Genomic DNA, 144,179 nt, shown 5'->3' on the forward strand with positions numbered 1-144,179 from the left:
AATGTTGTCCAAATTAAATGGATTATTTTAGCAAATGTTTCATTAGTGTTTGACTTAACAGACAAACCACTATTTTCCCTCTGAGCATGTTTTAATCAAAATGGAGAAGCCAGCAAATGCTGTTGGATAGTTTTCAAACCTACACCAAAATCTCTTCCACCATCAAATACCTTTCAAGTTCCTTTAAAGGTGATATTAAGAATGCTTATGCCCAAATTATATAGCTCAGTTCACTTCAGAGCTTTCTTGCTATTTTATGTCAATTCTCTTCCACACATCATTCCAACAGGATTAAATTATATATGCTTTAAACATACAATGTGTTGAAGTAGTGAGAGTCAGCCTAGCTTCCTGAAAAGATTAATTAAGTGCACAAGCTCTTTCCTGGGTAGAAAGAACCTATCTATAAATTTGGTTCTTTGATGCAGGATCGAGCTACTCCCCCACCCTCACCCCCACCCCCACCACCAAATGGATTGGAAAAAAGTGTTGATCACAGGTAGGGCTAGTCTACAATAAGAATGTCTTGTTCACATTATACAACTGAGGAAATCTGAAAAGGCCTGACAGGTAAAAACCTGACCTCTTCACTGGCCTGTGGAGTGTCTCAAATTCCCACTCTTCAATTCACTCCTTGTGAATTTTCTAAGACCTCTTCGAAGGAGTCCAACACAGTAACTAGCCAATTTATTAGCAGGGATTAGTGTATTTGAGCCACTGATATATCTGTGTCCATGGAAAAAAGCAGGCTTTTAGGAGAGTGAATAAAAGATTTTAGTATTTGATTAAGAAATGAAACATTTGTAGCAAAGCTTTTTTTCATAACACCCTGAAATGTTGCTAAAAATGAAAAGACTGTATATTTGTGTAAATTCAATATCATGTGAAACAAGGTTCTAGTATGGTCAATGGTAGCAGAAACTAGATTTAAAAACAAAATGTGAAAAGATTCCAAAAACTATCTGACAGCTGATTCCCCACCCCCCCGACCCTGAAAATTGAGAAAAGATAACCGTTATTTGATTTGGAAAAAGAGAAAATCTTGAAACATCAGTATTTTTCAAAATCGGTTTGTGAACTGTCAGATTAAATTTTTCAAGGATTGAGGTAAGTGATAAGTAAAAGGTTGAGAGTCACAGTGTAGGGCTAAAAAATCCCAGAGATGGTCATTGAGCACTCTTTTAAGAAATGCTACATCGGGGTGCGTGGCTGGCTCAGTAGCTTAAGTATCTGATTCTTAATTTTGGCTCAGGTCTTATCTCAGGGTCATGAGCTCAAGCCCCATGTTGGGCTTGGTGCTGGGCATGAAGCCTGCTAAAAAAAAAAAAAAACAACAAAAAAAAAAAACTACATAGTCGATGCTTCTTGATGGCATAAAAGATTAAGTTGTGTTAAAAAACAAAATAGACATCAATGATTGGGCCAAAAAGTGATCCTTGGGAAATAGACTCAATGTGAAAACATTTTAGGAATACCTTAATGAATGTATTTTACTTATATTGTCCTTTGACTTATTCATAAGAGTGATAAAAGATTTTTTAAAATCTATGTATCAGTTAAGCTTAAAAGGGTTCCTCCAATAAGTATAAAAGAAAAATTCTGTGTGATGAAAAAGCATTGTGTCTTTATTTGATTATAATCTTCTTTCTTAGCAGTACAAGAAACAATTGATGGTGTGTTAGAAAGAAAACTGGTGCATAAATCCACAATGTTCTATGGAGCTGTAATAAAGTGAGTTAGAAAAAGAGCATGTACTAGTACCAAAAGTAAGGTTGGCACATTTCATAACTTGGTTTAGGACTGGCCTTGATCCCAAGGAAGAGATCAAGGAAACAACAACCACTACTAAAAGAGACCTGTAAAGTTCTGATGCATGCAAGCCAGCTGGGTATTAGAAAAGCAAATTTTACCCCATGGGAGGAATCTGAATCTGCTTGCAATTGATAAAATACCATTCTAGCCTTATATGTTAACACATTGACAATCAATGGAGCTTGCTGGAAGGGTAATAACATCTGCAACACATGGTTTAATGATAGTATGTTATAACAAGTAGGTTTTATAAAAGCCAATCAGTGATGACCCTAAGAAAAAAAGCATGTTGGTAAATTCATCATTTATGATATGGTTCAATAATCTCTTCCTTAAAGGAAGAAACCCTTCCTTGAACTCCTAAAATATGAACCAATGCCTCCCTCCCTGTTAAAAAAAAAGCAAAAAACATCTTAATCACGTCTTGATTAAAGAACATACCAAACAAAATATTAGCTGACTCCTCATATGGGTACCACAAAGTAAGTAACCATAGTTTGTTCATTCGGTATCAAGAGAACTTGATATAGTGCACTGCAGGGTACTTAGCAGGCAATCAATACATAATTGGTGAAAGAATGAATATGCTTAATGTATTTTGTATATAAGATTCACAGGCATTAATTTGTAGGCAGACAGTTCGTAAATAAGATTAATGATGCTGTTACAATATTACAAGTCTTAATTTATGTGGTATAAAAGATAATGACTACACTACAAATATTAGTTTATTGATCTACCGCACCCATCTTACCCTTCTAGTTTTACTAGCCCTTTTCACAGGCTTGGGAATGTCAATCCTTTGAATTAAGTTAACTTGCCCTCACCTCCACTCATGGCTGCAGCTGATTAGAAGAGGGGTGGATACTTGCACATAAAAGTAGTCCATTTGGCTGACCGATTGTCAATCAAAATTTCTATTTGGAGAATTGGAATAAATGGTCTGAACAGGAGGAGAATGAAGACACATTATTGGTGGAGCACTAGGATGAAGTGTTATGGTCTCCTGAGGGCGAGTGAGGCAGCATTTCCTCAGATTCCTTGTGTTTTAGTCCTTAGAAGTTCCTTTCTTTTCAAGTTAATTGGTATGTTTCTCTTCCTTAGTAGCAAAGATGCCCTATCCAAGAGCAAGTACATTTCTTGTACCCTATCGAGATCAAGATATAGTGTACTGGTTAACACTGGTTGGCCAACTTTCTAAGAGCTGGAATATGATGAAATATAATTAATGCAAGATGTACCCAGATTTATTGACCAACGATTATCAAATAATGATGAATCATTGTTTATTTTACAATCTAAAATATTGCATTTGCCTCAAAAAGTTTAGGTCTTGCTCTATACCAGAAATAACCCTTTGGCCACTGTGGCAAATAATACCATGGAAGGACACACTAAAGATCACTCTAATCCCTTTCTAGCATGCCTTCCCGGTGACTAGAAACTGGAAAACTGAATGTTACATATGTTACGCATATTTCCTGGGTCCCAGCAAAAACTGTGTAAATTATCTACTATATTACTTTATAATAAACCCTTTGGCTGCTTAACTTAGCAAGAGTTCATTTTGTTTTCTGAACCAAAGAACCATGGCCTATGTAGTAACTGGCACCAGAAATGGGATGCTGCCCAGCACCGCTAGCCCTGAGTTAGTTGAAGTGGTTGGATGGTGAGTGGTGAGGGTCTAAGTTTAATGTGGCGGCCACGCCTTTGCCTAACCTGTCACCTGTCCCTTGCTTACCTTAAAAATCAGGCTACTTGCTGACAGAGGCTATAACGTTAAGAGACAGAGCAAAAACAAATTTATAGTGTTGGTAGGTGGTTGTTCATTTTTGTTATTTTTAGCAAAATCTAATGCATTAGGTGAACCCAGACTAGAACTAAACCTTCTTGAAGCAGGGGTGGAAGGAAGCAAAGATTTACCAAGAGAGGTATTCTCTGCCTGTGCATGCTAATGACACTGATGGACAGTCCAATGATTTGGGGCTCATGGTGTTGAAAAAGCCATCTGCCTCTGTACCTGAACTTGAAGAAGTTTTAAGCTGTAGCCTTAGCAGGAGGTAAGACTCTTGCTTTGTCATAAAGCAGCAGTGATATTGCTGGCAGTAGGTGATGAACTGTATTGCTTCCCCATCTAAGCCTATTATTTCAGATGCTCTCAAGGTAACCACCATTAATTTAAGGGCCAAAGGGAGAGACAGAGTACAGAGCCTATTAAATAAAAGAGGAGAATCTGCAGGTTGAAAAACCATGTCTAGGCGAGACTTTGGCTATGGTAGTTTATACATAGAACAGAATGGAAATACATCAAGTCTGTTAAATGTTTGAAGGAATTATCTTCATAAAGAAATCCCCAACTTGGTCTACAATAGTCTGTGGTTATCAAAACTTTAAAATCATCTCTGTGGGGGCGCCTGGGCGGCTCAGGCAGTTGAGTGTCCGACTTCAGCTCAGGTCATGATCTCTCAGCTGTCAGCACAGAGCCCCCTTCGGATCCTCCACCCCCCGCCCCCGCCCCTCACTCACTCACACACACTTTCTCTCTCTCAAAAAATATAAACACTAAAAAATTTTTTTAAATAATCTCTGCACCCCAGTGTTTCAAGTCCACAACGTCTCCAAGAAGGGCATCCTCCCTTGTGCCCACCTCATATGTATTTGTTGAGGAAAATTGGCAAGAAGAAATCTCCCAGGGGAAGATCCAGGAGCATCAGAGGACAAAACATGAAGGAAAACATTCAAGAGAAAGAACCAGAAGCTGTCAGGTTGGCCAACCAAGGAACTCCCTACGGTGTTAGGGCAGGGAGTCCTGGCTATTCCTGCTTAGTAGGTTTTGATAATTATTATGGAATAGTGACTAATGTTTCTCATTTGCCTTTTTCCAAATGGACAGGTTTATTGCAATAAGTCATTCCTTCTACAAAACTTAAATATGCTGATAGCTGAAAACATGTCTTTAAAACTAAATTGGTGGTCAGCCTGCAAGGAGTTGCATCTGGGGTCCTTGGAGAGGGCTACACATCACCCGGAAATCTTAGGCAGCAGATTTGATGCCGTCACAGAAAAAGACATGTGTCTGGATGCATGGGAGAAACAGTGCGACTGTTGTATGTATGAAAACAAAGGTGTGCACGCTGGTTTGGGAAACCAGAGGCAGACCATGACAGAAAATTTCAATAGCCTGCTGTAGTGGTTTTAAGCTGTGCCCACAAATTACTTGATACCTCCCCTTCAAGATGACTTTCCTTTTAAGAGGGGAGTTAATTTAGCGACTTAACTCTAATTAGTAGAATAAAACGGAAGTACTTTCTGTGAATTAGGAGACCAGGTCACAAAGGACGTTGTGACTTCACCATTGCTTCTCTTGGATGGCTCCATCTGGGGGGAGTTCAGCAGCCACATCATCAGGATACTCAAGCTCATGTGGCAAGGGCCTGAGGTCTCCTGCCAACAGCCATGTGAGGAACTGAGGTTTCCTGCCAAAAGCCTTGTGAGGGAGACTTCTTGAAATTGGATACTCCAGCTCCAGGCAAGCCTTCAGATGATTGCAGACCCTGCCAATATCCTGATTGCAACCACATGAGAGACGTTGTATCAAAATAATCCAGCTAAGCTGTTCCTGAATTTATACCTATCAGAAACTATAAGATAATAGTGTTTCTTGTGTTAAACTACTAATTTTTCTGGTACTTCGTTATGCAGCAGAAGATAACTAATACACCCACTCAACATCAGTTCTCATCTTCTTAGAAACCAAACCTTGATTTTATCTGGTGTTGTTCCCAGCTAAAATACTATGTTCCCCATACTCCCTCTGGATACATCCAATGAAATGTTAGTAGGAGTTATTGGATGGCCCTTTCAGGAAAACTCATTTAAAAGGTGATAGGCCACCACATTCTTTTTGCCTGAAATGCAAACGCAATGACTGGAGCATCAGCTGCCAATTAAACATCACGAGGCAATCTTTAGAATGAAAGCCAAGAGCTAAAGGTGACAGAATAGAAGCAACCTGGGTGTCTAAAGATGATGGCGTCATCAGACCAGCCCCAGAAATGCATTTGTGGAGTCTCTTTACATTGCAAAAAAATAAACTTCTATCTCGGGTTAGTTGCTGTTAGTTCTTGTCTCTGTTACCAGCAACCAAACGTACTTACTAGCTGATGGAATGTGGAATTAAATTTCTTGGATGTGACTGTTAGGAAACATAATATAGTGAACCATCTAACAGGAGTAATCATGTAGCTTTGTAGGAATAGTTATTATCATAAATTACTGAGTTATGTATCTCATGGAAGAGAGCTTTGTGGGACATGAGCAGTATGTGCTGTTTATCCGGGACTTTCTTCCTAAGTCACCCCTGGTACACACACACACACATACACACACACATGCACACACAGTATAGCACACACTAAATTATTGACACTTGGGCTATCTTGATAAAACTGTCCTTCTGCACTGCGTCATTTAAGAATTACAAAGCAGCCAAAGCTAATTTCCAAAGTGTAGTTTTTTTGTTTCATGGATATATATATTATTTTGCTGATTTCTGGCAAATCACATGAAGCAAAAATAATTTTGAGTTGTAACATTTTTAAAACACCAGACTTTATTTTCTGATACATGTCAAAGTTTTATTTTCAAAACAAGAAGATAGAAAGGTCCTTTAGTGTTTCTTTGTTTTTTAAATATATAATGGCTTTATTTAGATATAATTTACATACCATACAATTCACCCATTTAAAGTGAGTAATTCAACAGTTTTTGGAATATCCACAGAGTTGTACAAACATCACCACAATCAATTTTAGACCACTTTTATCACTACAAAAAGAAATCCCATATCCATTATCAGTAAATCTCCATTTCTTCCTAAACTCTGCCCCAGCCCTGGGTAATCACTATTCTACTTTCTGTCTCTATGGATTTGCATATTATGGACATTTCATATACATGTAATTATATACTATGTGGTTTTTTGTGACTAAATTCTTTTACTGAGTATCATCTTTTCAACATCATTCATATTGAGGCACGTTTCAGTTCATTGCCTTTTTATTGCTGAGTAATATTTCACTGTAAAGATATACCACATGTTTACCCATTCATCAACTGATGGATATTTGGGTTTGTTTCCCTTTTTGGTTATTATGAAGAGTACTGGTGTGAACATTAATGGACAAGTTGTTTTTTGTGTTTTTTTTGTGGAGAAAAAGTTTTCATTTCTCTAGGGCATATACTTAGGAGTGGAATTGGTAGGTCATATGGCAAATATATTTAACCTTTTGAAGAACTGCCCAAATGTCTTCCAAAGTAGCTGCAACATTTTAGATTTTCACCAGCAACGTATGAGGGGCCCAATTACTCTGCATCCTCACCAACACTTGTTTTTATCTGTTTTATTTTGTTTTGTTCGTTTATAGACATTCCTAGCAAGTGTGGAGTGGTAAAACATTGTCGTTTGGATTTGCATTTCCCGGGTGGCTAATGATAAGGAGCATCTTTCCATGTGCTTATTTATGTTTTCTTTGGAGAAATATCTATTCAAATCCTTTGCTAATTTTGTTTATTTATTTATTTAATTTATTAATTAATTTACTATTTTTGAGAGACAGAGAGCATGAGTGGGGGAGGGGGAGAGAGAGAGGGAGACAGAGAGTGAGAGAGAGAGAGAGAGAGAGGGAGTCTTGAGTTGTGTGAGAATCCACACACAGCGTGGATCCTGCCCTGGGGCTGGATCCCACAACCCTGGGTTTATGACGTGAGCCAAAATCAAGAGTCAGACACTCAACTGACTGAGCCACGCAGGCACCCCAGATCCTCTGTTTATTTTCAAAAGTTGAGTATTAGTCTTTTTATTATTGAGTTATACATCCTAGATACAAGTCTCTTATCAGATACATGATTGCAATTTTTTTCTCCCATTCTGTGAATTGTCATTGCAGTTTTTATAGTTTCCATTGAAATAAGGAAGATTTTAATTTTAAGTCTCATATTCCTTCCTTCCCTTTTGTCACTTGTGGTTTTGGTATTACATCTAAGAAGGCTTTACTTAACTAAGATCGTGAAGATTTATTGTTATATTTCCTCCTAAGAGTTTTATCGTTTAGTTTTTACAGTTAGGTCTATGATCCATTTTGAATTAATTTTTGTGTGTGGTACAAAGAAGGGGTCAAATTTCATTCTCTTCCATAAATATCTCGGAATCCCAGCATCATTTGTTGAAAAGACTACTCTTTCCCCCATTGAATTTTGTGAAATCTTAGTGGTGTATATGCATATTTGTGTATGTGCATGTATGTGTGTGAAAAGTAATTTCAGTTTAGTGAAAAGATTAACTATATAAGACTTTTATGTTTTTCACACTAAACAAATCTAAAATAGACATGTCGGTGGCCTTGTCAATTTCTTTTGAGGGTCATAACAAATGGTAAATATACATTTGTGACTTTATAGCTTTCTTCTCTACAGAACCTTGAATAATTTGGGAAAACAGATACGTACTTTGCTTTAGTTGAATGTTATCTGAAGAAGAGCCCTAAAAATTAGTAGGGTCATGTTGTACTCAAATGATTTATTATATGGATATATGTTTGTAAAATATCAAAACGTAATTATGTTATTCATTTATGACAGGACTGCTTAATGAGACTAAAGAACCCATTTCTACATAAAAAGATAAGACTCCATGTAATACTTACTTTCATACTAAATGGACATACTAAATGGACACATCAACAAAACTGACATGTTTTCTTTAGCTTCACTGGGATTTCTTGGCTTTTTGGATCGCTTAACTATGTTAAAGATTTTCTTGTTTTGGCAATGAGAAGGCTTCATCCACATTCGCACTTCGCTGAAGCATCTTTTTCTTGCACATTTTCAGCTGCTTGTACACAATCGTTTTCAGACATTTTTTTTTCTTAAGATCCAGTTTACAGGATTCCTTTTAGTGTAGATACTGAGTGCCCTGGTTTTGCCAGTCCTTGGCCTCCAAGCCCCACCAAAAGTAAAAAGGCTCCAATCTCGTGATGGAAAACTGCACAGTAACCCGCAGATGGGGCGTCTAAACATCTTCGTCTTAGCTCTTTAGACCTTTTCGGTGCTCAGGGCACTGCAGCACATCCTCACCGCGGCAGCTTCAGGCAGGTGATTGCTTCAAATAAAGGCTGGGCTGCATTTTATAGTCCAACAGTAACTGAGCATGGCAGCACTGAAAAGCAAAACCCTGGGCTTCTATACAAGAAGCCTGACAGTAACTAGCATAGAGGTAGTTCTGTGTTCTAGGGAAGACTTTTTTAAAGCTTATTCAACCCCCAACTGATAGTGTTTTATTTCTGCCATAAAGCCAGTTTACACGAACAGTCCAGAGTTAATAGAGATAGGAGTCGTTGTAGCTACTGTATGGTTAATGAAGACACAGTACATAAAATGTAAACTTTGCTGATTCTCTAATTGGCAGAAAAGCCTAGATCCAAGAAAGTCGTTTTTATAACACAGCATCACTTCACTAGACACCAGTGATCAACGCAAATAAAGTCTCCGATTCAACAAGATTTAGACTTTCACCTTAAGAAAGTTTCTTTTAACTGTATTGTTAAATATTTTCATCTGTCCTCTGGGGCTGTGCTGCCCAGTGCGGCAGCCATTAGCCACATGTGGCTATTGAACCTTTGAATGTGACTAGTTCAAACGGAGCTGTTCACTGGCTTTTGAAAACATAGTGCAAATGAAAGAACAAAAAATCTCCAATAAACAGTTTTTAGGCTGTGTATACATTAAAATGATGCTTTTAATATATCTGGATAGGGAAAGTACATTATTAAAATTAACTTTACCTGTTTCTTTGTATTTTTTAAAGTGTGGCTGCTAGAAAGATTAAAAGTACCTATGTAGCTCACATGTGTGGCTCCCTTTATATTTTTTTATTGGATAGTGCCTTCTCTAGAGGCCAAGGGACTAGAGCACTGTAGCTACACTGGAGTTCCATCTGTAAATATTTTTGTCAGTTGCCATAGTTCATTAGTCACTAGTTCATAGTGTATCATGTAGATGCAACACATCTCAATGTATATCTTTGTTTTCTTTACATGTCTTTACTGTCAAACAGCCCTTTTCCTTTCCTCAGAATCTCTTTCCTACTTTGCCTGCCTGGTAAATTCCTCTTACTTTTTAATATTCAGCTGAAGCATTATTTTCTCTGTCAAAATTTCCCTGAACTCCCTCATCCCCGACCCATACGCCAAGTAGAGCTAAACACTGTCCACTGGGCTATGACAGAATCTTGCCCCGTTATCTACTGAGTGCTGTTTGTTGAGCACAGGGATAGGTGGTAGAGGCATCCAAATGTGAACCCAAGGGATGTGGACCCTGTGGTGTTTGCATCTAGAATGAGATACAGACAAGATAAACACCCAGTCACAAAATGATGTGAAACATGCTCTGCCAGCAGAGATTGCGGGAAGCCAAGCTATCCCTCCAACCAGCCTGATGGCAGGGCCCTGGCGGTGGACGGATCGGGACTGCATGGTGCCCCACTGAAAGTAAAGCTTCTTGTACTCCTGCTTTTTATGTAATTTGGCCTTAGCGTTGGTCAGGGCAGCCCCCTACCAGTGACAGTACCTGGGGATTTGTCGGTTGGGGAATTGCCCGCGACAGCCCCCCACCCCCGGCTCCAGGAAAAGAACCACTGGGGAAGGAAGTAAGATTCCAAAGGATAATTATACAGCTCTACATCCAGCCCTTGCCACCCCCTATAAAGACTCTTTTACCTAAAGGAAGGATAGCCCCATATATTTCCCAGCCAAGGAGGGGACAAATGGGTTCGAAATCCCCACTCCGGCAACAAAGGAATGTATTTATGGATACAAGTTACTCCAACCCCTAGGCCCACTTGGCCCCTAGGAGGCATTCCAGATGATAACTGGACCTGGTGGGTTAAGGTACAGAATGGTTCATTAGTTCCTAGGTATACATTGCCTCTCTGGGAGCGCATAAGGTGTGGGTTCCCAAGGCCCTCTTGGCTCCCTCCCGGTACCCCAGACCAAAGCGAATACTTTTGGTCCTTGTACTGCAAATGGTTCAAAGGAACAATTAAGAAGTCATGTCCTTGTAAACGTTCCACTTGAGGTGTTGAGAGCTAGATGACCTTGAAAGGGCAGGAGGGAACGTTACAAGAAAATAACTATGTTGTTTCTTAATGGGTGATTACACAAAGGAACATTTTTAGAATTAGGTAATGCCAGAAAACATAGATGACGCACGCTATAAGGAATTTGCTAACAAATATAATGCCACGCTTGCCACAATAAAGCGGCCAGTCTAACATACTGCTGTTGTCTGAGTCCATTTGTTATTTTCGCCGACGCCGTTCATCCTTCGGGAACCCCTGGAGTTGCTGAGGCTGGACCCGGCAAGAGACTCAGGGAGCACAACATAAACATACCTTTCCCAGGCTACTTCTTTGTGATAGATAATCATATAGATTCTGAACATTCTGATGCCACAGGAACCATGGGTTTATAAAAATACTTTTGTGTTTAAGTATATAAACTGAAGGGCATCTTTTTCAGATCACAAGTGGTTAAAATGAGAGTTGTCTTCAAAATACAAATTACTGAATAGGCATTCTTACATTACATATATGCCCAATATCCCTGCAATGACTGTCTTAGACAGGAAATTTAGGTATTGATTTTTTAAAAACAAAGAACAACAAAAGAGCCCCACCACAATTAGCACGATAAGTAAAAATGAATTCCACAAAAGGTGGCCAATTTACTTTTAATGATGCACTATCAAAAAGAGTTCAGGATCTCACTATTGGATTTCTGTGGGGTTGAAGAGATAGATTAATAGGAGGTGGGCAGCTTTGTTAAGTCATCTAACATGGCGCTGGACTTTTTAACGCTAGCGTTGGAGGGCAGTACCAATACTCTGCTTGTTGGGTTAACTGTGTAACCTCACTTATTAGAAGGCCGTTTCTCTATGAACCTCAGTGATCCAAAACCCAGTTAAGGTACAAAAAAGAATACTTTTTTTTTTTTAATTTTTTTACATGTTTATTTATTTTTGAGAGAGACAGAGACAGAATGTGAGTGGGTTAGGGGCAGAGAGAGAGGGAGACACAGAATCCGAAGCAGGCTCCAGGCTCCGAGCTGTCAGCACAGAGCCTGATGTGGGGCTCGAACTCACGAGCTGTGAGATCATGACCCGAGCCGAAGTCGGACGCTCAACCGACTGAGCCACCCAGGCACCCCAAAAGAATACTTTTCAAAGCAACATTTGAGTAGTTTGAATAACTGTCCCTAAGTCTATGCATTAAGGTTCATGTGTCTTACTCCTTGGTGAGCACATCAGTCTTACCTAGGACCTACTTAGTTTTACTTTACTGAATTGTGACAAGTGAGGCTATCTAGATTCCCAGTCTGCACTAGACCAGACACTGCCAATGAGAAGAGGAGGAAAATATTGGAGGCAGCATGCTGTGGCAACAGAGAAAAAGGACAACAGATTGTCAGTTAGTGAAGGGGACGAGAGAAACTACAAAGAGCAGAGATAATCACTAAGTCATAGAGTCCTTCAGTGCAGCTATTGATAGTTTATATACCTGCTGGGAGCATCTCTTAACAACTAGGAAGAAGCCTGATATAGGATGTTTTTGTTGAATCCACTACAACTTACTGCAATAAACACTTTTAATAAAATTAACCCTGAATTTCCAAGAAAAAAGCCAAAGAAAGTCCAATATATTGCTCAAGAAAAAAAATATATATATATATAACCCATTTTAGAAAATCTGTGTATATCACTTAACAGTTTTTTGTTTGTTTTTTAAGTTTGACTCCTTAAAGGGCCAGATTCCAATTCTGATGATCATCACTTAATTAGAACAGTTCACTTGCACCGACTGGATAAATGATGTACTGTAAAATAGCTGACTTTACACAGTGGCCTTGAGCAAATTTCAAACTGTTGTATATGCACATAAGAAGCTACCATATGAAGTTTAAACTGTGTTAGATGGCAACAGATTACACAGTTGAATCACTAGGGTGATGTAAAATAATTGTTCTAAAATGCACCATCACCATTAAGCCAAATGATCCTACCATGTGCCCAGTACTGTGCTAGGTGGTGCATTTATTAAGCATTGCTTTCACTTTTAAGAATTGGAAGTGTTACAGAACACTCATTCATATTTTTGAAGGTTAAAAGACATTTTAAATGCACAATACAGCCATTACATAACAGGCATAGACTACTGTTTCATGACTAGGATAGTGGTTTTCTTAAGTGCGCTGGCAACTCTATTTTCCAATGTTATCGAATTCTTAAGGATTTGAAAACCTATACATAGGAATGGAGTGCCTCATCCTCTCATTTGTTTTGTGTATTAAGTGTTTTAACACAGGCATGCCATTTCCGAGTTAAGGGTGAGGCTAAGCTGTACTTCAGCGTTTTTGTATCAGGCAAAAGACAATTTCAGCAACGGCACTCATTTCCCCCGGTACTTTTTTTCATGGCGAGTTACTAAACGCTAGATGCTAGAGTCAAAAAGAAACCTGACATCTGGGGAGGTGTTGAAGGGGTGTTAATAGTTCTAGTTAGATGTCTGGGGGAGCGTTGAGGATAAGATTTTAAAACAGCAAATGCAAGGAGAAGGAGGGGGGCTTATGGTTTTGTGGGACTCTCTCCTCTCTCTACTTTCTCTCGCCACCAATCCATATGTGCCTCCCCCCCCCCCCCCCCCCCCAGTTCAGAGGCGGGTTCAGCGAGATTAAGCTGCAGGAAACCGAGAGGCTCCACAGCGCTGCCGCCCCGGCCTCGTGATGTAATTGTTATTTCTTATTCCGAGACTGAACCGAGCAGAGCTGCCGAAGAAGTGGCAGTCCTGTTCTTTCTGCCTCGTCTGGTAGGGTCAAATTCTTCCCCGGGATGATGTAGATTCGCTGACCGACTCCTGCCGGAGACTTCGCAGTGACAAAGCAGTTGAAGATAAACCCTGCTCCTGGGTCCTACGTCCGTCCAAGGAGCTGGACGGGGCACTCCTCAGGTCTCCTTCCCAGTCTTCCTCTCTGAGTCACTCCACATTGATTCCTGGGTGCCTACTACGTGCTAAGGCGTGGGGTCTTTAAAGTGACCTGGAGTTAGTGCCCGTGCCCCCCTTCCCCCGCCAAGATTAAAGCAGGACACACAGATTACAAGGTGGTGGAAGCTGGGGGTGGGGTGCGTGAGAAGGAGCCGAGGGAACGCGTGTCGTGGGGTGAAATGGGAGGGGGGGCGCCAGCACCCCGGCGGGACCTGGGCGTCCCGGCCCTCAGGCTGTGTCCCAGACGCGAGCCCAAGGCAGGCGTTAACGAGAACAAGCCCCCGGGGGGCCCGGGAGGAGCTGTCCAGTCGCCTTGGGCGGTCGGGGGCGGCTGGACAGAGCCGGGAGCCGAGCGTGGGGGGGAAGGGGTCGGCTCGGGCGCGTGGAGCACCCACCTCTCCCGGCCGACGCAGTCCTCCCGCCGCCTTTGGGCCCTGCAGCCCCCGCCGGGCCATCCAGAGGGCGGGCAAGGAGGAAAACAGCAAACCGGGGGTGCGGGGGGGGGTGCTCCTCAGTTCCCGCGAGCTGCCGGGACCCGAGCGGTTCCTCCTGCCCCGGTGACAATGGGAGGGAGGGGGAAAAAAGGGTTAAGAAACTTGGCTGAAGAGCTGAATGGCGTGGAGCGGCGAGGGGAGGGACTGGGCCGCGGCGGACTCGGCGGCGGAGGGAGGAGCGCGGCTGCGGGCGGGCGGGCGGCGAGCGAGGCGCTCAAAGTCAGCCTCGCAGACATTGCAGCAGAGCCCCGAACTCGGGAGGCGGCGGCGGCGGCGGCGGAGGAGGAGGCGGAGGCGGAGGAGGTGGAGGAGGCGGCCGAGGCGGAGGGACGCGCCGGCCCCAAGCCCTCCCGCCCGCCCGCGCACGCCCGCCGGTGGCCCCGCGGCTGCCACTGCGCTTGGCAGCGCTGCTGACCGGAGGGAAGAGCTCGCCGGGGCGCCGAGGGAGCACGGGGCGGCGGGGCGCCTTCGTGGAGTGCGCCTGACGGAGCCCGAGGCGCGGAGCCGCGGCGGCCTCGGGTGAGTGGCGGCCGCGGCCGGGGGCTGCAGGAGCGGCCGCCGGCGCCGCCGGAAACGGCCCGGGAGCGCGGCCCCGCGGCGGCGGCGGCGGCGGCGGCGGCTGGCAGGGCCGCGGGGGCGTCGGGGCGCCGGGGACCGCGCTGCCTGCGGCGGGAGCGGACGCGGACGGCGGGGTGGGCTCAGCCTCGGGGAGGAATCGTTTCCGGGGATATTCCGCCTCTCCTGCCGGGTCCGAATCTTCCCGGGAACTCGGGGGGGGGAGGGCGGGGGGAGAGGCAGCTGGGCCGGCAAGTTGTGGAGTTGGCCCCGGGCTCACCGGCCGCTCTGTGGCTGTCCTGGGCCGAGGGGCGGCCTCCGTGTGCTCCCCGAGGTGCGCCCGGCACGGGTGGCCGGGCCCGGGTCGTGCCCCGCTCCACTGCCCCCTCGGCCCGGAGTCCCGGGCGCTTCTCGCCGCGCAGCCCTCGGTCCTGCTGCCCGGGGCGACCTGGGCGGCGCCGGGTGCTGCTACCCGTCTCTCGCCCGGTGCCTCCCTGCTCAGGGCTCGCGGGATTCAGGGTCTGGACAAGCGAGCAGGAAAAAAGGACAGCTCTCCCGGCCCCCACCAGACCCCCAGGCCTGGCCGGCCGGTTCTTGTCCTTCCCCCTCCCGAGAGCGAGGCTCTTTGCACCCGAGGCCTCAACCATCACTTGACCCCCTGATGAGCCAGAAACCGGGCTCACATTTGGGGTGAGCCCAGTGGAGGTCCTGGGAGGCTGCCTTTCTTTCCTCTTGTGCAGCAAGCAGTGTCCTCCTTACTACTAGTGAATCTTGTTGTTTTATGAACGGTTTCCCTGGAAATATTCTACGATCCCTCCCATCCTTTCCAAAGTAGTTTCCAAATTTTAACCAAGAGTTGGTGTTCAGTGTGAAGGAACAAAGGAATCAACTGTGTGTCTCAGAGGCGAACAAGCTGGGAGTCTGTAACACATGTTGATCTCTGAAGCATTACAGGCGGTTCTACCTTCTATCTCGTTAGTGATTTAATTGGTTTCTGAAGATAGTGGAAGAAAAACAGAATGATAAGCGCTTTTGCGTTAAATATTTTTTTTTTTTAAATAGGGCATTTTATTTTGGAAAAAAATTAAGACGTTTCTAGCTACAAAGACTTTTAGCTCAGACGGTGGAACTAAGTTGGAGTTTGTCTCCGGTAAAGTAAATGATTAAATTGTGAGATGGTGCGGGGGTGAAAAACTGTCTTTAGAGGAAGAAAGTCTGTCTATAGGTGTCCAAAGTAAATATGGTTGTCGTGTAATATACATGAATACCCTTTACGTTTTGGTGGGGGGGGGGGGGCATTGGTGGAGCAGAGGGCTTTGGTAATTCATTCTTTAAAGTTATGAATTGCCTTGAACCTGCTTATTAGTGGATCATATGTTTAGCAAGCGGGTGCATCTTCCGGATGTTTAACCACCACTTTGTCACCTTTGTTGAAGAGACACTGAAATAAGTGGACTTTTAAAACAAATAGTGCTTCAACTGCCTGGCACTTGAGTGTGGGTTGCTGCCTGGAGTATGTTGAAATGTTTTTCAACTTAGAAATAAGTTGCTTGGGTTTTGCCCAGTGCTTTGGTGGTAGTGTCGATTGGGTTTGGTTGGTTCAGAGTAGTGCCTTCCTAACCAGTAACAACTTTTCCCTGTCTGGAGTTAGTTCCTAGAGACAAAGAAGAATCAGTCCCTGGGAACAGCTACTATGCAGGCTGGGGGATTGTCAGTCTAGTCTGTTTCACTCACTCTGGTGGGGAAACACCTCTTTCCACACTTACGCCTGCAGGTACCCTAAGAGGGTGAGTTAAATGTATATTTTGGAAACAAAAAAAAAAAGAGGACTGCTTATTGTTAGTTTTACTCCAGTGAGGTCTCTACAGTGCTTTTGAAGCAGTTGAAAACCAGGTTTAATGCCTGTGGGAAGACTTGACTTAGAACTACTTTCTGCATTTATCTCCAAAACTCTGTAGAACTTGGGTTTTACTAATTTAAACATCCCCAAATACTGTAAGTTTGCAACAAAGAAGTGTCTGTAAAAGAGGCTAAGAGGCTAAGGGCTCTTCTGACTCTTGCAGTTTTAAGAGCAAAACATCATGATAAAAAATAACCTATACCACCACCTAGAGTCTGTTTGTTAGTTTATTGCTCCTGAAGTTTGCTTAAATTGACACGTCTCTTGTGGTTCCAGTATAGCCAAAAAATGATTAAGAAGCACTAGCTTTCAAAAGGCCATCCAAGAGAATAATTATTTGTGTAATAAATAGCAAGTGCCAATTTCAATGATCCATGCTACCTTTAGCATTGAAAATTATGACATATCAAGTTGAGTGGCTGTTCTCCAAAAGATACTGATTCAAAAGAATTTAAAACTGGGAATTTTCAGTTTGCGCTCCAAGGTAGCTCTGTGATTGCTTAAAGGCTGTCTTCATTGTTACCAGAGATTCAAGAAATCTTACAGATGAAATGCCATTAGGACTTTTTGAGGTCCCACATCAAACAAAAGCAATGATAAAAGTATAAGGGAGTGTCACAACTCCAGAAATTCTGGAAATTCAAAAAGTAAGAGAGAACATAGGCTGTAGTAGACTTAGGGTTCCGAGAGGTGCAAAGTAAATCAATGTGAAATAGAGTGGTGATCTGTCTTGCTGGTAGTTTCTACATAGTAAAGTAATCCGTTAAATGGGAGACCTGGGGATGGCAGCTTGAGTGCCATGTGGCTTATCACATTGTCTGGAGGAAGTAACGTTCCTTCTTTAAATGGTACAACCTGAGAGAAAGATGGCCTCCAAGATCTTTAATTAAGTACCGGTTGAACAGAGAGAACTAGAGCACTGTATTAATTCTGTCAAACATCACTATTTTAGAACATTGAGGACAACTAAAAATGAATTAACTCATATCTGAAAGCAGAGTTTTATGGAAGGTGACAGATGAGGCAAAATATGTCAGTCTAATGGAACAAGTAAGAAGATAAGAAGATATGTCATTCTTGGCTCTCTAGAAAGATGAGAGAGAAGAAGGTTATTATTAATTGTACAGATTTCTTTGCAAACCAATACTGGAAGACAGTGATATAGAAGGTAATTTTAAATCAAAGTGGCTTAGGATATCATACATGATGTTAAAGGGATTAGGTTTTTAATTTTAAAACTTGAAGATTGTAGGAAACTTAAAAGCTCGTATTTTAAGTGTTGTTTTGGAAAAGCGGTAAGAGTTTTGTGTATCAGGTTGAAAGATAATTCTGCCAGAAATAAGTTCAAAATGTCTAATTTTCACCTAGAAAGAATTGTTGAGTTTAAATTGTGATGGGTACAGTTTTGTTTTTCAAACTTTAGATTGCCTGATGCAGTTAGTTTTTAAAGCGTAGGTTAATAGAGAAGAAGAATTCTAGTTTATCTGTCAGTGGTACACCTCTCTCTGTATTGCTGTCTCCTCTCATCCCCTTTTCTAAAATAAATAGCTTCTACATTTTTGGATGCGTTCTTTCATGAAAATTGCCTTCCTTTGTAGCTTCCTGTCTTGGCCCTGGTGGGGTAAAGGTTCTTTACTCTTGAGCTTTTTCCATATGCCCCTTCACGTGGCTAATACACGATCAGTGTGCATTTTGTTTTGTTTTAATACTGATTTACTGTTAATGTGGATGAAGACTGGGGAAAGAAGCATTTGGTACGTTAACAAAGCTCCTTGTGCACATGTCTTCCAATGGAGGAAATATTTTTATGAAAAGCAATTATTGACTACCATTGAAAAGTCAAACATTCTCAGCAGAATATGGCAGGGGGAGGGGCTTCAGGATAGTAAGTTTGAATCTGGGAATTGAATTGTTCAAGATGCATTTCCTTAAGTTGCTCTCCGGGGGCAAGGGGATGAACAGACTCATTCTGTAGTATTTAGATACCACAACAATCACAGAAATATAACACCAGGATGGTCACTAAGACTTGAGAAGGTAAAAATCAGGAGTGTCAGATGATGAAGCAGGCCATTGGAATGGAACTGAGGATTATGTCCGGAGGCTGGAATGAACAAAAAGTAAATGGAGGAGAGAGATCTTGTTTCCGTATCCTGTTTGCATCTGATGCTGAAGCAGGGACATGAATTGCTGATGGTAATGGATTCCCTTTTATGAGGGCTGCAATATTATATAAATAGTGGTTGTTTGGAGAGGGAAAAATGACAAATTCCACATTTGTGCCTCTGTATACTTTGCTGTTGAATGTCTCTTAAATATATATTTAAGGTGGAAGATCAAAACTGGGTACCAGAGTAGAACCGGGAGTTATAGTTTGTTTGGAAGAAAATGAATTCATATTAGATCACTTTTCTTTGTTCTTTTAAGATCTTGTGTTTCCCAAGCGTCTTACTGAACACAGGAAACAGTACTGAGGTTTGGGTGGTGAACTAGAGAATTCTTTCCTAGGATTTCTGATAAAGATAACTTGAAGCGGATAACTACAGAAAGAATATTTCCTTTAAGCACCTTTAGGATTAGGGGGAAATTGGGACTTAGAGTTCTCTGAAGTCTTAGTAGGGTTTCTTCACAAACTATGCTCTAAATGTCCATCTGTTTCGTTGTTGTTGTTGTCGTTGTTGTTGTTCCTTGAAATTTAATGTTCAATTTGATAGATATTGAATATTTAGGATTCTAAAAATTAGAGGTCATTTAGAACAGACTTTTCCTTTTCCTTTACTACAGGTATGAAGGGTAGTTTTAATTTTTCATTAAAAATACAGCTATTGAGATAATAGGATGTTATACTAATTGTTGTCACTGTGATAGTACATACTCTGCATTATGAACCTTGAAATCCAAATGGATTCCTGCACCTCTTGCAAATATTACAAATAAAGCATTACAAAACTTGTGGTGTCTTAGAGTATCCATACACCTGAAACAAAGTAATCTTATTTAAGTTCATAAAACATTGAGAAGAACAGGAAAGAGGGGAAATATGATACATTTTACCACTGTATTAGGATTTTGTTAAAGTTAATACCTTAAACCATGCTAGGGATAACATTTGGCCTAGAACTGTAGGGGTAATATGATGAGAAGCAGATTTAAAGAATTTATTAGGAGACTGGCAATTCAAAAATGTAGCTATGAAAAAAGGGACTTCACTGCATTTACTTAGTATTAAGATACTTTTGAATGTCTATACCAGATTTTAGGATAGATTGTTTTTGAAGATAATGTTATGGATAATTACCTGATTTGGATAATTCATCTGATTTGTTTTTTAACCGAAAAAAATTCAAGAATAACTCCAGAATGTGTTCAAACTTTGGCTAGGAGGATGCTTGTGACATCCATTGGTCTGTCCGTCCATCATCCATCCATCCTTCCTCCCCACCTTTCTTCCTTCATCTATCCTGTCTTCCTTCTTCCCTCCCTCCCTCTTCCAATAAATAGCGTGAGGGGAAAAATCATTTTGTTAAGAAATTTGGAAATAGAATTGCTTCTCTGACAGGGTTAATAGTTGTGTTTGAAATTCAAAGCTAGCATGCTTCACTCTTCCCAGGAAATTTTTTTGACTTGGTATACTTCAGGGAATAAAAGCTCTAAATTAAAACCCATCTTGCCTCTTTAACTTTGTGTCATTTAGCAAAAATATCTTTAAGGATGAAGAAAGAGACCCTTATTTGCCTTAAATTCCAGGTCACTCTGTGACTAAGCCTGGTGTTTCAAGAAATATTAAACTAGAAGCTTGCTGGGAACTTGAGTCATCAGCTTAAGATACCACGAGGACCAGGACAACTCTGATTGACCTGATGTTGGTGTTTATTCAGAGCTTTGGTGGAATGAAGTCTCTTATCCTTGGACTTCTAATTAAGAAAGTCCTTTTTCAGTCACGTGTTAAATGATAGGGCTACTCCTTATTTTTAAATCTGTAATCTGCTAATGAATTGAGAACAAATCAGGAATTAAGGAGTTAGGAGCTTCTGTTAATTGGGGTGCTTTATTTTGCTTTTACCTTCCTCACCAGCTATGTAAGGATGGATACTGGGTAGAAGTCAGGCAATTAGCTTTAGGTAGATGAGAGAAAAGCTCAAGTCACATAGTTGCTAAGCAAGCTTCTTCTTGTAGTTGTGTGCTTTGACTTGTTGAGTTTGTCTATACTGTATATAACATGTGACTGCATTAAAAAATACATTAATGCATTAAAAAGTGATGATAATTCAGCATTGCAGTAGTTAGGAAATTATGTTTATATGCAGTCTTAAAATGAGAATAGTATAATTGTTGTGTTGATTTAATAACAGTGTAGATAAGAGAACCGACATGTGACAGAACATAATCAAAATTTGAGAATTAGAAGTTCAAAATAGAAAAAAAAGAGTCTTCTCCCTTGAGGGATCTCTCCAGGATTCGAGAGATAGGAAATGTTTAAGGGATTGTAGCTGGTTTTTGAAATGCGTACTTTTTTAGATTATCTTTTTTGATTCTTGCATTTATGAATTTAGAGTAATCTACAACAGAGTGGTAGATGTATACACTGGAAAAGAAACAAATTAAGGGAAGGAAGGGGGATAGAAGAAAGTGGAGAATCCCAAGAAAAACTCTAGAATAGGAATTGACCCCACCTTTCAAATAGGCTAGAATAAGAAACACTCAAATAGGACATAAGTAAAAAACATCCTCAAAATGAATTAATCATAGTTGCAGGGTTTTGTTTTGTTTGTTTGTTTGTTTTCCTATAAAGGGAATATTTGCACAATGGGTCATGTAAACTCAACTTTGATTTTTAAAACACAAATTTTTAAAAAGTCTTTGTTCTAGGGGCACCTGGGTGGCTCAGTGGGTTAAGTGTCCAACATTGGCTCTGGTCATGATCTCATGGTTTGTGGGTTCAAGCCCCACGTCAGGCTCTGTGCTGACAGCTCAGAGCCTGGAACTTGCTTCGGATTCTGTGCCTCCCTCTTCCCCCGCCCCCTCTCTGCCCCTCCGCCGTTCACTCTCTGCCTCTCTCAAAAATAAACATTAAAAAATAAATAAATAAAAGTATTTGTTTTGTTATTCCACATCCAATTTTCTAGCTTAGGATCTGCTACTAAAACCGTGTATAATACAGGTAATGGGAACGTCCTTTTATCTCTCTGTAGACTAGAACAAGGGGGTTAGATTTGATTTCTAAATTGTGAAATTCTGATTCTATACATTGACGTGTGCTGTCAGTAAGCAGTAAAGATTTCAAGCCTGAGGTTTTAAAAGTAGACATGAGGGGCGCCTGGGTGGCGCAGTCGGTTAAGCGTCCGACTTCAGCCAGGTCACGATCTCGCGGTCTGTGAGTTCGAGCCCCGCGTCAGGCTCTGGGCTGATGGCTCGGAGCCTGGAGCCTGTTTCCGATTCTGTGTCTCCCTCTCTCTCTGACCCTCCCCCGTTCATGCTCTGTCTCTCTCTGTCCCAAAAATAAATAAAAAACGTTGAAAAAAAAAAAATTAAAAAAAAAAAAAAAAAAAAAAAAAAGTAGACATGATAGGGTAAAAACTGGAAATCCAAAAAGCTGCCTTTTTTTTTTAAATGTTTATTTATTTTTGAGACAGAGAGAGACAGCATGAACGGGGGAGGTTCAGAGAGAGAGGGAGACCACAGAATCTGAAACAGTTTCCAGGTTCCGAGCTGTCAGCACAGAGCCCGACGCGGGGCTTGAATTCACGAACCACGAGATCATGACCTGAGCCGAAGTTGGACGCTTAACCGCCTGAACCACCCAGGCGCCCCACTGACTTTTTTTTTTTTTTTTTTTTTTTTTGCCTTTTACTTTTTTATTGAGAGAAAGAGCAGGAAAAGGAAGAGGATTTGGGGACATCTGCTTTGTTCCAGGCACTTGGCTGTCCGCTTTACAATTTCCATATGACATATAGGTATCATTTTCTCGATTTACAGAGAAAGAAACCTAGTGTGAGAAATGCCTGAGGTCACACAGCTAATGTCATTGGTAATAATTTGCTTTTTCATGAGAGTATGCCATCTTTTTAAAAGAAAGCCAGTCTCTATTTGATTTTTAGAAAGTTCTAAAAGCCTGCTCCCAAATAGAGCGTAGAATAGCCATAGAACTCGGTGCAGCACCCCCAGTCTGCCGGGCCTGGCTTTCCAAAGACCAGTCTCATAAGGAAGGCACTCTGTTTCCAACTGGTAATTCTGTAGCAGTTGATGTTAATTCCCAAGAGAACTGATGCCCTCTGTTCCCTGGGCTTACCTGAGAAATGTAGTCACCCAGGGTAACTCTGCAAGCTCCTTTCCCTCCTCAGATGCTAACCCTTGTGAGGTATTCCACACAATTACTGTAGTGTTCTTTGAGGCAGAGCAAGCAACCATGTTTCTTGATATAATTCATTAAAATACCTTGTCATGGTCTTCATCCAGGTGCTCCCAAGGCTAATTTTGTTTGTCTACTTGAAGGAGCACTTTCAGCAAATTCAGGCCCATAGCTCTTTCTGGTGGAAAAGTTAAAATTCTTGACTGTAATGGTTCTTGACATGAATTTTGTGTCATTGCCCTATCTTCACCTACCATAATTTTATTTTAAAGACTACACCATGCTAATAAACGGGGCTCTTTGTTACAAAGAGGAAATTGATAATGCATTTGTGAATTTATCAGGAGGAAACAGAGATAGATGAGTATTTGGCTTCATTCTGGGAGTAGACTATGGTCAGCAAAGAGATTTTTGGGTTAGGGAGGTTTGTGGTATACAGTATTTTTTTTTTTAATTTTTTTTAATGTTTGTTTTCGAGAGAGCGCGTGCGTGCATGAGCACGAGTTGGGGAGGGGCAGAGAGAGAGACAGGGAGTCACAGAATCTGAAGCAGGCTCCAGGCTCTGAGTTGTCAGCACAGAGCCCGACACGGGGCTCGAACCCACGAACCCTGAGATCATGACCTGAGCCGAAGTTGGATGCTCAACCCACTGAGCCATCCAGGTGCCCCTGGTATACAGTATATTTTTAAGTACACATCAGACGTGCTCTGTTATTGTTGGGGCCATGAGAAATGTAGTTATAAACCTCTCCACCTCTTCTTAGTTGCTTCATTTAAAATTTATGGAATTCTTGGGGCGCCTGGGTGGCTCAGTCGGTTAAGCGGCCGACTTCGGCTCAGGTCATGATCTCGCGGTCCGTGGGTTCAAGCCCCGCGTCGGGCTCTGTGCTGATGGCTCAGAGCCTGGAGCCTGTTTCAGATTCTGTGTCTCCCTCTCTCTGACCCTCCCCCATTCATGCTCTGTCTCTCTCTGTCTCAAAAATATATAACGTTAAAAAAAAAATTTTTTTTTAATTTATGGAATTCTGAACCCAAAAGAATCAAGCTGGGTGGTAGTGGTTCCCTCTGCACTAAAGGATACAGTCAAATTAAAACTGTAGTGGAGACACAAGGGTGAGTAATAGGCTCATATACATAATATTTTCTAGCGTGCTTTGGATTTTGAATTGCCAAGTGAATGTTGGATAAACAAAAGGGTTTGTATAAAAGCTGCAAAGGAATGTTTTACTACAATGTTTTATTAAGAGAATATATTGTATCTGGCCAAATAAGAGAGAAGCCATGTAAGTAAACAATCTGGGGGGAAAAAAAATCTTTCTGGAGTTCAGATACATGTTTATATTCTCTCCCTAACCCATCCGTACCTTTTTAAGAAGTTTAACTAAATAGACTGAATCTACATGAGGCTAGGGATTGAAGATAGAATTTTTTTTTTTTTTTTAATTCACCATCTGGTTCTTTCCCAATATCCAGATGTTTGGTGTTATTGAGTCAAAACTCAAAGCAATGCATTGTTTATTTTGTTAGTAAAACGCTGTGCTTACTATCCTAGTATCCTTGACTGACCTGAATCAATGTCATATTTTCTTCTTCCCTTTCTTTTCCTTTTTTTTTTTGCTTGGCTCTCACATGAGTTGAAGTAATTTCATAGAATCCTTAGATTTTTCAGAGTGGAGGGGAATGTGATAAAAGCTATGGATGCTCCAGGTTTAAGTATATTTGTCCTACAGGTATCTTGTCTTCCCCATTTCAAACAAGTTGGGTTATAAAGGCATCTTGCTTAATAGGAGAGTACATGGAATAGTAGTTGGTGTGAACTGTAAATCAAATAATGTTAAATGCTACCTTTTAGCACTTACACACCTTTTTCCTTTGATCCTCCTTTTTTTTTTTTTTTTTTTTTTTTGCCAAGGTATACATATGATGCAATGGGGTAAATTACTTGCTTATCTTCCAACATTTTTGTCGTTGTTAATGCTGAAATGAGGGTGTTGTATATATTGTACACCTGAAACTATTATACTGTTCACTAACTGGAATTTAAATAAAAACTTTAAAAAAATGAAATAATATTTCCAAAACTTTTGTTGTTTGCATTTTACAGAGGAGGAAATTGAACCCCTGAGAATTTAAGTACATTTTAAAATTTATACAGCCAGTACTTGGGTAAACCCAGGATAAGAAATCAAGCCTTAATTTATTTCAGTTTATTAGTTTTTGTGAAGGCAGTCACAGAAAGAGGGCTTAGGTACCAGATGTTAAGAAATCGTTAATAACGTTTGGTGATGGATCCAGCAGTAAAGTCCACACTGACCAGAAAGACAATCTTGAGAAGCGGAGCGAGAAAGGACCAGCTACATCCCCCTCGTTTTTGGAGCATATTTTCTTCTCCTGCTACCAAAATATGGTCTTCAGAACAATCTTGTGATTCATTTGATATTCTAGTACTTGGAATGTACTTTCTAGGCTGAGAATTTAAAAACAAGTTTTACAGTACAGGTGCGCATTTATTCATGCAGCAGCTTTGTTTCTACATGTTATATACATTTTGAGTTCTATTTAAAAATCAGTAGGGAAACTTCTATTTGTAGATTACCAGAGCCAGGTACCTTTCATTAACTAGTGGGATCAGAATACTCACAGGTCAGCTCTAGTTATTACTGAAGAGTGATATTTTAAAATTACTAGTGCAGGTAGTTGGGTCTGTCTGTTCAACTGGGAATATAATGCAAAGGTTATGGACCCCATTACTATATACTCCTGTGAAAAGGTAACATAATGACAGGGCACTGTGTGGGCTAGTGGTGAGAATGTGCCCTGAACCAAGGGCCTCTAGATCCAGCCCTGTAGAATGAGAACAAGAGAGAAGAAACCTAATGGGAGCCACTTATATGGGCCACAGACCATATTTTGACCTTGGCGAAGTAAATTGGAAAGAAATATTCTTACTCATGGGACAGCGGGCAAGAGAGTGTAGGTGCTCACTGCAGTCCCCAAGCCTCCAACAAGATCAGGTTTGTCTCCCACAGTTCTCTGTACCCTGATTGCAATGGCCACACTTGTTTAATGTTTGTGTTTCTCAGTGGACCGTCTGCTCCATGAATAGGAGCTCATTCATCAGTGTACTGTTGGTGTTGTAGATGCCTGGCACATAGAGGGCCGTTACAAACATTTGTTGAATTGAACTGTACCAATCCAATTATTGGTAAACTCTGGCTTTGTGGGGTCAGGGATAGAGCCTTTATGTATTTATATATAACAGTTGCCAATTATTGTGCAAAGCTAATTCGTAATAGCTGCTGTTCTACATTTTTTTTTCTTTATTTAAATTAGGACGTCTAAAAGGAATACTATTTCTTCCTTAAAATTTATCATCATCTTTCCAGGCATATTAACTATGAAGGAAAAAGTGCACCTATTGGTGACATTATAATTACTTGGCACTTGGAATTGTTTTGTAATGCTGGGTTTCTTCAAAATTACACAAACTACAATATCTCAGAAAACACATTTAGCACAGTCTTTGGGGGCAACATTTAATTATTTTTTAAAGAAAAATTTGTTATAGAGCTGCATAGAGAGTTTTCTTAGCTTCATTTCCTTAGCTAAGGACACTTAGCTTATGGTAGTGGTAAAGAGACCCGAGCTTGGCACATTTAATCACATTGGATTTGACTAGTTGGGAAGACGGAGGCATTTCAAAATCTCATGTCTAGAGTTAATTTTGGTGTTCAGTAATCTAAGAGTTAGAGACCATCAAGAATGACCTGATGATTCAAACCCTACTAAGTTACAGGACTTAAATAGTAGATGAACCCCCTTTGTTATTATTATTTTTTAAGTTAGTAATAGCTCTTTTCTGGAAGTGAATTTTTTGACTGTCACAACACTATTCTGTTCAACTAGATTAATAATGCTCAGGTAGAAAGGAAACAGTTTAAAATGGAGCTCAGAAATCTCTAAACTACCAGTTAATTTTCAAATGCTAAAATGTGTAGGTTATCTGGGATATATGTTTACAACACTGAGATTTCACAAATGGTCTTAAAGTGACTTTAACCCGGTTTCTTGCTTTGTGAAGATAAAGTTTTACTAAACTTCATCCATGCTTGGGAGTGGGTATCTTTTGTAAACAGAAAAAACAGCTCTCATGGCTCTCATGTATATGTGTGTGTGTGTGTGTGTGTGTGTGTGTGTGTGTGTGTATGTCACATGCTTATAAATTATAGCAAAAGAAGATCTGCAGGCCAATGGACTATTGTCCAAAGTAAAAGGGTAGAAAAAATTGCACATTGACTAATTATGTGATACATTCTACTTTGTGCTTTCAAAATTGTTTATCCTGATTGACTGGACATCTTTGCTTTTCATAGTTCCTTAGCGTCAATGTGTTATAGAATGCGTGAATTCTGTACATTAGTATAAATTTTCCAATGTTAGATTCCTCAACAGAGACCCAAACTTAATTTCTATATTCATGAACTGACTCTTGTAAGTAAGGCGTGATGTTTCATTTAAAATAACAGCATTTTCCTTTGTGGTGAAAAAAAAAAAAAAAGGTGAATAAGATTCTAAATCATTATTTTGTGGGTAATTATTTTGTGTCTGCTACAAGTGTTTGTTCTAGCTCTGACCACTAATCCAGCCACGCATTTTACATTTTATACATCCTTGTAGATACTCGTTCTGATAATGCCAAGCCATGCTTTCCTTTGAAATAGGGTAAACAAATTCACTTTGAGTTTTAAACTCTCGTACCATGTTTTCTTACCTGTTAAAATAGAATAAATTCCATCATTGGATTTATTCATCATTTTAGCACAACTCTGAATGATCTTTCTTTCAAAAATTATGGTATGTTCCAATTAGTGGCATATTACCTTAACTTGTCAGTTTCCTGTAAAATGACAATATTGATTACTGAAAATGGGTGAAATGGGCCTTGGGACAGTCAACAACAAAAAGGATAGAAGTAAAATCTGACTTTTAATCTTTTGAAAATCTGAGACCAATTTGTATTTTCTCACAAGATTCACAGATGGTAATCCAATGCTTGTTATATGTTATTGATCTTTAAATTGTTTTCATGTGTTATAGTGCAAGTAGTAAAAAATTTTTCTAGCTGTGTGAGGAAAATGGAAGAGGACTAATAACACACATTTCTGTATGTTGAAACTAAAATACTCCTGTGATGACAGCATGTTAGTTTCGACTATTTTTTATTTTATAGTGTATTTAAAAGTTTTTTTTTGTTTTGTTTTTATATTTTGAAATCCTGGTAGATGCAAACAGCAATCTATATACATACAGGTGTAAAAAAAAAAAAAAAAAAAAAAAAGGTATTTTTAGAGATCTCCAGCTGTGAATTTGTCCACTGGGAATAGATTATGAGTTGTAATTGCTTTCTGTAGCTTAAGTCATTTGCTCTGTTGAATATTTAAATGAAGCATCAGGAAAGAAAAAAAACTGTATTCATACAATACATATTCACACATACTTATATGTGAATGTGGCAGAATTTAGCAGTTCTTGATGACCGTTGTTACTTTTAAAAAGAATTAGCGAGGGGAGAGAAAGTTTTGTGTGTGTAGGGAAATTACTTCTGAGGCCTGTTCACATGCCTATTTGTTTTGCTTTAGTCTAGTTTGTGTGGTGCATTCTAGAGGGTGGTGAAAGATAATAATTTGTGGTGAACAATTAGTATCCTTAACACACTGTTGAGTGGTTTAACTATTAATCAGAGATATCATGGAGAATAAAGGAGTAGAGGTAGAGATTAGATAGGTTTCAATGTGGCTCAGCTGAAGCTGTGAAATGGGCTTCATTTAATGTTTTCTGGCCTCAGTTTATAAAATAAGGGAGGCGGACTAGAATGATGATTTGGTTCCTTTCAACTCCGTAAGAATCAGTATCACTTCACAAATGAGGTTTTACTGTTGCATGCATTGAGTAACAGTGTGCATAGAACTAAGGGCTGAGAGGATGTCCCTTATGATTTTTTGAGCTTGGCATTTCATATTTTACAGCAAAGTTTTTAGTTTAACATAATTGAACTTGTACTAGATAGGGTTAATAGGCTAGAACAAAAGGTCAAAGCATAAGGCATTAGGCTTAATTAAGGGAGAGCAGGAGTGGCAGGAGTGTGTGACAGTTAAATGGGTTTCCCACAGACTAATGTCGGTTACAGTGCAACCATGCCTCAACTTAAGTGGGTTATTTTGTGCAAAGGGCAGCAGTGATTAGCAGTTTGACATGCCAGACACTTCTGGCCAATCCCATCTGTTTTAGAGGTTAAAAAAGCACACCTTTATGAGCTGATGGATTGATTTGTGTGCCCGTCTGGTAAAGATTAGAAGTCCAAGGCCAATGCAGTAAATGTCAGTTACAGAATATTGTACTTTCTTCGTTGGCTCATTGTTTTAACCGTCAACTGTTTTATAATGGGGGATTACTGCTGTTTATGGAGTTGAATGCAAGATGGGTGGGGGAACAGGTAAGAGAGGAAGAAAAAATATTTCCTAGATGGAACTGTGAATTCACATATTCTTAGCAAGTGTTTCCAATAGAGATGATGGCCTATTCTAGATACACTTGATTTGATGGAATGTTTTTGGCCTGTTCCTTACAGTTTGAGTCACGTTGTTCTTTTCTGAGTGTTATTTGAACAACCCTGTCAGTCCAGGATTTAATTTTACATACAGAATTGTTAAGTTTCTTTATTTATGTAACTCTGTTTCTGACAGATGGATAGTTTATCTCCATATCATTATATCTATTTAAAAAAGTGTAATATTTTGTTCATTAACCTCCTGGGGAAGAGGAAAGGGGAAAGAAAAGAGAAAATGGAAAGGCATAAGTGTGCATGCTTGCTTTGTGGCTAGGATTTACTGGGCGCACCTGAGATTGATGCATGCTGTTAAAATGAAGTGTATCTGAACCTAGACTCGGACTCCTTTCTTTCTTTGAGAGCTGTAGGAGTGATGCCATTAATGTAGTTCATTTTCAGTTCAAGGTTGTAGACCATTTAAAGATACACAAAGGCTAGATTGTGGCTATAAAGATTGGCTTTAACATGTTCTGATGTCCATGGAAAGGAAAATCCTCAATTTATGTGGATGAAATAGAACTTTAGATATTGTGATCGTAATCAAGGAGCTGTAGGCACGTAAGGCATTCAGTCTTTTGGGTGGACAGATGGAAGTGTTTTAGAAATAACAAAAAGTTATCCTCTTTATCAGAAAATTATTGACAACCTGAGATTTGAGTTTAAGTAAAAAGGTGACCAAGAACACGGAAACAATACTAGAAGATTCTGATTGGCCCCCTATGCTTTTATCCTTGTCAAAGGATGTGAACCATGAATTACCTGTTGTGTGTTTATACAAATTATATATATATACATGTATCATGTTAGACTCTGAATTGCTTCTTATAGAAAGGAAACTTAAATATCTAAATAAGATATGGTCACTGAAAGTAATATGTGGATCATAGTAACTGGTATTTCTAAAAATGCATATATACATTTATTTTACCACTAAGCTATTCAAAGTGAATAGGCTTAACTTATAGAAGGAAATCGAGATATTTTATTTCTCATTTAAAAAAGACAAAGTGACGTTATAATGGAGTTTATTTAGGAATATAGGACTTCAATATATATGTACTCATCGTTGTGTTCTTGGTGGAGTAGCATTAGTTGAAACTTTTTGGCTAATACAGATTTACATGAAAAACTGCTGCCCTTCTGTGAAGGTAGAGAATGTGAATACCAGTGCTTCTCTTTCACTAAGTCATTTTTAAATTATGAAAGATTGGCTTGAGTAGTATAAAAGTAGTTGATTAGTAAATTAAATGTGGGAGATTTATCTAATGCACAGAAACTTCTTTTTTGGGGGGGCAGGATCTTCTTAAGCGAATCTTCTGGTGATGTTATGTTAAACCTAAAACAAATATTTGATGCTCTACATTTCATTATAAACATTTTAAAGTATCCTGGATCCTATTTTAGTTTCTTTCTTTTTTCTCCAGTAAATTCAAGCGCCAGTATTACGTAGTCTGTTAGAATTTTATAAAAATAAACAGAAATATTTTGTTGAGTTAACTTGTTTTTGTGCGTTTTGATGTATTTTGAGGTTTACAAAGAGTACACATTGTATCTTGTAATCTGTAGTAGTCAATTTCTGTCTGCTGTATTTCCTTCCTTTTACTAATGTTAATTACTGACTTTGAGACATGTAAAGTCTGCTTCTCTAAGCAAAATAGTTGAACATATGCTCGTTTAGGTTATAAAAAGTGAAAGCAGAAACTCTTAATATACTTAAGATCCTATGTTTGCAGTTCTTGGCCTAAAAACTGTTATAGCTCTGTAACCTGAATTTTAGTTGTTAGAAATTTTATTAGATAATGGAAAAATAATAGCCCTGTTTCATCTTTTGATTTTAAATGCTATTAAGGCATAGAATTGTCCTTTACCTCTTTTCGGCAGATTGATTTTAATAAGCAAGGCATAATATATGATGAACTTATTCAAATATATATGATTAGTATATTATATCTATGTTAATAGTTATATAGTTACATAGTTATATCCATATTAATAGTTATAAAATCAGCATGCATATGTGTGATATGTTTCAGAGACCTCTGCACCTGTTGATTGCATTAAGACATTTGCTGTCTTCTAATGAGGAAGGAGAAGGTGCTACCACTCTAAGTGGATCATTCCTCAGTAAATTGCCTACATTTTACTTTTTTGTATTCTGTGACCTTGCAGTCAGTGACTTCAGCCCAGAATAGTTTCAAAGTCATGTAAATGAATGCAATTAAGGTATTGCTTATCATCTTACATAGTTCAGATGGAACCTTATTAGATAGAGAGATTTGTTTGCTTTATGAGGAAGGTCAAAATAAGGTTAAATTTTATTACATAAAATGATTTGGTAATGTTTTTATTTAGTTGCTGAAAAAGAAATGTCCTAACAGGAAATGATAATGCTTTTTTTTTCCTTTCTTTAAATCACTGGGAGGTCTTTTCAGGGTGTTTGTTTGTTTGTTTGTTTATTTCTCTCTAGTGGTTATAATTCTATTTTAAGATGATGCCTTCTGTCTACTTATAAAATTTTGGGAACATTCTACGCTTAGTTGATTCTGGATATCTTTGACTCATACATGTGGGTGGCATTTCCTGCTGCTGATGGAGTGTTGCTTAGGAGCAGCTCACGTATGTGCCTAGAGGATTTGTGTTAATGTCCAGTTGTCATGACAGTTGGTGCAGGACCTCGGACAGCAGGATTGGAGTCCCAGTTCACCTGGGCAGAAAGGAGATCTGCCACCCTAGCAGGATGATTGTAAGGGTTGGGAGAACATTGACACGGATACCAGAAGAGTCTTGCTGATGAAGAACTGTGTGTATGTGTGTACATGCGTGTGTGTGTGTGTGTGTGTGTGTGTGTGTGTGTGTTTGTGTGCATATGAAGTGATTAAAAGAAAAGTATTCTTCACTTTGTAGTTGGCCCATATAATTACCTTCTTTCCTTCTATGGTATCATTTTTACTTCAGCATGGTATATTAATTAATTGGTAAAGACTCTAAGAGATACTGGTTGAGCAGATATTTACTGCACGTAGCTCTGTGCCCTGCACCATCTCAGATGCTGGAGGATTCAGAGATGAGTGAGGGGCTCACAGTCGCAGGGAGAATAACAATAAGCACGATGCAGAGAAAGTGATCTGGAAGCATAATGATCAAAGAGCCTACTTTGGCTGGGTGTTGAGAAAGCATTACTCAAAAGAAATTTGGTACCTCTGTATGGTTGTGGGGAAACTGACAGGCACTGGGGAATGAAGTGATAATCAAAAGCAGCTACTTTGTTTTGGGAAGTTAAAGTTCCGGTAGTGGAATCAGGGAGTCTGCATCACACCTTCCTTATCCCCAGCTGGCTTCGCTGTCCAGTAGCCTGTTGATCAATATGAAGTTCCCTCAGCCACCACAGTATTAAAGTGTAGGCTATGTCTCTTGCTGCTCAAAAACTTTTCACCCAGTGTGTTATTCCTGAAGGTATAAACTTTCCCACATGTTGATGTCATTCTGTATCTAGAAGGCTTCTAATACTCAGTTCAACATTTTTTTCTTACCAGTGCTCTAGAGAAAAAAAAAAAAAAAAAAAAATATATATATATATATATATATATAGAGAGAGAGAGAGAGAGAGAGAGAGAGAGAAAAGAAGGTGTTTCAAACTCTGTGTTGACAACCAAATAATCCTAGTAATTTTTCTCCCAGAATTCTTGATCAGAATTCCTCTTCATCACCATTAACTTCTCACCTTTAGAATAGGTGTAGCACAAAGATATTTTGGTAAATTTTATAATGCAGATTGTTCATCACGTATGGTCAACAACTATGCCCAAGGAAAGCGTGTATAATTAAGAATATTTTTTGTCTTACATTTTTTTTTGTTATTTTTTGAGATAATTTATTTTAGCCAGTAGTTAAGATTCCATCGTAAAACATACCACTGAAATTCTTTGAGATACGATGTGCTTGAAGTAATATTTATTTTTCTTAATTTTCAGGGAGTGTTGGACTGTGAGCTATTGCAGAACTCTGTTCTCAGGACCCGTTATTTTAACAGTCAGGAGAAACACATCTAGAAGGTATTGTATTTTGTCTATTGTCCCATTTTTTTAAATGTAGTTAAGCCTTTCCAGTTATAGAAGAAAGAACATCATGTTGCATTTTGTTATTTATTTTTCTTTAAGTTTCAGATGTCGATTAACTAGTTGTTTGACATCTGTAACCCAGGGGAGGAATATATTTCAGTGTCAGTAATTCTGAGTTTTGTGTAAGTGAGTAAAAAGTCTAGTTTAGATGGAACCAGTTTTGCCTATTTTAAACATCTGAAGTATTTACATTTTTTTCTTTCCAGTATATAATTATTTTAATGAATATTTTGATTTGAAAATAAGGTATAAAAGGCTCTTTTTTAATCTAAGACAGTATGAAATATACCTTAAATAATCAGGCAGGCTTAAAGTCCTTCCTGCCTATGACAACTCTACCTTCCAGTAGAGGGATCAGCTACCATCTATATTTCTGCCAGTCTTTCATCTGGATCCATGGACACCTGATTCTGCCTGTGTCCGTCTATTATGTTCCCTATCTGCATTATCACATGTGGTTTATTATTGTAGCATAAGAATTCATCTACTTGCAGAGCCTGAGTCTCAGGACAGGTGATATATTACTAGGAAGGAAGGAAGAATCTTCCCTGCTTTGTGTTTTTGTCTTTTGCAATCCCAGGACCCCATATGAATGTACCAAATGATTTGACTGAAGTCAGTGGTGAACGCAGTCCCCTTCAACCCTATCCAAAGTTTCCTTCTTAGTATCCACCTTTAAACCTCCCCTAAGTTTTGTGTTTTCCTTAAAAAACTTGCCAGCTGTCTTGCTTGGAATACAAATATTTAATAAAATAATGTGTTTGTTAAAGTGGTAGTGAATAAGTCAACTTCTTTGAATATGTATTTTCTTTATTAACTGGATATTCATTATTTATATTCATATGCAATGACACAAAAATCAGTTTTACAGATTTTCTTAATCACTTGTCAAGCCATATGAATTTCTAGGATTGGATAAATTTACAGTATTTTATGTTTCCATCACACAGTGTATTGAACTTTCATTTTTTTTAATTTTTATTTTTTTTAATTTTTTTATGTTTATTTATTTCTGAGACAGAGAGAGACAGAGCGTGAGTGGGGGAGGGAGACACAGAATCAGAAGCAGGCTCTGAGCTGTCAGCCTGACGTGGGGCTCGAACTCACAAACCGCGAGATCATGACCTGAGCCGACTGAGCCACGCAGGCGCCCCTGTATTGAACTTTTAAAGTAGTAACTGTTCAAGATTATTCACCATTGGCAAAGCAGCATCTTTTCTTTTTTATTGTCAGTTAAGAGAGGGAGGGTGAAAGCAAATAAGAAATTTAAATAAGCACATTAGGACTATTAAAGAAAATGTAGACAACCCCTCAAATATTAACTTTAATTTTGACTATGCATACTTTCTCAGTGAAAGAAATGATAGGATCAGAAACTCTGGATTTTTTGAAATTCAAAGTTATCCTTTTATTTTTTAGTTTTTTGGAGGGCGGGTTACTGGTTATTTATTTATTAGCTTAAAATTTAATTTAATTTTAATTCCGGTGTAGTTAACATACAGTTATATTAGTTTCAAGTGTATGATGTAGTAATTTAACACTTCCATACATAACCCCATGCTCATGAGGACAAGTGCCCCTCTCAATCCCTATCACCTATTTCATGCATCCCCTCATCTATTTCTGATAATTGTCAGTTTGTTCTCAGTAGTTAAGTGTCCGTTTCTTGGCTTGTTCCTTTCTCTCTCTCTCTTTTTTTTTTTTTTTTTTTTTTTTTTTTTTTACCTCTTGCTCATTTGTTTTGTTTCCTAAATTCCACCTATGAGTGAAATCATATGGCATTTGTCTTTTTCTAACTGACTTATTTCATTTAGCATTATACTCCCTGTTTCCATCCAGGTCATTGCAAATGGCAAGATTTCATTCTTTATTATGAGTGAATATTCCGTTATGTATACACACACACACACACACACACACACACACACACACCTACACCTTTATCTGTTCATCAATCGATGGACACTTGGGCTGCTTCCATAATTTGGCAATTGTAAATAATGCTGCTGTAAACGTAGGGGTGCATGTATCCCTTTGAATTAGTGTTTTTGCATTTGGGGGTAAATACCCAGTAGCATGATAACTGGATCACAGTGTCTATTTTGTGCCAGTACCATACTGTTTTGATTACTACAGCTTTGTAATATAACTTGAGGTCTGAAATTGTGATACCTGCAGCTTTGCTTTGCTTTTTTCTTTTAAAAAAAAGTTTATTTATTTGGGGGGGGGGGGGAAGGGCAGTGAGAAAGGGAGAGAGAATCCCAAGCATGCTCTGTGCTGTCAGTGCAGAGCTCTGCTCGAGGCTTGGATTCAGATCATGACCTGAGCCAAAAATAAGAGTTAGGCACCCAGCCAGCTGACCCAACCAGGTGCCCCACTTTTCTTTTTCAAAATTGCTTTGGCTATTCGGGGTCTTTTGTGGTTCCATATAAATTTTAGGATTTTTTTGTTCTAGTTCTGTGAAGAATGCCATTGGTATTTTGATAGGGATTGCCTTAAATGTGTGGATTGCTTGGGGTAGTAGACATTTTAACAATATTTGTTTCTCTGATCCAGGAGCATGGAAAGTTATCTTTTTAAATTGAAGATAAGAATTAACTGTTAAAATTAAATATTTAGAGATACAAACATTCAAATGGACTTTAAAACTCTTTAAAACTAACAGATATAAACCATTTTTTTTAAAAAGTTACCTAAATAAACATTTTATCAAGGTATAATTTCACCTAGTGAAATAGACTCTTTCTTTCCCGTTCAGTGATTTTTCTTTTCTTCTACATAAGCAAACCCTGCGTAGCTAACACCCAACCTCAAAAGGCTGTCTTTCTTAGTCAGTACTGCTTCCACTCAACAGAAACCAATCTTTGGTGTTTTTTACTGTGTGTTAATTTTGCCTGTTTTTGAACTTTATACAGTTGGAATCATGTAATATGAGCTGTTTTGTGTCTGAGTGTTTTGAGCAACCTTATGTCTGCGAGAGTCCTCCATATGTGTATTATTTGTCTCTCCCTTTTCAAATTGTCTGTATTCCATTGTATGTATGATTAGACTACCATTATCTTTTCCATTGTACATGGATTTTGAATATCTTTCCAATTGGGGGGTATAAGAAAGGTTACTGTGAATTTGTTTATGTCTTTTGGTAGAAACAAACATTCATTTCTGATGCGTATATGCACAGGACTGGAACCGGGGAATTGTGGAATATGGAAATGTTTAACTTTAGTATAATATATACTTGGAGTGCTTTTAAGGATATTTGGGAAATGCCTATCAGTGTATCTTTTCTTAATGATAGATCTTACTATGAAATGGACTTAATTTTTTCCAACTTTAAGTAAAATCTAAAGTTGTTTTTTAGGAGGTATGAAATTTTTCTGTCCATTAAAAATAAATTGCCCGTTTTCTGATGCCATTATGGTATATATTTAGTCACTGAAACTGAGGTCTGTCCTAACCCTAGGGAAGGAAAATAAGACACAGAACCCTTATATATACTTACTAGTGTAGAAGTACTGAACGTTGATTTTAAAATAAGTTAGACATTTCATACATAGGGCTTTTATTTTATTCCTGGATTTTTGGATACCTCTTGAATATCTAAAATAATATACCCTTGAGTTACAAAATAATTTGCTTTAGCATTTCTGATAAATATATCTTGCTAACTTTATCCATGTTGTGTTAATCTTTTTGGATATCTAACGTGAAATTATTTATTCTGGAACATAAGGACTTGAGAAATTTTATGTCCATCTTTTTCTCAGTCTTACTATAGAACAGTGCTGTTCATTGAGTAGAAGTTCACACAGAAGAAGGGCGCCCGGGTGGCTCATTCGGTTAAGTGTCCGACTTCGGCTCAGGTCATGATCTCACAGTTCGTGAGTCTGAGCCCCACATCTGACTCTGTGCTGACAGCTTAGAGCCTGGAGCCTGCTTCGAATTCTGTGTCTTCCTTGCTCTCTGCTCCTCCCCTGCTCATGCTCTGTCTTTTTCTCCTTCAAAAATAAATAAAAACATTAAAAATATATTTAAAAAAAAAGTATAGTGTAAGCTACACATGTAATTTGAAATTTTTCTCTAGGCACATTACAAGAGGAAAAAGGAACTAATCAATCAATGAAATATTTTATTTAACCCCCATCAGTAAAATACTATCATTTCATTGCATAATTAATATAAAATTCTGAGATATTTTACATTCATTTTCTCACAGTAAGTTTTTGAAATTCAGTGTATATTTTCATTTATAGCACATCTCAATTCAAACTAGTCACTTTTCCTGCATATTGTTAGAGCTTGGAGTTGAGGCCACTGGCTGGCAGATGAACTTACAGGTGTATATAGTGTGCTGTAGGAGGAGGAAATCTTTTGTTAACAGCGCAAGGATCTCTGGCTCAGTGAGTGGAATTTGATAGTAATTCTGGCTACAAGCATATAAATAAGTAAATAAATAAATAAATAAATAATTTAATCTTTATTTATTTTTGAAAGAGAGAGAAACAGTGTGCGAGCAGGGGAGGGTCAGAGAAAGAGAGGGAGACACAGAATCCGAAGTAGGCTCCAGCTCTAAGCTGTCAGCAGAGCCCGACACGGGGCCTGAACTCATGAACCATAAGATCATGACCTGAACCAAAGTTGGACGCATAACCCACTGAGCCACCCAGGCATTCCAATAAATAAACATTTAAAAAAATGAAATAAAAATAAAAAAGTTTTAAAAAGGCAAACTAGTCACTTTTCAAATACTCAGTAGCCACATGTCTACCATATTGGACATCATAGCTATAGTTATATCTTGGGTTTTTTAAAGACCATGTGTTTGCCAAATTCATATCTAATTAAAAGTATCCTTTAAAATCCGGTAGAAAGATGCCATGTTGAAAGCTAATATACCATCTTTTTAGTGGGTCTCAAACAGCCTGGTTTTCCTTCGGTGTTGAAATAAGTAACGTTTCCGTTTGTTGAACATCAGATAAAGCAATTAGTCAATGGTTGGGGCACATGTATGAAAAATACACTACCTTTATACTGTACAATTCAAAATCTGTAATAGCAGACTCATATTTTCCACCTTACTCTAGGTTATATGCTGAATAGAATTTTATTCTTTTGTATGTTCCTGTTTTTCCTTTTAATTTTTTTTTAATGTTTATCTATTTTTGAGAGAGACAGAGACAGAATGCGAGTGGGTTAGGGGCAGAGAGAGAGGGAGACACAGAATCGGAAGCAGGCTCCAGGCTCCGAGCTGTCAGCACAGAGCCCTACGTGAGGCTCGAACTCACCAGCCATGAGATCATGACCTGAGCCAAAGTTGGATGCTCAACCGACTGAGCTACCCAGGTGCCCCCCTTTTTGTCCATTTTGTAAAAGCATGGCTGGTTTTTGTGATAAACTGAATGATGTAACTCCTCTATCTCCTGCATAAAATAGGGCAGTTAAGAAAAAATGGTTATATGTATACGTATAGATGTATCTATGACTTTTCATTAATTAGGATATTTAAAGGTTACCTAGATTTTGGGGGTAATGTTTCTTCATGTATATATTTGCCAAGTAGGATAAATCAAGATCTATATGCTATCTTATATGAACTTAGATCAGATTTTACCACCAGTTTGGCTTGTTTTAAGCTTTTTTAGTGTTCAGAATTCAGAATGTAATTCAGAATGTGGATAAGGTAGTATTGACCTTTGAACATGGTAACACGTGGTGTTGTCATGGGGGATAAAGCTCCTGGATTAATACTTGCTATAACTGTATGTTAGCTGTTACTTTGGGCTCTAGATCTGTGGTAGTTGTTTTATAGTCCTACTCACTTTTTTTTTCCTTTTTAATATATAGTACTACTTCTTCCTTTTTAACGAAATCTACTTTTTTTGACACCCAGTTCTTTAAAAAAAAATTTTTTTTTTAACATTTATTTACTATTGAGAGACAGAGAGACACAGAGCGTGCGCAGGGGAGGAGTAGAGAGAGGGAAGACACAGAATCTGAAGCAGGCTCCAGGCTCCGAGCTGTCAGCACAGAGCCTGATGTGGGGTTCGAACTGTGAGATCATGACTTGAGCTGATATCAGTCGCCAACTGAGCCATCCAGGTGCCCCAACACCCAGTTCTAACATTATATATTATTGGCTACTTTTTTTAGAAAAAGTATTTATTTATTTTGAGAGAGAGAGAACATGAGTAGGGGAGGGACAGAATCCCAAGCAGGCTCCTTACTGTCAGCACAAAGCCCTGTGCAGGGCTTGAACTCCCCAACTGTGAGATCATGACCCGAGCCCAAACCAAGAGTCAGACACTTAACTGACTGAGCCACCCAGGGTCCCCTGGCCACTTTTTGAAAAAGAAAATCATTCCTCTGCTTTTAAGCTTTCATCTTAGTAGTAGTAAAATTAAAGTTCTTGTATTAGCTGATAAGGCTGTGGCATCTTCTTGATGAGGCCTAGCCTGGTAACCACTCAAGGTGGAAGCCTCCCCTCTTTCCTTTTTTACTTCTTTTCTTTTTCCACAACACTTAACCACCTTTAAGACTACCATGAAATTAAGTTTTAAAAAATTATTGGTTATTGATTATTTTCCTCTTCTATAGTGAAAGCTCCCTGAGGGCAGGAATCTTTTTATGTTGTGTTGTTCATCCCTAATATATCTGAAAGGACCTAGAGTAGTGCTGGGCATCAGTTGGTATAGCCACTATTGAACACAATGATTATGGAACCATATGATCCAGTAGTCCTGCTTCTGGGTATATAACAAAACAAATTGAAATTAGGATCTTGAAGAGCTATCTGCACTCTTGGGGCTCATTGCAGCACTATTGACAATAGCCAAGACACGGATAAAGAAAATGTGGTATTTCCATATAATGGAATTATTCAACCTTAAAAAAGAAGGAAATCCTGTCATTTGTGACAACATGATGAACTTATAGGACATTATCCTAGGTGAAATAAGCTAGACAGAAGAACATGACCTCACTTATATGAGGAACCCAAAATAGTCAGACTCATAGAAGCAGGGAATAGAATGGTGTTTACCAGGAATTGGGAGGAGGAAACTGAGGTTTTGGTCAAAAGTACAAACTTTAAATTACACAAGAGGTATAAATCCTAAAGACCTGTACAGCATACTACCTATGGTTAACAATACTGTATTTTATATTTAAAAAATTGCAAAGAGGTAGATCTTATGTTAAGTGTTCTTACCATACAAAAAATAAAGAGGGCAGGAGGAAACTTTTCAAGGTGTTGGATGTATTTATGGCATTGACTGTGGCAGAGATTTCATGAGTCTGTGTTTACCTCCAATCTCATCAAGTTGTACAGCTTTTTGTGTATCAATTATACCTTTGAAAATTATTGTTTTTTAATGAGCATCTAGAAGGAGCTCATAAGTATTTATTGAGTAAATATTTCTTGAATGCGTGGAGAAGATACACTTTTTTCCAATCCTGAAAATGTGCCTTAGGAATTTTCTAGGGATAGGGAATATTTAAAGCATGAGGAAACAAAGATCTTCAGTTGTATATATAATAATACATTTTGATAGTTTGAATTAGTTAAAAGTAGTTTATTTCTCAGACTGATACGTATGTACCTACGAAAGGTAGCATTGTAACTATGTGGTTTCAAAAAGTAGGGTTTATAATTATGGTCAGGTAATTTATCTTTTGGGTATTTACATGTATATTTTTTCATTTGGATCATAAAAATAATGTTATCAGAGAAGGATATTTATAAGATACTTTTTTTGTTCTTGTGAAATATAGAGACATACATCGTAGTTTGGTATCTTAAAATTAGTATGAACCAAATAGACCTTGATAGTTTTTAAGAAGTGATTTCTATCTAGTATAGATTGTCTTTCGTTGTATATAGATATTTTCTAATTGTAGTTGTTGAAAGTTTTATTTTTAGGCCACCTACAATAAATGTTTTTAAAATAATACAAAAATGTAATCAAAGCCTTATATTAAGAAATTGTATATGCTACCTTAGAATATATTGAAAGCAGATATTATAAATGTTTTTTCCTTTGTAGAATAGGTAACTTTATGCAATCATTTAACCAAAGTTTTCATGCAAGTGTGTTTACAAGTATTTGGTTTTATTTTATGCCTTCATATATCAGCACATGATATATATGACTATTTCAGTAATCATTTTCATTAGAACAGGAAGAATTATGGGTTTGGGTTTATTTTTTTCTCTTTCCACTGTCATCTTCCAAATTCAAGTATTAGTACTTCATGATTGTTACTGCAGTAGCTTTCTAACTGGTCTTTTTTTTTTTTTTTTTTTTGCCATTAAGTTTTATTATTCACATTGTATATACTATAGGACGGTAAATCTTTCTGAAGTATCATAACTCTAAACAAAGACCTTTGCCTATAAGAAAAAGGCCAAGTCCTATTTGTATCTGGCTCCTACTTCTCAGCATCATATTCCATTTGCCTCATCCTTAAAGACGTTAAAGTGCACATTTCTTAGACGGCCACACTGGTTTCTCAGTCTTCATCATCAGTGTCTTGTGATCACCGCTCATTTTCTTTTACCAGAACGCTCCCCATTCTGTGATTTGAGTAATCACACCGAAGTGCCCTCTTACACTCTCCCTTAGTTGATGAGTACCATTCACACTGCATTTATTTTATTCATCTCTTCTGAAAGACTGTAAACTTCTAAGGGGAAGGGACCATGTCTTTTATAAAGTTGTGATGGGTAAAGCACTCAGCTTTCTGCCATATATATATATATATATGGCAGATATATATATATATATATATATATATATATATATATATATATATATATATATAGTTATCAATCAAAATGTCATTGAAATAACTCCTCCAGGGTATATCCTGGAGCTCTAGAAATAATTAAGAAAAGGATAAAAACTCATCCCATGTTATGTGACACAAGTCACTTGAACTTACTGTGCAACAGTTATCTGCGTGAAGGTGACACGATGGCATGTGTGTTAGAAATTTGTAGGTTCTGGGGCACCTGGGTGGCTCAGTCGGTTAAGCGTCCGACTTCGGCTCAGGTCATGATCTCACGGTTCGTGAGTTCGAGCCCCACGTCGGGCTCTGTGCTGACAGCTCAGAGCCTGGAGCCTGTTTCAGATTCTGTGTCTCCCTCTCTCTCTCTGACCCTCCCCTATTCATGCTCTGTCTCTCTCTGTCTCAAAAAAGTAAATAAACATTAAAAAAAAAAAAAAAGAAATTTGTAGGTTCCAAAGTGTGGGCTAAGTGTTCATGAAAGTACTCAAACTGTATCTTGTTGACTACATAAGTTTCTTTGTTTTTATGTAAAACATATAGAATGTTTTGTTTCTTACCTGAATAATGGCAAGATTGATTTAATGTGTTAGCTGAATGTTTACTATAATAAGTCTCTTTACTATTCATCTGAAACAAGAAAGAAAATAGGCCTGTGGGGAAAGTAATAAATTACCTGTGTGAAATGCAACAGTTTCAGAGATGAATGGATTTAAAAGTTTTGTTAACACCTTTCCAAAATTGATCCTTAATTCATCGTATGTTTGAATTACATGGAGTAAAATACATTTTTTGAAGGGCATCATCTCATAGATTTCCATAAATTTCTCAAAGGTGACCCCATCCCTGTCAATTCTATTTCCTAGGAGTATTTAAAATTAAATAGCTTACCTGGCTAGCGGAGGTTCTAAACGAGACTGAATTTGGGATGGTGAATTCTTTTTTAAATTTAATTGGGGTATAGTTCTTGTACTAAGAACAGTATGTAGGATTGGAGTAAGTTTCTGATTTTTGGAGATTTTTTTTTTCTCAAAAACAAATCTGGATATTGTGTATATCTGGGTTATAACTGTGAATTAGTTCAAAGAAGAAGAGGGGTTGAGGTTGAGGGAGGAAACAAGTTTCATAGAACCAGCATCTTGAGGCATGAATACTGTGATCATCCGTAGACCCTGAAAATATGAGCCTGTATATTCTTTTGTGTTTAAGTGCTCAGATGTTGGTGACACGAATTGGTAACAGAGACTGAATTTGTAAGGAGGAAGCAATGACTGCGGTTTCTAAGTCTTCCTTACTCGTGACAAAGTATGATGTGCAATTTGGAAACTGTTCTGTTGGCAACTAAGCAGGTTTGGGAAGTTAACATTATAGGCCGCCCAGGCGTATTTTAGGTGGTCATTACAGAGAGCCCTTGTTTTATTACCTAGGTCATAATAGAAAATATTTGGCCTTTTTAATTTTTTAATGGTGACTAAAAATTTGATCCTTTGGTTTTATTTTATGATACAGACAAAAATTCAGAAAGAAGTCTAAGTGTTTATCCTAATTGAAATGGATATAACCTGACCATGAATGTTATTGTTACTTTGACATATGTGTTAAAAATATGTGCATAGAGTTTGTATTAATACTGAATTTGTGCTGATTTACTATTTTCATAGTAATTTAAGTAAATAAGAAATGGATAAATAATACTTTCATTTCTTTAAGTACTCCCATGAGTTTCTGTTAAGGGTGAACAATATTTCTTGGAAAGTTACAATTTAAACCTAGTCTGGTGACCACAGAATGCTATTTACTTAGCTTTTAAGTCTTTCTCAATAGTGTAACTTGAGAGAAAGCAGCAGTAGTTGTTTTGTTTGTTCGTTTTATATATATATACACATATACATATATATATACACACACATATATGTGTATATATATACATATGTATATACACACACACAGATATACACATATACATACACACCCAAAGGATATACAGTTGACCCTTGAACAACATGGGGGTTAAGGGGACTGATCCCTGGCACAGTTGAAAATCTGTAACTTTTGACTACCCCCAAACTTAACTCCTAATAGCCTACTGTTTATCAGAAGCCTTACTGACAACATAAACACTTTATTAACACATATTTTGTGTGTATTATATACTGTAGTCTTGCAATAATACCTAACTTTTTCTTAAATTTTTTGGTATTTCTAGCTTACATTGGTTCATCTTTTTTTTTTCAAAATGTTGCAGATCTCCAAAAAAATTTCCAATATATCTATTGAAAGAGAGCGTACCTGCACAGTTCAAACCCATGCTGTTCAAGGACCAGCTGCATTTCTCTTTTACCTATTGTGCAGATACTAAGAGTAACCACTGTTATGGCCACAGTTTCACACAGTGACATGGAAAATGCTGGTCTTTAGAGTCATAAGATTTATATTTGAACCATAGCTTACCAAACAGACTGTTAACAAATCATTTCACCCGAGCCTCAGTTTCCTAATCTGTAACCTGAGCTATAACCTACATCAAAGGAATATTTTGCAGAGTAAATGAGGAAATAAAATTTGTTGTCACCAGTGTAATGTTCTCGAAGGATAGTGTTGTACTCGCAATATTGTTAATTCTGTATGTTCCAGAAGAAATAAAATAGGTGATGACTGTTGATGATTGCTGTTTTACTCAATAGCACACTCTTCTAAATAAAGACCGCTGTTCCACACATTTTGCATTTTTCTTTCTTTGCTTCTATTCCACTTGAAGAGTATTCACAAACCCTGCTCCACGCATTTGAACTCCTTTCAAGTTTAAACCAGTTACCATCTGCCACCTACTGACCCAGTTCTCTCTACTTCCTTCAACCCTGCTCTCCCCATACACACTTGCTTATTTCTGTTGGATGATTAAATTGGCCTTCAGTTGATTTTTCCAAAGATCTGGATTAATACAGGGTTAGAAACAGCAGCTTCCAAATGTGTTTGAACTATCAAGCAAGGTGCATAGGAGCCAATAGTAATACTCTTTTTTTTTTTTTTCCCCTCTAGGGAAGACAGTTGTCAGGGGAAACAAGTAGTAAAACCCCAAATGGACTTGCTTTTTCTTTTGTTGTACAGCAGTTCTGGGTTTTCTAAGTGATTTCTGCCTCCGTACTCAAGTGAAGAAAGTTTTCAGTATAAAGTATGAGTTTGTAAAGTGACTCACCACATATGCAGGTGCTTCAAAATGCATGCCCTGAACTACTATTTGAATTTTTATAGGTTTGCAGTTTTGCTGACTGCAAGAAAATAAGAGGCCTGGTGCCAGTTCTTACTAGGTCAAGATTTATTTTAAAGGATCAACATTTCCTCAGGTTTTTTGGTATTTACAAAAGTCCTAGAGATTTTCCTGCAAAAAGACTTAATAGGCTTTATTCCAGTAAGGAAAATTCAGAATGCTTGTGCCATGGTAGTAACAAAAGCAATATATTTGGTGAATTTGTTTAAATACATTGCCAGAAGCCAGACTACCCTAAAGATGTATTTTTATTTAAAGAGGCTCATGGGGGCAACAAGGACTAGTAATTATATTTGTATAGCTCTAGGTGCAGAAAATTTGACCAGTGATTTAAAAACAGACTGTTAGTCTTTCATGAAATGGTCAGGAGATGGGTTGACCAAGGTGATTGGTCTGACACTGTGGAGGCTTACTTCAGTAGCGGTTTGTGAAATGAATTATAAAAGCACACTGACCTGAATTTGAATCCCGGGCCTGCTCCTTAGCTGTGGTGTGACTTTGGACAAGTCATTCCACTGCTCTGAGCCTTACCTTCTTCAGCTGTAAGGTTGAATAGTATCTATTTTATAGATAATGATTAAGTGAGTTAATGTATGACTTAGTATAATTGTCAAAACCGGGCATTCACTTCCCAACCAGTTAATAAAAGTTAATTGTAATGGCTGGGAGTTAACCCTCCAAGTAGTTGTTTTAAAAGCTTGCATTCCTAAAAGTACGCTTACCAGGACTAGCACTGAGTAATGCGTAGAATTGTTGAATCACTATATTGTACACCTGAAACTGTAACACTGGATATTGACTATACTGGAATTAAAGTAGAAAGCTTTGGGGCGCTTGGGTGGCTCAGTTGGTTAAGCGCCAGACTTCAGCTCAGGTCATGATCTCACGGTTTGTGGGTTTGAGCCCCACGTCGGGCTCTGTGCTGACAGCTCAGAGCCTGGAGACTGCTTCGGATTCTGTGTCTCCCTCTCTCTCTGCCCCGCCCCTGCTTGTGCTCTCTCTCTCTCTCTCAAAAAGTGAATAAACATTTAAAAAAAAAATTGTTTTTAAAAAAGTAGAAACTTCATTAAAAAAATTGCATTCCCTATTGAGAGGCATTAAAGTATAGAAATATATTTGAGGTTTCTTAAAAATCTTAAGCCACATTAGACTCAAAGCAGTATTTATAGGTAATAGATTGAATTTGACAAGCATTGAGACACTATGGTGTGGTGGTTTTGAACAAGTGTAAATCCTAACTCTGCCACTTACTTTGTTGGCTTTGACTAATCCTCTTACCTCCTAAGGCTCAGTGTTCTCATCTGTAAAATGGGGATAACTTTATAGCGTTGTTTTGAGAATTGAAAGAATTAAATCATAGGGGTGCCTCAGTCGGTTAAGCGTCTGACTTCGGCTCAGGTCATGATCTTACAGTTTGTGAGTTCGAGCCCTGAATCGCGCTCTGTGCTGACAGCTCAGAGCCTGGAGCCTGCTTCTGCTTCTGTGTCTCCTTCTATCTCTGCCCCTCCCCCACTTGTGTTTTGTCTTTCTCTGTCTCTCAAAAATTAAAAGAAAAAAGAAAGAATGAAACCATAGAAAGCACTTAATGTCATTCTTGGCACATACTGTGCACAGTAAGTTTTAGTTTTTCTTGTGAGTCCATAAATACCCTTTTGGACATGGCCTTGAGTACTTGTGAGAAATAAAATTCTGAATTTTTTTTTTGATGTAATAGTTAATGTTGGAATTTTGGAATTAATACTTTTTTTTCGTTTGTATAATGCTTATCTAGTTGACTTAAATTAAGATATAACACTAAAATGTTTTGAATCTCCTGCAGTCAAAATAACAATAAGTATTTGGAAAAACAAAATTTTAAATATCATCTGCTATAGTCTAAATGTTTATTTTCTTCTCAAAATTCGTATGTTGAAATCCTAACCCCCAAGGAGATGGTATTGGGAGGTGGTGCCTTTGGGAGTGATTAGGTCGTGAGGGTAGAGCCCTCACAGTGGGATGAGCTCCCATATAAAAAAGGCCTGAAGGAGGGGTGCCTGGGTGGCTCGGTCGGTTAAGCGTCCGACTTCGGCTCAGGTCATGATCTCACGGTCCGTGGGTTCGAGCCCCGCGTCGGGCTCTGTGCTGACAGCTCAGAGCCTGGAACCTGTTTCAGATTCTGTGCCTCCCTCTCTCTGTGACCCTCCCCCGTTCATGCTCTGTCTCTCTCTGTCTCAAAAATAAATAAACGTTAAAAAAAAAAAAAAAGGCCTGAAGTAGATCCCTTTCCCTTTCTGCCACTTTAGGTATAGTGAAAAGATGGCCATCTATGAGTTAGAAAGCTAGATTCTCACCAGATGCTGCACCTGCATGCATGGGGATCCTAGACTTACCAACCTCCAAAACTGTGAGAAGTAAATGTTTGTCATTTATAAGCAACTCAGTCCATGGTATTCCATGTTAGCAGCCTGACTGGACTAAGATAGCATCCATTGTTTTGGATAATTCCATGGCTCTATACTTTTAATCCAGTTTTTATTCATGTTTCTGCTTTCCTTCCTCTTCATTGCCTGAGAGTAACCCAAAGGAGAAGCAGGGTAGAGCAGGATGAGGCAGGATTGCCAATAGATACTCAGCCTTACCATGATCAGATATACTGTCGGGACTAACATCCTCAGTTAAATTGATTCGTGAATACTTTTTGGTTTTACCAGCAGAATAATTTTGATTGCTTTTTTTTACTGTTGTAATGTATGCTGAGAAGATTTTAAAGGAAATTTCTACTTTTCCCAGCATCTTTCAATAATTTTTTTAACAGCCATAAATCAGTAAATTTTCAGTTTGACAGCTAATAAAAGATTGGTAATTAAATACCTACCATATATTATAGGTATTATATTAAGGGTAGAGTTAAGTTTATCCTGTATGAAGTTAATTTTTTATATCTTCTATTTGGGGCCCATGATGTCTAAAGTGAGTTATTTAATATCATAGGGGTTTTACATGTGTAGAAATTTTCTAAGCTTATAAGACTTCTATGAGGAAACACTGTAGTTTGGTAGGTTCTTACAGTGAGAACTCAAAGTTAGAGTTTCAGATAGATAAAGCTTTGATTTTGTTACTAACGGTTTGGCTTTGAGGTAAAAATCAAAACCTGATGACTGTTAGCCCTTTGACACAAACCATTACTGACCCACAACCTCTCTTCCCTTCCAACCTAGAATTACTTCAAAGAGGAAGGGGAACATGTGAGATCAACTAGAAGCTAAATTTCCAGTGTATATACACACACAAAGGAAGTGTAGTTATTTATGTTTAATCCATCATGTCCTGATTTTGTTTGGCCTTGGGACCTTCCACCTCCCCCTTACCACCTACCATCCCCTCTCCCTCCTTCCCTTTCTTCCTTCCTTTGGATAAGTACTGATAGTTCTGCAGATCCTTGTTAGGCATATGGTGGTTTAGAGCACATTTTACTATTTAGATTATTTCAAAGCTCTATATTTGGATTGCCTTTGCTTTGGTCATATGTTTATTTTCAACTCTTAATTAAGAACACACTGTTTATAAATTAATTCCTGTGAGAAAATATGACTCATGTTGGGAGATCTTGTTTTATTGTCATATGACATGTTCTGTAAGGCATGCAGCTTAATAGAAAGCGGGGGGGCACCTGACATCCATCTTCATTTTAGTTTGACTTAACACATTGCAGGAAACCGTGTGACTATTTGTAATTTTTTTTTTTTTAGTGTTTATTTATTTTTGAGAGACAGAGACAGCATGAGCGGGAGAGGGCAGAGAGAGAGAGGGAGACCCAGAATATGAAGCAGGCTCCAGGCTCTGAGCTGTCCGCCCAGAGCCTGACGTGGGGCTCAAACTCACGGACCGCGAGATCATGACCTGAGCCGAAGTCAGACGCTCAACCGACTGAGCCACCCAGGCGCCCCCTATTTGAAATTTTTTTTGTGTTAATTAAAATATAAGTAATAGAAGACATTACCAAAATAACTTAAACAGTAGGGGATATATCATCCTACCCAACATGAACAGGTGGGTAATTAATTGTCCTAGTGGTGTTATCAGGAACCCACATGGTATTTTCCATTTTTCTATACTGTTGCCTTGAGTGTTTTGGCAAACTTTGGTTAAGATGGACATTTTTCCATGCTACTTTTTTTTTTTTTTTAAGTGAGAAAAACATTTCCAAGTAAACTTCATCGGCCATAATTGCATCATATGCCTGTGCTTAAACCCCTGATTGGCATAGTAAACATTACTTATCTAAGTGGCTTGACCTAATCAGGATTCACCTAAGAGGAAGAGGGTGAGTGTTCTGCCAGCAAGTAAGGTAAGGGGACGTGTGTCTTTGAGAGGGCTCCTGAAGTGGATGACACAGCTAGGGAAGGTCACAGTTTTGTTAATTTTTTCAGCCTTCCTCATGAGATCACAAAATATAGCCAGTCACGCTTTGATTCATTCGATATATGTTTATTGAGTATCTACTGTATTCCATTTATTCTCTGTCCTAAGAGCAGTGAGCAAAAAGGGGAAAAATTGCTGCCCTCTTGAAGCTTACATTTAAGTGATGAGATAAACAGTGTAAAGCAGTTCAACTTCATGATATCTTACGAGCAGTACTGAGTAAAAACTGAACCGGAGAAGGGAACATGGAAGGTCTGGGGCAGGGGTGTATGACATTGTAGATTATGTCCAGAGAAGGTGTCGCCTAGAAGATGACTTTCATACAAAGGCGGAGATGGTGTGAGAGCCAGTGTACAGCTCTTTGGGGAGAAGAGTATTCTAGTCAAAGCCCCTGTGGGTGAACGAGGGAGAGTTACAGGAAGTGAGGTCAGAGTGGGGAACCGCTGCACACTTTTGAGCGAAGGACTGACTCAATAAAGCATTTTCATAGAATCACTTTGGCAGTTGTGTTGAATAGGCCAAAAGGCATTACAAACAGAAGCAGGGAAGCCAGTTAGGAAGCTATTGTAATAATCCAGGAGAAATGATGGTGATTTGAATGGGGGCAGTGAGTAGTTGGATTCTAGATATTTCCAAGGCAAAGCCTACAGGATTTGCTGATAAATTGGGTGGGGCCCATGAGAAGAGGAGAGGCATTTAGGATGGCAGCCAGGTTTTTGGCCTCAACAGTTAAAAGAATGGAGTTGATATTATCTGAGATTAGGAAGAACAGGGACTCAGTTATTGACATGTTAAATCTGAGATGTCAAATAAACAATTTATAGATGTCAAATGGAGATGTCAAATAAAAAATGGATATATACATATTTCTTGAAGAGGGATCAATACATATATTTTAGAAGTATGACATTGGCCATTAATAGTAGGGAATGGCTTTTAAAAGAATATAAATTTAAAAAGAAAACAATAAGGGGAGAATAAGAAATAGAGAAATAAAGTATATATGAGGACATATATTTTATATTTCATTGAACAAATACAAGGAAAAATTGGAAGTAATTTAAAAAAAATGTAATGTTTATTTAGTTTTGAGAGAGGCAGAAACAGAGCGTGAGTTGGGGAGGGTCAGAGAGAGAGGGAGTCACATAATCTGAAACAGGCTCCAGGCTCTGAGCTGTCAGCACAGAGCCCAACGCAGGGCTCGAACTCACGAATTGTGAGATCATGACCTGAGCTGAAGTCGGACGCCCAACCGATTGAGCCACTCAGGTGCCCTGGAAGTAATTTTAAAATAGAGATTCAAAGAAGCATTTATATACTGAGCATTTATTTAGTGCCCAGTGTATTCTAGTTTCAGAAACTGCATAACAAATATATTTATTCTTTCTATCAATACCTCATTTAGTTTTTGTTTGTTCCCTGTATAACATGATGCAACAGTCCGTCTAAAGGACGCATGTTGTTAACAAATAGGCTGTTGTCCCCACCCCAGCTTCCTCAGCCTGTTAAGTATTGTGCAGCCTGTTAAGTAATGTTCACGCATATCATTTAATAGTTATCTAAGCCAAGAGAAAGAATTGCCGTGATACACACACACACACACACACACACACACACACGCGTACACTATGTATCAAGACAAGTGACTTTTCTTTTGAAAAAGAATTAGTGCAAGATGCCTTTTAACCAGATTATTGTATTTGTTTGTGTTTAACAAGAATGCAGCACATAGCTAAGATTTTCAATCTGTATTGCATAAAATGCTGAGAAGCATCTTATAAAGTACCTTTTATATTATAGGTACTCAATAAATATTTCTAACTTATTTTTAAACTTTTAAAAATATTTTACTGCATGAGGTAGGTGTTGCTTGATAATACGTACCCTATGTTTAATGCAAGGTTGTGGAGAAAATTGAATTACCCTGGGTTTTGTCAGATAAAAGTACTACATAGTAAATATAAAGAGTTGTTTATTGGGCAAAAAAATTCTGCTCTTTAATGTGCATTAGGCTTTTCTGCCAATCAGGTGAATATGTGACCACTAACCTATACACCAATGCGGGGAAATATTTATAATTAAAGGGGAAATACTGTTTGTTCAGAATGAAGTATATTGAATTACTTCCGTTTGCCTATTTCTCGTGTTAAGTAATTTGTTGCAAAATGACCATCTCCCATAAGAGAGTTCTGCAAATTTGCAGTAATTAAGCTAGCATTTATACTAGTTTTGAGACCAGATTGATGATAGATAAGAATTAGGCTCATTTTTTGGTTGACCAAGCTCTAAGTTTTTACCTATACATCTGCTTCCCAGTTCTTTGGAGTGTATCTCTTTATATACTCCTTTGCTTTTTTTAAAAAGGAGAGTTAGGAAAATCTGTTGCCCAGCAATTAGCATTTGTTCATGGGTGCAACTTAAGATGCATACCTAACTAATATTCTTATCAAAGTAAAACTCTGATTTGCCACAATGTGGCGCTTATTTTTTATTATGCAAACAGGAATATATTAATATTATAAAGCATAATATTAAAATGATCTACCAGCCAACATGGAACTAGAGCTTTACTAATAAAGTTGCATCTATTAGCATATACCTCTTGCCTGTACCTCTGCTCTTACTGCTCTCCCTGACCCCCCAATCACTCTTCAATTTTTTTATCATTTACTTTTTAATAACACTGGTTTTAATCCACGGATCTTTAAGTAATATGCTGTTTAATTTTCCTTTTTTTTTTAAGTTTTATAAAAATGGTGGCATATGTAGTCTGAGATCTGCTTTTTTTTGCTCATTATGGTCTTTTAAAATTTATTTATTGTTGTGTGTAGTTGTAGTACATTTATTTCACTGCTGAGTAATATTTCATTGTATGAATTTATTTATTGTCTTAGCAGTAGACATCTGGATTGTTGCTGTTTCGTATTTTTTTTCTTGTTTGCTTGTCTTATTTATTTTTGGTGTATCTATATTGAAGTTGGTGTACATCTGTACATTGATATATATATACATCCGCACATACACACACACACACACACACACACACACACACACACACACACACAATGAATTGTTTATTGGGCAAAGAAATTCTGCTCTTTAGGATGGATTAGGCTTTTCTTATCATACTTCTGACCAATCAGGTGAATATGTGACCACTAGCCTTTATGACCAGTGAGGGGAAATGTTTATATTGAATTGTTTATATTGAATTGTTTATATTGAATTGTTTATATTGAATTACTTCCGTTTGCCTATGTCTCGTGTATATATGTAGCTATTGGATGCATTGCTAATGTCTGTATTCTTTTATATGTGTTCTGGTGCACATGTGTAAGACTCTAGAAAATATACCTAAGAGTAGAAGTGTAGAGAATCATGTGAGTATTGTATGAGTACATTATGCAATTATATGAGTCAATGCCAATTGTTTTCCAAAGTCATTGGACCAGTTTCCATACCACTAATAATATCACAGAAGCTCCCAGTGAACCAAATCATTGCTGAAACTTGGAAATCTCGGGCTACGTAATTTTTCTTAATATAGCAGCTACAAAATGGAATCTTATTGTGGTCTTAATTTGCCTTTCTGTGATTGCTAATGACGTTTGGAACATCTTTTCATGCGACTACTCACCATTGGTATTTTTCTTTCATGAATTGCTTGTGTATGTCTTCTGTGCATTATATACTTAAAACTATGCATTAAATATATTTATTTTTATATTTAAAAAATTTTAAATAACAGCACATGGAAAAGTTTTAAGTACAATAAAGGAGAAAATTTTTCCCCTGAAGATTTGATTTGATGCCTCATCACCCCTGAATAAATGAGTGTATATTTCCTACAAACAAGGACATTGTCCTATAAGACACAATAAAGCCATCAAAATCAGGAAATTAACATTGATGCATTACTACCATCTAATCCTCAGATCTCATTCAATTTTCACAAGTAGTCCCAATAATGTCCTTTATAGCAAAAGGATCTAGTTTAGAAGCACGCCTTGCATTTTACTTGTCACATCTTTTCAGTCTCCTTCAATCTGGAACAGTTCTTCAGTGTTTGTTTGACTTTCAAGACCTTGGCACTTTTCAAGACTATACTGTATTGGCCACTTATTTTGTAGAATGTCTCTTCTTTATGTTTGTCTGCAGTTTCCTAATGACTACATGCAAGTTATGAACACTTGGCAGGGATATCACAGACGTTATGGTCTGTCTTCTCTTTTTATCTTATCAAGTGGCACGTGATTTTCATTTTGACCCTTTACTATTTATATTAACTTGATTAAGATGGTGTCTGCCATGTTTCTTTCTGTAAAATTACTCATTTTCCCTTTGTGTTTAATAATTGTTTTGTGTGGAGATACTGTGAAACTGTGTGACTCTCTCCTTCCTGATCAAACTTTAATTAATTTCTCTGTATCAGTATAAGTTAATGATTCTGTATATTATTTCAATGAGCTATAATCAGTTACTATTGTTATTTTGATGCTCATCTTGCCCTGATTTAGCCAGTGGGATCCTTTTAAGTTGGCTTCTGTGTCCTTTTGACATGCCACTCATCAATCATGCTGCTGCTACTTCCAATTTCATTTCTTTCTATAACAATGAGATTAGTCTAAATTTATTTACTTATTAACCTAAATTTATTTACTTATTTGATCAGTCCCACTGTATGTGATGAACTTGCCATATTCCTTGGACCCTCTTCCCCAAATTCGGTTTGAGCTTTGAAGACCCTTCATGTGGAAGCCTTCCTCACCAGGTTTGGATTCCTACAGTATACAGCACAGTACATCTTTTAATGGGCACCTTCCTCCCCCTGATCAGGCATTGACATCTGCTGTTAGATCACTGCTGTACATGGTCCTGCTCAACCCACACTACTTTGCCAAAGCTTGAACTCTGACTCTCATGCCAATGGTTGTCTCCACTCTCCACAGGCACTGCCTCATCCTGTTCAGGCCCTCACACCCTTAATTAGGGATACTTTTTTACATTTTGCCTATTTTTAATTAAAATGCTGTAGGATACACACACAGACACACAGGCACACACACACATACATTCTGGGTACCAAAATTTTCTTTGTCCGTGTGCTTCGTGGTATTGTAATCTTACTTTTCCTTGTTGTATTTACAGATGAAAGGAAATTTTTAATTATAATATAGTTGAATTTATTAATCACATGCTTTATGGTTAACCCTTTCTGTGTCTTAAATTTTAAACTTTTTTTCATACTCTGAGTTCATAATGATAGTCTCTTATGTTTTATTTAAAAAAATAGTAAAGACTTGTCTTCTCTACCTAAAATTTTAATCTCTCTGGAATTTATTGTTTCTATATTATACAAGCGTGGTCTAGTTTCTTTTCCCCCCCAAATGAATAACCAATTCTCTCAGCACTGTTGAATGATTCCTCTTTTCTTCAATGATTTGCAGTGTGACTTTTGTCAAATATCGTTTTTTCTTATATGTGAAGGTCTGTTTCTTTTCCAACAGTTTGTTTCTTTTCCAGAAACACACTAATTTCATTAGGACAGCTTTATGATAGATCTCGGTATAGGCGGGGCCAGTTCCCTACTGGATTCTATTTCTGGTTGGATGGCTTGTCCATTTGGGCTTTGGTGCTCCACTGTGAATTTTAGAATCAACTTCTAAAACCTTTTGGATTTCAGTTGGCATTGCATTAAATATATTAGTCCAATTTGGGGAAAAAAATCGTCATTTTTTGATATAGAGTTTTTCTATCATACCATGAACGTGGTATGTCCTCTTATTTATTTAGCTTGTATTTAATGTCTCCCAATATATTTTCAAGTTACTTTTATTCTTAGATCTATTTTGTTGTTGGGTGTTTTTAAAATGTTATTTTCTGTTTGTTACTGGTTTGTAAAAATACGGTTGACTTTTAAAAAATGATTTATAATTAGCCACCATGAACTGAACACTAACATACCTGTTTAAATAAATGTTAGACATGCCCAAAAGTGAATAGCAAGAATAGAAATCTAGATTTTTACTCTGAAATTTCTTTTGATGTTTTAATAAATCCTAGGTTAATAGTCCTCTTTTAAATAGATTTATTGAAATACAGTTCACATACAATAAAATTTACCCATTTCAAGTGTTCTTTATAGTCACGCAGGTATGCGACCAGCACCACCATCCATCTGATTTATGGACATTTTCATGACCCTAATAAGAAACTCCATACCCACTAGCAGTCACTCCCCATTCCTGTCCTTCCTCACTCCCAGCCCTAGGCAACTAGTACGAATCTGTTTTCTGTTTCTGAATTTGCCTATTCTGGATATTTCACATGAATGGAATCATAATACATGGGTTTTTTTTTGTGACTGGCTTCTTTCACTCAGTGTAATAATTTTCAGGGTTCATCTGTGTTGTAGCATGTATCAATACTTCATCTTTTTTTGGGGGGGGCTGGGTAATATTCTATTGTATATATCATATTTTGTTTACCCATTCATTAGTTGATAGACACTTAGATTGTTTCCAGTTTTGGGTCATTATGAATCATGCTGTTATGAACATGCAGATACAGATATTTATATGGACATAAGTTTTCATTTCTCTTCTATTTATACCTAGGGGTTAGAATTTCTGGGTCATATGGTAATTCTATGTTTAACTTTTAAGGAACTGCCAAACTGTTCTCCTTAGCAGTTGTAGCATTTTACATTTCCACCAGCAGTATGAGAGAGATGAATAGTCCTCTTAAAACTGCTTTTGAATTCTCTAAAAAGTAATTGTTATACATTAGGCTTATCATTAATTATGATTATTATTTTAAATAAATGAGAAAAATGGCAATTTATTTTAATATCAGGTTCATTTTATGCATCTGTATAGAATGTATCCTTTTTACGATTATGGGTAGAATATATCCTTTTTATTTTTTACAGCCTTATTGAGGTATAGTTTCCATACCATACAGTTCACTCATTCTCATTGTTCAGTTTGGGGATTTTGAGTCAATTTATTTAGATGTGCAACCATCACCACAGTCTAGTTTTAGAACAGTTTCATCGTTCCAAAGGGTTCCTTCATGCTTGTTGCAGTTAATTTCTGTTCTCTTCTCCTGTCCCAGGAGATGATCTGCTTTCTTTCTCTGTAATTTTGGCTTTTTTAGACATTTTACATATAAATGGAACCATCCAAAAAACAGCTATAAATCCAGCTTCCTTCCCTGAGCATTATGTTTCTTAGGTTTATCCTTGTTGCATGAATTATTAATTTATTTCTTTTTTTGGTTGCTACTTTATGCTCATCCCTTCACCAGTTGATGAATATTTGGGTTGTTTACAGTTTGGGGCTATTATGATTGATGCTCCTCTGATCATTTGCATACAAATGCATATGTTTTCATTCCTCTTGGTTAGATATCCAGGAGTGAAATTGCTGGGTCATATGTTTAAGTATATGGGTATGTTTCACTTTTTAAGAAATTGCCGAGCTGTTTTCCAGAGTGGCTGTGCTATTTCACATTCTCATCAGCAATGTATGAGGATTTCACTTTCTCCCTATCCTCCCAACCTTTAGATTTTTCAGTTAAAAAAAAAAAAAAATTATAGCTATTTTAATGAGTTGTCTAGTGGAATTCCATCATGGTTTTATTTGCATTTCTCTATTAGGTAATGATGATGAACATCTTTTCGTATGTTTACTACACATTTATGTGTCTTTGGTGAGATGTCTTCAGATATTTAGCCCATTTAAAAAAAAATTGTTTTATTCTTCTTCAAGTCTTGAGGGTTTTAATATGTTAGATACCACTTCTTTATCATGTATATCATGTGTGATTTGCAAATATTTTTTCTTATTATGTGGTTTGTCTTTTATGTAAATTATATCTTTTGAAAATTTTTTTCAAGTCCCAATTGTCCATTTTTGGTTTGTTTGTTTTTTAATGGATCACACCTTTGTTGCCATGTTTAAGAATTTTTTCCCTGACTTAAGGTCACAAGACTTTTTCCTGTGCCTCTTAGAAGTTTTGTAGTTTTAGTTCTTATAATTCGATTTCAAGTTCTGATTTTTGTATGTTGTGAAAGATTTACACTTATTTGTCTTTTTATTGTTGTGTATGATTTTTCACCTGTTCCAGCATCATATATTAAAAAGACTATTCTTTCCTCATTGAAACACTATGGCACGTTTGTTAGATTCAAATGACCATGAATGTGAGAGTTTATTCTGGGCTCTATCCTATTTCATTATCTGTATGTCTATCTTTATGCCAATATCACACTGTGTTGGTTATTACAGCTTTATAGTAAGTTTTAAAGTTAGGTAGTATAAGTCCTAAAGCTTTAGTCTTCTTTTTCAAAATTGTTTTGCATATTCTCAATCCTTTATACTTTCATATGTATATCAGAATCAATTTCTACAAAAAAGAAAGCATGGTAGAAATTGATAGATTTATTTTTTTATTTTAATTCCAGTGTAGTTAACATACAGTGTTATATTCGTTTTAAGTGTACAATGTAGTGATTCAACAATTCTGTGTATAACCCCATGTTTATCACAAGTCTGCTCCTTCATCCCCATCACCTATTTCACACCCCTCCCGCCCCCCCCCCCCCATTGACCTCCGCTCTGGTAACCATCAATTTGTTCTCAATAGTTAAGAGTTTGTTTCTTCGTTTCTTTCTCTCTCTTTCTCTCTCTCTCTCTCTCTCTCCCTCCCTCCCCCTCTTTCTTTTTATCCCCTTGCTCATTTGTTTTGTTTCTTAAATTCCACACGAGTGAAATCATGTGGTATTTGTCTTTCTCTGACCAGCTTATCTTACTTAGCATTATACTCTCTGGCTCCATCCATGTCATTGCAAATGGCAAGATTTCACTTTTTTTTTTTTTTTTTTTTTTTTATAGCCAAATAATATTGCATTGTATATAGACAACACATCTTTTTATCCATTCATCTATTGATGGACATTGGGCTGCTTCCATAATTTGACGATTTTAATGCTGCTGTAAACATAGGGGTGCATGTATCCCTTTAATTAGTACTTTTGTATTTTGGAGGTAAAACCCAGTAGCATAATTACTGGGTTGTAGGATAGTTCTATTTTTAACTTTTTGAGGAACATCCATACTGTATTCCAGCGTGGCTGCACCAGTTTGATTCTCACCAGTAGTGAAAGAGGGTTCCTTTTTCTCCATATCCTCCCCAACACTTGTTGTTTCTTGTGTTTTTTTTAATGTTCTTTATTTACTTACTGAGAGAAAGAGAGAGAGCATGAGGAGAGAGGGGGCAGCAAGAGAGAGGGAGACAGATGATCTAAAGTGGGCTCTGAGCTGATAGCAGCAAGCCCACTGTGGGGCTTGAACCCATAAACACGAGATCGTGACCTAAGCCAAAGTCAGCCACTTAACCAACTGAATCACACAGACACCCATCTTATGTTTTTGATTTTAGCCGTTCTTAGAGGTGTGAGGGGATATCTTATTGTGGTTTTGACTTGCATTTCCCTGATGATGAGTGATGTTGAGCATCTTTTCATGTGTCTGTTGGCCAGCTGCATGTCTTGTTTGGGGAAATGTCTGTTTATTTCTTCTGCCTATTTTTTAATTGGATTATTCATTTTGTGGGGGGGGGGTGTTGATTTGTAGAATTGCTATCTTAACAACATTGTCTTCTAATCCATGAACATAGAATGTATCTTTGTTTATTTAGATCTTTAATTTCTCGTAACGTTTTCTAGTTTTTCAGTGCACAGGTGTTGCACTTCTTTTGTTAAATTTCTCCTAAGTCTCTTTTTGCTCTTTTTGCTGCTATTGTGAGTGGAACTTTAAAAATTTAATTTTTGGATTATTTATTTTTAGTACATAGAAATGCAATTAATTCTTACATTTGGATCTCATACCCTACAACCTTTCGACATATTCTTAGTAGTTTTTTTTTTTTTTGTAGATTTCTTATCTACATACAAGGTAATGTTGCCTGCAAATAGAGAGTTTTAACTTTTTCTTTTCCTGTCTATGTGTCTTTAAATTTCTGGCCTGATTGCAATGAGTAAAGTCTCAGAGTGGTATCTAGAGCAAACGTCTTACCTCTTTACCAGCGTGATAGGGCAAAGCATTCAGTCTTTCACTATTAATTATGGTGTTAGTTGTAGATATTTGTCTCAAAAAGGAAGGGTTGTTTTCACACTGAAACAATCAATTAATGTAATATAGCTTAATATAACGTAGTAATCCATTAATGATAGAATAAAGGATAAGAACCCCATTAGGCATCTCAGTAGATGCAGATAAAAGAAAACAAGGAAACAGAAAACAAAATAAAGAGTTTAAACAAAGTAAGAGGTAGAGAGGAAGCTACTTTCCATAAAGTGATAAGGAGAAGCTTCTCTGAGGAAATGACATTTAAACTGATATCTAAACAACCTGAAGGTCCTAATCATGCAAATAACACAGTGAAGAGTAGTTTTGCACTAGGAATCTTGTTCCCTTTGTAATTCCAACACCTAGCACAGTCCCTAGCCCCTAGAATTTGTTCAACTTAACAGATAGTTTAGAACCTTGCTTTCTTAGCATCACATACATTCCTTTTACCATCTTTATCATTAAATATTATTTGAAATAATATATTTTGATGATTGCATAATATTCTACAGAAATACTTCTTTTCTACAATTCTAACAAAGTTATTTAAATGTTTTCTTATTCATAGAAATGCTTCCTATCTTCATAGTTCAAAACACCTGGCACATTCAGTTTCACTGACTTGGACTTAAGACTGAATTACTCATCTATTGATATAAGACAGTTTTAATCTGTGAGAGGTGTTTCTTTTATATTATCTTTTGCTAATTTTTATTTAAATACTTATATATCTTTCACATGATCATGTTAGCTCAAAGGGGTTAAAACAATGCTTTAATAGAGACCAGCCATTAAACATTAATACAAACTATTCTAGAATGTGGCACCGTATCAGACACAGATTGTGAGCTCTGGATATTTTTTACTCTTTACATGGAAAATGTAGTCATGAACTTCATATACCATTCTCCAGTGTTTTTGCCCTACTTGAATTGAAACCATTGTAGGTGGGTTACACAAGAGAAAAGTCAGATTTATGTTCCAGAGAACTGCCAAGGCCCCATCTTGGTTCCAAGTAGAATATACCAGAGTTTGAATTCCACTTTAAGCTTTTACTGGTTTTATGATTTGGGGTAACTTAAACTTAGTTTCCTCCTCTATAAAGTGGGGTTGATAACAGTTCTCTCATAAGGTTGTTTTAAAGATGGTATATAGAGAGAGGTTAGTGGAGTCCTGATACACAATAAGTGTCCAGAAAACAAGAGCTTTTTAGTCTCTCGTAGTCATGGGGCTGATGGTTGGAGTAGTAACTACAAGGGTTTCTTATGCTTCAAGACCTCATCAGCAGATGCTGACCAACCTGTTCATAATGTGCCTCTGAAGATGTTTACTGATACTTTAGTGAGGAGTTGGTCATTTTCTTCACTGAATATAATATACTTGGGGTTGTTCGGAGACTATTTCTTGTCTGCACATGTACCAAAAGAGATTTGGACCAAAAGGTGGTATTTTAAAGTACCGTTAAGTTAGATCTTTTGACATCAAACTTGTAAGTCACTATTTGCAGCATTCATAAATGTAGTTATGGGTTCTACTTTTTTTTTTTTCCAAGAAGGAAAGAAATGCAACTGAAAACTGAGTAATCAAATTCTTGAATTTCAGTGCTTTAGTAGGTAATGTTGACCAGGGACAAGATGAGGTTGCCTGGGTATAGCTTCTGAGGTTGGGCCTGGGAATTTAGGACGTCCCTAAGGCCCCTAGCATATTCAAATGAGAATACTAATATAGTAGCAAATATGGGTATTTTTAAATTCACGTGTAAATCACTGCCTTCTAGTTATACATAATCAGAAGTGTTTGTCCCCTATTCCTCTTAGAATTCGTACCAGAATTGATAGTTAAGACTCCATTTAAATCCAAGACCTGTAATATTGGGACATGACATTTACCTAGTCTTGCTCATTGTCTGTTTCCTCTTCTATAAAATGGGATAATGCCTTCTCTGCTTGTTTCACTGAGTTATGAAGATCAAATGAGGTCATGCCCATAAAAGAGCTTTATAACTGGTAAATCACTTGGCTACTAATTATTACTCCAGTTCATCCTGTCAGACCTGCCCTTTTCTCACTACTGTTGGCTAGGTCACTGGTGGAGGTGACGTGATAGCTCAAAACTCTGTAATGTACACCCCCTCTGAGGAGTATTTTACTTGTACAAGTTTTACTTGTACTAGGGAGTGGACACTTGTAGACTGCTGCTGTTTTCATCCTTGAATTTGTTTTATTGATTACCAAAGTAATACATGTTTGTTATAAAGAAACTAGGAAATATAAATCAGCAAAAAAGGAAAAATAAAAATTATCTCTAAATGAAATAATTGCTGCATTTATTTTCATATACTTTTGAAACACATTCAGTTTACTGAACATAATGCTGTGTTTCCTATTTTTATCACTTACTATGTAATAAGTTATATATGATGATATACTATAATTTTTTATGTAGTATTTTAGTGTATACATAGTATCTCACCATGTAATATACGAAAATTTCCCAGACTTTTTATTTGGAGATTCAATGGCTGTTTTCAATGGTTTCTACTATTATAAATAACGTATATTATGACATCCTTATGGCCAAATACTTGTATAAATTCTCATTAGGATAAATCCTTGACTTGGAATTGCTACATCAAGGAGCATACAACATTTTAAGAAATTTAATTTTTTATAGCTTTATTGAGTTATAATTGACATCCAATAAACTGCACGTATTTAAGGTTTACAGTTTGATCAATTTTGACATATGTACATATGCATGATACCGTCTCTCCGCAATTAAGGTAGTGTCCTTTTGTAATCCCTCCTTCCTGTACCTTCCCACCCCTGTATCCCCAGGTAACCACTGAAATGTTTTCTCTCCCTCTTGATTACTTTGCATTTTCTACAGTTTTATGCAAATGGAATTACACCCTATGTTTTCCTTTTTGTCTGACTTCTTGCACTCAACATGATTATTTTGAAACTCATCCCAGCTGTTGCTTATATCAATAGTGCATCCTTTTTTGTTGCTGAGTAGTAAATGTTTCATTGTATAGGCATACCGAAATTTATTTACCTACTGATAGGCATTTGAGTTGTTTCCAACAACTTTATTTAAAATAAAGTTGCTTTGAAGATTGGGGCACAAGTCTGTCTATGAACATAAGTCATTTGATATTTATTACAAATTTTGTGCTAGGAAGGTTACATAAATAGTATTTTGTAACAGAAAAAGCTTAATATGAGAAAAAACTATATATATTTTTTCTTTTTATTTTTCTGTTTTGAAAATACACCTTTGGAAGGATTTAGAATTTTTAGTTGTAACTTAATTGAATTGATTTGACTGAAATTTAAAATTAACAGAGGTTATAAGTATATCCAAAACAATTATAAACCTTTTCACAGTTTGTTTTCTTGAAGCATCTACTTTTATCAAATGTACTGTCTAGAAAGCAAAGATATGTTGCTCTCCTTTAATGAATGATTCATATTTCATAAAACCATATTTCTCTCTTAAATGCCTATTTCTACATGGAACTTGAACAAGAAAAGATACTGGGAAAAGTTTACAGAACTTCACACAAGATATTCCAGAATCTGGTTTGGAATAGATGCAAAACTATCTTTTTCCTTTTCCTCAGATGCACATGAGACTGAAGGAGGAACAGGGAATCTGAAGACTCCAGATGACAGGAGAGCTACTTTTCAACAGCCTTCTCGATTTCCTTTCTCAGAAAGTAGATACAAACCTTGTTGGAGACAGATGGTGAGAATATTTTTCCTGCATTCTTAAGGCTTAATCAATGTAATTTTAATATATTTTGGACCATAATTTCTTAGTTATAAATTAGCTCGTAGTCACCAGATTTATATTTTGCGTTATATCTGTGCAAATTATTTCATTAGGCACAGTGTGGTTTAAAACAAAACAGTGAATAAGATACAGTCTAAGGAGCTTACAGCGAAAGGAGATAAATAAATTTTATCAAACAGTAGAAAGAAGTTAAATGCCCTAAGAAAGACACGAGAGATTCTGCAGAATTCAAAGGTATAGATTACTTCTGGAGAGGGATTGAGAAGCTTGAAATCAGAAATATTAGTTGTGCTGATGATAATTTGTTTTTACCAAAACCCAGAGAAAATGGACAGTTAATATAAAACCCGAAATAGCAATCTGATTTCAGATAAAAAGTTAATTATTGTTTTGAGGAAAAATAGAAGCATGTTTGGTTATTGTGGTTTTATCACAATCTGAGTCAATGATTACTTTTTGAATTATATAAAATGGTTACCTCTTACAAGGCAAATAGTATATTAGCATTTCTGAGATGTGATAAAATAATCTGATTAAGTTACCACAAGTAGGTGGGCAGTACGACAGAAAGAGATGGGCAAGTGGTTAATTCTACTTGGATTAGCACTCCTGTTATCTCGTATAGCTACAGCCTAAATGAATTTGTCATGTCTTAAGCTCTAGCACTTTGCGCTGCTTACGCCTGGACAGAAGCACTTCGACTAAACTGGGAAAGGACATAGTGATGAATTATTGTGCTCATAATTAGTTGTGAAGAGTTCACTTTCAATTAGCTAGCTGAAAATTCTTGTTAGAAGAAAACAGATAGGAAATCCTAAAATTCACGGTATTTTAATGGACCCTGATGTTTCGAAAGGGGGATGGAACTTTGAGCCAGACTTTTTTCCTTATTTTACGTGTGAGATGGTGGGCACAGTGCTAATACGAATTCCTGTTTCCTGACTATTCTGAGTATATTCAGAAAACCCAGGGATTAAGTTATTTAATTATTCTTCTTATTTTTTTGTTTTAATCATTCTCTTTGTTCTTTCTTGTAATTTAAGTAGGAAAATCTTTAAACCATTGTATTTGTCAAATAAAAGGACTATACAGTTACTAATAATTTTTTGGTTTGGTAGTCATTCCTCACATATTCTTATATTATTTTTTCCTCTAAATTGAGATTTTAAATCGACCAGAGTTTTATTTGTTAAATGCTAAGAGTTCTTTCATTCAGGTATAATTATGTGTTAATGACTGATAGTCCAAAATCTGCTTTTATTATTTGATGAGCATAGTTGTTACTGCGCTCTAATTCTCAACTTTTAATTTTGTTAAAATGAAAATTATAATCATGCATATTCTTGTGACCCACAAGATATAATTAGTTTGTTGTTCTTAATTTGTCAACGCCCTTGTTTTACCAAGTAACCAACAACCACTTATGACAGTTGGATAAATAAATCATAGATAGCCAGCTGGCAAATTTACATAGCCAAAAAGTTGTCCTTGAAAAATGATCAAATTTAGATCTTTTCTCCCAGATAGAAAAGACAGACTATTTTGAATGTACAATGAATAGTTTGAAAGCATATAAAAATGAGCTATTAGTGATGATCACTTATGTACATTTAAATTTTTTCAAGATTTAAAAATGAATATATGTTCAATATGTGTTTTTTAAAATATGTTTTGTTAAACAATTCTTTGTTTTGAACTAGAGGTCCATGGTCAAATAAATTTGGAGAAGTTGTCATAATATATCTTTTCAGTAGGCATTCTGTTAGTCAGCCGTTGGATTCTTAGTTTCCAAAGGAGGATTTTTATATATCTCAGAAGACTAGTATTCAATAGAATACAGTTGAAGAGTGTGAATTAATATATTCCATGAGGTTTTACTATAATCTGTCCATTATACAGCTACCCTCCAGAAACAGGTATGTCATATTTTTAAGTAGAGTAATGTTCTTGAGAATGGGAGGCCAAAGAGGGTGATAAGGAAAAAGGAAAAGAATTTGATTCAATGAATATTGCAAATCATATAAAGTATGAAGTGTTTATAAAGCTTCTCTGTGCCTTAGGCCAGATTTCCTTTCCTCACTTGTCAGCTCTGTCTTTTGGAAAACAAAAAACAAAAAACAAAAACTTATCCCATATAAATTACAAAATAAAATCACCTTCTTTAATGTTTTATAGGACTCCATATACTTTCTGTGCTCTTTTTATTTCAGAGTGCAACATTTATTAGCTAATTTTGGTAAGTGTTGGTAATACAAAAAATAGTGACCATCTCGGGTGGAATTAGATAATTGACCATAAATCAGTTTAGCTTCAAATACTCATTTTCTCACTAAGTGGAGTTTTTATTGTTATATCTTATGATTTCTCCCTGGGAAGAGTTCTTTAATGTATATATTTTTCTTCTAGTTCAATTAAATTGTTGATAACTATTTCAGTAGGTTTTCTGTCAGATATAGAAATGTCTGTATGAAGACACAAAAATGGCCAGTGATTCAGCTGGTTCTAACAGATTGGGTTACCAGGTTGGTAAGTCTAGTTGTCTACATGGAATGCCTTCCCCAAACTTTATAAAACATGCCTCATAGTAAGGTTTTTAATTTAAGAACTAACACTTTGAAAAAGTGTTTAAACTCCTACACAAGGTTTTCAGTTGATAACATGGTACTGGTGAAACCAAGATCAATCCAGAATCTAGGGGAGTTATTTTAGTTGGAATTAATTCCCATAAATTAACTTGGCTTTCTCAACTGATGTTTCCTTGGTTTTGTGGACAACCTGGGCAAGAAAATGTGGATGCTGGGCTCAAATGAAGCATTAATTACCAACGTTGCTTCCACTCCCTCTTTAATTTCCTTTCCCACAGCCAGCATTTTGTCTCAGAGCGCCTTTCTCATCTGGAGTGTTTGTGCTAGAAGCCTCCTTGCTTATGTCTTTGCCTCCACAGCCACTACATTTTCCTAAAACTTCCAATTCGCTCCTGTTACTAGTCTGATAAAGTAATTCAGCAATCCCAATAGCATAATGACCATAAGAAAGTAACAGGTCTTCCTTAATCCTAATACACTGTTACAATGGGAAACGTTAGTATAATTAACATTTTGCTGAACTTGGTGTCTTTAAAGAATTGGCTTTTTTTTAAGTCTTTTACTTAATACCTTTAGTAAGCTTTACCTAATACTTTTAGTAAGTTAATGATATTAACGAACATCATTTTGAGAGGAAAATTCTCCACTATACCAAGCCACCATGTCAACTCAGGGTTTTTCTGTCCCGTGAAAGGTGGCAAATGAAATAATTAAAATAATTTTAAAATGTGTTGATCAGAGTGTCAATTCACTTTCTCTTCTTACACAGACCCTGGTCGTCTTCACTTAAAATAACTAGTGAACCTGATATTCTCCTTGATTCTCTGCTATGTTTGCCCATCAATCACATGGCCTGCTGTTTGTGCATCTGAAATTAGTGTGATTCTAACAGTAGGGTTTATGATATGCCAGTAATTTTCAAACCCTATTTATTTTCTTTTCTTCATTTACTTGTAGAAAGATTATTGACAGTACTGTCCATGCAAGCTCTAGCATGAAGCTTTTCTCTCTAGTTTACTGCCCCTCTGTCCCACCATCTTGCAGCCTGTTCTCCAAGGTTCTCAAAATATCTGTGAAGAACTAGCTTTTGTTTTCACTTCATTTTTTTTAAAACAAATTACTTTCATTGTATTTTTTAAAAGTTTCTCTCTACAACAGGTTGGAAATTAAGAAAAAGACATACAAATTATAAATCCATATTTTCATCACTGAATTCAACAGATGACCTCAAATTACTTTATCAAATTCCATAAAACTTCCTAATTACTCACAGTTTCTGTTATTTGTGTAGATTACTTAACATTTCTAAAACATGCTGTGTGCTGTTGGGCTTCCCTGCTGGGACTGATGCTCCTCCCACTGCTTAAAGAGAGCCTTTTAACTTCTGTTCCATTTGGCAAAGCCTTGATTATTGCCAGTCAATTCACATGCCACCTCAATGGTGTGCCTTCACAACTAGCAAACACGTTCCCTGCCTGTCTTCTTCCCAGTAATTTGCCCTTCCATTTTTTTTTTTTTTTTTAACTGTGTCCATACCTTTTCTGTTACTAGTATCTCACCATGTTGTGGACTGTATTTTTTTCTGACAGGATGGTGAGCCTACCAAGGGCTAGTTTGTCACTTAGTTATCCTTCTGTCTTCAGTTCTCAATGCATAGCAGCCTCTTTATAAATATCTGTGGATTTGTTACTTCTTGCATGGTAAATTCAGAATAGGAGTGACTGCACAAAAATAGTAGATATTTCTTACCCTCTTTAGTCTACTAATTTTCTTTTTTAAAAGATCGTTTTTTTGTTTTTTGTTTTCTTCCCCCACCTGGGTCTTTGAGACATGTCTGCACAGAGAACAGTATTTATCTGGCATTGTTAAAAGTATAAATTGTTGAAAATTAGAAAGAGATATTGTTTGAAGATTGAAACCAAGATTGTGAAGTTCTTGACTCTATGTCAGTAGACTAGCAGCAGTTCTCGAACTTTTCAGTCTCAGGACCCCTTTAGGCTTTTAAATTATTGAGGACCCAAAAGAGCTTTTCTTTATGAGGGCCATATCAACCAATATTTGCCATATTAGAAATTAAAACTGAGAGGGGCACCTGAATAACTCACCAGGTTGAGCGTCCAACTCTTGATTTCAGCTCAGGTCATGATCCCAGGGTCATATAGGCCTCCACGCTAAGCATGGAGCCCGCTTGAGATTCTCTCCCTCTCTAAAGAGAGCTCACGTATTCTCTCTCTCTCTCAAATTAAAAAAAAAAAAAATTTTTAAAGACATTAAAACTGACAAAATATTTAAAACTCAAGAATATACAAGGCTGTGTTCCTTTAGTCATTAACACATTATCAGTAACACACATCACTTACTTCTGTGTACATTCATGAGAGAAAGAGACAACAAGCAGGTAACAGGTTGTTATTATGAAAATAGTTTTGACTTCACGCACCTCCTTAGAGGTGCTTTAAGAATTTTTTCTTTACGGGAATTAGCTTGTCTAATTGCCAACAGAGTATTCTCTATTATTATTTAAATAATGTTGTATCCTACTTTTCGTGTTTGCAGATTAGTAAATTTTTTTTTTTAATCTGCAAGGCTTATCATATTACCCATCTTCATATTAATGTCTAGACATAAAATGTGCTGTAAAGTATTACTGGTAGGATGGAGATGCTTACTCAAGGAAAAGTCATTTTATTTGTAGATACTTGGGGAGGTCATCACTAGTTGTGCCCTGTCAGTACCCTGGCTTTCAATTGCTAGACCTTTTTATGACCTGTGAGCTTCCAAACACTTCTCCTGTGATGGATTCTTCTTACTTTAGAGGGTTTGGTGATTTGGTCATTTTCTTCATGATTTCACAGAGTAAAGTTTACTTCTTCAGGGAAGTGAGAAATACTCCCTTCAGAATCTTTCTTCTTCTCTCCTTTGTTTGACCTTCCCCTCTACTTGCCTCAACCTGATCCCTGATGCTGGCTTTCCTTTTCTGAGAGTACAGTCTGCTCTCTGGCAGATAGTTTCTTGGCTCTAGTGACTCCTGTTCTTTTTCACTCCCTACCCTCTTACCTTGGCTGATACTCTGTTAAATTCTTTCTGAGGTCTTAGCAGGACAGTCAGTCTCTGGAGTATTTGACGACTCTCTTCAAATTGCACGGGTACTGGGTCTTCCCAGAGAGTTCTGAGATTTCATTGTGTACCTTGTCAGCTGCATGGGGATACCAAGATGGCTGCTGGTTGGGACTTAATTCACTAACAGCTTAATATTCTTTGTACTTGTAGTCTGTTAACTGTGTAATGGTGTCATGGTGTGAACTATAATTTAAGGACTTATCGTTATAAGTGATACACTAGAAGTACAAAGCTGATAGAATGTTGGGGACTTTTTATTTTTTAATTCTGAGTTCTAAACATAGTATACACAGAATAAATGTTTGCTGAGTTAATTTTATTCTCATTAGTGTTGATGGAACTCTTTATACTGTGGGAGCTCCAGCAACCACATTATGGTTTAAGCCAGACATCTGTCTCTTATGGCGAAGGGAAGATACCTTCACACTATTCTGAAAAGTTACATGTTCCTGCCTTAATAGGCAAAAATCCTTACTTGCTATTTAATGAAGAGTGTTATTTTAAATGTACAAAATTCAAATCGCCAACAGAATCTGATTCTGACTCTTTGTTAAATACCTCTACAGGAGTTCCTGATTTTCTTGAAACTTTGTACAAATCATGTCAGCAAGGTGATTTACAAACCTGGGCTTGAGATATGGTTATTATTTTCATAATTTTTTGATTTAATGTATTTGCTATTAAAAATATCCTACTTTATAGCACTATTTATGTTCTACACATTGCTTTCTAAATATTCAGACCAGCCTTTTATCGTTTTTTGGAGTTATCTTTTTCTTCAACATTCTTGCCCCTGTCTCATTTGGACCATGTTTTCTGTGCTAGTTCATCTCAGTTTCTCCCCTCCAAGCCGTCAACAACTCTACAACTTCTGTTTTTGTTTTTGACATGCATTTAATCAGACTATTGCCTGTAACCCTTCCACTGCCCACCAGATAAAGGCCAGCTCCTTGCCATGGCCTTGATTCAAAGTCCTTGGTCCCAATTGCGTTTTCATCCTAATCTCTAGTCACATTGGACCACCCCCCCTTCCTGTCTCACACTCAGCTCTTCCCTGCCTTTGAGTGCTATTTCTGTAACCTAGAGTGGTGCCATTCTCTTCTCCCTGGCCAGCCCTTCCTTGTTTTTTAACCATCACTGACCACCACCTAGGGCACATGTACCTGTGAACTGAAAACCTAGTTACTGCTCACTCTGTGTCCCTAGAGTCCTTTTTTTTTTTTTTTAACAGCCTTCAGCCACAGCATTCAGTACAGTATATGCTCTTGTCTCCTTTTACACAGAGACTAAAGAAATGCACACGTATGGTTCACTCTCGTATATTGTCTGCTTACTAGGTGTTACTTTACCCTTTTCCTGTCCCATTCAGAAAAGTGTGTCTGAATTCAAGTAAGTGAAAGTGTGGTTGTTACTCAGCATAATCTTGAATTTACTTAGACTATTTTTTTTTAAAGGACCTAATTTGCAACCTACCAAACCTTAATAAACTCTGTACCTTTTACTAAATATTCTCTCCGACTAGTTACGTCATACCTTTTATCTGATGATGACAAATTAACATGTTCTAGATGGAAGGGTACTTAAAATGCAGTATCCTAAAGACAGTGATATAGCCATTTGTTCCTTCGACTACTGCTTGGCAGCATAGCTACTTAATAAACTTTGAAAACATTGCCAGGGAAGACTCGCACCCAGTTCTTGGTTCGTGCATTGGAGATACTACAGCACAGTAACAACGTTTCACACTGATTTTTTTCCCTAACAAGGCTGACATTGCTTTGTTCATTTTATGTTCCTTTTCACTATTCTGATTTTTCCCCCTCTTAGCAGTGCATCCATCATGTTAGATATAAGAACTTTGTAAACCTATGATGTCATTTTGTTGACCTGTTGTCATTTTAGTAAGCTCTTTGTAATATGCATGAAGTTTGTGACTTAACCAGCTACGGCTTAGTCCTTAAAAAAAAAAAAAAAAAAAAAAGAAAGAATTCTAGAGATTAATGTGGATGGAAATGTTTCCTTATTCTTAACCTCTCACTGTGCTACAAATCGAAAAGATAGCAAATAGAGCTTTAAGTTTTACATTCACTACATTAAAATATGGTCAAGAAAAAAAAATTGACCCAAATTCTTTAATCAGTGTCACGGGAGGTTTGATTTTGAGAACTAATAGCTGCCCCATCCTTTGTGATTGCTTGCTTACGTAATTTGTTATGAAAGAACGCTTCTAGGTAAACTGTCTCTCCAGAAAGCCTGTGATTTGTTCTGTTCTGCTTAGGAAGGGTTAAGAGGAGACAACATCCTGTCAAAGACCTTGTTTTTAATTTTGCCTCTCACACTGGCACAGATCCTGCTAAGAGCAGCCCAGATTAGTTCGGAAAACCTTTGAAGAGATTTAAGATGTCCTTCAGCTAGTTTGAAGGTTTTTGTCTTGCAAATCCAGTACAAGGGCGCCTGCAGGCATCTCGACCCTTGCTGTGCTGCTGATGCAGCTCAAGGTCACACTAACCCGCCCTGTGACATTCAACAACAAAAAAAAAATTATGCGGTGAAACTGCTTCAGCGTTTAGCCAACCAACAACTTCCTTTAGTGAGGAACTGAGGAAGAAGTCTTTTTTTCCCCTCTTTTTCTTTTTTTGGGGGGGACTCTGTGAATTTTTTGCTGTAGGAAATAATCCCGGATTTATGGTGTGTGTGATGACAAGGTCATTTCTTAATTAGAACACATGTAAAGAACAAAGCTAAATGGCTTCAAAACAGCTTTGTAGTTGATGGAGAGGATTTAAATTATTTAAAGAGATAGTCACCCATGTATGATGGAAGCTGAATTCTAAAGGCATTAACTCCTTCTTTCCGGTCTACTTGCCATTTCTTTCTTTGAATTCTTACGTCTGACTTTAGAAGGTTGAATTCTAAACTAAAGAAAATTTATAAATGCCCATTTTTTCACAATGTGAAACATAATTTATGAATCAAATTCTTGGATAAACTTTTAATGGAGAAGTTTTCTTCCCACGACAATTCTCTCCTAGAAACTTCATCAAATGACTTGATTTAGGAGCTAGGAATTATGAACTTTTCCCTCTGGCAACTGTGATTTATTTCTAATGTGTTGGAGGGGGATGAGTGAAGTGCTTTTTATTGCCTCCCCTTGTCTTCCTCACTCTTACCCATTTGTGATGTAGAATTCTAGTTGAGCAATTTATCCCTGCTTCTTTACAAATTATAGCACCTATCATTCAGGTTTCTCAACTTCCAAAGAATCAGCGTGGGAAGATACATACTTTTTTCCAAGGAAAATAAGGAGCATGAGTTTAAAATGGACTTTAAGAAAGTTGTTTCTGAACAAACGTAACTTTTTCAGGGCACAAGGAAACCGTGTCCATAAACGTTAAGCCATGTTGGATTCCCTCTCCTTTGTGGGCCATGTTTGCCCATTTTTGTTCCTTTTCTGCTGCCTCCCAGTGCTAACTACCAAAGACATCCGTTGGATACAGTCCAAGTGGATTGGCTTTCTATGCTTGAGACTCAATGCGTATCACCTCTGCAGGAGCAAAATAATCTGAGTAGTTTAATGTAGTTGTTTTTTTAAAAATATATATCATATAGAGAAGCATGCATTGCAGTTATTTCTTTATACACAGAATCACACTGTGCAGAGAAATTTAACATCAACATAATGATATCAGCCTAACAGTTTTCCCAGAATTCATACCCAGTTGCTTTCGTAGAGGTATTTCCCAGTAAGTGTGATTAAAGTAGCATCGGGGCAAGTACTTTATGAAGATGGATAATATTTGAGGTGTGATTATTTGAACTGGTATTTTCGATTCCGTGGGCCACACTTAAATTTAAGTGTGAGAGGGTAGCATGATAGATTGTATAAGAGCAATTTAGAGTTAACTAGACTTACTGTTCTGAAGGATTTTCTTCTAGTCAAGAAATCGTTTATTTGGGTCTTCCAAGAAAAGTAAAAAGGTATGTATACTATTAGGTAATGAGCATTTTAAAGGATTTGAGGCTTATAAAAAAGAAAGTGCCAGAGGGAAAATCTACATGCAAGAAAATGCTTAGCGTGACTCTGTACATCCCTGCCCTTGCCTGGGGTCTGGTATGCCCTTATGTCATGTATGACCCAGGCTCACCTGCTAGTAATTTCTAATTCACTGTCCTAATTCATCGATTTGTTATCACTAATTGTTCTTCATTTACTTCTGTGTAGTTTCCAGTACCTAAAGGGTTGAAAGGTTGCTGTAATTGGCACCCGCAGCTGCTCTTTCTTTTGACAGGGGATAATTTTGCAGCCTATGCTTTGTGTGACAGCTGCCTAATTGGGCATTCTCCCCTTGTAGCAAGCCTGCCTCCTCCAGCCTCCCTGCTGACAAATGGTGGTGGATTATAGATGAGGACACGCTGACCCATTCGACCTTGCTGAGACAGCGGGGAGGGGCCTCCTGCTACTTGAGGGAGGCTTTAGGTCATTTAGAGGACAAGGTCATGAGCCAGGTGGGGAAATGACATGATATCACATGACAGTAGCCTGATGACACGGTCAGTGTGTCAAGGACAAATGCATCAGTATCGATTAAACATTATTGCAATACTTCATTGAAGGCCCCAGTATTTCCTAATTGTTCCTGCTGCATTTTTTTTTTTTTTTTTGAAGAAAAGGGAAGAGTGCAGAATAAGACACATGTTTTTTTATCAGTGTTAAAGCATTTGCGCACATGAAAATAGAGCTGGTTTAGGAAGCCTCCTTTTAAGTTTCTTTGATTATCTAGAGTGTTTTGTTCTTAATTGTTTCTTAGTTTGCAGACCCTTGACTATCAGTACTTTTTAGGAGTTATTTGAAAATTAAGGCAAGCAAATGAAAATGAGGTAATATGTGTTGTTAAAACATATTTAACAACTTCTGTCATCACCCTACTCAATGATTGGCATACCTTTTAACATTTTGGATAAAAGAAGAAGAAGCCAAGTGAAAATCCTTCATAGAGAGGAACCTCAGCATTGTGGATTTATGAGATCAAAATTACCACTATGCTACCATAATTATAAAGTGTTTAAGATGTTTTTTTAAGTAACATTTTAAGACCTGGAAATATTTTTTAAATAGGTTGGGGTTATACCTAGTATAAAAACTTTAAGATAAATGAAAATCTTCCAGACATCTTTTCATTATTGGTAATGTGCATCCTTTTCTTGAAGAAGTGGACTTGAGCTATTTTATTCCCTTTTTAAGTTTAAAATTTAAAGAATCTTTGCTGTGTCTGTTAACCCTATGTTAATACCTGAAAGTATAAGTCTATGTACAGTGTATTGGATAGTCCAATTTAGAAAAATGCCATGTTTAAAAAACTGAATACTGTCATGCAGAGAATACTGATCATGATCCTCATCTCTGGAAAATCATAATTATTGTTGGGTACTGTTGGATCTAAGCCCCCAGTCCAACAGGAGGTGATTTTATGCTCTGAAATTAAAAAAAAAAAAAAAAAAAAAAAAAAAAAAAGAAAGAAAGAAACTATTAGTGGTAAAGTGTGATGAATTAGTTCACCGAAGTAGACACATCTGTATTTTCGTGGCATGTGCATGGTGTGTGTGTGTGTGTGTGTGTGTGTGTGTGCGTGTGTTTAATTTTGACCGTGCTGTGCATGTGTTAGCTGCTCTCAAGCCCTGACTCAAGCTTGGTGGAGGTTTAATCCTGTGCCCTTGTACACGTAGACTTGATTAGTAGTTGTGGTTATCTCAGCAGAAGACATACCGCCCTCCTCCTAGTATTGGTCGGGACCTGGGCATTGGGGAGTCAAGGCAAAGGAGAAAGAAAAGAGATTTTACATTAGTATTCTATGAAAGCCTTACTGTCTGCAGAACAAATTGATTGCTCCGGTGTACCTGTGCTTGGCACCACTGCTGTGAAAGAAAGGTAGGGTTGTAATCTGTTTTATTGTATTACATATTGTGACACTCCAGGAATATTTAACATGCGCTCTTTCTATGGCACATGCTTGAAGTCTAAGTAAAGAAAAAGGAAATAAATGAATGGAAAGTATGCGAGAGCAGTGGGCTACAGCTTTGTTTACTTCAATCCATGAGAGTTCATTCGAATAAGATAATTTTGCTGAAAGCGTCACCGGGAACATAACCTGATTGATAACGAAACCCTGTAAAGTGTTCTGAGGCACTAATCTGCTTCACTGCTTGAAACGTGTCAGACGGAGATGAAATTCAAGCTAATATTGTGAGGATTTTAAGCACAAAATGAGTGGGAGAAGTCATGGAGGACCTAGTTGGTTTAGGAAATGATTTTTAATTATGTTTCAGGGTATTACATTGTTAAAGGTCCTACCTAATGTGGTACAGAGAATAAGAAAAAGAGATTTTCAATTAAAAAAAAAAAAGAAAGGAAAGAAAAAGAGGTAGCCACTATACTACATTAAACTATATTAAGGAAATTAAGAAATGTGTTATTTACTTTATTCTTTTACTAGTTTCATTCATTTGCATAAACACTGTACTGTTTGATTCTGTTTTGGGAAATTGAAACAGTTTTTCTAGTTTTTTTTTTTTTTTTTTTTTTTTTTTGGTTTGTTTTTATTTCTGGGAATGTTTTTCAGATAGAGACTTAACAGTATAAAATTCAGGATTGCTCAGTATGAATTAAATAAATGTTTTAATATTTCACAAAACGGTTGAAATATCTGTGATTGGGATTTGACCCCTTGCCATTTTCAGGCATTCTTGAAATGTTGTAGCTGCACTTTTGAGGTTACATATAAATCTGTACTATGAAAGGGAGAGGAGATATTCCTCTTGTCCAAGCCCCTTGCCACATTGAACTGCAGGTGCCCTTTGCCTCCTCTGTCCCCATCCTGATCCTTTGATTATAATCGGAACACTTGATTTAGGAAAGAGGGGAAGCAGAATAGCTCACTGATGGAATTAAAGTTGTTTTCCATTGTTTACTTTAACAATGAAATTAGTATATAGCTTTACAGGTTTTACATTACATTTCGCTTCTGTAAATATGTGAGTAATTGTTGTGTATATACTAACTTTATATCACAAAAACATCCTGATACAGAAGATCAGTGTAATCAGAGGTCATGGACATTGGTTTAGACTTGCTCCCCGATACTTTTATAGAAAATGAGTGAATGGAGAAACATGTATTTTAAGCATCTGTTAAATAACAATTACAAATGTACCAATTCCTGATATGATTAAAATTTAAGGTTATATTATCTATAAAGGGAAGGGATGTTTTCAGAGAACTTTTAAACTTGATGGCAAAATAAAGACTATTAGGTAGGTTTTCAGTTGAATGTAAGTCATCAAAATGATTAGTACTGTACTCTTATACACTAAGTTTTGTGGGTTTTTTTTCTTATTGAAAAAATGTAAATTGAGATAATGTAAAGGAAAAATAAACCATAGAACTAAGAGCCAGAATATTTTCATTTCTAGAATAAAACATATTTTGAACTTCTTCTACTTTTAATTTTAGTTTTTAGTTTTGTAATTGCTTTTCAAACTTTGAAAATTTTGGACTCTTTTACCTTTTTAAAAGAAATGAATGATATGCATATATATAATCTTCAGCCAACTCAGAATGGGAGCATAGAGGAGAGAATACCAAGTAAAAGAAATTGATATTTATGTTTTCTTGTTGTTGTCTTTTTTTTTCTTTTTTTTTTTTTTTTGATGGAGAGGGAGGTTGCTTTTTGTTTATAAAAGTACCCACAATTCTTACTGTACCTGGCACATAATAACTGCTCAGTAAGTATTTCTTGGTCAAATGAATAAACAGCACTCAACCAGCACCCCCTGCCCCCCATACACACACACTTGTTTTTTTTTCTCTGGTCTATTTACAGTTTCAGTTTTTGCTGTGCTGATGGTAGTGAGTTTTTATCGTCAGCTTCTCTTCTGAAAATATTCTGTGTGTTGAAGGAATAGAGATTTATAGCTTTAGAACCAACCTAGGGACCATGTTTATAGAATTGTTTTACAGTTAGAGTAATTCACTGTGCCTCACATCGTTCTTCCTCTGAACATTAGATGAGCACGTACGAGTATATGAGTTCCTCACTTCAGATCGACTCGTCTTTTTTCCTCCTATACTGGTCTATGATAAGACATTTTCTAAAGCTATGAAATCTGTTTCTTATTTAGATTCTTTCTGCGGATCTAGGCACATTATGCTTATCAACCAACACCAACAAGTTACATTGAACATCCAAGAAAACTGCATGTTCGCTTTAGTGTTCACTTTAGTCAGAGATACCTAAGCACACTAAATATATGACAAAAACGATATTTAGCATGTTATCATGACTATTAATTTAGGCCATGAAATGAAAGTCATTCATGAGGACAACTTGAAATATGTGGGTGACAATTCTCTAAGCTCAGTTAATGAGCAAAAGTTTTTATTTGGTGTCCAGCATTAGCTAGGCTGGGACCAGAGTTTTTGCATGGTAGCAACCTCAGAAAGCAGTTAATATAGAGTATGTTTAACAAATGAGAAATCTTATAGCCGCAGTAAAATTTAATTCATTCCCAAATAGGAAGTATATTAAAGCAAACTGATGTTACATCATTTTATATATACACAATTATGGATTGGTCCCCATGAATGTGGACCCAGTATATTTTTATACTGGAAAGAATGACAAAATACGGAGTATCACTAAGAAAGATATTAAAAACTAAAGAAAAATCTTTATATAAAATTGTAGTGTTTGTATTAGTGTAAATATGTGAATGGTGCAATCACAAATAAATGCATTATGGTCTATTGATATTTAATATTTTATGGCAGTGTTTTCTTTAATAATGTAGTAATTGCTGAGCAGAGAAAGAGGACAGCTAGCATAGACTCTTATTGGGAAGGAACCTCCAAGAGGGGATACTAGCCAGGCATGGCCTCTTTGAAGCATAATTAAATGCTGACTTGCCAAATTTGAGAAATATTCTGATTCAGATTGTCTTCAGAAAGATTAGACTCCTGGGGATGGAGTTGGGGTTTGTGGATGGGTCCCAGCATGTCAGATGGGTATCCAAGTTAAAGACGGTCTGTCCAAAAATCAGTGCCTGACAAGAGTAGACTTGCCTTCATATAGCTGGGCTGAGATTCATAACCTAATTTTGTTTCTAGCTGAGAAATGAATAGGGAACTAGAGAACTGACAGAAAACCAAATTGACCACCCATGGAGGCAATGGAGAACCTAGTCAGCATTGGAGGTGTGGTTTGGGGACTTGGCCATCTCAGGCTCAAAATGCAACTCTATATGAAGCTTATAAGTCATAGGAGTTGACTATGGAGCCTTTCCCCCACATTAGTGGGGGAAAGAATTCCGTATGTATCTCTTTGATTCAACAGTTGGGCAGAGCTGTTTATAGGCAAACTAATTAACATCTTTAAACCTCAGTTTACCCATCTTCAAAATGGGATTATTATATATCTGCCTTTTGAGCTTATTATGAAGATTAAATGAAAAGACACATGAATGGTGCTTGGACCTTATACATATTTGATAGTTTTGGTGAGCGGGAGGGGGGGGGGGGTGGGGGTGGGGGCTGGTGGTTTGTGTGTCTCAATGTAAGACAGCCAAGCCCTGTGTAGATGTATTCTTTATGCTACTAATGATAACAGAGGACTTGACTAGTTAACCATAATATGATTCAGTAGAACTGGGTATTTCAAAATGAATGATACAGTCTTTACATCTTTTATATTCAACATGGTAAAGCTATTTATAAACTCTTATTCCTATTTTTTACCTTTCAATTTAGTTTCAGATTTCAACATTAAAAAAAGTCTGTAATTTTAATAATATGATTCCTTTCCAAAAGTACATACTTGATCAGTTATCTGAGTTTTATTTGTATTGACTGTGTTAAAATATGTATAAAAACTGCATGATTTCAGTGACCACCTTTCCATGTAAGAGTGTAAAACGCCTAAGTAGATCATGGCTCTCACTTTAGAATCTAGAAGTTTACCTTTCTTCAAATGCCACTCGTAGTTTCTAGACTCTTCTTTTCTCCCTTAAGTTGTAGAAATTACTTAGCAATTACAGACTTTTGTAGATCTTTAGGAGACTGGGATGATCTAAGTTTAGAAATGTGAATGCCAAATAAATAGCAATTAATACAATACTTTCTCTGGAAGGCACAGAAAAGAGGATATTAGAAATGCTTTATGATTGATCTGAGTTTAAAGGTAAACTTTTTCATTGGGTAGTACTTGTAATTTTAAATGAAGTGATTATTTCTTTTGATCTTTATAAAAGCTCATTACTTAAAAATCAAAGGATTTCTTAAAGCATCTTTAGTTGGCTTACATGATAAATTTAAATGATTATATATATATTTCTTATACTGTAAGTTGCTTTTCAGTATGAAAATTATGTGGTCAGAGAGAAATGTGTATAGATACCCACTTACTCAGCAAAAATTTAGCGTCTCAGACGTGCCTGTGGCAAACAGAATAAAAGTAATCCTGGTCCTTGTGGAGCAATAATTACAGCATAGTACTAGAAGACAGGCGTTAAGTACTTTAAAAGCAAGGAAAAGCAAGTAAGCAAAAGTAAAAAACTACAGAATGAGAGAACTCCTAAGACAACTGTGTTTTCCTGGGTGCTTTGCTAGGGAATAAAGCCATTGGGAAAGGCTTGTGGGAAAGGAGGTGGACATATAGGCTAAGCTGGGGAAGAAGGCAAAGAAGCAAAGGAAGAGCCTTTCAGGAAGAGGGAACCACACATGCAGAGGCTAGAAGGCCAGTAAGAATTGTCTGTTCTGGCATCGAAGGACGTTTGCATAGCTTGAGTGATGCTGTCCAGTATAGCAGCCATGAGCCATACGTGGTTTGTCTGAATTGAGATGTCCTCTCAGTGTAAAATAGACTCTACAGAAGGCCTGACCTGATGAAAAGAATGTAAAATATCTTAAGAATTTTATATATCACAATGTTTTGGATATATCGGGTTAAATAAAACCTGTTCAAATTAGTTTTACCTTTTTTAGCTTTTAAAAAATATGGCTACTAGAAAATTTTAAATGACGTTTCTGTCGCTCATTATATTTCTGTTGGACAGCACCTTAGTAGGATGTAATGAGCAAGGGACTCAATGACTGGAGATAAGATTGGGTAGATTCACTGGAGCCAGTTTACAAGGTCTTGCGGACCGTAGAGGGGAATTCAGACTTTATTCAAAGTGAAATAGGAAACCATTATGGGTTTTTAGCCAAAGGGATTTACCTTTTACAAAGAGCATTGACTGCAATGTGGAGAATGTATTGGAGGGGGGCCAATTAGGAAGCTAGTACAATAGTACACACATAACACACAGCTAAACTGGTTATCCCAACAGCTGTCAGATAATGTTATATAAAAAATAATCTCTGTAATCATCAATGAGTTTCTCAGTGTTATTTGATAGAATTTCTTAAGCTGTGGATGCAGACATTGGTTTAGGTTTACATGTATAAGAATTTTCTTTCCTCCATGTCCATGGAATATTAAAATTCTCACAAATTTAAATATCGACCAGCCTCGGAGAACACGGTTCATGGAAATAGCAATACCTGAAAAGCCTGTATAGCTTGAAAGGTTTTTAAGAGTTTTGACAAGACTAAAATATCTGTTAATACTTTGGGGTTCAAGTACTTATTTGATGATTTGATGGAGGCTATTGACGTCATGGGTCTCTCAGGCCGGCACAGCCACCTGTCTGGGAGCCTTGGATCTCAAATTTAAGAAATGTCATCATACCCAACTATTTTCTTGGTAATCTCCCATCTCTTGTCCCAACTATTTCATCCTCCCAACTATTCTCTTGGTAGAGTTTATTCTCCCTCTTTTGTACATGAAGAAACTTGAGACTTAAAGTAATTAAGCAAGCTGCCAAGGTTATAGGGTAGTAAGTGACAAACCTTAAGCTGAAACTCAGATCTTTCAGATATGTGTTGTGATTTCCTCTTATCTAAATTGTTCCTTTTATGTAATGTGTGTGTGTATTTGTGCACATGAATGTGAATTAGATTTGTCATTAGTTTTATTTGGCTCAGAAGCTATATTTGTAGTACCACTGTTTAATTATATAAAATTGGAATGATTCATAACTTTGGCTTTTCACTATTGCTTGTACTATTCTGTGGTGGTACAGGTTTTGGGTTATTTTTCATAGTATTGGAAAAATGAAGAACATATAGTCTAATTTTGTTTTTTTTTTTTTAATTGTTTTTGGTTTTTTTGCTTTAGAGGGAAAGATAGAGTTTATTTACTATAGAATCTGCTTCCACTTATGGGTACTTAGAGGATACCAGCCACAATTCTATGTACTTTGCATGTTTTATTTCATTAAATCCTTTTTACAGCCTTATTAGATAGTAACATCATTTCTAGAATCACAGAAAAGTTAATATCCGAGTTAAGATTTAAAGCCCAAATCCTCAGCTTCAGTATGTTACCCACTTTTTAGGTATATTTGAAACAATTATCTTCTCAGTATCCATTATAGAACACTTACACTGTCGATAGTATTTTTCACTGCAAAAAGCAAAGGTGGTTTAAACATTAAGTTTTTAAAAATCACATTTCCTTAGCAAAATTAAAATTGGTCCAAGTTTTATCACTGACAAGGCTGATACTTTTCAGTAAACTAATAGTTTTGTTTCCTTTTGTTACATGAAAACAAGAGACGAAAAATCAGGTAGCACTTAAGTTCCCACTGTAACAGCATAAAAATCTAGCATTTTGCTTGTAATGGATGATCTTATAAATAATTGGATAGTGGAATCAATAGGCCCAATACTGTGGCTAAGCAATGTCCTATAACTTAACGTACCAAGTCCTAGTAGAATACATCTTATATGGTTTTAGTTTAGATTTCAGATTCTATTTGTTAGATATTCTGTTAGTTAGGTATGTGGTATTATATAAAAGGTTGTTTAAAATACTTTAGTATCTGGGGCGCCTGGGTGGCTCAGTCGATTAAGTGCCTGACTTTGGCTCAGGTCATGATCTCACGGTTCATGGTTCGAGCCCCACTGTAGGGCTCTGTGCTGACAGCTAAGAGCCTGGACCCTGCTTTTGCTTCTGTGTTCACCTCTCTCTGTGCCCCTCCCCTACTCGCTCATGTGTGCGCGCATGCTCGCTCGCTCTCTCAAAAATAAACATTAAAAAAACTTAATAAAATACCTTACTATCCAAAACATTTGCAATATAGTACTACCTACTGTAGTTTCCATTATACTATTTGATTTTGGAAAGCATAGGTTTTGCCTAATTAACATAAAATTATATTAAAACAATTATGTAAATTATCATCAATATCTATTAGAGATGTAAGCAGCACAGAGAAGGGGAGAGTACATTACCATTTCTTAAGGACTTGCTGTGTTGGGTGTTTTATATCCGTTATTTAAGTCTTCACAACTGTCTCTGTAGATAAGTTGATATCGTACGTATTAAACTGAGGCTCAGACAGATTTACCCAGAGTTGCAGAGCTAGTGGATGAGCCCCAGTGCTACTGCGTTTGAAGTTCACAGTATGTTTTATAAATGAAAACTGGAAGGAGTTTTTGATTCTACAAATTGTTTGAAGGTGTAAGAGAAGCTCTTTCCAAAGGGAACTGTGGAAAATCTGACTTTTAGATTTTCTTCATTTTAAATTATTGACATGGAAAGCTGGTGAGATGAGAGTGATGTCTAGTCCTGTGACTAGCCAGTGCAGTAAAACAGTTTATGGAGTCTAGTTTCTTAGTCACCGATGGTTTGCTGTTACTGGTCTCGAGTTTTGTTGGTTACTTCCAATCCTCTCTTGTCCCCAGGCCCATCCCTTGATAAAACAAAAGTAGAAATACTTAACATTGCAAAATGCAAAGATTATCTTCTGCAACTGTAGAAGTGTTTTTCTTGTTGGCTTTTTTTTTTTTTTTTTTTTTTTTAGTAACTAAAAACTGGATATTGAACAGATTTTAAGGAGGTTGAATCATTTTTATCCCTTCTCAGTCGTAAATAATTGTATTAAGAGCATTTGGCTAGTATCAACTACCTGCTGACCACTTTTCTTGATTATGTAGTTATAAGTAGAAACTCAGGACACATTCTTATTTAGTTTTGTTCCAGTGTGCAGATTTTAATGTATAATTCTTTCATTTTGTGGGTACCTAGCCCTTTTAATTCTGAACATGTGTTCCAACCCGTTTTACTTCACAGTATTTATGCCATTAAATAATATATTTAGAACAAAAATATTGTCAAATCTGGGGACTGTCTTTAGTACACTGTAGATGTTTTTAGATATGGAAGGAGTTTTTCCCCCTCTTTGTGCCACTTTTCTTGAGAGTACTCCAATAGCATACATATCTTTTGAAAGGGTGAGGGGATACCGTAATCGGTAAGTCAATTTTGGTAACTATAGAAAACCCATGTTTGCGGTTAGACTTTTTTAGGGGTGGGGTGGATTCTAAGTTTTTTATTTGAAAAGTTTGAATGGTATTCTCTTGTGTAAATCGATACAGAAACTTATCAACCATTTCTATGAGTATATCATAAACCACAAAACTCACTGAAGCTGAATTTGTAAGTTAAATTGTTTAAGTGTTTTCCTTGCCTCTGGGACTTATTTCAAACATAGACTGAGTTTCTTTAGGTACTATAGGGTATTCAGAATAGGGGAGAAAACATTGGTCAGAGAAACAGAGAGAGTATGGGAGAGGAGGAAAATTTCTTAAAGGAAAAGCCACCTTTTAATCCTGGATGAGGTTTCTTACCATCTCAAAGGTAAATGGACAATATTTGTATAAAGTCTCTCCCACTTTAATGCTGGGAATATTTTTTGTAATTTATTTATTTATTTATTTTGAGAGAGAGAGAGAGAGAGAGAGAGAAAGAGAGAATGGAAGAGAGGTGGAGAAAAAGGGAGAGAGAGAATCCCAAGCAGGCTCCACACTTGGCTTGGAACCCTAGATGAGGCTCAGTCTCAGGACCTTGAGATCAACCTGAGCCAGTATCAAGAGTCGGATTTTTTTTTTTTTAATGTTTATTTATTATTGAGAGACAGAGCATGAACAGGGGAGGGGCAGAGAGAGAGGGAGACACAGAATCAAAGGAGGCTCCAGGCTCTGAGCTGTCAGCATAGAGCCCCACGTGGGGCTTGAACTCACAAACCACAAGATCATGACCTGAGCTGAAGTCGGACGCTTAACCAACTGAGCCACCCAGGTGCCCCAAGAGTCAGATGCTTCACCAACTGAGCCATCTAGGTGCCCCAGTACTGGGAATGTTTTGGCAAATCTTTGTCACGTGCCTGGGCTCTAGAGTATGTTGTGGGGAAAGTAAATGGAGCAATGGATACCACATTTTCTCTGATTTCTTCCTTCTCCAAGAGGAGTGTATTAATTTTTCATTCTAGTCACTTTTTGAACATTCATTATCATTTATGCAAGTATTTTTATTTCCTTTCGCTGTCCATGATACTTACCTCTAAAGCTCAACTGCAAAAAAATTGGAGTGCCACTTATACAAGTCCCCCTTGTGTGAGTAAGAAGGAAGACGAAGAAGGCATTTTATTCCATCTGGAGTGGGAATACACACTTAACCCCTGAAAGGAGCTTCGGTTCTAAAAGATGGAGAAGAGAAAGAAAGGCAGAGTGATTAGGCTTAGCTGTACTAAGAACATTCTCAAGAAGGCCTTTAAAATAACTAGAGCCTGGGGAGACATGATAGAATCTTAAAGAGGATCTTGTTGAGCCTTCTACTTTTAAATGAGTAAAGTGAGGCACAAAGAGATAATATAATAACACAAGGTCACTTTTTTCTTTTTTTTTTTTTCTTCAGTATCTGTTGTAGCCACAGAGTTCCAGGAGTTCGTCCAGATGGCCAAATTCTGTATCTTCCCTCTGTTGATTCTGCCCAGGTCCTATTAGTAGGAAGAGGCATTATATATGATACGCAGGAAGGAATTAAGCAAGAACTAGTTGGAGAACTATTGCGGTGGAACCTTCTGATTCTTTCCTTGTTTATCCCACCATGGAATAATCATTATTTCTGACCAAGTCATTATTCCTTTGGTCAATTATTGTCAAAACATTTTGGGCCAAGGCTGATCTAGGATCAGGAGCCACCAAAGTTTAGTTAAGAATTGGAGACAGGTGGAAATCCAATAGTTGACAGCAGCAAATGAAACAAGAGAAGCATTTAGAGCCCTTAGGTACAACCTGACCTTGCATGAGACAGGGTAACCCTGTTTCCCACTCAACTTCACTAATGAAGTTTCGCTGCAGGCACTATAACAGTGTGATGCTGCTCACTGTTCAATGCCATGCCTATTTTCTATTAGAAATAGGGTCCAGGCGCCTGGGTGACTCAGTCGGTTGAGCATCCAACTTCAGTCCGGGTCATGGTCTCGCAGTTCGTGAGTTTGAGCCCCATGTTGGGCTCTGTGCTAACAAACAGCCCAGAGCCTGGAGCCTGCTTCAGAGTCTGTATCTCTCTCCTGCTCCCCTGCTCATGCTTTGACTCTCTCTGTCTCTCAAAAATAAATAAATGTTAAAAAAAAAAATTAAAGAACTAGGGGCATGTTTTTCTAGAGATGGTAGAGGTTAGCTGAATCAAGATCCCTCAAGAGCCCTCTGAGCAAGAACCATCTGGTCTTTATTTGCTTGCAAACTTCAACATAACCCATCTACCTATCCTTATTGCTTGGTTCTACTTTAAGAATTCACTTTCCACATGCTCTCACACATATAGCTTGAATACAAGTGTCTCCCTTAAGATTTTATCACCTCTTATCTGATTCCTAATGTAGCTCCATGGCATGGATGCGTACCTTTCAAATTAAGAGAAAGTAACTGGATTGTATATTGGATAGACATTCCCTCTAAGCTTGCCTTTCTTTCTGACATTGAGTCTCAAGGCGTTAAACCCTGCTCAAGGCTCATCATGTAGGGGTTGGGCAACACTGGTCTGAACCACAGTTAGACATTAATACCTGCATTATTAAGTATTAATAACCCGCCCTCTCCCACTCTTAGAGACAATTCCCAGCATAGAGAATATGGCTTTCCCATCAATACCAGGACCCTTTCTAGTTCTGAATACCAGCAGTATTCATGAGTAAAACAGGCAGCATTAATTTAAGACTGGAGAATTAAAAAAGAAGAGTAAACACCTTGAGAGCAGAGGAAGGGTGGAAGGATTCAGCAAGAAAGAAGGAATGTGAGGGGGAAAATACACGCTTAAGAGCTGGAGCAACTCTTGACTGTTGCCTTAGGCTTGTGGTGCTAGAGTCATGATCTGAACCCACTCAAAGGATCTGAGTCTGACTCTAAGATCTTAGGGACTGCTCTTGAATTCAGAAGTCCAGATTTGTGGACTTTGTGCAAAATTACAAAGTAGAAGAACTCAGGAGCATGGACAAGGAAATAGGCCACCTGTGCTCTTTCATGGTTCCTTCTTTTCTTGATTGAGAGGAAGACCAATATTCTGTTTTACTTTTCATGTGAAAAGAACAATGAGTCTTTATTTCTTTTCTAGTGCCAATGGTTTAAACGAATTGCTCTCATTTTGAGTATGAGAAATCATTTTTAACATCAGAAAATTTCAATCCCCTTCAAACCCCCCCCCCCCACACACACACATAATATATATGTTCATGTAAATTCAGTAACTTCAAAGTCAGTTAAGTTGCTTGGCTAATAGGAAAATAAAGATTTATCTACTTTTAGATTTAATAGAGTAGAGGGAAAATGATAAAGTAAATTAAACTGTAAAGTTCTTCAACATCAGTAAGTTTCACACAGCTGCAGGGATAACTTGACGAAAGGACATGTTCAGCCAGATGGCCTGTGCTGGCCTCCTTCCCATTCCTGCAAAAGATACGTTATTCACTCCCAGGGTAGCTCAGGGAAAGAGCTGATTATGGAATTAAAACAACCAATGTCCAATTAACCCCTGTTTTGGTCAATGTTTCCTACACAGTTTGGATAATTGGCATACTTTAGTTCCGTCAAGGGAGGCAGCTGGTTTATTGGTTAGTTCAAGCTCATGGGAATAAGAAATTTGAAATTCTCTTATCAGCTCTGCCCCTACAAACTTTAAGTATGACCTTGGACAACTTATTTACCTCTTTGTGTCATTAAATCTCCCCATTTGAAAATTGGAGATCCATGTTTCTCCAAGACCATACACGAAGCAGAGGCACGGTAGGAAAAGTAAGGGCAAGTATTAATATTTGCAGAGGTCTTTAAGACTGTAGATACAAAGGTGAAGTTTGTGTCCTATAGTATTACTATAATATCTTAAGGATGCTGTGATTGCACAGAACAGAAGGCCAATGAACAGCGCTCAAGCATGGGGCATTCATTCATTATAGAGCAATGCCAGAGGCTCCACAGGAACCTAGTGACGAGTGCATTGCCCCTCATTGAAACTGGAAAACCATTCAGCAGCTTGTGTCTCTTCTCTCTTCCTTTTGCTTTCCTCGTCTTTGCTTCTCTGAATGTGCCTACTTCATTCTTTCCTTTCAACATACTAAGTCCTTGGTATTCTAATCTCTGTATTGTGGCCTCATTAAAGCAACCCAAAGTGAAGGTTTTCCATCTCCTTGAATTTTAGATCCCAGAAGAAGAAAGGAATTGATGCCATGTAGTTGGATTCCTGACGTTCCCACACTTCCCTGTGGCTAGTGGACTGGGAACAGATTCTTTAAGAAAAAAGGTCTCAGAAAGAAAGAAATGATAGGCATCTTTTGTACCTAAAATTACTCTTCGGTTTATGGGAACATGTCTTATAAAATTATAAAAGTAAAGAATTAATTAGCTAGGTATTTAAAATATTTTATGGATACAAAGTTGTGGTGGGTTTTTTTGTTTGTTTGTTTGTTTTGTTTTTTTTCTGGGATATTTGGAGTATTATGTTAAAGCATTCAACAGATAATTTTGCGTGCCTCTAATCTATCAGGTCCAAGATTATAAACGCAAAAGACAGCCCCAATTCTCAAGAAGCTTTGTGTGTAGTGACCAGCAAATGAATATTTTTTTTTTCTTTTTACGAAAGTCTGTTGCTATGGCCATGGCTAGTAGAATAGTTAACATTAATCGAGTGCTTAGAAAATGCCAGATGTTCTACTAAATGTTTTACATACATATTTCATTTAAGGCAATAACTTTAGGAGGTAGACACTATGATTTCTATTTTACAGCTAAAGGTACTGAGCCCCAGGGTGGATAGGTAACTGACCAAAGTCACTTACTGATGAATTACAGAGTCAGGAATCCACAGACTGTTCTCTGAACCACTGTGCTTGGTGGTCTTTCTAATAAAAACAAAGAGACTTAGGATAACCGAGATAAGATTTTGAAGTGGAAAAAAAAACCCAAAGTTCTAAGAGTGCTATAAGAGCATTTGTCTTACCAGATGTTTCCAAATTCACTTTTGTTCTATACTCTGTGGCAGTTTAACATACTACTAGGCAAGGCTAGAACTGAGAAGACCTGGCTTGGGTTTGGATAAGCTACTTAATTTGCAGTTTAAACAATCATTCAATTACTCTTAGCTTTAGTACCTTTTTTGTTAAAATGTGAATGAGGATAATATAATATTAACCAACCAACCCCATGAGGAAAAACAAAGAAAATACATCTTGGTATTTCATTTAAGGAGGAGGTATGGTTTAGAGTACTGGGGGAAAAGCAGGGCCTTTGTAGTTACAGTAAACTCTGTAGGAGTCAATAGTTTGTGGCAATACACTGCTTTGGCCAGTCAGGAATTTGTGAAGAATTGCATCTTTGCAGCACCCACCACAGACTGGAGCCCTGGAACATTCATCTTCTCTTGTTTGCCCTTTGTTAGCCCCCTGTCAACAATGGAATTTAACTATCTTATCTAGACCTTAACAAGGTGATAGACTTAGTCAGTGGAATATGTTAGCTATCTTCTAGTGTTTGAAGGATAATTGAAGGATTAGCCTGGTTTTCTGAGGCCTCTAAAAGACCGGCCATCAGACTAAAAGGAGATAGATTATAGCCCAGTGCAAGGAAGAATTTTATGGGAGTGCAGTTGTGCAAATGTGGAAGGAGTTCTCTAAATAATGGATAACCTTTACTGAGTGCCTGCTTTGTACCCAGGCACTGTGCTAAGCACTATATGAACATTGTCACATTTATCTCTCACAGAGGCTCTGTGACAAAGGTATTGGTTTTTATACATTTGTATATAAAACTTTCAAGAGTAGTTAACTTAACTTGCTCAAGGTCAAACAGTTTACCAACTATTTGGTAAGAACAGTTGGAAGAGTTAGAAATTGAACCCAGAGCTCTCTGATTCCAAAAGATACTGTGTTAGATGACAATCCATGGTCACTAGAGGTCTTCAGGAAAAAAACAAAAACAAAAGAACAAAAAAAAAAATAGACAATCAGAGTTAGCAAATAGGTTATAAAGGGGTTTAAGCATTCTGTGGGAACGATTGGTTAGGCAGATGACCTTTCGCCTCTCTTTTAAACTTTAAATTCTATGATCCAGTTGTGTTTATAGAAGCAATTTGCAAGACATACTGTTAGGAAAATGATGGCCGATGGTAGAATCATCGTAAGAAAATAGCTTTCTCTTTCTAACCATTTGCTCCTCTGCCAATTTTATACAAGTTCTATAAATTTGTTTTCCTATGATGTTTGTCACTTTACCTTTAAAAAGAAGTGATTGGTCTAGGTGAATAAAGTGTCAGGAAAAAAAAAATTATAATAAATGTCAAGGAAATTTGATGAGAAAGTTCAGTATCTTTAAAAGAAATGACTAAATAGTTTTTGATTTGTTTTGTTTTTAATTAAAGAGTACTTACTTGTACATTTTAGAAAACTCAGATTTTCAAAATGTTACCCACCTACATCAAAGTTAGATATTTTTTTAGACCTATATGACTTCTTCGCTTCCTCAGACCCGGGAAACATTATTTCGATTTGATACCATGCCATGTGGCAAGAAGAGACCTAAAGCTTACCCCTTCAGCATGGCTCAGAGGAGCGAATGTCATAATTTTATATTGCCACTAACAGAAACATTGCAGGTAGGGTGAAGGGTAGAAAAGGCAGAGCAGGGACACCTGACTGCCTCAGTTGCTTAAGCATCCGACTCTTGGTTTTGGCTCAGCTCACGATCTCATGGTTTGTGAATTCAAGCCTCGCATGGGACTCTGTGCTGACATTGCAGAGCTGCTTGGGATTCTCTCCCCCCCCCCCTTTCTCTGCCCCCCTTCTCCTCACTCTCTATCCCTTTCTCTCTCAAAACAAATAAATAAACACTTAAAAAAAGAAAGAAAAGGCATAACAATGACACACTGACTCTTCTTCCATCAGTGTTCAAGACCTGCTTGGATAATATTTGTTTTTATTGACTTGGTTTTTAGTTTTTCATGTTCAAGTCCTTAAACAACTATTTGATTATGTTTACATACTCTCATTGAGTCACTTCAAAAACAGTAGGATATTGTTTTTATTTAGCCAGACACAGTGAAAGCTCACACTTAAAGCATTTTAAGTTCACATGAAAAAGATTATCCTGAGAATAGTTTTCACCAATTTGATTTAATCTTTATCACATAATTTAAAGGGTTCAAGTTCTTTACTATATGGTGATATATGCTGCAGTGATTGGTTTTTAAAATGAGTATAGGGAAACAGTTTCTCAATTGTGGTCGATACAGTACAAAGTTATTTCATAAAGCTTTTCTTTCCCCATTTTACCATAACTATTTTTTAGGATGAATTTGATTTGTCTAGTTTGGGGGAATAAATCTTTCAATGTATTAACTTCATTGCTTAACACGTGCCCATCATATGAAAATTTAACAAAGTAATGTTTTAATGTTAAATAGATTTGATTCAGTTTTCCAAAGGATGAGTAGTTTGAGAAAGAAAAATGATAAGTTGTATGATACCAGTATTCTGAAACATTTATCCATTCTAGATATAGTCTGTGGGCATATTAGTTCTTATAAACCTTGACTGGGAAGACACTAATTAAAGGAAATTCAATGACTATGATCATTTTTTTTTATGTCAACAGATGTTGAAAATGATCTTATGAAAACTAAAATCTTCTAGATATATATGTATCTCTAAAATGTTTAAATGTTGTGTTTGTCTTTTTAAAAAAATTTTTTTTAACATTTATTTATTATTGAGAGACAGAGACAGAGCGTGAGCAGGGGAGGGGCAGAGAGAGAGAGGGAGACACAGAATCTGAAGCAGGCTCCAGGCTCCAGGCTCCAAGCTGTCAGCACAGAGCCCGACGCGGGGCTCGAACTCACAAACCGCAAGATCATGACCTGAGCCGAAGTCGGACATTTAACCAACTGAGCCACCCAGGCGCCCCTAAATGTTGTGTTTTTCTAACAGAATGCTAGTCACACTGTCTTCCAAACAGAGAAAAATATTTTATTGCTCTTTAATTTTATGAATTTTTAGTTAGTTTATATTCAGGGTGGGGGGCACAAAAAAGAGATAAATTGAATTTGAAACTAAACAATATAAATAGCTTTATCATATCATGTGAAGTCTTAAGATACCTTAGAATTTATGGTAGCTTACCCCTCATTTTACAGACTCAGTCTCTAAGAGGTTGACTTTTTTGCATGTTCCATTGGGAATGCTACCTCTGCAGGGTACTGAGATGTAAGGATGATGAAGACATAGTCCTTGCCTATCAGGAACTTACCCTCTCTTTGAGGGCCAGGCATAAACAAACCAAAATACAACATTATGATGAGATGATTGGAAGATCTACTGAGTACTGTGGAGCTCCTGAGATGAAAACTATCGTCAGCCTGTGGAGGTGAGGGAAGGTGTCCAAGGAAGGGGTGAGTCCTCAGCTGAGGCTTATAGGATAAAAGACATGCCTTAATCCTTTAGCTTGGTTGTAGGCAGTTGGGGCTTATTTTATGATTGAGAAATGCATTATATGATGATGCATTTTTCAGTCTGATATATTTCACCAAATAATGATTATAGGGACTGTGTTGGGGAAAGGGCACTGAGCAGAATGTTCTTTACTTTTTGTACATTATTGCTCCCACTCTTATGTCTTTTTCAAGTGTAATGACAAGAATTTAAATGTAAAACAAATTATTCATTTTATAGAAATGCTGTCATCAAAAGCACAATAAGGACCAAAACAACAAAGCAAAATATAAACAGTAGGAAATATTTATATAAAGATTTCAGTAATTGATGTTAGAATTGAACAAACTACTAAGCATAGAAGTGATGGATATAGTATATATATGCCGTTCCACATAAATGCTATTCTATCAAAAAAAAAAAAAAAAAAGATGTATATGATAGATTGAGGGTCTCATAAAGCCAGAGTGTGTAATTATTTTTTATTAAGTAATGCTAATGGAAGACAGTAGTGGTTATTTTTAATGATCTTAATTGCTCAAGTGAAAGTTGTTCTGAAATGTTTCTGTCCAGTGAGTGAGGTCAGAAAAGCCCTGACTTATGTTACTGCTGCTCTTCTTGTTTCTTTGCCAGCTCTTAGGAGCCTCTGCTAAAGCATCCTTACTACCCCCACCCCGACCTGGGTCTATGTCTGTGTCTGACTGTCAGGTGCCCTGGCAAGGGCCACATGCAGGCTGTCCCTGCTGCGTGGACTGAACACACCAGAGACTTGGACAGCAGCAATGCTGGGGCTCAAATTGGCAGCTACTGCCTATAGTTACTGAGATTATTCCTACAAACATTTGTTTACGTGTACGGATGAGCAAAAGAGAGGTCAGAGGAAAGTATGGGTGGCAATTTCTTCAATAAAAATGAAACCACTTAAAATGAATAGCCTAATGATGGATGGTATGCCAGTAGCATTATCTTCCTAGTTGAAGAACGTATTTTAATGTTACCCTTTAAATATTTAAAGACATAGAAATTCTCCAGGTACATTGTACATGTTCTTGTTTTTGTTTATTAATCCCCTGGGGTGGGACCCTGTCAGGTTTATTGACTTCTTCTCTTTACAGATATCGTCATTATGTCTGTCTTCCCAGGGATTGTGTCTGTAGTGATGTTTCTCTGCCTCAAGCTGACTAAAACCTTCAATCTGGAAAGCTTTATATTCTGGACCAGTATAAGCAAGAATGATGTCATGATGTTTTCCATTTCTGGAAAATCAAGTCAGAGTTCATGGACCATTCAAAGCAAAGTAACACTTTTACCAGGCAGCACACAAAGGAGAATGTTAATTGATTAACTGATGAATTGATTAAAAAGCGATTCCTGCAAATAGACTTTAATAGTGTATTTTATAAGGAATTCTGTTAGTTTTAAAATAAAATAAATTGTCAATAGATTTTCTGATCAACTTTTGATATACAAATTAGCGTCCACTACTAGTAATTTTTCTATACCCACAGTTTTTTTCTCCTGGTAAAGGATGGTCCACTTTTTGTGGTATTTAATTTGATACATATTTCTTTCTTTTTACTTTGTTACCTAGAAACCCCAGTCTTCCTAATATAGTACAATTCTCGTACTTTCATTTAAACCTATTTAATTCTCAAAATAATTTGCAAAATGAAAATCTGGTCATTGAGAACATTTGCATGTACATATATCTTGATTGGCAAATTATATAAAGCCGTAGCAGGTGATATTTGATTTAACAAGGAAGGCTTTTCTATTATAAATTTACCCCAACAGCATGATGTATCCTTAAAAATGATGATTTCTTCACCAGAACACTTTCAGTAAGAACATTTATCACATAATTTTTGGTTCATAAATATAATTTAAAATCAATTCAATATCTTATTTGAACAGCTAAAACAAAAGCATGGTTTTGTTAGATAATTGCCCTGTTCAATAATATAATTTCATTAAGAATCACTTTTGTTGCTGTTGTTGATGACAAAACTTTCTTCTTCTATGTATAATTTAGAAACTGTCATGGAAAGCTATGGTTATATTATAAAATTTTCCTGGTTGAACCAATTTTTAGCCATTAAATCTGTGTATTTGGGAGGAAGTGGCCCAAGATATTGAGGAATACGCAATTAATTTCCATTTCAGCTGGTACAAAGACATGGAGGTGTGGGGGAACATGGGATGATTCAGGAACCTGCAACTGAATTAATTTCAAATTGTCACATTGCAAAGATCAGTAGTAGCAAATTAATATGAAAGCATACATATACATACACACACATAAAAACTTATGATTCTGAATTACACATACACAAGTTTCTTCTCTTGTTCTGTGATCAATGCAACATTTTAGCAGAATATGCTTTATAACAAAAGGTACATGAAGATCTTGTCTTCAAAGATGGGAAACATTTTTAAAACAGAGTGTACCCTATGAGTAAATGCAGACTATCTGGTAAGTGTACTAAAAACTCCAGGAGCTTTGATCAGTTGCCAGCTGTTATATCCGTTCTGTTGGTAATCTTTCTTACTGATCTGTGACCTTGACCTTGTGCTTGTATCTGTATGTCAGATCTATTTTAGGGATGGGGAGACCGTAGTTGAATTTAATAGAATTTATACTCCAATCTCAAAGAATGTCCCAGTATGTATGTATATATGTATGTATGTATGTTATGTATGTATGTATGTATGTATGTATGTATGTTTATAAACTATACTATAAACACTATAAACACTCAATTCCAGAAGAAAGCACCATTTTCCATTATATTTTATATTTTGATAGAGTTTGGAAAATATGCTTTTGAAAACTGATAGAAAGAACCAGTTATTTTGAACAGCTATTGAAAAAGGTTAGGAGAACCTATGCTCTCTGTTTGTTTTATACTTAAACCCCCCTTTTTTTTTCACTTTTATGTGCTACCAAAATAATTTGTTAGTGATTGTTTTGTGTTTCTTCAAAGAAGCTGTTTTTTATTCAAGAATAGTAGGAGGCAGTGAGAGACATTAATATTAATGCTAAATAAATAATTATGTATTTATCATATAATGTTTATCTTCTGGATTTTTAACAGTTGTAGTTAGAATTAATTTTTGTTAATGATATTCTAGTTTTCCGTGTTTTCAAGAAAATGCAACATAGTATCCAGGAAAATATTACATTTTTGGAATAGAAATTGTTTGGCAGTTAAGCTCTTTCTCTAGCTCCTGTGATTCGTGGGCCTTTTTTTTGCTTCAAATCTTAATTTTGATTTAAGATTAATTTTTTTAATGAATTGTAAAGGTAGAGTGAAATAGTGGCTTTTATCGAATTTGCTTCATAAACATAAGCCTTCTCATAATTCAGAACAATGAAGCTCTTTCTTTTGCTATATCGGTTATAGGAGATATTTGTTTCTGTCACCAGGACAATAATTGTCCTCTCTCTCATATGCTTTTATCTGCCACCAAGGATCCTGAATCTTTATTATTGCATTTTATTCAGTATGTAGTCATTGTGAGATCAGCAAAAGCTCCAGTTTGGATACAAGCTCATTTTTAGCTTTGAAGTAAACATCTGTTTGAAATTCTGTGGCCCCCTTAAAGAAAGTAATGAAGATAAATAATTTGGGGCGATTGGATGGGGAGGTTGTATAGCTATTACAAAATCATTTCCTTCCCCCAGAATTCACTGAAAAGAATATGACACATATTGGTCAGGACTGTTTCCACAACTTTATGATAGCATTATCAACTTTCTGGTTAACATGCTTGTCCTTGTTATCAGCTACAATTTGATAAATTACTTGGAGTCATAGAAATAAAGTTTTAGGGTTGAAGAGGTCCTCACATACACATGTCTTTATATTGAACACTTGAGTCAGGCAAACACTGGCATGTCCTAGTGAGTCTCATTTAATAGAGAATGTGAATGACACAATTTTACTCCTATGGAAGCAGCTGACAGCAAGTTAAAGCTGATGGACCTCGAAGTTAGGAGCAAATTTGGCCTTGGGCAAAAATATGTTAAGTCCCTCAGGTTGCAATGGAGAGCAATCTGGGCCGCTGTTTTACTCACACAGTGTCACTGGCTTCTGTTACCAACCTTTGAAGACTATTTACTATTTAAATTGAGAACCCCTGGGAGACGGCAAGAAGCTCTTCTGTTCTACAATGTTGAGGCCCTCAGTTGAGCAAAATGTTTTCAGATAAGTTTATTTTCTTGGCACCCATCAAATTGTACAACCACACATCTGTCTTTGCACAAAGATAATACTACAAAGAAAGTTACTGTCTCAGAATTCAAATTATATCAAAGGACATTAATATCTATTCCTTTTTTCTCAATAGATTAGAAATGCATTCTAATAAATTTCAGTCGTCCTTTCTTATCATGTCCTTATTATTCCCTGCTTGAAATGACAACAATTGAATGTGGTTTTTTTTCCTTAAATTTTTTTCAAAAACCAACTTTTCTTTTTTCCCTTTTCTGTCATTTATTCTGCTTCTGTTGTGGTGGTGATCAGTTTTTTAGACTGAGTTACTGAAACTAAATCTAAATTTAATAACTAGTTTCCATTTATATATAAGACAGTTTTATTTATTTATTTTTTAATTTTTTTTAATGTTTATTTTTGAGAGAGAGAGAGACAGAGTGTGATCAAGGGAGGGGCAGAGAGAGAGGGAGACACAGAACTCAAAGCAGGCTCCAGGCTCCGAGCGGTCAGTACAGAGCCCGACGCAGTGCTCAAATTCACCAACGCAAGTGAGATACTGACCTGAGCCGAAGTTGGGCGCTTTAACCGACTGAGACACCCAGATGCCCCTATATGTAAGACAATTGTAAAGTGGAATAAAACAATAGTTATGATAATCAAAAGAATAGCAAATGATATTTATAATTTTTTTAGACACAATAACTCCATTTTTCAAATGTTTACAAATACTTAGAATTCTTTTGTTTTTCCAGCTTGAGAAGTAGTTGACATATGTCACTGTAATTTTACAGCACAGTGACTTGATTTTCACATATTGTGAAATGAATACTACCATACATTTAGCTGACTTCCATCTTCTCATATAAATACAATTTTTTAAAAAAAGGAAAAAAAACTCATTATGAGAACTCTTAGGATTTACTCTCTTAACAACTTTCCTATATATCATACAGCAGTGCTAGCTCTAGTCATCATGCTGTGTGTTACATCTCAAGGACTTATTTATCTTAGAACAGGAAGTCTGTATCTTTTGACCACCTTCCTCCCATCTCCCCTCCCCGCAACTCTCTGCCTCTGGTAATGATAAGCGGTAAGTGTGATCTCTTTGAGTTTGCTGTTTTGTTTTGTTTTTGTTTTGGATTTTCCATATAAGTGATACCGTATATGGTATCTGCCTTTCTCTGTCTGACTTATTATTTCACTTAGGCACATATGAGGCACATAATGCCTCAAAGGCCATCTATGTTGTCACAAATGGTAAGATTTCCTTGTTTTTTAATGGCTGAATGATATGCCGTCATGTGTATTTGTGTGTGTGTGTGTGTGTGTGTGTGTGTGTGTGTGTGTGTGTGTATTTCACAGCTACTTTGTTCATTCATCCATCCATGGACACTTAGCTTATTTCCATGTCTTGGCTTTTGTTAATAATACTGCTAGGAATAAGAGGATGCAGATATATTTTCAAATTAGTATTTTCATTGGCTTTGGATATATTCTCAGCAGTACAATTACCAAATCGTATGATTGGTCTATTTTTAATTTTTGAGGATCCTCCATACTGTTTTCCATAGTGGCTGTACCAGTTTAAATCCCACCAAAAGTGCACAAGGACTTTTTTTCTCTGCATCCACATTAGCATTTGCTATGTCTTGTCCTTTGATGGTGGTCATTCTAACAGGCATGAGGTGATAGCCCATTGTAATTTTAATTTGCATTTCCCTAATGACTACTGATACTGAGCATATTTTCACATACCTGTTGGCTCTCTGTATATCTTCTGTGGAGAAATGTCACTTCAGGTCCTTTGCCCTTTTTAAAAATGATTTATTTGCCGTTTTTGCTATTAAGTTGTATGAGTTCTTTATATTTTTTGGTTATTAACCCTTATCAGATATATGGCTTGTAAATATCTTTTCCCATTCCATCAGTTGTCTTTTCACTCTGTCAATGATTTATTTTGCTGTGCAGAAGCTTTTTAGTTTGATGTAGTATACTTATTTTTTATTTTATTGTTTGTGCTTTATTTTATTGCTAGGTGTTGTATCCCAAAACTCATTACCAAGACCCACATCAGGGAGCTTTATTCCTATGTTTTCTTCGAGGAATTTCATGATTTCAGATCATATATTTAAGTCTAATACATTTTGAGTTAATTTTGGGGAGTAGTAAAATATATGAGTCCAGTTTATTCTTTTACATGTTATCCAATTATCCCCATACCATTAATTGAAAAGGCTGTCTTTTCTCCATTCAGTATTTTTGGCTCCGTTGTCAAAATATTAGTTGATCGTATATGCTTCAGTTTATTTTGGGGTTCTTTCTTCTGTCCCATTGGCCTGTTTGTTTTTATGCTAATACAAGCTATTTTGATGAGTGTAGCTTTATAGTATAGGTTGAAATCAAAAAGTGTGATGCCTCCTGCTTTATTCTACTTTCCTAGGAGATATATATATGTGTGTGTGTGTGTATATATGTGTGTATATATATATATATATGTATATATATATATATATATATATATATATATATATATATATATTTTACTATTTGGTATCTTTTGTGGTTTCATATAAATTTTAAGAGTGTTTTTCATTCTTCTATGAAAAAATTCCATTGGAATCTTGATAGGAATGGCATTAAGTTGACGGCTTTTGGTAGCGTTGACATTTTAGCGGTATTAATTGTTCCAGTCCGTGAACACAGGATACCTTTCCATTTATTTGTGTCTTCTTCCTTTTCTTTCATGAGTGTCTTGCAGTTTTCAGAGGAGAGATCATTCACTTCCTTAGTTAAATTTATTTCTAACTATTTTGTTTGTGACGCTATTATAAATAGGATCGATTTCTTTTTCAGAAAATTCATTGCTAGTGTATAGAAATGCTGCTGATTTTTGTCGGTTAATTTTGTATCTTGCAATTTTTACTGAACTTATTGATTACATCTAACAGTTTTTTGCTTGGTTGAATCTTTAGGGTTTTCTATGTATAAAATCATTATAAATAGAGAAAGTTTTTACTTCTTCCTTTCTAATTCTGACACCTTTTATTTCTTTTTCTTGCCTAATTGCTCTACCTAGGACTAATACCATTTTAATAGGAGTGGTGAGATTGGACATCTTTGCCTTGCTCCTGATCTCAAAGCAAAAACTTTTAACTTTTCACCATTGAGTGTGCTGTTAGCTGTGGGTTTGTCATATAATGGCCTTTACTATGTTGAGATGTTTCTTCTATGCCTATTTTTAACGAGTAGATGTTGAATTTTGTCAAATGCTTTTTCTGCATCCAGTGAGATGGTCATGATAATTTCATTCCATTAATGTGATGTATCACATTGATTGATTTGCTGGTGTTGAACCACCCATGCATCTCTGGGATTAGTCCCATTTGATCATGGTGAATGATTCTTTTAATATGCTGCCGAATTTGGTTTACTAGTATCTTACTGAAAATTTTTGTATCTATACTCATCATATATAATTCATCATTGTAGTCTTTTTTTGTTTGTTTGTCTGGTAGTGACCTTTTTCTGGTTTTGGTATCAGGGTAATGCTGACCTCATAAAATGAGTTTGGCAGCGTTCCCTCATCTTTGACTTTTTGGAAGGGTTTGATAAGGATTGGTGTTAATTTTTCAAATGTTCCGTGAAATTCTGGTCCTGGGCTTTTCTTCATTGGGAGATATTTTAGCACTAATTTGATTGCCGTACTAGTAATTGGTCTATTCAGATTTTCTATTTTTTTCCTGATTCAGTCTTTGGAAGTTGTATGTTTCTAGGAATATTTCCATTTCTTATAGGTTGTCAAGTTTGTTGGGAGTATAGTTGTTCATAGTAACCTCTTATGATCATTTTCATTTCTGTGGTATCGGTATTGGTAGTATTTCCTTTTTCAGTTACAGTTTTGTTGACTTGGTTAAAAAATAACTTTCAGTTTATAATAGGGGATTCACTGTAATCTTGACTTTTTAAAGAAGCTCCAGAACCCTTATCTGAAATGTTACTTTTTCTTTCTTGTTCTGTGAAAGTAAGTGTTGAGTGCTATGTATTAGAACTTTTCATAGGCCACTGGTTTGGAAAGCCTAATCTTACACATTTGGATAAAATGTTTGGTGTTACATCCTCCTGATAAATTTTTCTTGGATTTTGTTTCCTTTCAACTTTTAAAACTTTTTTTCAAGGACTCACCTTAGAGAACACCAAGAATTTTCTGAATTATTTACCTCAGTTTGTATTAATAAAAGGTTCAATAATTAGGACTTTGGAATCTTCTTAAAACTTCGATATTTTTCTTCTAATCCTCAGTGAAACATCTTAATATTTTTCTTAGCCTTTTGTATAAAAAGCATCCCTAAAATAATCTACAGTGGAATTTTGGTAACGTTATCCAATAGGAGTTATTCTTGAATGTCACGGATAAGTAGACTTTCAGTTAATTTTACATTTTGAGGAACCAGAGCCAAAAATTGAAATGCTTATTAAAGTGGCATTGGAGAAATACCTTTAAATTCAGCAAACTGGTATTACTTGCTAATGCAAAATAAATTAGAAGAGATTTCACAGAAACAATTGGAAGTCATGAAGTGTTCTGTTCACTAGACATAATTTAACCACCATACAAAGTAACTTCATGGATGTTTAGTCATTGAAATGTGTTTTTAATGGAGAGTTTAATGACAAGTAAGATACTGTATCCTTTCCTTAAAAACAGCTGGAGGAAGACCTTTCTCATTATTTATGTGTTGTCAACCAAAAGTAGTCCCACATATAAGAATTCTATTAGATTCATCCTTCATTTATCCAAATAAAATTTTATTTTGCCATTTTCAAAAGTGGTTAAAAATTCAGATTTTCCCTTTGCTTAATAAGCCATTTCCAAATAGAAAGTACAAAACACATTTCAATGAAATTAGTTTAACTTCCTCAAAGATCAATATGATACCCATTTGGGAATGGTTAATGTGCAAATTATTTACAACTATCTTATTGATTAAAACTCTAAATAAAAAAAGTTAGACTTCAACATAATTTCATATTTTTCAGGTACTTAAAAATGTAGCTTTTAAAAAATACTCTCTGAATTCAAGCATTTTACTAGATATTTAAATAAACTAGTCTGTGTGTTGAAGCTTGGATCTTTCTCCAAATCTGTGCATATGGTCAAGATTCCATGGAATTCTTTCACAGTTTAGTTTGATTTTATTGTTTTTTTAAATCTAGCAATTTTTTTTAACTGTAGGCTAGTTAGAGCAGTGAAAAGTCAATTTTATGAAATTTAAAAGGTTTTTATTCTTACAAACAATTTTAAATTAATAAAAGGAAGATTCAGTTTATAATTTTAACATTGTGAAGTAGTTTTACATGAATTTTATTAAATTGCCATGAAATACATTAATCCTTGATATACTCTCAGGCAGCATTCTTTGAAACATGTAATGTTAGTTTTTTAGTTGTTTTTTTTTAATGTTTTATTTATTTTTTTGAGAGAAAGAAATAGCAAGCAGGGAGGGGCAGAGAGAGAGAGAGGGAGATAGAATCAGCAGGCTCCACGGTGTCAGCGCAGAGCCTATCATGGGACTCGAACCCACAAACCATGAGATTATTACCTGAGCTGAAATCAAGAGTCAGATGCTTAACCCACTGAGCCACCCAGGCACCACAAATCTGGTTTTAGATTTTGAAGCTTTTTTTTTTTTTTTTTTTTAATATTTCTAAGTAGTAGCAAGGATTATATGACTTTTATTTGTTCTTAAAGTTTTAATGAATGTATTTTTAATAGGAAAGAACAGTGTTATATTGCTATTACTATATATGTCTAATAGAACCTTTTATAAATCAAAGATACATTATTGGAACTTTAGTGATCTTAATTTTCCTATATCTATGTATATTTTTCCATTTTCTGATCTTGAGAATTGATTCATTATTTCCAGTTGTGCCAAATAAAGACTAAATAATAAGCCAAGGGAAAATAATAGAAGTGCCTAGAAGGATGATGCAATAATGAAATAAGTCATCCCTGTATCATCTTCAGTTTCCTTATTGCATAGCCCATTAATTCTGTATCATTTCTCATGAATGTTTCAGAAGGAAAGTCTGGAGACACTGTCTTTGTAGTCTTCTTCTTCTGTTTTAAGTTTTTAGGAAACACAATAGAGAATTCAGTATTTTTCCTTCCCATCTATAATGTGAAAGAGAAGAAAGTTGGCATAGGAAGATGCTTCAATTAGATGAATCAGAGGATGGCTGCAAAGAGAATGATAGTTGTACTCTAGACATGAATGATGATGGTGACATTGAGTGCACAGGCAACATCACGGACTGTTGTCTTCAGAGGACAAAATCCTAAATGAATTTTCTCAGACTCAAGAATTGATGAGTGAACAATATAGTTCAACAGTATGGTTCTCATTTTCCCAGGTTTATTGAAACATAATTGACATGTAACATTGTGAAGGTTTAAGGTGTACAACATGATGATTTGATATGCACATATATTGCAAAATGATTATCATAGTAAAGTTAGTTAATACATCTGTCACCTCACATTGTTCCCATAGCAGTATATTTCTAAAGACAAAAAGGAAATAGGCTACTTCCGTCTACTCAGCTATTCAATAAGAAGGACTTCATCACTCAGTATTTCGTGACAAGAACCTCAACTGCCCTGTTTTGCTCAAAGGATGCATGGCAGTACTCTTTCTTCTCTTATCATGTTGGCACACCAAAATTTATTTGAAATGGTTCATAAGTGGACAGTTATTGAAGGCTGGTATGTAAGAAAAGAGATTAGAAGAAAATAGATGACGTGGAAATGAGATAATCCATTGATTAATCGTTGTAATTGGCATTAGAAAATCTAAAAATAAAATACATATTTTGCAGTTTATGGAACAAGGAAGATGTCTGTCCTCTCTTCAGCATAATTATGAGCTACCGAAGTTTTCCAAAGTAACACATTTTGATTTATACAGGTACAGAGAGCAGACCCAGAAGTGATAACGCCCGCCTCTTAGACATGTATTTGCAATCTGGAATTGATGTTTACAAGATATTTCCAAGTTCATGCATGACAGTTAACAAGCTGTCAGTTGCCCATATGGATATGTTGTCTTTCAAAACCAGGAAGATACGGAATTAAGAATGGGTTGGCTATGTGTAAATTCTTATTTAAAATTATAATGGATTTGTTTTTTATTATCTCTTCGTTCTTGCTTTGTTATTTATAAATTGACTTAAATATTAATAAAATGTAACGATTTCTCCTGCTTCAGTTATTGAAAGGAAAGAAAAGGAAGTTTTCTGAAGAGATTTGGCTCACTGGATTCCCTGAAGAGTTTTTAATAGCAGAGTCTGAGTGAATTCAGGCCTTAAGTAGTCTCAGAGTTCCTAATTTCTTCAGCATTTCATTTTTTGCTAGAATGATGGTAGGTGTTGTGGCTGAGTGCCGCCTGAAGCAGTGTCATAGGAAATACAATCTTTCATTTACAGAGTCATCTTATTAAAAAGCAGGTTTCTCTAAGAAGTTCTTTCCTCACCGTTTCATGTAATGGTGCTATTTGTAGAATTTCTTTCCAAAGAAATTAATGAAAAACAACCACGTTGACTTAGAATTTTCTGGAAGAAGTCAATTATCTTCCCTTCAAATCTATTCTAAATTCATTTCCTGCCCATTTTTCAACAGGATGCTGTGATAGCCTATTGTATACACATAGTTATACTTATACATCTTAGAGTAACCACATTTTCTAAACTAAAAGTAGGTACAAGTACCTTAACACGTTTTTCTAAATTAATGATTTTTATTTTAAAATCTTACAAAATTGTGTCAAATCACATACAGTATTTTAATTTATTTATACTCAGTAATAGCAAAGCCACACAAAAAGAGATAGCATGCGTGGGGAGAAAAGTACTTTATATTAGGAACATCCTAGGAACTTGGGAGTTACAGGTTCACCCACAACCTATGTTCTGCCTGTGCTCAGAATGGACCTCACATTAAAATTTCTACATAAAGCAAACGAGTAAAGATTTCAAAACAAACATTAAACCTCGGATACACTTGATGAGCATCTAGAGAATCCATCTCTTCTGTTTTTAATAAGTCATGGTAAAAATTACGGGTGAATAAGTTTGTGATTACACTTAAATGTTTATGAATATGACTAAGACTGTCATAGTTTGCATAGGCCCACAAAATACTTGTATTTGTTAGTGCTTCCATTTCTTTGAAAACAGAAGATCTACAGATCACTTGTGGAATGTGTGATGTTTCAAGGATGATGTCAGAAGTGCATCTCTCTTCAGTCCTCACCTCCACATCCAGCTTATCAGAGGGGTTCATGTCATGTTTGTCTCTTTTCTTGTTTTCTCCTGGACTGCTGCTTTTGTTCCTTCATAAGCTCCCAGGCACGTCAGAGAGCAAATTCTGGCTCCCTTACTATAAAAGAGACTTAGCTTCATATTACTTTGCAGAAAAGTGCTCATGAAAATTCAGAAACTTTGTGCTCTTCGGAAGACAGTCCTGTAACACCTAAGTGCTTTCTCTAAATGATTTGATCATTTTAACAATATGGATTAATTTATAGGCTTTCCAGTGGAGATTTCCGATCTAATAGGAATGGCAAAATATATTACTAAAGAAGTGACTGTAACTCATACATATGTATGTGTATTATGTTTATGTACACACACACATATATGCAGAAACTTACACATATTTGATTGTTTTGCTTATAGGTATCATAGCATAATTCTAGCTCTGTCCCTTCCTAACTTTTTTATGTATTTATTTATTTTTTAGAGCACTGATATTTGCATTTAATTGGAAGCAAGATGAAGAAGGAGCAGTGCATTCACTAAGGAGTCTGTCTGCTTGCTTCTGTAGACCTACGTGTTAAGGAATTCTTCTGCTTCTTCTTGCTTAGGAGTTGATCTGCTCTGTGGTCCTACTGCTTTGGAGTTTGCCTGCTTTTTTTCTTGTCATTGCCAAAAGAAATCCTGGTTGGAGTGAAACAGTGCATCTCTGTCTAATTACCATGGAAGGTGATAAACTGACGCCCACTTATTAAAGTTACATCTCACTCCCCCACAGAAAACCATTCTTCAGCGTGACTAGAAACCAAGCCCTTGTGAACACTTCTATTGAACATGACTCATGGAGAAGAGCTTGGCTCTGATGTGCACCAGGATTCTATTGTTTTAACTTACCTAGAAGGATTACTAATGCATCAGGCAGCAGAGGGATCAGGGACTGCCGTTGACAAAAAGTCTGCCGGGCATAATGAAGACGATCAGAACTTTAACATTTCTGGCAGTGCATTTCCCACCTGTCAAAGTAATGGGCCCGTTCTCAATACACATTCACATCAGGGATCTGGCATGTTGCATCTCAAAAAAGCCAGGCTCTTGCAGTCTTCTGAGGACTGGAACGCAGCGAAGCGGAAGAGGCTGTCTGATTCCATCGTAAATTTAAACGTAAAGAAGGAAGCTTTGCTAGCTGGCATGGTTGACAATGTGCCTAAAGGCAAACAAGATAGCACATTACTGGCCTCTTTGCTTCAGTCATTCAGCTCTAGGCTGCAGACCGTTGCTCTGTCGCAACAAATTAGGCAGAGCCTCAAGGAGCAAGGATATGCCCTCAGTCATGACTCCTTAAAAGTGGAAAAAGATTTAAGGTGCTACGGTGTTGCGTCAAGTCACTTAAAAACTTTGTTGAAGAAAAGTAAAGCTAAAGATCAAAAGCCTGATACCAGTCTTCCTGACGTAACTAAGAACCTCATCAGAGATCGGTTCCCAGAGTCACCGCATCGTGTTGGACAAAGTGGGACAAAGGTCATGAGCGAACCCTTGTCGTGTGCTGCAAGATTGCAGGCGGTTGCAAGCATGGTGGAAAAAAGGGCTAGTCCTGCCACTTCCCCCAAACCTAGTGTTGCTTGCAGCCAGTTAGCATTACTCCTTTCGAGTGAAGCCCATTTGCAGCAGTATTCTCGAGAACATGCTTTAAAAACACAAAACGCCAGTCAGGCGGCGAGTGAGAGACTTGCTGCGATGGCCAGATTGCAGGAAAATGGCCAGAAGGATGTTGGCAGTTTCCAGCTCTCAAAAGGAATGTCAAGCCATCTCAATGGTCAGGCAAGAACATCATCAAGCAAACTAATGGCTAGCAAGAATGCCACGTTTCAGAATCCAGTGGGTGTTCCCTCTTCCCCCAAAAATGCAGGCTATAAGAACTCACTGGAAAGAAACAGTATAAAACAAGCTGCTAGTAATAGTTTGCTTTTACATCTTCTTAAAAGCCAGACCATACCAAAGCCAATGAACGGACATAATCATAGTGAGAGAGGAAGCATTTTTGAGGATAGCAGTACACCTACAACCATTGATGAGTACTCAGATAACAATCCTAGTTTTACAGATGATAGCAGTGGCGATGAAAGTTCTTATTCCAACTGTGTTCCCATAGACTTGTCCTGCAAACATCGAATTGAGAAACCAGAACCCGACCAGCCTGTTTCTCTAGATAATTTAACTCAGTCCTTGCTAAACACTTGGGATCCCAAAGTCCCCAGTGTCGATCTCAAAGAAGATCAAGATACCTCAAAGAATTCCAAGCTAAATTCGCACCAGAAAGTAACACTTCTTCAATTGCTCCTTGGCCATAAGAATGAAGAAAGCGTCGAAAGAAACAGCAGTCCTCAGGAAGTACACAGTGATGTGACGAAGTTCGGTTCACAGAATTACACGAGGACTTCTGTAATAGAAAGCCCCAGTACAAACAGGACTACCCCAGTGAGCACTCCTCCATTACTGGGATCCTCAAAAGCAGAGTCTCCCATCAACCTTTCCCAACACTCTCTGGTCATCAAATGGAACTCCCCACCATATGCCTGCAGCTCTCAACCTGAAAAGCCAGCAAATACTGCATCTAACCACTTGATGGACCTTACGAAAAGCAAAGAATCGCAAGGAGAGAAACCAGTCCAAAATGAAGGTGCACAAAACTCTGCAACTTTCAGTGCCAGTAAACTGTTACAAAATTTAGCTCAGTGTGGAATGCAGTCTTCCGCAGCAGGAGACGAGCAGAGACCTAGTAAGCAGCTGCTAAGTGTAAACACAGATAAACCTGTAGGCATGGTTGACAGATTAAATAGTCCTCTGCTCTCAAATAAAACAAATGCGGTTGAAGAAAATAAGGCATTTAGCAGTCCAGCAACAGGTCCCGAATCAGGACTTTCTGGTTCTGAAATAGAAAATCTGCTTGAAAGGCGCACTGTCCTCCAGTTGCTCCTGGGAAACCCCAACAAAGGGAGGAGTGAAAAGAAAGAGAAAATTCCTTTAAGAGATGAAAGCACTCAGGAACACACAGATAGAGCTTTAAATGAACAAATACTGATGGTAAAAATAAAATCTGAGCCTTGCGATGACTTACATATTCATAATACAAATGTGCACTTGAGCCACGACGCCAAGGGTGCCCCGTTCTTAGGTATGGCTCCTCCCGTGCAGAGAAGCACAGCTGCCTTACCAGTGCCCGAGGACTTTAAATCGGAGCCCGTTTCACCTCAGGATTTTTCTTTCTCAAAGAATGGTCTGTTAAGTCGATTGCTAAGACAGAACCAAGAGAGTTACCTGGCAGATGATCTGGACAATAGTCACAGAAATAGTGAACTGACACTTCTAGAATCAAAGAATCTTTGCATGGTTCCTAAGAAAAGGAAGCTTTACACGGAGCCTTTAGAAAATCCGTTTAAAAAGATGAAAAATAATATAGTCGATGCTGCAAACAGTCACAGTGCTTCAGAAGTGTTGTATGGGTCCTTGCTTAACCAGCAAGAGCTGAAATTTAACAAAAGTGATCTTGAATTTAAATATCCTGCCAGCCATGGTTCAGCCAGCGATGGTGAACATAGGAGTTGGGCCAGAGAGAGCAAAAGCTTCAATGTTCTGAAACAGCTGCTTCTCTCAGAAAACTGTGTAAGAGATTTGTCCCAGCACAGGAGTAACTCTGTTGTCGAGAGTAAAAAGAAAGGACACAAAAATACTGTGACCAACAGCAAGCCTGAATTCAGCATTTCTTCTTTAAATGGACTGATGTACAGCTCCCCTCAGCCGAGCAGTTGCATGGATAGCAGGACATTTCCATACCCAGGGGGAGTAAAAACTCCCATGAGCCCTTCTTTTCCCGAGCACATGGGCTGTGCAGGGTCTAGACCAGAATCTGGGCTTTCGAATGGGTGTTCCATGACCAGTGAGAAGGGACCCATTAAGTGGGTTATCACAGATGCAGATAAGAATGAGTATGAAAAAGACTGTCCCAGACTGACCAAAACTAACCCAATACTGTATTACATGCTTCAGAAGGGAGGCAGTTCTGTTACCAGTCGAGAAACACAGGACAAGGACATTTGGAGGGAGCCCTCATCTGCTGAAAGCGTCTCACAGGTTACAATCAAAGAAGAGTTACTTCCTGCTGCAGAAACTAAAGCTTCTTTCTTTAATCTCAGAAGCCCTTACAATAGCCATATGGGAAGTAATGCCTCTCGCCCACACAGCGCAAATGGAGAAGTTTATGGACTTCTGGGAAACGTGCTAACAATAAAAAAAGAATCAGAATAAAATGTACCTGCCATCCAGCTTTGGATCTTTTTAAAACTAATTAGTGTGAACTTGAGATCTGTATAAATAAGAGCATGATTTGAGAAAAGCATGGTATAATTGAAACTTTTTTCATTTTGAAAAGTATTGGTTACTGGTGATGTTTAAATATGCATACTACTTTTTGCTTTACGTTAGATGCCATGAGGAAACTACTGAACTAGCAATTGGTTGTTTAACACTCTGTATGCATCAGACAACAACTGTGAGTAGCCTATGAATGAAATTCTTTTATAATCACAAATAATAGGCATAAATGAAAATGTAAATCTCCATCCATAGTGGATTAATGCATTTTACTGCCTTTATTAGGGTACTTTATTTTGCTTTGCAGAAGTCAGTCTACATAACACATGTGTTTTTAAGTCCAAATTGTTAAATAACTCTTTAAATGTTAATTATTGAATAAAAAAACCTAATTCACTTCTCATTATCCGATTCAAAAATAAAATAGAAAAAATATGCTTACATTTTTCACTTTTGCTAAAAAAAAATTATTTTTAACTCTTGGAAGGGGTTTTGTGGTTCCCAATGTGTCTACCCCACCCCAGTCCTTTTCAATACCTAATTCTTTAAACCTTGTACTACTTAGTAAAAATTGATTACAACTGATGGAAGTTTGATAGATCCTTAAAAACAAAAAAAAAAGGCAGATTTCCATTTTTGTATTTTAACTACTTTACTAAATTAATATTCCTCCTTTTACAGAATTAGGAAGTTAACATTTATCTTCAGGTGGTTTCCTGAATAGTTGAATATTTAAGAAGTTGTTTTTAACAGAAGCAAAATGGCTTTTCTTTGGACAATTTTCACCATCTCTTGTAAAACTTACTTCTCACCATTTCTGTGGTACCTGTGAGTCTTATGACCAGGGTTTCTTAAAAGCTGGACTCAGACCACCTGCATTCGAATCATCTGGAGCACTTGTTTTAAAATGCAGATTCCTAGACGGCATCTCAGATCTACAGAACAGCAATCTGTGCTAAGTGGACCTGGGAATCTCCCATCTGCATCTTAACACACTCCCCAGATGTTTCTTCTGCATGTTGAAGTTTGAGAACCATTGCTTATGACTTTTCTCAGAACACAGGATTGTAAAAAAAACAAAAAACCAAAAAAAAAAAAAAAAAAACCCTATTTGATGCCTATATTTTCCCCAGTACAGTTATACATCAACCCAAAATTTGCAATATTGTAGTTCATATATAACCGTTATGTCTTTGGAAATCGGGTTCAGAATACTTTTTATGACAAAAAAAAATTGGGTGGAGGGGACAACTTTCATATCTGGCTCAACATCTCAGGAAAATCTGTGATTATTTATGTGTTCTAATGAGTAACATCTACTTAATTAGCCTTAGGGATGGAATAACAGGGCCACTTACCAAACTCAGGTGATTCCAGGATGGTTTGGACACTTCTCCTGAATACATCCTTAATTTCTATTAAAATCATTGTCCTAAGAACATTGCTGACAAAGGTGAAAATACTTACTTCAAACCCACGAATGGCACTAAACTCAGATTGACTAACAGAAAAGTAGAAAAGGCATGGCGTGACAGGAGTTGTACACAACCACTCCATTGGATCTATTATTTTAAAATAGTAATTAAAAGTAAACACGGGTGTTATCTTGGAAGAACTTACTATTGAGCCACATGGGGTTTTGATCTTGAAACGAATCCATATGTTTAAGTGCAGTTTTTACAGTCCACCATTCATTCACTAGATATTTTTGTTTTTAAAAGTGAACCAGGTTTGCAACTGACCTATCAAAAAATCATTACATAATCAACTATTAATTAGAAGGATATCTATTTGAAGTTGTTCTACTTGAAGTTGTTTCTAAGATTTTTATATTAAAAATGGGCGTTATTTCCTAATATGATCCAAAACCCTAAGTGATTATTTTTTCTCAAAATGATTTGTAAATAGGTACTGGATATATTATAAAACAGTAGTCAAGAGTGAATATTATGCTACATCATGGAGAGATGAAGGCATATGCTTATTCTGAAATGGAAATTCCACTGGCCAGTGAATATATTCTACTCCATCCCATATTTACTCTGTGACAATCTTGTGACAATATAAATGAGCTTTTAAGCAAGTCATTTTTTTCCTGCCATTATGAAAAGTCTGGAGCCTTAGAGGTAGGTTAGAAAAATTGTTGGTATTCCCTTTTGATTAGGGGAAAAGAGGCTTTTACAAAGGAGTGAAATTTAGGTCAAGGAAAAGGACATCAAGGGCCAGCATTGCTACATTTTTGTTTGTTTCTTTGGTTGGTTGGTTTTGTTATCATTATTAACAGTTAAAGGGATGAGGGTATATAATACGTAGGTAAACATGACCACAAGAATGATGTTCTGATGTACTGGAGAATGTCCCCAATTTGAGTTTAGGGTGATTTTAAAGAAGAGTGGTGAGAAAGGGCATACATCCATATCCACTTTGTTTATGCATATGTAGATATAAGGATGCACATACACACGTTTTCAAGGACTATTTTAGATATCTAGACAATTTCTTCTTAATGAAGTCATTTGTGAAAGGGTACTACAGCTCTCATTGGCATCAGTAAGGTAGCATTACCTGTTTATTCTCTGGTACATCTTACAGAAGAGTAAACTGGTGAGAATATATATTTTATATATATATATATATATATAATATGTATATATATATATATTGACTTGTTACATGAAGATGTTAAAATCAGTTTTTAAAGGTGATGTAAATAGTGATTTCCTTAATGAAAAATACATATTTTGTATTGTTCTAATGCAACAGAAAAGCCTTTTAATCTCTTTGGTTTCTGTATATTCCATGTATAAGTGTAAATATAATCAGACAGGCTTAAAAATTGTGCATGTGTGTATACAGTTGCAAGTCTGGACAAATGTATAGAATAAACCCTTTATTTAAGTTGTGATTACCTGCTGCATGAAAAGTGCATGGGGGACCCTGTGCGTCTGTGCATTTGGCAAAATGTCTTAACAAGTCAGATCAGATGTCCGTCCCAACAGGACAGTATTCCATTTCCGGACATGACTTCTGTGGTTTAAGCTTTGTGAAAGAATGTGCTTTGAATCCAAGGGTCTTAAAACTTTTTAAAATCAAGTCAACCACTTTTCAACATAAAGAGTTCAGACAACTACTTTCATGAATTTTTTAATCCCATTGGAAATGTAACATTATACCAAGAGTGTTCCAGTATACTGGAATACAGGCACATTACCATTCATGATATGAATTCTGGGGTTTACACAACCAATTTTGATGCAATCTGCTTAGTAATATAATTTGTCATTTTTATTAGAAATTTAATTTCTTCATGTGATGTCATGAAACTGTACATACTGCAGTGTGAATTTTTTGTTTTGTTTTTTAATCTTTTAGTGTTTACTTCCTGCAGTGAATTTGAATAAATGAGAAAAAATGCATTGTCTTTGGTTTGAAATGACTGTTATTTTGTGGGCTTTCTCTGGTGTTTAGGTTTTCCATAAATACAAAAGTCTCTGGTTATGAAAATAGCAAGTCTTCAAGGATGCTTTGCCCTTCTCAGAAAAATTAAGGCGGGGGTGGGGGGTGGGGGGAGGGGTGCGGCGAAGAAGAAGGTGGCCAGCAACTTAGTGTATCTAGAAGCAGAACAATTAAAGCATCTCTCAAAAAGATAGTCAGGCTACCTGTCCTCAATTCTGTTATTTGGTGTATAACTGAATGAGCACTGTAGATTTTAAAAGGGAGAACGAATTTGTACAATGCTAAAAAATAAAGACTTGATGAATATTTGTTTTAAATTAAGATTTTATTAGAAGGTTTTTATCCAGTTTTCAATGAGTGTTATGTTTATTTTAAAATTAAAATGGTCTTCAGTCACATTCCAAAAATGAATGTATATGTGTGTACACATGCATCCATATATATATATATGTATAGGTAATGAGCAATTGACAATGATAAGTGAAATACATATGTAATAAATAATAGAGACCAATTTTTTTTACGGAAAAACAATTTTTGTGAACTGACAGCCTGGGAACTTTTATTTTACAAATATGTTATTAATGATAATTTAGGAAGAAGGCATTTTCCCAAAATGAGTTTATATTTTCTGTCACTAAAATAAGTCTATTACAATAGTGAAAATTTTGCAGGTACTCTCCTAACAGGTTTATAAACCTTGTCTAAAACATAACCGAGTAGCAGAAATACATTCAACTCTTCTACATTATTAAAATACTGAAAAAGTTAACACTTTGCTACAACATACAGACACCACACCTTTAGAGTCAGAGATGTGCAACCATGTTTTGTTTGATCTATTGATTTATATTGTGAAAATACATAACAGGTGCACAGAGTAATTGCCTAGTAAGGGATTTTTTTTAAGTTTACCTATTTATTTATTTACATAGTCTCTAAGCCCAATGTGAGGCTTGAACCCATTACCCCGAGATCAAGAGTTGCATATTCTTCTGACTGAGCCAGCCAGGCACCTCAAGGGATTTTTAAGAAGAGAACCAGTTAGGTCTTAACTACAAGATAGTGCCAGTGATTTAAATGTGGAGAGTCTTTAATAATCAAAGTTTTTTCTACTACTGGTATCTCTAAACTGTGACCTATTTGGTTATTAAAAATGGGTTTTAAATATTTGTTATTAAGCATGTCACTTTTTGTTTATTCCATGAAACTTAGAGGAGTATCTGACACCGGCACCTTGTAGGGTTGGTGGAGGAATCTATTGGTATTATTTAGCATTATCTTCTTTCTACATTTCTCTAAATGGTCCAGGACTATTTACAACATTTTAAAGATGCCATGTTATGGGTAAGTTTTGAAAAACCAGAATTAATGTACTCTTTTGAGTTGTAGCGGAATAATTGGAAATAAAATTCAAATCTTATAAATGTCAGCCCTGGGGAAATGCTGCTGCACATAAGATGTCGTCTTTGAGTAGCTAACAGGAAATATAAAAAACCCGAATTTTAAAATAGTGTACTTCTGCAGTCAGAGGAAGAGGATTTTTGAGCCATTCCAAGCAGTCTTTTTATAGCATTTTGTTGACACAAATACTTAGACAAATTCTGTCCTCCAATCTTTGCTTTTACCAAGCTTCATTGGTAGGTGCTCTAAACTTTGAGAAAAATTCATGTGGACTGTGTTTTACTCATTTTTGCTGATAGAGCATTCACCTGTGGAATCACTTCTGGAAAGGAAGTGGCCTAACGTGTGGATGTCATAGCCTATAGTTTTGAAAACCACCAGCAGGACCACAAAGGAGAGCCAAAGTGTCAGTCCACCGTATGAGATTGAATTTTCCCTTAGCTAATTAATATGAAATGGTAATATAAAGATAAAATAGTAAGATGACTTTCTTATAATTAGAAAACCACCCCTTTCTCCTGCGACTGAACGGGTTGCCTGTGGCAGCCATTATAGCTCATCTTTTCATAAGCAAGCTGCAAATCCTTGTAAGACTGTTTGCACCCCATTGGATGTGCCAGCTAGCCTTGCTACATCTAGTAGTGTGCTCTCTGACTTCTGGCTCTGCCTGCATTTTCACACTTTTAGCTCATTGTCCTACCACCTAACACCTTCCTGCCCACCATCACCAAACATTCCAATGTCCATACCTTCCCAAGAATAATTCACTATTTCCTGAGCACATCCGCCTTCTTGGCATCAATGCCTTCAATCATATAACATTGTCTGCCTAAAATACTTCCTTCCTTTCCCTCTCGTTCCCAATCCCAACCTTGTAAACTTATATTTGTCTTTAAAACATAATAAATAGTTACCTGCTGAAGGAAGCTCTTCTGTGATTCCTTTAGGGCAGAGTGTTCAGCCCTCCATAATCCCATAATGCTTTGTGTAGACCTCTTTTATTGCACTCATTAGAGTAGTTAACAACCTACCTTGTATTCCTTCTAAAGTCAAGAAGTGTGTCTTCTAAATTTTACATTCAGTGGCAAGTCCAAATCCTAATAGATGGCAGTTAATAAATTATGCCCAGTCGGAAAATGAACAGAAGGTGATCTCTTCACACACAAAAAACAAAAGGCTTCCTCCCCTCACTGGTCTGGGACATGAACAAAGTCATTTATGTGGTAGGAACACGTCCATTTCCCTGAAGAACTGGCCAGCCTCCCCTAGCCCTAGAGCTAGTGATCTCTGTGGTCCAACCCAGGCATCCTCCCTTCTCCCTTCTCTAATCTACAGAAATTTGTTCTGCTATGAAATTCCTGATAAGAGGAGCTGGTCCTTGAAAGGAGAATGGAAACTTTGGGGGTTTTGCCAGTAAAAGTCTAATTACCTGTTGTACCATATTTTCCTACAAATAGCCGTGAGCATCTTAGAAGTCTTGCCTTTTAGCAAAGAAACTGTCAACTCTTCAAACACCATGGTGCTGAGATAGGCCTTGGGCAAGAATTCATGGCCTCTCCTGAGAATCATGAACATGTTTATGTTCCAGAGGGCTACCTTTGTCTGAACTATCCAAAACCAAACTCAGGCAGAACATGCTGTCTTGATAAGTGTGGCACAAGTAACTCCTTGATGATAAGACCTTCAACCAGGGTAGGAGCTGGAATTAACATTAAGCTATTTTAGATTCTAAAGGACATCTGGGTCCGTGTGGTGTAGAAATGCAAAAAAACCAGTGCCACATATGAACTAGTGCACTAGAATGAATATTCATTCATCAGAGGACTTTGATGGCGCTTAGCTATAAGACCAAATGGCCAGGTTCTAAGAGTTATTAGAAAAGTAAAACATTCAGTAATTAGTTAGGTGCTGAGTAAAGATGTGTTAAATTGATGTAAAAGCAGAAGCTCATTTCATATGTGTGGAACTGGGCAGAAAGATGTAATTTCCTTACTGTCTTATGTAAAATTAATGTAATAAACATTTTAATTTTTAATTATCGCATTTTATTCAGAAAAACTACACTTCCTGTCCCCGGCCCCAAGAGAAGAAATAAGGTCTTAGTTGAAATCGTGCTTCTTACATGTCCAAATGGCCTTCCGGAAAAGCAAACTAGTATTAAAGATGAAGTGAGCACACTAAAGTTATAGTCCAGGACTCTCTTTTGCTCCAAGTTGTAAATGATAGTAGTCTGAGGAAGGTTCTGAGAAGCCAAGGGTCTTGGAATAGTCAAAGTGCAACTTTCCAAAATAATGATGACCTTGATGCCAGTAGGTGAGTGGGATCCTAAGGTACTTAGAAGCTGCTTCTGATCATCACCAAGCAAACTCACTCAAGCAGGATTACAGGCCAGAGCGTCCTATGTATCAGATCCCTTTCTCAATCTCTCTCTCGTCGCCCTCTGTTTAAAATATAATAGATTTATGGAGATATAATTCCCCCCATATAAAGTATATAATTCAATGATTTCAATGATTTTTAGTATATTCATAGAGTCACTATAATCTCTAGGAACATTTTCCTCACTCCCAAAAGAAATTGCACTTTTTCCTATTGTCTTTGATAACCACTAATCTAGTTTCTGTCTCTGTAGATTCATATAGTCTGGACATTTCATATAAATGGAATCATATATGATCTTTTGTGAATGGCTTCTTTCACTTAGTATTTCCAAGGTTTGTCCATGTTGTAGCATGTATCAGCACTTAGATATTTTTTTTATTGCTGAATAATTTCCCATGGTATGCATGCCACACTTTACTTAGCAACTTACCAGTTAATGGATATTTGAGTTATTTTCATTTTTAGCTGTTATGAATAACCGTGCTATGCTCTTTGTTGTTTTAGTCACTCTTCAGAAAGAAAACGCAAAACTAACAAAAATTTGGTTTCGATATTGCCACACATGCACTCAGACAGTATAAAGTTTATTGACTGTAAATGTGTGGGTTGATTTCTGGACTCTCAATTCTATTCCATTGATTTACATGATTATTCTATGCCAGTACCGCACCATCCTGATTACTGTAGATTTGTAGTCATTTTTGAAACCAGAAAGTGTGAGTTCTCCAGATTTGTTCTTCTTTTTTCAAGACTGTTTTGGCTGTTGTTGGTTTCGTAAATTTATATATTCAAATTTTAGAATAAGACTAACAATTTCTGCAAAAATGACTGGTGGGATTTTGATGGGGATTGTATTGAATGTATAGATCAGTTTTGGGAGTATTGTTATTTTAACAAGATCAATCCATCCAATCCATGAACATGGAATGTTTTCATACATTGCTCGGCTTTAATTTCTTTCAACACAGGCACCCTAGGATGACGGCTGTGGCAGGCTCTCTCTTTGACTGTCTTTTTCCCTGATCTGTTAAACTGTCTATTTCTTTTGGTGTCACACCCAGCTGTTAGGCTCCACTAATTGCCTGATCCTTGCTCTATTGTTTTTGACAATGCCCTGAGGCATAAATAGCTCCATTGTCTGATCTAATTAAATTTGGGTCCTTTTGCAAGAGTAGTTTTTGAGGCCAGTCTTTGAGATTTGTTCTGTTCCCAGGAGGGCTCTTCTACAGTCTCTTTCCCTGATTCTCTCTGGTAAATAGCTGGCCTATGGTTTAGCTTCCTGTTCTCATGGAGCTACTAGCCACCCATCAATTGCTTACCACCAAAATCCTCATTATTTTCAAGAGCACATTAGGCTTGAACTTCCTCAACTCTATTCTAAATGGAGACTTTCAGAACTCTCTGTCCTTATGGCTTGCCTCCTCCCCTAGGCAAAATTTCTGAGCCATTGTTCCATTGCTAGAGCAGAGGTAGTGGCTTGCTTCTCTCAGTTAACACTCCAGATTTATAAGCAGGGTGCTGGGTGGAGATGATAGCTTCTAGTCTTCTCAGTTCGCCATTTCTGGTGAGAAACCTCTAACCCGATCAAGCCAGGATTGGGGCAACCAAAGCCAACCATTCCTGGCCTGCCACACTGAGGGCAGACTGTCTGCCCTTAGAGTGGAATCTGGGTAGAGGAAGACAGCCCTTGACTTTTGGTATTCACCTGAAATTTAGCTGTTGAAACACAGAGCTTTGCAGAAGATGAGAAATGCTGGTGGCCTGGCCCTTCCAAGGAAGTAAACCTTTAACTAGGAGCTGGGGAGAGGGATCCTCATCTTCTCAGCCACACCCACCTTGAGTGGAGTTTCCATTAAACTGCGGCAGAGGAAAAGGAGCAGGCCATAGCTCAAATGTCATAGACTCTCACTGTTCTTACCAAGATTTAACAGAGATTTTCCTGCGTAAATGTCTTCTTCACTTGCTCTATGCCCTTAGGAAAATTTTCAGAGTAATTAAAAAAAATGTCTTTGGTGATGTTGTTTTGCTGGGGAGTGGGTTTGTAGAGCTCCTTATGCTTCCATTTTCAAAATGGATCCTTCCTACGTACCTTATATCTAATGACTAAATTCTAATGACTAAATAAATGCATTCAAAGCCATGGTCACCTGCTTGAGCAACATTGTGCTGCAGCATTATTTCTATCCATAAGATGGCACATTTCTGGCACATCCTGTTTTGAAAGACTCTTTTTTCCTCACTCTCATTAACCATAGTTCGCCTAAATCTATTCATATTTCATTAAGAATCACTTTTTTTTTTTCATATCCCACCAGGATAACTTTTAGTTTCATCACTTCTTGCCCATCAAATGTTGCACAGTTGAACCCACCAGACCAACCTCAATGCGACAACAACCTGCCATCACTTACATATTCAATTCGTAATAGTTCAAATGGCTCTTTGGAATTTAAATCAGTAAAATTATTCTTAACTTTTCTTTTTTTTCTTTTTTTACTTAGTTTTTTTGAGCAGTTTCAGCTTTACAGAATTGAGCAGAAAGTACAGACATTTCCCCAAACCACCATACCGCCACTGCCCCACTCAGTTTCCCTTATTATTAACACCTTGCATTAGTGTGGCACATTTTTACAACTGATGAGATAATATTGATACATTATTAACTAAAGTTCATAGTTTGCATTGGGGTTCACTCTTTGTATTATACCTTCTGTGTGTTTAACAAATGTATCATGACATGTAGCCACTGTAATATCATACAGAATAGTTTCACTGCCTTAAAATTTCCCTATACTGTTCACCCCTCTCATCCACCTTTGCTTCCATCCCGACTTCTCCCCAGCCCCTGACAACCGATGATCACTTTATCATCTCCATAATTTTGTCTTCTCCATAATGTCATAAAATTGGAATCATATAGTATATAGCCTTCTTGGATTGGCTTCTCTCACTTAGCAATATGCATTTAAGTTTCCTTTGTGTCTTTTTGCAGCTTGATAGCTCATTTCTTTTTATTGCTGAATAATATTGCATTGTATGTATGTATCTCCATTTGTTTATCCATTCACTTATTGAAGGGCATCTTGGTTGCTTCCAAAGTTTTAACAATTATGAATAAAGCTGCTATAAACACCAACGCGCAGGTTTTTGTGTGCACATAAGTTTTCTTTCTTTTGTTTTCAGTATGTGCTTTCAGAGGTAGAGCTTACCATCTGGTAATTCAAATTTCCTACCATTCTTGTGCTCCCAAAGTGCTTAACCATCAGTTCCAAGTCCACCAATTTCATTGGATATATCAGTTGGGTAGGCTGAGTTATGTTGCAGTATCACACAACCTAAACTCTGAGTGACTGAAAAACACAAAGGTTTATTTCATATGCTTGCTATATGTCTGACTTGAGTTGGCACAAGCCTCTTTTTGTGGGACCCACGCTGGTGGAGCCTTCACTATCTGAAAAGGTCACTAGTTGCCATGCTAAAGAACAAGGTGAACTGAGTACCGACTTCTAAAAGATCTAACACCTCCCATTACATGAAACAGAAGTTTGGTCAGTTTAACTTCATGGATGTAGGAAATGCATTACATCATGTACCTAGAAGAAAATGAAATATTGATGAGCATTCAGCAATACCAACTTTTAAATTTGTGTGAGCATAGAACAATTATCTTTTGATCACTAAACTTAAGGTCACTATATTTTAATGTTTACCTTCCCTCTCCAGACTATAGACAATAGACAAGAAGCTACCACTAACTAGACTTAAGGGATCACACAATATTTACTAACCCAAAAGAAAGGGTTCAGGTGGTATCTGAAGCTTCTATAGGCTGACTGTAAGGAAGACAGCAAGAGCCTGAGCGTGACTGATAGAGTTGGAACTACCAACATCATAAGACTCAAAATGATTGAGGATGAGTTCTTTTCACCAGGGCTCAGCGTAACAACCGAGAAACGATCGCGTGTGGTGTCACATAACTATATATTCATACACACTTATTGATCTTATTATTTCAGTTTGTTTATATGATTAAAGCTTTTCTTCTCTTTCCAAAATGGGATATTCCATTTGACTCTAAACACATCTTGAAGCAAATATTAATTCAAGAGACAGTTTGGGTTTAGGCCATCACAAATTCATTTAATTGTTCTTGAATCCTTAAGTTAAATACATGACTTGTTTATTTGTTTATTTACAAGATTTGCTGACAATTTCTTACCAGCACCCACCTTATGGGAATCCTTTATTTATGAAAAGCTCCTAGAACTGGATACTTCTTTACCAGTCCATCCCCAGAAACTTCTCTTCCTTACAGAAGCTCCTTGTGATTAAATTTAGGATTTGGAGATGAAAAGATTACAAATTATCCAGATGCATATTAAATATAATCACAAGAGTTCCTTTTTTTAAAAGTATTTATTTATTTATTTATTTATTTAGAGCAAACTTGAATGGGGGGGGGGGGGGGGGGAAGAGAGGGGAGAGAAAGAATCCCAAGCAGGCTCCAAGTTGGAAGCACAGAGCCCGATGTGGGGCTCAAAACCACAAACCGTGAGTTCGTGACCTGAGCTGAAGTAGACACTTAACCAACTGAGCCACCCAAGAGTTCTTATAGGTGAGAAGCAGAGGGGACATTTGACACAGCCAGAAGAAGAGAAGGCAATGTGACTGTGGAGGCAGAGACCCGGCATGTTGCAGCCACAGACCAACGTCTGCCAGCAGCTACCAGGAGCTGGAAGAAACAAGGAATAGGTTCTTCCCTAGAACCTCTGAAGGGATGGTGGCCCTGCTAACACCTTAATTTTGGCCCAGGAAAACTGATTTTGAACTTCTGATCTCCAGAACAGTACGAGAATAAGTTACTGTTGTTTGAGGTCACCAAGTTTGTGGTGATTGGTAACAACAGCCCTAGAAGATTTCTATATCGCCTGCTGCTGCAGAGGAAATAAATGACATTACAAAGAAATCCATTTTAATGTTCCCCAAATATCTTCCCAGGGTAGGTGCAGGCTCCAGTAAACATGCACAAAGTACATTAGAGATCTTTGTCTTTTTTTATGTGTGTGTGAAAATGTGTTAAGTATCAAGTATTTATTGTCCTGTGGAGGGTAATAAAGCAAAGATAAGATTCTCGTGTTTGAGGTATATATATTCTAAGTTGGACACACACACACACACACACACACACACACTCACTCACCTGGAGCAGAGTACAGAGCCCTGTGTTTTCTCAAAGTCCACCTTGAGGGACACACTTTGAAATATATCAGAATTCAGAGCACATAAACATGAAAGTGTAGTTTGAATCCTCCCCCTTTGGAGATATAATTGCAGTCGTGGAAAGGAAAACAACAAGGAGTCACAGATAATAGGGCCCCAAAGATCTCAAAGAAATAGGTTAATCTCACTGTGGATCCTAACATGTCATAAAACATCAGTGTGCACTAGCTTCTCTTTCCCTTCCTTGGTTAAAAATGTCCCTTTATTGTCAAGGTCTAAAAAAAGGCAAGACATAACAAATGAATCCGCAGTGATGTTTGAAAAATATGCCCTGACACATTTGGAACATACCCACTGCTCAAAATCTGCCGGCTAAGAGAAGCTGATTAGAACCCCTGATGGCCCGTGGGGAGCCCCGTCCAGGTGCCTGCTACCTGCTGCTGTCCACCCTGCCTTGGGCCAGCATGGAGCCAGAGTATCCAGTTGCCTCTCATCTTTATGTAAACACCAGACCAGGAGGCAGCCACTGCTTTTGATATAAACATGAAGGGAAGGTTGTGCTAGCTGGGGAATAGATGAGGCCCCTCTCTTCCTCTTCCTTGGCATTAGACTTCAGTTGGGCCTCTCCAGTGATGAAAACATCATCTTTTTCCTTACGAAGGGCCTTGCCTTCAGTAGTTTTTGTGTATCTCTTCATTTGAAATCGGAAAAGATTCTTTCTACACATTCTCCCTGACAGCTCAGAACCAAGAGAGACTTAAAATGATCATCTCTGTTGGTACGTGGATTTGAAACTGAAAGGACAATTCTAAAATTGGCCAGAAGCCTCGTGGGCCATCCCCACGTGGTGGATTTTAAACGTATTTACCATCCACATTTCCTTCCTGAGGGTGGGAAAAAACCTGCCAGATTTCATTCAGCATGTATCATTTTTTATACTACAATATATTCTGAAATAAATCATTAATGTGATTATGAATAATAAAAGTTTTCTAGGAATGAAATAAATCAAAATGGAACATTTGATGCTGTAAGCCATAGACAAAGCAGCCATGATCCACGGTGTAGAGAAATTCTTATTAGGGGAAAAATGGTTCATACGTATATTTATTCACTTAACAAAACATTTATTAGTGCCCACTCTCTAACATCACTGTGTAAGCTGCTAGAAAAGCAATGAGGAACAAGAGATCTTGTGTCTGCTCTTAAGGAATTTAAAGTCTAATTATTTTAAACACTAACAGGAGAGAGACACTGCAGTTACCACTTGGATAGAAAAACATCTAACTCAAACTTGACTGGTCATCAGGATTTGCAGAGGAAATAATATTTCCCTTGGAGCTTAGATGATGGAAACATCACGAGCAGTGGCTTGGAGGTAGGAGATAACTTGAAATATATTAAAATACTAAAATAGGATCACAGTAGCTGAGAGATGAAACTCTAAAGGGACAATGGGACCCCCTTCATATGGATCTTGTAAATAAAGACACTGGAGGTTATTAAATGATCTTAAGCAGGTTAATGACGCGATCCAATTTACCCTTAAGAGCTCTGTGTCTACAAGGTAAAAGATGGCTGTCAGAGCTATTTCAAGGAGAGGTGATAGAGACCTAGGTAATGGCGGGGATAGTGAGGAAGCAGATAAGTGGCTGCTCCAACAGATTCTTAGGAGAGGTATTTGTCAGCCTTGGTGATTGAGTAGGCGTGGTGTGAGAGGGGAGAATGCTAAACCGAGGACGACTCCTAGATTTCCAGACTTCACCAAGCAGCAGGTGAAGTTCATGGGCTCAGTTTTGGACAAATGCATCAGATATCTAAGCTATGTTTGAGGAAAGATGTTCAGCGGAGAGTCAGACAAACGAATTACTTCAGGAGCGAGATTCAGGCTGTAGGTATAGATTTCAGAGCTGTCAGCGTGCAGTTGATGATAACTGAAGCTACTGGAGCCGAAGAGGGTGCTCGGGGAAACGTGTACATTAAGACAAGACGAACACCTGGGACAGAACCTGAGAAATATGATGTTTTCACCAACGAGAAGAGAATCCTGCAAAAGAAACTACTAGGTAGGAGAAATACTGGGAGAGGCCGAAAGAGAAGAGCATTTGAAGAAGGATGTCACGGTCATAAATGCTGAACGTCGCCTTGATCGGTACCCAGTGTATTTAATACTGGGGCAGAGTTCCTGTTTCATATGGTGAAATAAGTTTTAGCCATCATCGTGTAAGATCATAATCATCTTTATTTTATTGATTTGCTCTTTAAGTTTAAAATGAGCACAGTTTTAAAAGAATAAATTGTAATTTATAGGTACTATTCAAACTCAGTAAACTATTTCATAAAATTTGTACGTACCAAGCAAATAGCACCTCAAAGTTCACACTCTGTGCTGCTGTTTTCAATTTAATTTTATTTTAAAGATTTCCTTTTTTTTAAAGTTGCCTCTACACCCCTACTGCACCCCCCCACCCCCAACGTGGGGCTTGAATTCACAATACCAAGATCCAGAGTGCATATTCTACCGACTTAGCCAGCCAGGTACACCCCTATTTTAAATACAAATAAAAACTCCTAAGATGTGTTGACATTAAATGCCAGAATTAAAATAACTCAATTTCTGTGTCTTTGTTTTTACAATCTCTGTGTTGTGACGGCTTATTTTGAAGCTACTGATTAAACATGGGAATATGTATACCGTATGGTTGGAGACACAAACCATGCCCAAAGCAAGCCTGAATGGTTTGGAATCATTATGGATTTAATCTTGAAATGAATATATGTAGCTGAGTCCCTATGTGTCTGAGGTGAACTGGATAACTGCAGACTCGTGAAATTAACTTTCACGTACAATATGATATTTGTTAAAAGATAATAAAAGGGTGCTTATTTTAATTTTGCATAATATGCATTTGTACAGACAATAGGCCCATCATAATATACATGTATAGTGGCTCAGTAGGTTAAGCTTCTGACTCTTGATTTCTGTTCAGGTCTTGATTTCACAGTTCGTGGAATGGAGCCCTACACTGGGCTCCACACTGACAACGCAGAACCTGCTTGGGATTCATGCTCTCCCACTCTTCTGCCCCTGCCCTTCTCACATGTGTTGAGCACTCTCTCTCAAAATAAAAAACAAATTTTAAAAATATAATACATATGTATGGTAATAATGTATATTATTAATTATTATTAAAATAATTATTAAAATAAAGTAATTATGAAAATAAAGTAGCAACCATAGCAATTACATAGATCTTGGATCAACAAAAGAATTTTGGGAAAGAGTATTTTATACTTACGTTGTTTGGAATTGCTTGTGCATTGTGATAATAAAAAATGACAAACTTTTAAGTTTTTACTCTTTCTAAATTCCTTATAGAAAATGTACCCCTTTATCGCCTATACCCAAGATGGTCTCTATTCTCACTGCCCAGCCTTTGGTACATCACTGGCCTAGATGATAAGAAAAATGAGACCAGAAAATTACGCATGTATTCAGTCGTAAGAAGGTCATCAGTGACCTTGGCAAACAGTATCAGAGGAGCAGTGGGAGGGAAGCCATTTTACACTGGGCTGAGAAAACACTAGGTGGAAAAGCAGTTTGGACAGTGATTTACCTTACTGGTCTATTTCCTTCAACTTCCTGGTCACTTTTTATCTTTTCCCTTTCATCCCTGCCTGTGTGTCCTACTAACCTGGCAGATAGAAATTTACCAGCCTTCCCTGAGCATAGCAAGACCTGTGCTAACTTGCCCTTACATTTACCATTCCTCCTGCTTGCAATGCCTTTTCCTCCTGGTGAATTCCTTCCTTTCTCAACGTCAGTGATCCAGTGGAGCCTTCTCAAGTCCCCTAGGCAAAATTTCAGTCTGCACCACCATCTCTGTTCCCACGTACGTACTACCTAGTGTGTAAAATGTTTTGTCTTTCACATCTCTAACAGTTATCATCATGCCTGCCTGTTTCACCCATAAGGTTTGTTGGGTGGATAAGTGGGGAAAGGAAGAGTAAGAAATTAAATGAGTGAACAAGTGAATGTGGAAATACAATTGAAGAAGACCCGAACCCTTTAGCTGTACGCGTGTAGACCACGTGCAGGCTAAATGGGCAGGGGTGAGGTGATGATGAGTCACCATGACAGGTGAAGTTGGTCATTGGCAGATGATTAGCTCAGTCTGAAAATTGTCATCATAGTTAGTCATACGTACGTACATACACATACTTAGTCAACATGTGGTCCTCGCTCAGACCCTGCAGCCCTTCCCTCTACTGGCATTTCTCTGGCCCTTCTACTGCTGTGATTCTCTGGCACCATAACCCAGAGCAACTTTTTAATTCTCCAGGGGAAAGGAAGTAAGCGGGACTTCTGCGAGAGCAGTTTTGTCAGCTCAATCTTAAAGATCAGTTGAGCAAAGCCGGAGTCATTGTTGCCTTAATGTGTCTGACTTGCGCAGGAAAGGCTCTGCTGGGTTTTCAAAATGAATGATTCAGGTGCATCTAAGTATTTACATTTGTTTGGGAAAGATTGAGATTTCAGAAAGTAATCTGATAGGTACCTTTCCCCCAATGCGTTAGCCTCTCTTTTCCTGTGCTTTGTTAAGTGTTCAGTGACATGAAACCAGGTGGCACTTGACACTCGAAATAACTATAAGCAGGCCATTGTTGGCTCCAAAGTCAACCGTGTTTGCCTGATGTCAGGAAGGAAAACCGGGTTGTGACTTCATTTCCTAATGCTTCAGACTTAGGGTTTTCCCCTGCCTTCCTCTTACCCCTTTCTTAGTGCTTTTTCTCATTGTTGTTAAACTTAAAATGGGGCTTTTCGACGTCTTGAGTTCACAATGTGAACTGAGAGAGACTTGATCAGGGAACTGCTTGAGGCTGGTGTCCTGGATGTAAAATCGGGCTCTTTATTCTGAATATTTGTTTTCAGAGTGTTCCCATGGGGCTCGCCAGCCTATTTGGGCTGAAACACTCTGTCTCTGACAAAAGCCATTTAAATATTTGCAGTACGTTCTCCTCAGTGAGTTCAATTGAATGAATAGTTGAATAAATAGTAAAAGGATCAATTTCTGTGAAGGAACAGTAACATTCAATAATATCTTTTTAAGTATGGTAACCTTTATGACTTTTAAATATTAGAAAATCTTAACAACGTGTAGCTGGTGAGTGAATGCCCTTTTGATAATTGAACATTTTTCTGGGATATAAGCTCTAGATTTAACACGTGTCCAGTCAACAGTGAAAGCTATACTCAGTTGTGTAAACACTGACCTTTTCTTCTCCAATTTTCCCCCTGAGTTTGTTGATACACATCTAAGCACTCTTTACAATGGCCTCTCCAAACCTTGCACAAATTTTTGTTATTTACTAGCAACTCAGCTAGAGTTGGACACAGTAAGACCAGGATGAGAATAATAAGATCTTGTTATTTGTTGATAACAAATGGCTATTTGGTGATGTTTTTCAAGGGAGGATATTCATGCTAAAATTAAATTCAGGAAATGTAATGATGTAATAGAAAGATCTTGTTGCAGTCCTGTCTTGGCCACGAAAGCTACCATGTGACCTTGGAGAAAATCCATGAACATCTCTGGGCCTCAGTTCCTTCATGATTATAATAAAATCACTGGGTTAGATCACCAGTGTTCAACTATGTTTCTAAAAGCCCCAAAGCCTTTCAGGCAATGTTAAGTGAGTACCATATGGTTTGTTTTCTCTGAGATGTGTGTTTTGTTTTGTTTTGTTTTTTGCAGCATGTTTCTATAAAAACTGGCATAAAACTTTGCCATAATTTTATCTATTTATTTATAAATATTTATATATTTTTGTTTATAGATTTATATTTTATATATTATTTATATGTGTTATCTATATTGTTTATTTTAAATATTTAATTTAATTTTTATTGGTTTTTTAAATTTTTAATTAATTTAGTATTTCATACTCATACAGTACAACCTTGGTTTGGGAGTATAATTCATTCTGGAAACATGCTTACCATCCAAAGCACTTGTATATCAAAGCGAATTTCCCCATAAGAAAGAATGGAATCTGAGAGGATTCATTCCACAACCCAAAGATATTCATATAAAAATGATGGCAATACTGTAAAATGATACAAAATAATGAAAGAAAATACAAAATATAAATGAGCAAATTGACCTGAAGTTACCTTTGAAAACCTTGATGGCTGGTGTAAGGAAGACCAGAGAGAGGAGGGTTGTTGTGAATGATGACTTTCAGTATCACTGACAGAACCACTGCTATCTACTGGCTCAATGGAATCTTTTTCTGCATGGGAGCCATTGTATACACTTGCACAGATATGGACTATAATACAGGATTGAGAAACTCTTGTCATATACTACATTTAATGTAAGTGGCAAGAAGGCGGTAGAGGAAAGGGTCTCTATCTGCAGGCAGCCTGACCAGAACGAAGCAAAGCATCCCTAAGCTTACTCTTGGAGGGAAAAGCAAAGGACTGTCCATAGGTCCTTGGAAGTGACAAAAAATACACAAGTGTCAGTTATGGGCACCTTGCAATGTTCTAAAAAAATCACTGATTTCTGCCAAACACTGCAGCCTGAGGCGGAGCATCTGAGCATGGGAGATGATCACCCACAATCCCGAGAGAGCGAGAGAGAGAGAGAGAGAGTGAGAGAGAGAGAGAACCACCTTTGGCTCAGTTGTGATCATGTGACAATTTGGCGTCACATACTACTTGTATTGCAAGACATCACTCGTATATCAAGTTAAAATTGATTAGAAACGTTTGCTTATCTCGCAAAACACTCGCAGAACAATTTACTCACAATCCAAGGTTTTACTACATTTTATTTTTTTAACATGTACATATATATATATATATATATATATATATATAAAATTATATATTTATTGTCACTGTTTATGATGGAGTTGATGTTCTGACTTTTATGTCCCAACTCCATTCCCACTGTCAACCTCATGTCTTTCTGATGTGGCTTCTCCAATCCAAGGACAAACCCCAAGAACTCCCTCTTATGATACCATTATTAATTTTCAACTCATGTAAATTGTTTTATGTCTCTGAACTTCAATGAAATAAACACTTTGTGTCTTCTTTTATATAGTGTTATTCTCTGTTGTAACTTCAGACTCAGCAAGTAGATTAAAGATTTCATGTGGCAACCTCTTAGTGACCTCCCCAGTATCCCTTCCCCTTAGGCACAACTTAATGGATCCTCTGGCTATGTTCTTATCTAAAGCCAGAGATTCATGATTGGTCTAAATCAATTATAGAAATCCTGTTTCCTTTTCTCAACTTCTCTACCACTGAGCTTCAGCCTGTGACCTAGTGAGATTAAAGCTAGTAGAAGACTACAGGAGAGATTAAGGGAAAGAAAGCGTTTGTTCTCTTGGGGAGAACTGTTCAATTTGCTTTCTCATTCTTCCTGCCTGGACCACAGATAAGAAGCCTGGAATAGCAACAGCCATATTGCAACTATGAGGCAGCCGTGAAGGAAAGACCAAGGAAATCTCAGAGACATGGCCCTGACCTTGTTAAACGACAAAACAAATGACATCAATGTACCTCTGGAGGTTTTTTTTTGTTTTTTTTTTTTTTTTCAGGAAATTGTATTTAATTAATAGTTAGAATTTCAAATTCATTCATTCATTCATTCATTCATTCAACAAATATTTATGATGTACCTATAATTTCCCAAACATAGGCATGAAACACATTAATAAACAAAGTATAAAAAGTTCCCACCCTCATGGGGCACCTGGGTGGCTCAGTCCGTTAAGTGTCCGACTTTGGCTCAGGTCATGATCTTGCGGTTTGTGAGTTCAAGCCCCGTGTCGGGCTCTGTGCTGACAGCTCCGAGCCTGGAGCCTGCTTTGGATTCTGTGTCTCCTTTCTCTGCTGCTCCTCCACTTGTACTCTGTCTCTCAAAAATAAATAAACGTAAAAAAAAAAATTAAAAAAAAAGTTCCCACCCTCACAGTTTACATTCTAGTAGGGGAGAAGAGACAGGAAATTAGCAATAGCCATAATAAATACCCTCACGCCTTTCCATATATACAATTTGGAAATGCTGCTACCTGTTATAGAGAAAAGAAAGAGCAGGATGTGTGGAGTAGGAAGTCCACGCTTGGGGGTCAGATGTAGTTGCACATAGGATAGAAAGAACTTAAGAAAGTGACATTTGAGCACAAACTTGAAGGAGGTGAGAGATTTAATCATATGGTCTGGGGGAAAAGCAATTCAGACATTGGGTGTGATCAGCACAAAGATTGGAAGGCAGGAGCAAGCCCAATCTGACCAAAGAACTGCAAGGAAACCAACGTGGCTAGAGTGAAGTGAGCATGGTGGACAAATGCATGTGTGCGTGTGTGTGTGTGTGTGTGTGCGTGTGGTTGATCATGCAGAATCATGCAGTGATTGTAAAGACTGTCTTTTTTTCTGCGTGAAATGAGTAGTGATTTGAAGGGTTTGAGCAGAATTATAATATGGCCTGGCTTACATTTAACAAGATTACCTGATTTGCTCTGGTGAAAGTAAATATAGGAGAAATCAAGGGTAGAAGCAGGGAGCAGGGCTAGGAGATTAATACAGTAATCCAGAAGAGAAATGGTTCTTACTTGGATTAAGATAGTTGGAACAGAAGTGCAAGTGGAAGAAGCTTTCCTCTTCTAGATATATTTAAAAAAATTTTTTTTAATGTTTATTTATTTCTGAGACAGAGAGACAGAGCATGAGTGGGGAAGGGGCAGAGAGAGAGGGAGACACAAAATCTGAAGCAGGTTCCAGGCTCCGAGCTGTCAGCACAGAGCCTGACGCGGGGCCCGAACTCACAAACCATGAGATCATGACCTGAGCCAAAGTCGGTCGCTCAACGGACTGAGCCACCCAGGCGCCCCTCTTCTAAATATATCTTAAAGGCAGAAACAAGATTTCCTAATGGAATTGAGGAAAAATTATCAAGCTTTGTTATTATCAAGCTTTGTTATCAAGCAAAATAAACATCACAAAATAGAAAATTCTAGTTATTATTTTTTTAATGTTATTTATTTTTGAGAGAGAGAGAAAGAGCATGAGTGAGGTGAGGGGGGAGCAGAGACAGAGGGAGAATCCGAAGCAGGCTCCAGGCTCTGAGCTGTTAGCACAGAGCCCAGGGCGGGGCTTGAAGTTGTGAACTGCGAGATCATGACCTGAGCCGAAGTCAGATGCTCAACTGACTGAACCACCCAGGCACCCCCAAAATTCTGGGTTTTAGTCCAGGCCAACTGGACAGAACTTTAACAATCATTTAATGAAAAAGGTTTCATCTAACATGGAAATGTAACATAGCAGGAAATACCTTATAGCCAAAAAACGTTTATTGATTTTTAAGAAGTTATCTCATTATTCACTCAATCCTAGCAAAATTACCTCACGAGTAGATAGAACTTCACATACATAAGTCTTCATTTGTTAAGGAGCAATTCCTAAATACAACGTATAAAATTAACATACAGTCCTCTTTTGCTATTCTCCTAAAACTAATTTGACTGAACCTGAATGAACTTTTAGTGGCAATAACAATTTTTTTAGACAAAATGTGGAGAAAAGAGGAAGCACTCGATTTCATAATTTCAGATGCAGAATACCTGCCACAAAATAGGTGATAGTTGTTCAGATTTGACCTAGAAACTTTGCAGAACACCTTTGAAGATTTCTTAGCAGCCAGTTATTGGTCATCTTGGATCTTCAAGATAATGTTAAATGTGTGTGTGTGTGTGTGTGTGTGTGTGTCCAAGTTTAATGTTGACAAATCAAATTGGGTGACCTGTCTACAAAGTATAGGTACTGGTGAGACTTGGGAGCTTGTTGAAAAGACAACACCTATGTCTAGATAGCATTCTAGTTTTCCATTGTATTATACAGTGTGAACTTTGGTTGTCAGAGGAAGGATGGTGATGTAACAGCAATTTTCTTATGTGTATCAGATACATTTATTGGCAGCTCTCAGGCTATAATGAATTAAATAAAAACCACAGGAGAAGCAAAGGTATTTGCAAGCTTTTTAAAGTTAAATCTCTTAGAAAAAAGACTCATTCTTAGATCTGTTGGGGAGAAAAAGTTTTTCTCGACCATCTCAGTGTCCCTGACTGTCTGAAAATTAAATGTACAGAGACAGCAGAACAAGAAAAGCATACACATCTTATTGAATTTTTGCATGTACATGGGAGTCTTCACAAAATAATGAAAATCTAAGGAAGTGACTGGAGCAGAAAACTTTTACACCTTTTAGACAAAGAAACACTAAATTTGTGAACAACTGGTAAGACAGAGGGGGTTTGTGCTTGATAGTGAAGAAGTAACTAAGACGTTAAGGGTGAGTTTAGCAAGTTTGTTTGTACAGATGCCTTGGTGTCTCTGGTGAGACACCTGTCTCTGGTGATAAGAATGCCTTCCTTCCTCCTGGTACAGGGAGGGTACCTTTCACATGATAGTTTTATGACCTGTTTTAGGGAAGAAGGGGCAGGGGCAGGGGGCAGGTCAGAGTGAACTTCCTCCTTCTGCCATTTTCTGAGACTCCTTCACTTAAGATACCTAATATATCAAGGTGCCCAATTTTGAGATAGCATGCCCTGAACCCTGTCAGATATTTCTCAGAAAGTGCATAAATTGTAAATTAAATACTTCTGACTATTCCCCATTTAGTATTCTAAATACAAAGCTTCTTTTGAAATGCTTGGTTTTTATTTTTGTTTTTGTTTCTAATATATGTCAAATATTTTTACATTTCCGAATACTCAACACATATTTAAAGACCATCTACTGGGTGCTAAGTTCTGCATTATGCAATGGCAACTGAGATGGGCATGATCCCTATTCTCAAGAAATTTTTCTTATTCTATTCAAATGCCAGTGAAATTTATGGAAATGGCCACACAGTATGCAGTGAGCTGGAATGTCAGGGTTTTAGATCTGGAAGAAATCCTTACAACTTACAGATGATAAAGCCGAGGCAGAAAATGGTTAAATGACTTGGCCTACATTATGAAGTAGCAGACCAAGGAAAGGATCCAGGTTTGTCAAACTTCCATGTTCCACACTCCATCACAGGGGTACAGTTGGTTGGGAAGAGAAGATGATGGGGGGAGATAGGAGAAATCTTTTAAATTAATCAGCTAATTTTCCAGCAGGAAAAATACAATTTTAAAGATTAAATCAAATGAATATGTAGAAATTTAAATGGATCTTGGAACTGACCCACTTATTCTGAGGACTTGTTTTAATGGTGCAACCTACCAAAAATAATGTGAATCCTGTCCAGACACGTTTCAATACTGTGGAGCTCATACTCTGCCCTTACTCTGTCCAGACACACATTGTGTGTCCACACATTGTGGCTGCTTTTGTGGCACTGAACTGGTTCCCCTAATGGAGGTCTTAATTCTTGTCTAGTACTTAGGGACTAGACTATGGAATATGTCCTTCTGTCTTTTCACACTCTTGCTGAGAAGCAGCTTAGCTCAGTGAGAGATAGCAGAGTGGCAAGACTGTAGACCTGTCCTTGGAGTGTAAGGTTTGGCTTTCCACTTACTAGTTATATGAACTTGAATAAGTGACTTAACCTCTCTGAGCCTTAGTTTTGTGGCATAAAAAATAGGGATCATAATGCAGATGTTCTGAAGATTGAGTTAATATGCTGAAATCCCTTAGAATAGTATCTGGCACATAGGAAGATCCAAATAATTGTTATTTTTAGAGTAACCACCACCATTTGTGTGATGTGGATTGGGGCTACAATTAGATGTCAGTGAAGCAATATTGTGTGTGTGTGTGTGTGTGTGTGTATACATGGCAGATCCAGTGCTTAAGACAAAGCAAAACTGTCCAACGTAAAGACTCCCAAAAGTATTCATTTTTTTCCCTCAGTTTAAACTGATCACTTCTCCATCAGAGAACTGTTAAAAAGCAAATGTTTACTGTGTATTATTGGTCTGCTTTCACAAGTTTGTGGGCCTTACATAATTCTTCTGCTTTGTTAAAAAAATCAAAACCAAAACCAAACCAATGAACCCCCAAAAAACCAAAGTAGCAAGGTGTTTCAAGCATTTTATGCAGTGCTATTAAATCCAGAGTTTCTGTTTTACTTCCTCACACAGCAAGAGGTCTTCAAGTTTGGTACCGTGAAAGGTATGCTGTATCCCCCAACCCCTGTGGTTCCAAGATGGGAAGTGCCCACGCGAGTCCCCACATTCAGTTAGTCATCACCCCCTACCTGTAGGCTCTTACTCTCTGAAGAAATTGTTTGCTATTATTGCAGAGGAGTGTTTGGGCATATGAGTGGGGCTCTGCTGAAGTGTCAATAACGGCATTTCGAATCTTCCCTCTTCTTTTCAAGGACTGTATTCAGTATCTGAACAATCTTCTGTGAGAGAGGGTTTCTGTGGGCTGTTTGACTAAGCTGAGCATTTGCTCATTCTTGCAAAGTCTGTATTGTCTGTTTTATTTAAGTAATTTCAGGCCGTTGTAGGAGAATAGCTAGAACAAAATAGGAGGTGGATTTCATCAACCTATATGTCTAGCAGGCCACTACTGATTCCTGAGATTTATGAGATTAAAACAGCTTAGGAGCTTTTGTGTTTTACCCCACACAGATCAGATAAAAAATGATACAAGTTATAGAGAAATTGGAATATTTTAATTTTGCCATTCACACTGTATGTATGAATGATATCTGTGAACATCCAGCTAATTAAGTTAAATTTACTAAAATATCAAATAACGGTCTAATGGTAACTTCAAAATACACATCTGTGAAGAAGCAACCATCTCTCAAAACTTTAAAAACATTACCTTGAAGTGTGTGACTGCATCAGAAAGAGACCGCGGGTATGATGTCCTTTAGTGAAAAATATCTCTGGGTACCCCAGGGATTTGGTTTTTCTATCAAATCTACCTTTGCCCATCTTTCTCATGACCCTTCATGGGACCAAGTAAGGAGAGACCAGCGAGTTTTGAAAGGAGCTGCATTTTATGATGTGATGCTAATGAAACTATCTGTGATACTCCATTTCTGAATTTCTTTTTCTTGTATCTACATGGACTTAAGGGAAGGCTAATTTCTACATACCAGGATACATGCTTCATCTATGAAAAGCCTGGAAAGTTTTTCAGATTGGAGTTTATACCAGAACACATGTATTGGACCTTTACAAAATCAAGATGATGTGTTGGAGGCCAATACTCCAGTAATGACTGGAATAGGAGGTTTTTAAAAGATACTTGTCAAGTGGATGGCAGTGAAGCCACCGATTAAACTTAGTCAGTTTGAAGAAAGTTGAAGATGCATGGCAGTCTGTCCTGGGTAGACTTCATAGTCCCCTTTAGTTTCAGAGAATCGTTAGTTGTCAGGGAATTCTTGGCATTGTGACACGATGTAGCATTCATTGTAAAATAATGTACTAATAGACAAAAAACTAGAAAACATTTCAGCAAAGGTAGTGCATTCTTGGCAGAAATGACTACATTTGGCATTAACCTCAAGGGTACAAGAGGAAGATTGAAAGCATATTTACAAATTAGTATTTTTTCCAAGATCCATTTATTTTTACACTATGATTTAGAAGCTTTAACTCCTATTCTTCTAATACTCTCTTGCAATTTTCACATACTTCTTAAAGGTTATTTTTTTTCTATTTGATATTTAGGATTAAAACTAAGGATTAAAACCCCCCAGAAGAGTGAGAAACTTCATTTCCATTTTCTTCCTCACTAACTCCAGCACCTTTAATATTTAATTTAACTGAAATGTTTGCTCCAAGTGTTTATTATGCTTTGAATTTTGCACTGCGTATCAACAATTATTTAGGTATTACTAGGAATGTGCCATTACTCTTGTATATTTGGGGCTACCTCATGCCCCTTTTTTGGATTCATTCCTTATTTGTTGGCACGTATCCTCAACTAATTTTTTCAGAGATTGCTTACCTTGGTAAACACTCTGAGGCTTTGATTTTCGGAATATCTGTTTATATTATCTTTCACTTTATGCCAGTTTGGCTGAGTATAGGATTCTAAGTTTGAAACGCTTCTTCCCTTTAATTTGGAAGATAGTAATCCCTATCTTCCAGTATTTCTTAAAAATGTTTATTTATTTTTGAGAGAGACAGTGGAGGAGGGGCAGAGAGACAGGGGGCAGTTTCTGAGGCGGGCTCTGCACTGACAGCAGAAAGCCCAATGAGGGGCTCAAACTCATAAACTGTGACACCATGACCTGAGCTGAAGTCAGACGCTTAACCAACTGAGGCACCCAGGTGCCCCCCCTATCTTCCAGTATTGAATGATGCTCATGAGAAGTTATGCTGATGGCAGGGTGACTTTTCAGGGTTTGTTTGTTTGTTTGTTTTTTAAGTTTCCTGTTTTGCTCTCTTTTTCTTTAAGAAGATTTACGATTTTGTTAATCCTTGAAATTCTGAAATGTCACAATGAGGCATGTGGCTTTGGCTCTTTTAAAGTCTAGCTTAGCACTTTTAATTTGAAGATTCATCCTTTATTCAGACTTGAGAATTTTTTGCTTTGTATTTATTTGATCATATTCTCTGCATTTTTTCTTTTCTATTATTCTGTAATTCCTATAATCTAGATTTGGGGATTTTTGGATGTACTCTTCACATTAGTTAACTCTACACTTATTTTTTCCCTCCTTTTATCCATATGTACCGCTCTGTGTGAGAATGTCTCAGCTCAGTTTTTCAACCCAGTATAGTATTTTACAATATAGTATGTATTACTGCTACTGTTGTATACCTATTTAGATTTTCATTTCTGTCTTGTTTTATTCTAAGAGCTTCAGGAAATATATTTCATAGACGCACTGTTCTTTCAAATCTTTCTAAGTATCTTTATACTTATTCTGAGTCTTTCTGTTAAGTCTTTCCTGGGGGGTGGGTCGGGGGGAGAGTTATGGCTTAGTTCCTGTATTATTGTATTGTATAGTTCTGTATTATTGACTTCCTTTTTGTTATGGCTTAGTTTTTGTATTATTGACTTAAGATGTTTAGTGTTTCTTGGCTGCCTGTAGCTTTGATTTTGAGAATCACCACTCATGTGCCCTTTGTATTTCTATAACCTGCCTCCAGTGTATGGGGAGGAAACATTTGGAATGGAAGCTTGTCTTCCAAATGTGAGTTTCCATCACTCCCGCAAGTGAGTTACTACTATTTGACCATTGCAAGACTTCTCCAACCCCAGTACGCCTTTTTTAGTCAGTTGTTAAGGCCAATACAACACAAAAAAAGGAGAAAGGAAGAAATTGATGAGTCTGCTGCTACAAATGCAGCTCTCCAATTAAATCCCCTTTTAAATGCCCAGGGTTTTCCCTTAATTCTTGGAATATTGACACTGGGCTTAGAGACTTTCAAACTTCCACAGCAGGCTTCTTCTACATGTGTTACAGCCCATCATTTCCTTCAGTTCTGTTTTGTTAAAGATCTGATTGTATATGCTGTGTCTCAGAAATTCCAAAACTTTGTGGTTCATTGATTCTATTTTTAATACTTTAAAAGATATTTTCTATACTTGTACTTTTTTGTTCTTATTTTGTGTGTTTTGGGGTAAGGGAGTGATAATAATGGTATACTATGTCTCTCCTAAATAACAAATCATTCTTACAAGAAGAGCTTATGAAAGTAAAATTATTTTCCTCAAGTTCAGAGGAAGGCTTCTTACTCAAGAGTTTATTTGCTCTTCAGGGCTTTACAAATATGGGCATGGTAAATTATATGCCACAAGTCTCCTTAGATCAAAAATATTTTCTTAGGTCTTATTATGAGACAATAAGGTGAAGAGAAGGTTCTTTCAATTATTTTTTTGACCTTATACCCTGCTATTTGGGGATATTTTTTCCTAGCAATGTTCTCATTACAATAAAGTTTCACCACAATAAATGTGAAATCTCTTTACAGTTTATTATAATTGGTTGAGATATTAATTTTTAATGGAGTTCTCATGAGGACAAGGAGACATCCTTTGGGATCATGTGGTGGTTTTATCCTTAGAGAAGATGAAGTCATTTTGAATATAGAGCATCCTTTAACTTGCTTAATGGGATCATTGACCAATAACTTTCTATCAGTGACCTGACTTGACTTCCGTGCTGAGTTGTCTAAAATATATGCAAGACTGTGACATTTAATTACAACACAGTTTTCAGAAATAGTATCATTACATGTTAGCCACTAGATCATGTACTTTTGGCAGTGGATATGGGCTAATTTCAACAATGCAAACTTCTTATTTTAAACTGCAGTTACAGATAGAGAACGCAGAAACCCTCTGTGCTGCTCTATATGGCTATAATCCTAGAGTAATGAATGAGAAGGCATTGCAGACGGTTGACAAAATAATGCTGAATATTAACTGTATAGTAATCTCCCTTTCTTCTCTTTTTATTTATGTCTTTCTTGTAGGCTTGTGAATATCCATGTTGTGTTGTGTGTCTTTCAGCATGTTTCTGCATTAAAATATCACATTTTCTAAATTTTTGAGATAACTAGAAAATTACAAATAATAAAACAAATTTCAGGAATCCATATAGTCTTTAGCTGGATTACATGCTCCCACCATCTCTTCTAGTAACTCAGACTGACTTAGTACTTTCTTATTTGCAGGAGATGGGCCCATAATAGAAAAATGAACATACTCGCTGATTTAGCAATTGATTCAACACTATTGGATTCACAATATTAATGTTACAGATCAACATAAAAAGAATATCTATTTGTTTTTCTATAGCAAATTTGATTTTGACTTTCACATTCAGTTCAACCAGAACCCATTGGGCTTCTTTTATATGCATGTTAGCTCTTTAATGTTAAGGCACCCTTAATATACATGGGAAGAATGATTCTTATTCTATTTTAGCAGTGAGATGGAAAAGTTCAGTAAGTTCACCCAAGTCATCCAATCAGTCGTTGGTAGGTCCAAGGTTAAAATTCAGGAATTCTGGCAGAAATGCAAAGAGAATTTTCCAACGACTCAAAAATCTAGTAACAGGGCTATAAATCAAAAAAGAGATGGCCCATGGTTCAGAAAGCTGGAGGCTGGATGAAAATTACAAAGAAATCTCCAGAGTATCTCTGGTGCTGAGATTCCCAAGTGCAACTGAAGGGAAATTCCTGATCCCATTCTCAAATAATTTGAAGCCAGTCTAACCAAACCTATGAAAATGTGCAAGCATAGCTTGATTACAGATTAGATTGACCCAGCACACCAAATTTATCCTCTAAAAGAAGAAAGGGTATGATTTTTCTGTGAGACAATAATGTTATACTTTAATATTTACTGTTCTTTTACACACTGTGTCCAGAATACAATAAATACATTATGAAGCAAGTAGTAAAAGAAGATATAATACATGTTAAAGAGAGGACACAGCCAATAGAAGCAAATACCGAGATGTTTCAGGTGTTGGAATTCCCAGACAGGGACTTTAAGGAAACTATGATCGATAGGCGGAAAAGGTGAATGTGTGAACAGATGGCAATTTTTATCAGAGATATGAACATTTTTAAAAAGCCAAATGGAAATGTTAGAAATGAAACATATAGGCAGTAGAGAATGCATTCAATGGGTTTACTGACAACCGGAGTGGGCACAGAGAAGAACTGCTGAACTCAAAAATGGTTCAGTAGAAATTATCCAAAATGAAACACAGAGAAAAGAAACCCAACGATGAAAATAATGAAGAAGAGTACCTGAGATCAGTAATTCGATGAGTTAACATCTGGGTTATTGCTGTCCTAGGTGAGGAGAGAAAGAATGAGGTGGAAGCAATATTTGAGGATATAGTGAGAATTTTCCAAAGTTAGCGAAAGACATCAAAGAAGTACAAAAAACGCTAAGTGGACTATATACAAAGACATATCCACCCAAGTCATATGTTTACGTGTTTTTAAAATAGAAAAATAAAAGAGACAAGAGAAAACAGTGATAAGAGCAATGATAAGCACATGGCTGCCTTCTCATCACAATGATGGCTAGAAGAGAAAAGAACAACATTTAATGCTAAAAGAAAAAGCTATTTACCTGTAACTCATATCCTTCAGAAATGAAGATGAAATAAAGGCAGTTTCAGAGAGAAAAATGGTTGAATTTGTCTACAGCAGATCTGGACCACAAAAAATATTTAAAGAAGGTTTTTGAAATGAAAAGAAATTATGCAGTGCGAAAACTAGGATATGCAGCAAAGAAGAACAAACACCAGAAAGGGAAACACATGGATGAATATTTGAATGGCTGTCACTACCTCTCTTCCACATTGTACTAGAAGTCCTACTTACTGCAACAAAGCCAGAAAGGAGAGAGAGAGAGACATAAAGATTAAATAGGAACAAGTGAAACTGTCATATTTCACAGATGACATAACTGTGTGTGTATAAAACTCCATGGAATCCATGCAAATGTAATAATAATTACTAAAACTAATAAGTGGGTTTAGCAAAGTCTCAGACACAGGTTCAATATTCAAAAATCAATTGTATTGTATTATTATCACATGTATTATTAAAAGCTATAAGATGAAATTGTAAAGTACCATTTAAATACTGTCAAAAACCTTAAATACCTAGAAATAAATCTAACAAAAGATGAGCAAATTACAAAAGATTACTGAAAGAAATTTCAGGGAGCCTGGGTGGCTCAGTCAGTCAGTTGAGCAACTGACTTTTTTTTTAAGATTTTTTTTTTAAGTTTGTTCATTTTTGAGAGAGAGAGAGCATGAGCAGGGGAGGGGCAGAGAGAGAGGGAGAGAGAGAATCCCAAGCAGGCTCTGCACTGCCAGCATAGAACCTGATGCTGGACTCGAACTCATGAAAGCTTGAGATCATGACCTAGGGCAAAACCAAGAGTCAGACACTTAATCGACTGAGCCACCCAGGCACCCCAAGCAACTAACTCTTGATTTTTGCTCAGATCGTGATCTCCTGGTTCGTGAGATAGAGCTCTGCGTCTGGGCTCTGCGCTGCCAGCGTGAGGCCCACTTGAGATTCTCTTTGCTCCTCCCTTGTGCACGCAGGACCTCTCTCTCTCTCAAAATAAATAAATAAACTTAAAAAACATTACTGAATGAAATTTTAATGAACCTAAATAAATACCATATTCATGAATTAGAAAATTCAGTATTGCTAAGATGTCCATCATCCCCCAAATTATTTATAGATGTGACACAATGTCAATAAAAATATCAGCAGGCTGTTTTGAAGAAATTTCAAGTTAGTCTAAAAATGCAAAGGACTTGGAGTAGCCAAAACAATGTGGATAAAGAAGAACAAAGTTGGTGAGTTTATACTACTTGATTTCAGGACTTAATACAATGTCACAGTAGTCAAGTCAGTGTGGTATCGGCATAATAGTAGACAAATGGATTGATGGAACAGAATTTAAAAATCCAGAAATGGGATCACACACATATATGTGATGTATATACACATTATATTATATATGTGTGATATATATACAAATAGGTGATATATATACATACACATATGTATACAAATATATGATACACACATTCACACACGCACATATGATATATACATGCACAAATATTTGTTACCCGACAGAAGTAGTAAATCAGGTCCCTGACGAGGGAGAGAAAATTCTTGCAAACGTGATGTAGAAACAGTGGAAATCCATTTTAAACAATGTTTGTTGATCCAACCTCACTCAATACACAAAAATGTTATTTGAAGACGGATCATGAATGAAGGATGGCAGAATGCGCCACCTCAAAATATGCCCTGTTGGCATAAGGATTATTTTGAGCTAAAGTCACCGGAAAGACAGCAGGTGCAAGAAGAGCCACTCTAACCTTCCCTTTTCTTTCTGAAAGTTAGAGGTGAAATTCCCATGTGAAAGGTGTCCTTCTATACCAGGAGGAAAGAAATATTCTTATAAGCAGAGACAAGGTCTTGAGGCCAGGAGAAATCTCTAGAAACGCCTTGTTAAAATCATTCTTATCTTCCTTTCTCCGCCCTGTAATTTTACTTTTCATTACATACATTGTCTCTCTTTGTCCAACCTTGTGTAGAAACACTTAGGCCTGACCACTTCTTTGGGTCTTCATTTTCCTATGGGGCTCCCACATATATGTAAAAAAAATCTGTATGCTGCTTTTGTCCTATTAATCTGTCGCATGTCAATGTAACTCTCAGAACTAGCCAGAGGCCCTAAGAGGGTAGAGGTAAAGTTTTGCCTTCCCTACATGAACTTAAATATAAAAACTATAATAAAAAAATGTTCTAGAAGCAAACAACTAAGAGTATCTTTGCCATCCTGGGGCATGCCAAGATTTATTAGAATTTAAAAGACACCATTTATAAAAGAATATTTGGATTTCATCAAACTTAAAAATTTCTGTTCATGAACACGAAAGGAGTCGGCAAGCAACCAACTGGGAAAGATAGTCTTATCATTTCTATTTCATGAATAAATAGTATCAAGAATATATAAAGAACTTTTGCAAGTCAACAGTGAAACGTTAAACAGCCTAATAAAATGTGGGAAGAGACTTGAACACACACTTGGCAAAAGAAATTGTAACTATGAGCCATCCTACGTAGGAGTGAGGACAAGAAGCACACAAAAAGATACTCAACATCATAAGTCATGGGGAAGGTGCAATTTAAATATAATGAGACAGCATTTCATACCTATGGGAATGACTAAAAGACTGACAGCAAGTATTAACAAGAATGTGGGGCAACTTGGATACCCACACATTCTTGTCAGTAGGGTAAAACATTACAGCCATTTTGGAGTATGGCTTGCCAGTTTGTTACAATTTAAACCTTTATATACTAGGAGCTCCATTCCTAGGTATTTATCCAAGTGATATAAAAATATATGTCTATAAAAAATGTAGGTCTATAAAAATATATGTTGCATTCTTACGTAAGAATGATCAGAGAAAACCTGGAAGTTGAGCATCTGTATTCAGGGACATCGATGAACAAATTGTAGTACATGCAATGAAATATTGCTCAGCAATGAAAAAGAATGGCCTGGAAATAACTGCAACAGCATGAATGAATCTCAGAAACAACATGGAGCAAAAGAAGCCAGATACAAAAGAATGCATATGGCATTATTACTTCAAGGACAGGCAAAAATGACCTATGGTGATAGAAAACAGTCCAGCGGCGTTTGCCTGGGAGACAATTTCTGGAGTAACCGGAATGTTTTGTATCTTGTTTTGGTGGTATTATGTTGGTGTATACATCGATTATTAAAACTCACACAAATGAACATTTAAAATATGTGCATTTAAAAAATTTTTAAATTACATAATTTATAAGAGTGTAAAAAGAAAGCAGGGAAAAAACAACAGCGGTTTCAGGCCTCATGACTCCCTATGAACTGCCATTTTCAAAACACTTGTTTTTCACCTAGTAAATGTTTTAAAGTAATGCTATGGTGACCAGTGGAGGGTTTGCTAAGAGTATTTGCTAAGGTGGAAGGAAAAGGTTAGGTCGGCACCACCTGTTTCTGGCACTCTTCTGATGAGACAGCAGATTGCCTGCTGGCTTTTTCCAGCTTTTCTGAACACAGAGAGAGTCACAATAATACCAGGGAGCCTTATGCTTGCAAGATGGACACCGTATGTTTTCAGTATCTGGTTCTTCTCCTTTCTTTCCTCTGCCCTTTTAGCATCGAGATCTGATGACCCCAAGAAATTTAATATAAGAGGATACCGTGAATGAAATGTTAATATTTTTTAATCAAACACAAAGGGAAGACTTACATGTGTTTATTCTCCTCAGTTATCCAATAGCTGTTAGTCATCAAATTATCACCCCAACTTTCAAACTGTGTCTTAAAATGAATATCCGTACAAATAGTTGTGAAAACTTAT

The 144,179-nt window shown here is 37.1% G+C and overlaps 1 protein-coding gene and 1 non-coding gene across 4 annotated transcripts; both read left to right on the top strand.

The window, feature by feature from the left end:
* Positions 1-14,759: 14,759 nt before the first annotated feature.
* Positions 14,760-113,245, top strand: NRIP1 (nuclear receptor interacting protein 1). Of its 3 annotated transcripts, none has more exons than XM_042954997.1 (5): positions 14,760-14,919; positions 33,783-33,863; positions 50,150-50,308; positions 64,141-64,265; positions 105,944-113,245. In XM_042954997.1, the coding sequence occupies exon 5, from the start codon at positions 106,291-106,293 to the stop codon at positions 109,756-109,758; it is 3,468 nt and encodes a 1,155-aa protein (XP_042810931.1). In that variant the 5' UTR covers positions 14,760-14,919; positions 33,783-33,863; positions 50,150-50,308; positions 64,141-64,265; positions 105,944-106,290; the 3' UTR covers positions 109,759-113,245. The 3 variants fall into 3 exon arrangements, with proteins under 3 accessions (XP_042810931.1, XP_042810932.1, XP_042810933.1); XM_042954998.1 differs by having other exon boundaries at positions 50,150-50,284; XM_042954999.1 differs by lacking the exon at positions 50,150-50,308.
* LOC122199031 lies at positions 38,211-38,364 on the top strand. The gene has a single exon (XR_006193303.1). It is a non-coding gene; the product is annotated as a small nucleolar RNA SNORA62/SNORA6 family (small nucleolar RNA).
* Positions 113,246-144,179: the final 30,934 nt, after the last annotated feature.

This window comes from Panthera leo, chromosome C2, assembly GCF_018350215.1.
Source record: "Panthera leo isolate Ple1 chromosome C2, P.leo_Ple1_pat1.1, whole genome shotgun sequence".
Lineage (NCBI taxonomy): Eukaryota > Metazoa > Chordata > Mammalia > Carnivora > Felidae > Panthera > Panthera leo.

Bases quoted from the DNA above. Each gene is read 5' to 3' on its own strand.
- NRIP1 (XM_042954997.1), top strand. From the start codon at position 106,291: ATGACTCATGGAGAAGAGCTTGGCTCTGATGTGCACCAGGATTCTATT.